This window comes from Puccinia triticina, chromosome 14A, assembly GCF_026914185.1.
Source record: "Puccinia triticina chromosome 14A, complete sequence".
In the NCBI taxonomy this organism is placed as follows: domain Eukaryota; kingdom Fungi; phylum Basidiomycota; class Pucciniomycetes; order Pucciniales; family Pucciniaceae; genus Puccinia; species Puccinia triticina.
The window spans coordinates 4494713-4637674 of NC_070571.1; the positions used below are offsets into that span (position 1 = coordinate 4494713).

Genomic DNA, 142962 nt, shown 5'->3' on the forward strand with positions numbered 1-142962 from the left:
AGGATATAAATTTCTGCTCTTCCGGCAGCCATAACAGCCAACCTTTGCTGGCATCCAGATGGCCAATAACCTGGCCACGGAGAGCTCTTGCATCTAATTTGAGGCGTTTTTCCGGAGGCACATGGATGTAGCCAAAGCTACCAAAAGCCCGGAAAGAATCAAACTGCGGTTTAATCCCAAACAACGCCTCATATGGGGAAATTTTGCCGCTAGCATTATTTGGTATCCTATTCAGGAGATGACCCGCCCACAGGAACGCGTAGTTCCAAAAATTACGAGGCAAATTACTATCCGCCAGGACGGTCCGGCTCATGGCTTGAACAGTTCGGTTGAACCTCTCTATCATGCCATTCTGGTAATGATGATACGGTAATGCCCGTTCCGTATGGATGCCTTTGGCAACAAGGAACTCTTCCAGTTTCTTGTTTGCAAACTCTCCTCCGTTGTCACTACGCAAAACCTTTACTTTAAGACTTGTAGTCCGCTCCAGCCTATTGATAATGTCAATGATAGCCAAGTTCGCGTCTGATTTTGCTTTCAGCACCTTCACAAAATTGTAGCCGGTGGCTACATCACGCATCGTCAGGATATAGTTCCCGCCGTCAATTGCCTTAACTTCAAAAGGGCCGACTAGATCAGCCGCCCAGATCTCCATCTTTTCAGCTTTGCGGTCCCCGGAACCGAGTGGATTTAGCTTAGTGGACTTGCTAATCATACAAGTTGCACAGTGGATAGATCCTGGCGGTAGTTCTTTCGGCAGACCCAAACCAACACCTTCTTTGATGAGTCGCCGGATCACTCGCAAGCTGGTGTGTCCAAAGACGCGATGCCAGAACAGAAGACGCTTCTCATTGTTAGTTAGAGAAGGTGGAACTGTTTCACGAGAAACCATTTGTGGAACCGGTTCTTTAAAAAGGCTGGTTGCTGGCTCTTTTGCCTTTGCTGCCTGGAAGTATAGGCCCTCTGCCACAGGTACAGCTTGTGGAGCGTTGCGGAAAGAACTCTGAGTTGCAGAAGAAGGAAGAGAAACTTTTGCCAAAGCTTGAGATCTTGACACAAGAACGGACGAGTCACAGGGAACTGACTGAGAGAAAGAAGATGAGACCGGATGATCCGGTGGGTGAGACAAGTTGAGAGAAACAGAAGAAGACAATTTGGAAGAGAGAGACGAAACAGTAGAATGAAAAAGAGAAATTGTGCCCGATGCCATGCCGCCATTTTGATCACTTCGCACCATCGGATGGGGTACACACCAGCGATTACGCTTTCGCTCCATGACACACTCAAACGCAAATATGCCGTTTTTGGAGTAGACGTCAAAAACATCTCTGTCGTTATCATAAAACACCAAGGCGTCAGTTTTGCGCAACGCCGCCATGGATATGAGCGTAGACCGAGCATCCTCACAATAAAGGACTCCGCGAAGGACGATCACTTGTCCGCTAGATTCTAGGAAGTGGATTTCCCCCACACCCGTGATGAAGGATTGGTTGGCGGCGGTAGCTACCGACAGTGGCATTGGCTTAGACAGATATTTGAAATTGTGGAGAAGCTGGCGCGTCCCAGTGAAATGATGGGATGCACCAGTATCAAATATGGCAGGAGGACTTACCAGATCTTCTCCCAAAGCCATGTTTCTGAAATCAATCTGATCCAGATCGTCTGGGACGTCCCCAATTTCCAGGAGCTGAGCCGATGCCTCTCCCCCCCCGGCTGAGTTGGCGGAGTGGGCGTTTGAGTTGGGAGGATGTTGTTGCCAATTGTTGGAGCTGGCATACCTTGGGCGGTAGAGATCGGCTAACCTTTTCGCCTGGACTTGATGTTGAGACATGGGGGGGAGGGCTCTGGAGACTGGAGGGCCATTCGCTGTCTGTTGAGTCGGTTGGGTGTAGAGCGAACCCACAAAAGTGGCTTGAGTGCGATTTGCTGGCATGGGAAAAGGCAAGACACCCGGTCCACGGAGGCGTTTGTTGATCTGATTCGGTTTCGCGCGTTGAGGACAGTCTCGAAGATAGTGATCGGCGGCTCCACATTGCCAACAGCGATGAGCAGTTGCCGCGTAGAAATCTAAAGCATCCGGCCAATTTTCTTCAGGTACATCGGCCAAGAAAGCTTCGAAATCGAAGTCTCCATCTCCGTTCGCCGCCAGTAGGACCGACGGTGCCGCGGCAGTTGTCAAAGAGGCTTCTGACGCTGTCGAGTCTGTATGTTGTTTCTTACAGATGTCAAAAGTGTTGACCAGCGCGTCGAATTTTGGAACACTCTTCGATTCGTCATTTTGCATCGCATTCTCCATTCGTTGCTCAAAATCTTTCTTGAACGGGACAGACAACCGCATGACGGCTCGTTGAAAAATAAAGCCAAAGAAAGCATTGGAGTGAATTCTGACGTTCAGGTTGTTCCACTCCGTATAGAGATTTCTCATTGTAGAGGACATGCCGACGCCGTCCAAGTCGTCAACCGAGAAGTTTAAGAATTTGTTCCAGACATTGTACTGGGCCGCCCAAGACACGACCGAAAACTTCTTCTTGAGGTACGAGAGCATTTCAATGGCGGTCTTCATCCGTTGTAGATCTGACACTAGCAATTGATGCACCCCTTCGAGAACGACCATCCGCGCAATCTTTTCGAAAATGACATTGTCGATCGGTTTGAAAAAGAAGTCCCCGCTCGACATATGCCCGTTTCCAACTTCTTGCAATTCATGAAGCCACTGCGCCATGTTGTTGCCGTTGGCCGCCAAGCGTTTGTCGTCGGTCCAGCGGTCGTTGATGAGCTTGGCCGTCTGACTGACCAGCTTAGCTTGCTCGAGCTGAAGTTTGGCGGCCAGAAAATCTTGCTGCGCTCGATTCAGATCGCCTCCTAGCCCTGCAATCGCTTGATTGTTCGTTCCAGCTGGCTGGACTTGGTTGATGTGAGGAGGTACGTTCCTCGGTTGATTGATTGCCGGGCCAGTTGTTGGAGGCACAATGGGCGGCCGAGGTCCAGATGTCGACGCTCGGATGGTGTCGTCGGCTCCCCTGTTCCCGGCCGTAGATCCTGTAACCGAGTCGAACAAATTACTCATCCGCAGTCCGCCGTCCGGTACAAAATCGTCCAGTCCATTGTCGGAAGTCGAGTTTTGTCGAGACATTTTTGTAGATCAAAAAAGAAGGTAAAGAAGGAAAAAATCTGGGATCGTAAGGCGAGGGACGAAGAAATGGATTACTCACCGCAACGCTACAGGATGCCCACAGTATAAGAGAGGAAGAGAAAAGAGGGAGTAGAACAGCAACTCCAAGCTTTCCCTTTTCTGCACAGGTAAATGGGGCCACCACACCTTAATAAGCAGGATGGCTAGTCCGCTTAGCTTAATTAGGTAGGCTTTTTGTCACTGCTCAGAGAGGAAGAAGGGAAAAATCGGATCTACTTATCCCGGAGCACCCCACAGCGTTACGGCAAAGTAACGCAGATCTTCCCGATGACGGTCGATTACGCCCTAGACTGGACTACCGGTCGAGAAAATAAAACCGTCGGGTCGAATCGCCGGCTTATGAGGTGAGGAGGTAGATAGATTGTTTGGTCGAGATTCGTGTGCCTTGTAGTCGAGATTAGAGGCTCATAACCTATTCAGGGTATGGCTAACTAAGTCTGTGTATTCCACGTAGTATCTCTCCTCAACCCGGGATTGTCCCGGGATGAGGAGTACTGGTCGTGCTGCGGCGAGTCCGGGAGATGCGTGTGACATCTATGTCACAACACTAGAGACCCTCGACTGATTACAGTACCATTATCTCCTGAGCAAGCAATACAGTCAAGACACATGTCTGTCCCCCCCCCGTGCAAAACACCGACTCCAGCCGGAGTTTCCCAAGAGTTGCTGTGGTCCACAAGTTCTTCAGTTTTAGATGAGCTAATTAAACTTTACAATGCGAGCGCGTTTAGTCGTGATTACAAGCAGTTTCCAGTTTCAGTATGTCTCCCTTACTCGTTGCGCCCTAGTCCCGGACAGTGCCAGGGGTGCTCATTGAAACACTAGGGTACGAGCGGGGATGGGGGTGACGGAGCCCGCCCAGACCGGCCCAGGCGGTGCGAGATTCTCGGGGCAACATGTTTCTCGTCCGCCGAGTCTTTGAGGCGTGGATGAGACTACATAGCGGTTGCTCGCTTCGGTCGCCAGCGTCTCGGCGGAGGTTTTCTCGGCGAGCACTGGACGAGCATACATACTTACGTAAGCCCCGAGTGGACGATGGATCCCCTGGCTTAGGAATCCCTCCGCTTGCCCTCGCCCTTCACGCCTCAGACCATGGCCAGCCCGAATCCACCCTCAGCCAAGCAGGACCCGCCCACCCACCACCACCACCACCACCATGGACCAGGCGCAGACGAGGACGAGCAGAAGGCGTTGCTCGATGCGCTTACGGGAAGCTCCGACAAGGGGAGCAGGGTCACCCTGCTCGGCCTGGCTGCAAACGTGAGCCCACACCCTCGGCGGCCACTTGACAGCCGCGGCTGACATGATCGCGGGGCCGCGTCTTCTTCCAGATCGCTCTCACCGCCGTAAAGGGCATCGCGGGGTATCTGCTTGCTTCAGCGTCCCTGATCGCCGATGCTGGCCACAGTCTCTCAGATTTACTCGGCGATCTCATCACCCTGTTTGCCTGGAACTGGTCCCGGAAGCCTGCGGACAGGGACTATCCTTTCGGCCATGGTCAGCTCCGCCCCGCTCTTGCACCTCTGCTTCTGCAGCACCCAAACTGCGGTATCTGTGTGCTCGCAGGCTGAAAGACAGATTCTTGCTCTCCTTGTCGTCCACAGGCAAATTCGAGTCTGTAGGGTCTTCGATTGTCGCGTTCTTCTTGATCAGCGGGGGCTTTGGAATCGGTGAGTAACAATTTCAACCCTCGCAAGACGATGGAATTAGCTTCTGATCTGTTTTCACTGACGCCTCGAACTGCAGGTCTACATTCCTACACACTCATACTGCCGATCCTATCACGGCAGTTACCGGGGCTCGCATCATATCTGCCAAACTTCACCTCTGACCATGCTCACGACCACGAGGTGGATATCCGGGCTAGCTACTTCGCCTTTCTGAGTATCATCGTCAAGGAGACACTCTATCGAATCACTTATCAAGTCGGGAAAGCTGAAGACTCCAAGGTGCTCATCGCCAATGCGCTCCATCATCGAAGCGATGCGTTTAGCAGCTTTGTCGCTCTTCTTGCTATCGTCAGTTTCAGCAACTAACTTCGACACAAAAAAAACATCTTCTGTAAAATATGCTGATAATTTGTGTCTGTTGCCCAAACGGAGGAGGAAACAACAATCAATAGGTAGGAAGTTGGTACGGTTTAACGATTCTAGACCCGATCGGGGGGTTTATTGTATGTTCGATGATCCTACGAAGCGGGCTAGCGATCGGAAAGAGCTCGATAGAAGAGCTCCTTGACAAGCGGACGGATGTGTATCTGAACCGGGATGTGGAGAACGTCCTGCTGAGCAACCTCGAGAAGCTCCAGCAAGACAAGTTCACGCTGACTGTCCAGCAGGTCAAGCACCTCAAGATCGGGCCCAAGGCGCTCGTCTTCCTCGAGCTCGGCTTGGCCCCGCCTGCAAACTCCCACCAGTCTGCTGCCGCTGATGGCCTCCATTTCACCGACTGGGTCGTCATTCAGCATATGCTCTCCGGCCTCATCCTCAAGGAAATCAAAAACGTCAAAGATGTATACATCCAATTCAAAATCATCTAGGACCTGCCCGACCTCCTCATACCCCATCACAAGCAATTCTCCAGATATATTCAGCACTGTTATTGTACACTCTTCCTCATCCTTCTCCTCATCCTTATCTCCATCCGAGTTACTCTTTTTTGAATATAGAACAGCAGTCGTTTGTCTTTTGTTTCTCTTTCTTCGGCTTTTCTTTTTGGGTATTAAGGAGTTCTGGTTCAGCAGATAGACGAATAAAAATAGGGTTGAAGTGACCAGTTCCCTGACAGTAAGCAAGCACAATAGCCTCATGACATATAGGATCTTCTTGAAACCCGGAGGGTGTTGGTGGGGACCAGTGGAGATGCCAGTGGCTTGCTTCACTGACCTGGTTCCCCTTAGAGCACCAACACTATTTCAACAAATTTGACACAAGTCTCTTGTACCCAGTATGGTAGATCTTACTTTCATGGTGTGACAGTAGGGAATGGTTAATTGTGGTGTAGTGCCCAAAAAGCTGGATTTTCCTGCAATAATCTTCTGGGCTTTTCACGTCTAAATCATCATCTGCAGGAGTCTAAAGGGAAGTCCTCCATTATAAGTAGTTTTTTCTTTTTGTTTTTTTGAGAGACTGTTTTTGGCAATTGCTTGCTGAGCATCAGAACCAAATTCAATGATCTGGACTAAAACCCTCAAACCAATTTTTTTGTACCTTTGCTCAGTCTTGTGCAACCAACCTTAGGCCACTGTTATCTTGTTATCTGCTTTGAAGGGGTAATTTGAGTAATGTCAAAATTCTGCCAGCCACACAAACCAACACTGCACAGAAGCCACTCTATGTAGAAGAGTGTTGCCCCTGCAATCAGAGGCTGCTTAAGCTCGCTATTCTAATGCATTGATCATTTGACATTTTGCCAGATTGGCCAAAATTTAAAACCACTCATTCTGATGTCTGAAAATTTGTTTATAAATTGTGATAACAATGGTGTTTGAGTTGCCTGTGTAAGCTGAATCATCATGAATATAACTACATACAATTGGCCGGACTAATAATGTATTAATCAAGGCATATTTTAGAGATGGCAATTGGTACCAGGGTAGGTACAGAGAAAAGGCCAGTCATATCAAGCAACCAAATGAAATGTTTTGCAGGATGCAGCGGGAGTTTCCAGGGTGGCGCAGTGCAGTAGATAGGGCCCTATAGGGCCGCGGCGGTGGTGTTGGTTGTTGTAGAGATGATGAGGAGTGCAAGAAATGGTAAGGCTGGATTTGAGGCTTGGGAGTCTATAAATATCAGGCAGGAGGAACAGTGACTTGTTTCCTAAGGCAATTCCTTGGGCTGGCTTCCAGCCAGGGTGTTGTCTCACCCCTGTCCGCTGTTGCACTTGCGCAGTTTGGCGGGGCACTACTTGTGGACCCCCCTGTGCTTACGGGCTGGGGGTCTTCCTCTTGCTGCTTTTTAACCCTGCTAGACAGGGATGGGCGGTGGGCCACGGTATACCAGCTTGATGGTGTTGGGTGGCAGGCGCTGTGGGGATTTTTCATTTAATATACAGCTGTTGTTTGAGTTTTTTGTAATCTAATACTGGGTCCTCTTTGTTTTTTTTTCTGGTTTTTCAAAGGGAGAACCCTTGATTTTTTTTTTTTTTTGTGATTTGGTTAATTTGTAGGAAGAACCCTTGAAGTTTCATTCTATGATTTACTGGCATTAATATACTTGGATTTTCATTAATGGCTAGTTACTAAAGAGATCTAACTATTGGTTTTTATATTCTCAAGTGTATTTAATTTTTATTGAGTTCTTTCTTAATAACTGTTAGATTATGAATCTGGCAGCTCAGGCTTTGTAGCTTAGTGGTAAAGCAGGCACTTAGAGTTAGCCCAACCCGGGTTTGAGTCCTGGTGGAGTCATTTCTTTTCTGACAGATTTACAGTCTTGAGCTCAAAGAGCCAAGCGTACCTGCAGAGGAGAGAGCACACCAGCGGGTCTAAGAGAGCCTTAGAGTATCCAGATTCCGGGAGGATGATAGATTATGAATCTGGCAACTCAGGCTTTGTAGCTTATAAGTGGTAAAGCAGGCACCTAGAGTTAGCCTGGTGGAGTCATTTCTTTTCTGACAATAACTGTATCAATAAAGTAAATCTTCTTGCTTGCACCCTCTGGGAACCTGTGTGAAGGTTCTGTGTGTGGTTCAAGAATAAAAGGTAATTTAATTGTAGGAGTCACTTTCTTTTCTGAAGCAACCTTTACAAGGCTAAATAGCCAGGGAGGAGTTCTAGAGCCACAGTATGGTATTGATTGCTAGCACGGCAGGGGGAACAAATCCACCCATGAGTATAACTAGAAAGATGAGAATAAACAGAATGAAAGGAGAGGAAGACATACCCAGCACCAGAGAGGGAAGACCTCTACCAAGCTAGGACAGGAGGAAAATGTGAAACTGAATACTATGCTCAAGATGGGGATTATATAATCTGTGAAAGACTTGTGAAGTCCAGATAAGGGAGAGGCTTCACATTAATTTACCAGTAAAATTAAAATAACAAAGATTTGATGGAATGTTACAATAAACATGGCAATGCTTCCTCCAGTAGAGTACAAGACATGAGAACTCTAATTTTCAATTTCTCTAAGAAGTCTTTCCAAATCTTCTTGGTCACTTTTTGACCAGTTTTGTCCGCATAGAAGGTCACCAATGAATTTTGCTCTCTCTAAATGCACTTTCATTACTTCATCTTTTGAGTTGTGCACTTTAGCTGCCAACAGGTGTGCAAGTGCTATTTGCCTGGGGATTTTTTCCTATTTTATTTTTTATGATGTCAAATTAGTTCAACAATTCATCTGTTTTTATTTCATTGTTAAGCCAAGATCAAATAGACTTGCCTCCTCGCTAATTTTAACAAATTCCTTGGCTTGAGCAGGGGAAAGATTTTTCTTTCTGGACCAATGATACAGCTGGATGATTCGCAGAACATTTTCATCTGACCTCTCTCCAAGCTCCTCACTCATCAGACAATGCGAGCAAGTGCAATCAAAACCAAAGAATTCCCTCAACTCTCTGTACCGAGCCGCACGCTGCAATTCTGGAACACAATCTGTGATTTTGGTATGTGAGCTGCACTTCAAGCAAAATATATGTATATGTAAAAGATTCCTCACAAGTTATGGTAAGTTCCTCGCCAGCTGCAATAGATCCAAACGCCTTCATATGCAATAGCTGCGTTTTTTCATCAATGGAGTACCATACATTGGGTCTACAGGAATGATCAAATTGTCTTTTTTTTTCGAAGGTATCAACAAACCCTGGTCAATGATTCTGTTTGTCCTGGCCATGAAATTAACGCAAAACATACGCGTCCAAGTACAACGCAGCAAAAGGAATTGAATTTCCTGAAACATTGTGATAGGTTGATAAACTGTTGGCCCCAATCACAAAAGAAATAAACTCGTCCTCGGTCGCACCCCATCCGGGAAGACGTGAGATGGCAGCCCGCGTCTGGGGCGGTAAATGATCAATGGCTTGTCGTCGAATACTATCACCCAAGGGAGTTTTCCATATCGGTTCCTTTTCTGGAAACAATCCAACGGGGTATTTCTTTTTGATATCATCACCGGTCTCAAGTTTACGAGCAGCCACTGCTCCCACCATATCACCTTTTTCAGGCATTGTGACAGTCTCTACGGCGGCCAATTTTGGTGGATCGTCTGAAAGGTTGAGTCCATCTTCAAAGAAATTTTCCAAGTGCTTTTTGGGGGCGATGATAACACATCCTTGACCGTGGTTGATGGTGGAGTTTATGAGGATGCACCAATCATTTGGCTCTTCAGAGTTGGATGGATTGGGATCTTGGAAGCAGGTCGATTTGTAAAAACCTTTATTCAATGGCTCAAGTTTTGGCTCAGGAATTTCTTTATCGTATTTATAAACAGGATTTTTGGATGAAGAGAAGAAACCAGGTTTTTTCCCATCTGTTCCTTCAATTCCCTGGACTTTGTATGACAAATGAGAGCCGTGCTTATCAGGCTCATCAAGAAGTGCTTCCAAATCCTTGACGTCTTCAGCAGACCAGTTAATTCCACCCTCAAGATCTCCCATAAATTTGGCTTTCTCTGCATGCTCTTTTACTTGTTCCATTTCTTTTTTTGAATTGGAAAAGTGAGCAGCAATCAGGCTGGCACGAGCTATGAACTTGGGAATTCTTTCCTGTTGGTTTTTGTAAGAGGCAGAATTCAGATCAATAAATTCACATCTCATGTTGTTCTGCATATGATAATTTGATTGTAAACTCACTATCTCAGCAAATTTGAGAAATTGCTTGATTTCACTCGGATAAAGATTTGATTTTTTGGAGAGCTCCCTGAGCTCCTTGAGCCTCCAAATTCGTCGATCGGACTGCTCCACAAGTTCCTCACTCAGCAAGCAATGTGGGCAAGTGCAATCAAAACCATAGAGATCTCTTAGTCTTCTTTGCCGATCTTCCTGATACAACTCTTGGAAGACGTCTATGATTTCAAAGTGTCAGCTCCAGGTTAATCAGAACTTATAATGCTGCTCACAAGATATAGTAAGTTCCTCGCCCACTTCAATTGGCTCATAAGCCTTTATATGCATTAGCTGAGTCTCGTGATCAATGTAGTAATATACATTTGGCTTGCAGGAGTGATTGAATCGCCTTTTTGTCATTTTTTGGGAGAAAAAAAAATGTTTCTAGTCCTGCATTTCCCAATCCCAAAGCAAGCAAAGGAAACTTACGAGGCGCCCAAATATAGTGCACTCAACTCAAGATCATTTTCTCCAGCCATATGATAGGTTGAAAAAGTGTTGGCCCCAATCATACGAGAGATAAATTCATCCTCAGTCTGACCGCTTCCGGCAAGACGCGATAAAGCAGCCCGCGTTTGCAGTGGCAAATGATCAATGGCTTGTCGCTGAATACTTTGACCAAAGGGAGTTTCCCACACTGGTTCCGTCCTCGTAAACAGTGCAACCGGGTATAGCTGTTGGACGTAATCGCCCCTTTCGAGTTTACGGGCAGCTACGACTCCCTTACCACCTTTCTCCGGCATCTGGACAATCCTTCCGGCACCAAAATCTGGCGGATCGTCTGATAATTTGAGTCCCTTTTTAAAGAATCCTTCCAAGTATTTTGTGGGTGCAACAACCACAAAACCTTGACCATGATTGATTGTAGAGTTGATGACTATGCACCATCCATTTGGTTCTTCAGAGTTGGATGGATTGGGATCTTGGAAGCAGGTTGATTTGTAAAAACCGTTATCCAATAGCTCAAGTGTTGGTGTATGAATTTGCTTATCATATTTATAAACATGATTTTCGGACGAGGAAAAGAACCTCGACTCTTTCTCATGTTTTTCTCCGATTTCATTGAATGAACCGTGAGTACGCTGCTTTTTAGGCTGAATGAGAGGCGTTTGCACTTCGTCAACTTCACTGGCCTTGCGTTTAACACTACTAAGATGAAGATGAATGTTTTTAGTGATGGTGATCCATGAAATGATATCAAAATACCGAGTCTACTAACGCCTGCCCGCTTTCTATATCAGAATCTCCCAATACAAATTTTTTGCCGTCATTTCCTAGGATACTGCTAGGTTTTCCAGTTTGCCCTCCATCTGCACCTACAGGTATCGTAGCATCCTTCGGACTGCCACCCAGTTTATCAAGTTGATTTTCACTGTTAGCACGAGGAAATTTACTGGTACCAGTAAATTCCTTGTCTAGGAGAGGCTCATTCAAACTTCGACGCTGAACTGAATAAGAAGAAAGCTTCACACCAAGTGCAGTGGTTGAGATATTACTGTTAAGTACATCAAAGATGATTGAAATGCGCACTAGCACTTTGAGCCTATCTGCCAGCATCTTTTAAATTTGAGTGGAAAGGAATACGATGAAATAACATTGTTGGCCAAAGCTTGGGAAAAATAGCCACACTTTACGCTGAACCCTCGGAGTAATACCACTAGTACCGCAGGCAAATGAAAACACGGAACGGCCAGTCATTGTTCCGCTTAAAGTTCCTCTTGAATTACTCTGTACCGACAGGTCACAATCAGATCCAACACATGTGACCTGACAAGCGCAATTAATTGCCTATCTATGTAAACCTAATCGCCAGAGTTGGCCAATCTTCATTTTGTATATCCAACTGTGCAACATTGGGACTCCAATTAAGTTTTGTAAGTTTCAGAATGTGTATCCCTTAAGACCCTGATAGATTTAAACAAAAGCTGTGACAGCCTGTGAAAGATAAGCCTTATGGACATTGTATTTGTATTTACTAAAACCTCTCCTCCCCCTGTATGGATATAGATGGATGTTTTGCATCCATTGGCAGGTACCCCACTCTTCAGCAGGTACCTTCCAAAGGGTGAAAAAGTGGACATCTCTATTTTTGGATGTGCCAATAGTAGGTAACCTTTCCTTTATTCAATTAATGCCTCTGGGTTATCTAGCTTGACCTAGTATAGTGCCGCACAGACCTTCTTTAACCTTGTGTGCCAGCTGATAATGTTGATGATATGAATATGTCAACACCCTTTTTTTGTTTGTTTGGCTCTTTTCAAATCAAAAGTCAAACCACACCACCATTCTTCATTGACTGCTACAGGAGGACCGCAAGCCATCAAAATAAGGGGGTCCACATTGCAAAAAAAGCAATGCTGATTTTGTCTGCTCATGCACCTGTGAGTAAGGTTTATGCCTTGCAGATTGCTTCCAAAGGGGAGCTGCCCAGCCAAACCTTTTTGCTTTCTCACGATTTTCAAAAGCTGCATCTGCTGGTTTTGGTTGCTGATTTGTGAAATCAGCCTTACGTGAACCCCCCTATTGACTGCTACAGGAGGACCGCAAGCCATCAAAATAGGGTCCACATTGCAAAAAAAGCAATGCTGATTTCGTCTGCTCATGCACCTGTGAGTAAGGTTTATGCACGGCAGATTGTCTGCTCATGCACCTGTGAGTAAGGTTTATGCATGGCAGAGAGCTTCCCAGCCAAACCTTTTTGCTTTCTCAGGATTTTCAAAAGCTGCATCTGCTGGTTTTGGTGGCTGTTTTTCAAAATCAGCCTTACGTGAACCCCCCTAATATGTAAATTTAGAAGAAAGTGTTCCTGAAAATTAAATGGAGGCAGCCTAGCTCACATGGTTGCTGAACCTTTTTAACTCATAAGAGAAGGCCCTAAACTCAACTGGCGGGCAACACTAGAAAGCAAGCCTGAGAGAGCCTGAGAGATTCCTTCGCCAAAACAATCCAAACACACTGAGGGCTTTTTTAATCACAACGAAAAACAGGGGTTTGTTTTGCTTTCAAACTGCGCCATTCCCTCAAAAAAGAGACAGTTTCCCCCATAACAATCACTAGTTCCTCTGTCAAAGATTCTGCAACCCTGCTCCACAAGGCTTGGTGGCAGGGATGGCTGGAACCTGCCCAGAGATGCTTGACTCACCAAGCCAGCTGAGGAGCCGTGAAGTGTGCGGCTTTGAAGCGGGCTTGTTTACTCTAGTTGATTCATAAGGCCCCATCTGTGAATCAAGCGTGATCAATAACATATTTTCTGTGAAATGTACGAACCGTGAGGTTCGACACGGATTTCACTTGAGCTACCCATATTCATCATGCTCGATCAAAACGCTGAACAAACTGGGCCTAAAATCACATCCCGCTGTGGCTCTAACTTACTTCTCTCTATCACTCTTGTTGCGCAGGAGTTTCCCTTGCGTGCAACACTTAAATGAGTGTCCAGGGTAATTTGTCCATTCACATACATAGCAGTCAACTTTACTGGCAGATCACCCTAATGTTCAGGAAGGAGTTATCGAGGGCATAGCACTGCGTCGGTATCAGAGCCATGAAACGCATCGATCCATGTGCAGTGTGTGGTGTACATAAACGTTTCATTTTCACTTGGTTCGGCAAGACAGGACATGTGGTGGATGTGTTTTGGAGGTACTGAAGCAACACACCAAGCTTCAAGTGTATTGTTTATGTGCCAAGACGATTAGATTTTGTATGGAGATGTCGGCTTGATTGGACTCGTGGCCGAGACGGTCAAACTGGATTGGCAGGTGTTTTCAATACATCACTTCGCTCTTTTCCCCGACTTGTTTTTGTGTTCCAAGTACCAGCTGAGGACCTCTTCCCCCAAGCCCTGTAATTGCAACCAATGATGTGCAACAGCGAGAGAGCACTGGTGGTAAGAAATCAGCTGTACGGATTGCCTGAGGGAGCTAGAAACCCTGCTGACATCTTCCGCCTATCTTAATGAAAGCTTTTCCAAGCAGTGACAGTGCTAGTCGTTGGGCTCCCGGTGCAGGGCCATGAAGGCATCCTAGGCACCTTGAATGAATGGGGCCAATCGTGCAAATCAGCCGTCAACAGATGCTTGTCCTCCGTCAAGTCTTCCGCCAGTGACGTGAACTCCTGGCTGCCCTCGGCTTCCAGCATCAGATCAGCACCCGAAACGCCGGTACGCCCTCTAGCCTCGAGATACACCTGAGCACAGAAAATGATCCGAAATTCGCTTGCAGGATACCCCTGTGTGCCCATTCTGCAGAAACGACTGGTGCGAGCAAGATTTCATGGCCGAATGGCCCACTTGCACACACACGATTGCCCAGTCCCCTGAGGTCAGTTCCACCGCTTCCAGCTGCGGCCAGCCTCACGCCGCGAGCCAGAAGAGTCGGACCTGAAACTCCCCCCATTTTTCTTCTTTGTGATTGGATGGGGGATGGATGCCTCTGCAGTCGACATCCTCGAACTTGAGCGACCAAGGCGAAGGATTTCGAGGGCTGTGGGACATGAACCACTCTGATCCTGAGCACATGGAATGGTCCTTCAACCACTTCCACTTCCACACAGACTCGATCATCAGCTCGGCGCGAGAGGAATTGGAGCAAAGGATGCAAGAGTCTTGGGACAGCCATCACATCGACAGCCCTCCTAGTCGAAGCCACCCAACACCCCTTGAAAATGCGAGTTTCCTCTCTTTTTTCTCGTTTGGTTGTCGATATCCCAGATACACATGTTTGGCTGACTGGTCATGGTGATATTTGGTAGATCTCGGCCAGCCGCCGTCGACGGTTCTTGGAGTGCTTTGACTCGAGCGATTCGGAGTCAGCTGCTTCGGTATAGCCCACGGTGAGCCAGAGGAACCGACACCGTAACCCGGCCATCAATAGATTTCAAGCAGAAGGTATTTATCTCGTCGAATCCCAAATTATGGTAACCCACCTTATATTTCGTTGGCCCGGTCATACACTTTACAAGCCAGGCCTTGAGAGCCCCATTTTTTTTCTTGAAAAAAACCGCAACTCCACCTTTGTTAGCCCTATATTGAATATAGTTTTTTGCGTATCTCTCTAATACTTCTTGCAAGAATGGTTCTCTTTACAACCCAGATGGATGAGAGGCCCAACATCATGGTTCCTCCTTGTCGAGCTACACACATCCATATTCTAAGTCTAAAATATCACTTGTCAACCCTATCGAAGCCTGTACTCTCTTGATTATGATCATCGTCCTTGAAGGAGGCCCAGCCTATCCAACCCTCGACATACATACATACACGAAAACTTCCGCGCACAGTCGCAGGCAGAAATGCGACGCCCAAACAGAGTGTGTCGGTGGTTTCCTGTAGGGGGGCGGAGCCCGAGCCAACCTTGTGGGAGCTGACAAGCGTATCTCCAGCTGTCAGAGTGAGCTCGACATCCCGGGGGAGCGATGCCCAGAAGATTGTTGAGCGGGGACTGCACCTGCCCATCCGGCCTGCGTCCTCTCCGCCGCCAGCCCAAGCGCCTCGCACGCACTTTGGCAAGTGCTTTGTTCAAGGATTAGGTTCCAGTTCATACGTGAACACTGATGAGTTACATAGGATGAGTTGCAAGGGTGTATTTATTTCAATGTGGATGCAAGCCACATTGCAATAAGTCTGGCCGATTGAAACTTTAACAGCGCCGTCGATCCTTCGGAGGGCGCTCGCTGGAGGCAGGCTGCTCAGACAGAGATCGGGCCTCTCCAGCGACACCGCCACGGTCCCCAGGCGGCCCCGACTCGAGCGCTTGCGCAAGCCCAGCCCGGCCGGCGCCGAAGAACCCCCCGGCCGGGTCCGCGCACCCGCACGCCCAGAAGGTCCGCCGGCCATCCCGCTCCATAGTCCAGTCGCCTTTCTCGGCGCGGGCGGGGCGCGGAAGCAGGCGAGGAAGACTGGCGTGGGTGCAGGGCCCCGGGGTTTCTGGCGCAGACGGACGGCTGGACAGGGCAGGCAGGCCCTGGCGTGCTCGTCGAACGGAGGGCCAGGGAGAGCGAGGCGAGGCGGGCCGGGTTCCTGGGCACACCATTCACCGGCTAGCTTGTGCATGCGTTCTAGCCCATCGGGGACAGTATCACAGCTCCTGGAAGCTGCCCAAGGCCAGGAGTCTCTCGCGGGCTCAGGGGACGCCCCCGGAAGAGACATACCAGCGGGCCAGAATGGCCGCAGCGCCGGCCGTGTCCCACTGCTGGCTCGGCTCAGCTCACCCATGCCCCGGAGCCGCTTTCGTGCGCCTCTTGGCCGGGCACGCTTGTCGAGGGCTGTGTGTTTCCCGGGGCCCCCACGGCTGGCACATGCATAGTACACACAGGTCTGTGTGGTATGGGCTCGTCCCGGCGCTGGGCTGAGAGCATGCGTCGGTCGATGGGGGAGATGGCTCGGGAGCTTGGCTGGCCGCGTGTGCCGCCCGAGGGATGGACAGATGGCGAGGGGATCGAGGCAAGGGGCCGAGCGAAGGCGATGCTGACGGGCTGAGATTGCAGATAAGCGGGGCGAGGCTGACGGCGGAATTGGGTGGCCAGCCGGGGCTGTGCACGCTCACGAGATCGGCATAAAAGCCCAGGCTGCCCCTCCTGCGCCCCAGCCGACACGCCCCGCCCCGAGACGGTCTGTTGCGGTGAGCGCTCCTTCCCTGCCCATCCCCCACAGCGAACCACTTCGGGAAAAGCGCAGTCTCCCGCGACGCTGCTCAGAGACGAGCACGCCGTCTGGGAAGACGAGAATCATCTTCTCTCATAGTGCCCTCGTCTCTGCTCTCCCTCCCCCTCACCCTCTTTACCCATCAGAGACCCCGACCCACTGACCCTCCCCTCTGCCCCAGCCACCAGAACCCGCCCCCTTGCAGCTCGCAGCGTGCCAGGAACCCAAGCAAGCGCGCACAGGGCAGCCGAAGCCAGAAGAAGAAGATGATGATGATGACCGCGGCAACCAAGACGGTGCGGTGTCTGGCGGCGCTGGCAGTGGCGCTGGCATTGCTGCCGGACGCACGCTCGCTGCGCGCCCGCCAGGTCTCCGACGCCACCAGCGTCCAGCCCGTCGACCCCTCCATCACCGACCCCAAGGCCATCCTCGCCGACCGGATCCCCTGGTACACCCAGGACGCCGACCAGCAGGACCACATCCGGCTGCACTGGTCCGTCCGCCATCCTCTCCCCGCTAGGCCCCGCACAGCTGCTGATCCTCCCCAAACCTCGCGCACCCAGCTATCTGTCCATGGTAAATCCGGCCGAACTCTGCGCGGATATCCAGACGCTGATGTGCGTTTTCTCTGTGGGCAGGCTGCATACGGCGATTACCGGACGCTGTGTCCGGCGACGTTTGCCGTGCACGGGAACGACTTCGAAGTGCTCGAAGACTTTGCGACGGCGGAGGGGCAGACGGGGTATGTCGCGCGGGTGCCGTTCATGCAGAAGATTGTGATCGTGTTCCGGGGGTACGACTCGGACGTCGCGCTGTCGTGGGAGCCCGCGCCGATCGACTTCGGCCGGCCGGTGGGGCGGTGCACGGCGACGAACGGGTGCACGGCCGGGCGCGGCGTGCTCGCGCTCTACAACTCCGCCCGCATCGCCACCGACAACTGGGCCCGCGCGAAGCAGGCCGTCAACGCCACCGGGCTCAAGTTCTCGGTCACCGGCCACGGGATCGGCGGCGCGGTCGCCCAGCTCGCCGCGCTCGATCTGGGCATCGACGGCCACGTGCACTACGCCCACTCGCAAGCCGCGTCAGTCCCCCCCCCCCCCCCCCCCCCCCCCCAAACCCCGCCCCTCACCCAAGCTGACCCTCCTTTGTGTGTGCAGACCGAGGGCGGTGTCAAGGACGGCGGCGACGCTCCTGTCGGAGATCTTCCAGGGCGAGGCCGGCCAACACGTGGTGGCCAACCACGACTACTTCCCCCACATCGTCCCGCGCACATCCGGCTTCGTCCGCGTCAACTCGGCCGTCTGGGTCTTCGGCAACCGCACCGAGTGGATGCGCGTCTGCCACTACTACCCCGAGAACGGGGCCTGTCTGGGCAACGGCACCAGCATCGCCGATAACTAGTTGCGTCCCCCCCCCCCCCCCCCTCTGTTCGTCCCGCTTATCCGCTTGCTTATCTCCCGCTTGGCGCGCCGTTGTAGCTACTACTTCACCCCCATGGGCCAGTGCGGGGCCGCCGATAAGGGCTTCTGACTTCCTCCCCTCGCAAAGTTACCCCGCGCCTCTGGCGCACTCGGCCCCCCCGATTCCCGCCGTCATCGTGCTTCGTATCCCCCCTTTTCATGGCTCGCCACACATTAACACAGCCCACTAACATCCCTCTTGGGTCACAGATTTCTCATCTATCTGCTCTAAGTTATCTGCTCTAAGTTATCTGCTCCAAGTTATTATCTCCAAGTTATTATCTCCAAGTTATTATCTCGAAGGTATCATCCCTAAGTTATTCGCTCCAAGTGATCCGCTCCAAGTTCCCATTCCTGCAAACACATATTCCCTCCCAGCCAGCTCCACAAACTCTGCGCGGGTGAGAGCGGCCCGAGCCCGCTGATATCCGCGCCCATTCGCAGCGATTGTGCGTCGCCTGAGCGGCCCGGTTGGCAGCGCTACCGGCGCGCACTGTTGGCTGCGAGGAGCGGCGGTTATGCGTAGCAGTGAGGAGGCGGGGGATGGTTGTCCAGGATGGAGAGCAGCCATGTTGCTGGCGGGAAACCGCTGCTTCTGGAGGGACGCGGCAGCACTGCTACGACGGGTTCTCTCCTGGTGTGCGGGCTCCCATACTCCATGACCACCCGAGCAGACCAGCCCACACCGAACGAGGAAGAGCAGCCCTGCGCGCTGGCCAACCGGCTGCACCGTCGCCGTCCCGCCGACCAACATCTTGGTGGTGGTGGGCCCAAGATGGGCACCCCTCACACCCCCGCTTCCCCAGTGCGAGAGTTCTTTGGTCTTTCGTCCAGGCCCCCACAATCGTCGTCATCCCGCCAACTTCACTTCCCTAAGGAAGTAGTGGGTCGGGGGTGGAGAATCCTTCATCATTTGTATTTCACTTCCATTTTTGGGCAACAGTTGAGGCGTGTGAAGTGTTAATTTACATATCGTTGAAATCTGCAAGTATTATTTTTTTTTGTACGCGGGGGGCGGAAGCGGATATACATACAGCATCAACTGAACGTCAAACAGACCGAAGCAGAATATAAAGAATATGGAGCGCTAAAGAGAAAAGGAGACTTATTTCTGTTTCTCAGTATCCGAAAAGGATCCCTTCTCCTCTTTCAGCAGATCCAAAGCCTCTACGCTGCAGGGAAGAGGGATCTTGTTGGGAAGAATGAGGAAAGGTTTTCGGCGATCAGGTCTACCCAAACCAAAAAAAAAAAAAAGACGAGGTCAAAAAACAATCGAAGATGGGGGGATGGAAGGAAGAGAGTTTGCGGACGACGGATGGGTGACTGATGTCTGCTCGGTCATGTCTTCGTCAAGGACCTCGTATGGGTTGGACTTGAATGCCGCTATCACTCGCTCGACTTGTACACGAAAATAACTATCAGCAATTGAGCCCTTCCCGCTGCTTAAAAGGCTGCTGTTGTGTTCCCGAGCGAGCAATGATCGCTTGCTGTTGAGATGTTTCTCGATCTGCGGGGGCTGCTCGTGGGTTGTAACTTGTTGTCCTCGGAATCGGCATCGTTCCAGTGCTTGAGACTTTGGCTTGTTTCCATTTTCCGATCAGGTGAGCACCACGCCCCGGAGGACACCAGACTATGTTTACCATGGGCCGGGGCCCCGAGTGACACTCTATGACCCATCTGAGCTCCCCTGGAGTGGCTTGCTGAGTATTTAACCCAATAATTTACCACCCCTAACACCCCCGACATAGCTGTGTCAGCAAGAGCCATCCTTGATCACCTGCATTCCTTGCCTTACAACCTGTGTTCAAGCCCCATTGAACCCATCCCTGCAACTCGCCAACATGAAATGTACCATCAAGACCCTATGCCTCAGTGCAGCTCTCATGTCTCACGGAAGATCTTGTATGCATGTCCCACCTGTTGAATCATCTGTAGAAGTGTCCAAGACCCCATCAGACATCAAGACAGTTACTGCAGGAAAGCCAGGGTCAGTGTCGGCTGGAGGGGATGACAACCTTGAGTGGGAGTGTGAAATCTGTGGTGGTAGCCACCCCACCTCTAAGTGCACGTGGTAGCCATCCTATCACTGCTCCTGAGTTGAAACACAAGCAACTCCACTAAGAAGAATACCAGCCATGAAAAAAGAAATTTCATGAAAAGCAAAATGCATAAAAAGTGAAATTAAAACATGTGAAAAAAAAAGCAAAAAAAAAAAAATTAAAATCACAAACAATAAAAAATTGTAAATTTAAAAAAAATTGAAATGAAATGAAAATAGGTGCAGACAAGCAGGACCAAAAAACCATGTTCCCTATGGAGAACCCACCACTGGGCCATTTGGCATCCCCCTTTTGATATGTTGTGTTTTTACAAATGCTTGGACAATCTGCAATGGTTAGCAAGCTTTGCTTCCATCAACTCATCACAGTAGCCAATTTTGGAATTTCTTTTTTTCTGATAACTAGATAATCAAATGTTAATTGGAGGAACTACTACTAATTATGATGTCTAGTAGAGAGTCTCTTCATTTGGGGGACAGGAAAGAAGTAAAGTAAAGTAGAGCAGAAAAAAAAAAAAAAGTTAATTGGGCCAGAGATCCATTGGTGGTTGGAGACAGGGAGATATTGTGATAACAAGTATACCAAATACCACCAGAGAGGAATTTGCGGGAGTTGCCAATCCTACAGCTAACATGGAAAAGCTTGCGGCCAGCTTTTGCACCGCTGATTTCAGCCTCAAAGCCTGTATGGCTCCTGTACGTCAGGAATGCTATCAGAAGAAAAAAAAAAACTAGTTTTGTTGTTTTACACGTTGGGGCCTTGAGGGCCCCACAATTGGATTCCTGGAGCAATTTAACCTTGATCAGGCCCTTTGCGGCTCCTCAAAGGTCAATGTATCTACTTTGGGTTTCATCCCCAAACAATCTCAATTTCCAGGTCAAAATTGTCTTCCTCATCTTCTTCATTGCTGGGGCCGTTGCCTCCTAGAGTTACCGCCAATGCTGTGCCGGCGCAAGTACCAAATCTGGTCTTACGTTTGTTCTTGGCGGGGGGATTAGGTGTCAGAAACCAAAATTGCCAAGGAGCTCTTGGTGGGCAGGTGTATGTATACCTGCTTGCCAAGAGGCTCTCAGCAAGGTGGGATCTGTATGCCTGCTTGCCAAGGATTTCTCTTGGCAAGCAGGTATACCAGCAGTAGGTAATTACAATATGCTGCAATAATCACTGTTATCTGTGTAGCGTAACACTTGCCATTACTGCGCTCAGGCGTTAGTGCACTAGTAACAACCAGTTTTAACCCCAGGCCCGTATTGTAACAGGCCTGATTTTTTTGGTGCGTTACTCGCGTTACTAGTAGCATAACACGTTAACCGGTGGTTAACAGGATAAAGAGGGGCAAATGGCCCCCTCTGGATCATGTATGGTCCAATATCTGCCCCTCTGTGTGGGCAGATATTGTAACAGATGTCAAAGATCAAACATCCTGGGTGTGCATTATTGTCACACACTTCTGTTACAGTTAACGGTAACGGTAACAAAAGAAAAACTGTTACGATATTGGTATGTTACCAATAGCCGTACCGTACCTACCCACCACTGGGTATACAGGCACCTGCCCAACGAGGGACTCTTGTTGAGCAGGCTTGGGGGGCAGGTGTTTGTATACCTGCTCACCAAGAGTTATCCTTCTTGGCAAGCAGGGATACATACACCTGCTCACCCAGAGCCCCTTGGCAAGGAGGTGCATGTATAACTGCTCTCCAAGAGGCTCTTGGCGAGGTGGGATTTGTACCTGCCCACCAAAGGGCTCTCAGTGAGCAGGTACATTTGCTCCTGCCTGCAGAGGGGCTCCTGGCAAGCAGGCACGGTGCACGCTTGTGAATTCCTATGTAGGGGTGTGCACGCCCTTGCACGCCCATACAGGGGCATGCACGCCCTTGATAAAGGGCATGCGGTCCCACACACCCTTCTTGAAGGGTGTGGGTGTGGGAATGCCCCTGGGGGACGGGTGTGCGTTAGAGATGGCACTTGGCACCCGCCGGCGGGTACCCGCTACACTTCAGAACATAATTCTATACCCTTGCAGGTACCCATTGCGTGCGTGCAGGTCCCTGCATGTATTGTTACTAAAATGGAACCCCTGGCACCCGCCATGGGCGCCTGCAGGCGCTGTGTAACTTCTCACGGCTGGGGAGAAAGAGCTTGGAGGGGAATGAAGTGCTTGAAAGGCTGCCCTCCTATAACTCTGGGAGAAATGCAAAAAGAAAATTAAGAGATGTGGCCTTTTCTAATATTTCTTGGCGCAACTACTTCAAAATCCCTTTTGATCAAAGGCTCTGGTGACTCAAAGAGAAATGAGATTGTTTAAGAGGTTTTAAGGGGTTAGGTTTCACTATATTTATCAGCTAATTTATCAAACTAATTTATCATGGGTGATGAAAGCAGGCAACTTATATATTACTATCTAATGCAAGCATGGGGAGAAATAGTATCCAAAATGGCCTTCTTTTAAAGACAAAATAACCAATATCAGACTAGCTTTTAATCTTAGAAGATTTACAACTATGTAATGAAATTGTAGTTACATATGAGCCTTGGCTTTTCTATATGTGAATGATTTTTAGTCTGGAATACTTCTCAAAGATGTTAAACAATTCTTAGAAGTGAATACTAGATTGAAGTGTAAAGAAAATTACTGTAAATCTCTTTCTATACTACTTTTGTATATATAAGTGGCTATTTCAGAAGGATTACATATATTGAGTGTTTCTTATATTTATAGCCAGAAAATACCTTTTTAAAGCACTTAAATTTATGAGAAAACTATGTAACATCTATGTGAAAGTGATATAAAGTATATTTACACCTGTTGATTTTAAAAATGTTAAATTTTTGGCTATTTTGCACGCTGTGCGCGTTGATTGCGCTCACCACAGCGCATAGAATTATGTGCTGAAGTGGTGTGACAGGTACCTGCCGGCGGGTGCCAAGTGCCATCTCTAGTGTGTGTTTATCAACACCTGTTCTTGCTCAGGCAAAGGCTGAGCAGTGGCTTGTCCTGTGCCAAGACTGAGGGGCAGCTGGGCCTGGGCCAAGGCTGAGAAGCAGCTGTGCCTGGGAAAAAGCTGAGGAGCAGCTTGTGAATTTGAAAATTGGAGGCTTCAGCTGTGCCAAAATGGGCACTGAGCTGTGCGCCAGCCAGCCCTGCACTAACAGATGGAGTAGCTTTGGAGGTGAAACCAGAGCTGTGTTATGTCAGTTGTCATCAACTGACTACTTTTTTTTCCTGGTGTGTGGTGGGGTGGTTTCACAGGAGGGAGTGGATATGATGATATGATCTTCAAGACACCAACCCAGCAGGGATATCAAGCTGGCTGGTGCAGGACTCCAGGACTCACAAGCCCCAATGGGGGCCCGGGCCCAACCCCTGTCCCATGCAGGTGAGCTGGGGCACTAGTTGGGAGAGTGCTGGATACCGCACCGCCTGTTTCAAAAAAACAGGCACTCAGCACTGCATCTGGCACCCTCTGGCAGGTGCAAGGCAGATGTGGGGGGTACCCAACCGGTGCTGGGTACCTGCCCCGGGTCCGCCGGCAGATTCCTTAGTCTAAGCTGAGCCATGACTGGACTAAAGCTGAGAATAAGCTGAGCCAGGACTGGTTCAAAGCTGAGCATGAGTTGGACACCAAAGCTGAGCATGAGCTGGGCACCACAGCTGAGCATGAGCTGGGAGCCAAAGCTAAATATCAGCTGACCATAAATGAGGATCAGTGGTGCCCAGCCAAAACTGAAGATCTCCTGTGGAAGTTCTGAAAGGTCAGTAGATGGGGGGAGATGTGGTTAGATGGTGGGTAGACAATGGGTAGCCCGCTGGAGCTGGCATGATGTCACTTGTCATCATGTGACTTTTTTTCCTGGTGTTTGGGCTGTGAAATGTATGTTATAGGCTATGTGCAAGGAAGGTCTCCCTCCAAAGCTCATAACAGGAATAAAGAGCCTGTATGGCTTCTGGTTCTGCTTCATGAAGCCTTATATGTTATGCATGAGGCCAAAAAAGACTCTTTTACTAATAAATTGACAAGTAGCAGTGTGTAAAAAGGATATTTATGTTACTTCAAAATTTTTCATCATGTAAAGTAACATAAATACCCATTGCTTTACATTGGAAAGTAAAAAAAAAAAAAAAACAATCCTGCTTCAAAACACCTTCATGATTCATCTGATTGCTGATGAAAACCAGATTGAAGAAACAAGCAGATGGCATATCACCCTACAATTTTTCCCCCTGGGCTTTTGTGCTGCATTTTTTGAGATATTTTCCAATGAAGCTTGAATAAAAACTCAACAAAATTGCCTATCTAGGCCTTGTTTGGCAGCAATATAATTGTGCAATATAATCTGAATTGTTGTAACATCCAATCAAGTTTTAGCATACCTGGTCAGATGTCACATAGGATGTCAGCCGAAAATACATATACAGATCTACTTTGCTCAGCAGCAAAAAAATCTTTGCGCACAGAATCAACCGTCTCTTGACATTGAGGCCTGCTGTGTGCGCAAGCTGGCAATTACTTTGCACACAGCCTTCTCCCCAAAAAGAAGGAGAGGGTTATTTGGTTTTTTTTTTTTTTGATAAATCAAAAGAGGGAGTCATAATTATCCCCTCCTAAAATTAGGGTCAGCCTAAATGCACTCCAGAAAAATCCCAAAAGCACTCCAAAAGTGAGTGTATGGAGTGTGCACTCCAATGATTGTTGGAGTACAGACTAGAGTACTCCAAGTCAATTGGAGTGCACAACCAGGGAATCAAGACTCTTTGGAGTGCACCACAAAGAACTCCAGTGGCCAGGAAATGTAATGAGTGCCCATGAGTCTCACTCCATCAGATTGGAGTGCATTCCCCCACACTGCCAGCATATTTGGCTGGGTTGAAGTCATCCAGTTTAACAGGGATGCACTCAACCAATTTAAACTTGGTAGATCTCAACCAATTTAATATAAACCCAAAGGGGGTACCTTGGATTTATATTCCATCAGTTGAGATCACCCAAGTTTAAATTGGTTGAGTGCATCCCAGTTTGACTGGGATAACCTCAACCCAGCCAATTATGCTGGCAGTGCCAGCACTCCATTCCTGATATTTCTCCTCCTCAAAAGGGCAGTGCATTACTGTGCACTCCAGCCAGAGCTGGAGTGCCTACAACTTCAACTCTGTACATATCTGATGTCTGGCATCTGCAAGGAGGGTATACTACAGTGTGTCTGACAATCCAGGGGCTATGTACAAACACACCCCACTCAATGCCAGCTGTCACCTCCTGATCTCAATGACTGGTACAGACCGGCATCAAGTGGGTTAACATCTCTCAATGACCCGTCTGTGCCGGACCACCGGTCATAGAGGAAAATCACACCTCTCAATGACCGGTCTGTACCGGTCATCCAGCCCCCTCCCAAGGTGTCACACACATATCACAAGATACAGATCTGGACCCATATAGTCCTGACTCCCCCTCACCTACCTAGCTCTGCAGAGATACAGATCTCTCATTGCTAGGTATGTATTCTCTTTCTTCCCTCTCCTCCCTTTTCCCCAGTTGTATATACTGAGAGATACTGATCTCTCATTTCTAGATCCTTCCCCCTTTGAGATAAATCACAGTTGTGCACTAGAAACCATTGAGACGGGTTTCTCAGCGCCTTTGCAAGTCTTTAGTGAAGAGTCCAAACGGGAATCTTACACACTCACACCTCTTGATGACCGGCGCTGTGGTGTGCCAAATCTGTTTCAAGTATCAAATTACATAAAGTGATGGTTGAATACATGAGAAGGAGATATATTCTTTGATTTATTATTGCATAATTAGATTCTGAAGGTCATTTAACCCCTAGTCACTCACTTGAACCACTAGGATAGCTCCACTCAGTCAAAAGTTATTTTGGTTAAATGGTTTGTGACAGAACATAATTAAATACTATAGAATTATATTTGGTAGTACATAGTATAGAATCAAGTACAAGTACATAGTTAGGGTGTAGTTTCTACAGGTGCACACACGTACCCCTGTATGGTTGCATGACATCATCAGTCACATTGTCAGCCGGTGTCTCTAGTGCAACAGTCGGTTGATGATGTGAGAAATCCAAAGCCGGTGTTCTGACAGTGATTTGGATATTTATCGTGAACTGGCAATCTTGAGACAGTGATTCGAGTATGTATCTGAAGATGAGGAGGAAAGTTGATATGATGTTGTCTTATCTTGGATTTCTGGGGAACATAGAAATGAACAAGGTACAACTAATATAGAGATGATGAATTGACTAACTCTATACAAGCATATTATGACCATAATGAAGTAAAGGTAGAGTAACTGGGGAGATAACTATTGTAGACTGTGTAGAAAATATAACATTAACTTGCTGGAGGTATGTTGTATTTACTTGCAGGCTGACACACATGTTGGATCACACGTTTATCAGAAGGCTCACTAGCTAAAATCCCTCAACAAAATCTTCCATGGAGCAAAAATCCCTCACAGGAGAAGTCACACCAGCATAAATCCCTCAACTGACTTCCCCACCAGCAAAAATCCCTCACATTTTACTATATAAGGAGCCCTTCCTCCCCCCTCATTTGAATTCAGCATGTGAATAGCAGCCACCAACCAACCAGTCACTCACTCATTTAACAGTGTGATCTCAAACATCCACTCACCCAACACCTGTGATCATAATCAGGTTCTCAAATAGCTTGTGTCATTGCACATCATCTGCATTGTTTGATCTAAGTCTGATAGAGACTACTACACATAGTGATCTCTATCAAGGTTTTGCCACAACAATAAGTAAATTTTGTTTTCAGAATCCTTGTGTAGTACAATAGAGGGGCAGGTCCTTCAAACCACTCATAACATAAATATTGCTTAACTGCAAATATCATATTTGTTATCTCCCCCTCACAGAACTGCCACCCGTCCCAAAAGGAGTTCTCACAGCGCGGACTGGTCATCAATCACACCTCCTGAAGACCAGTGCAGACCGGTCATCAGTCACACCTCCCAATGACCAGCACAGACCGGTAATCAAGGGTAATAACACCTTCCAATGACCGGCACAGACCAGTCATTGGGAGTGACAATACCTCCTCTCAATCACCGGTCATCACCGGTCATTGAGGGGAGTGACATCTCCTCTCAATCACTGGTCATCACTGGTCATTGAGGGGAGTAACATCTCCTCTCAATGACCGGTACACACCGGTCATTGAGGGGAGTAACATCTCCTCTCAATGACTGGTCAGACCGGTCATTGAGGGGAATAACAACTTCTCTGTATGACCAGTGTGTACCGGTCATCAAGGGGAGGTGCTAATACTCTGGATGACAGGTATACACCGGCCATTGAGGGGACTCATACCTCCTCTTCAGGGTGTGAAGACCCATAACCAACCCAAGACCCGACAGGTCTTGGGTTGGGTTCAGGCACGTTTTGGGAGAAAATCATATGACCCAAACCCAACCCAACCTGATCTGTAAAATTGTTGGGTCGGGTTTGGGCAGTATTTTCTCTAATCAGGTTGGCCCAAAAACCCAACTATGACCCAAAGCTTTTGACTTCTACCGGTGACCCTCCCAGATTCCGGACCCAGCCACCACCAACTTCCACGTTGCCAATAATCAATGCCAAGATTCACCAGGTCCACCAAGCAATGCCAATTGCCAAATGCGTCTTCAGAGTCCCAAACCCCAGTAGCAACTGACTCCATTCAAACCAAATTACAATCAGCAGCCAGAATCACTCCTACCGCTCCACAAAATAACCCTGCGGCCACCAATAAAGATGCAACAGCCCCCAGTGGTGAGCACCACAGCACTCAAGAGGATCCAGGTCCAGAAAAGAAGAAAAAAAAGGCAACCAGCAATGTTTGGATCCATTTTCATAAGGAAATCTGCGGTCAGCCTTACATTACGGCTCAATTGTGAATTGTGATGAATAGTTTACTAGCATTAGTTTGAATATTTTTCAGGCTCCAAAGTTGATGCTGTGTGCAAGTCCTGCAAGCTGAAAATAAATGGTAAGAGTTTCAATGGAACAAATCACCTCTGGCGCCACCTCAAGCAATGTAACTCTCACATCAGCAAAAACAAGGAAACCTTGCTCAAATTTGGTGAAAACACGTCAGCCTTGACCTTGTTTTTTTGTCCAGAAACGTCCCGCAAGATCCTCATCAAGATGATAATTGCAGACAAGCAACCATTTGCCTTGGTTGATCAACCAATGTTCCAAGCTTTGCTTGCATCTTTACAGCCACAGTTCAAACTATTCACCCGCAGGACCGTTAAGACCAATGTAATGAAAATGTCTGAATCAATGAAGAAGGAGCCAATGCTTGAAATGCAAAAAGCCAATCAAGTTTCCTTGACAACCAACCTTTGGACTTCATCAAACCAGTCTCCATTCATGGTAGTATCTTTTCATTTCATCTCGGCCAACTGGAATCTCAAGAAGTTCTTAATATCTTTCAAGGAACTTCCAACTCCCCATGCTGGCTTTGCGATATTGGAGCAGCTCATCTCCACCATCCTAGAATGGAAGATCATTGACAAGGTGTCCTTCATCACAGTCAACAATACCGCCTCAAACAACACAGCAGTAGATTGGCTCTTGTTGGTTCTTCAAGATCGCAGCAGTTCTCCTCCTGCATTGGATGGGAAGTTCTTCCATATCTGATGTGCGGCTCACGTTATAAACCTAGTTGTCAAGAATGGCCTTGAAAGTCTCTCAAAGGCCATTTCTAAGATTCATGACACTGTTTGTTACACTAAGAGCACTCCATTGCGAAAGCAATTGTTCCAGGAGTTGATCAACCTAGTGAATATGAAAAAGCAGGCCCTGCCTTCTATCAATGTCCCACCCCGCTGGAACTCCACTTACAAGATTCTCCATTTGGTTCTACCTTACCAAAAAGCACTTGGAAACCTGTAGATGCAAGATTTCAACTTCACTAATTGCCCTACTACTGCCAAGTGGGCAGAAATATCAACAATGCATGATTTTCTTGCAATATTCAAGACAGTTGTGTGTTTTATTTTCAATTTAACTATGACAAAAGCCTCAGAGTTGCTTATTGCATTTTTATAACATTAGTAACATTGAAAGTTGGTATGACACATTATCCAACTGCACATATTCTCTTCAAATATATGGAAAAAATTGACAAACATCTCTTTGAAGCTGCGACATGTGATTTGGCTCATATTACGAAGAATTTTAAGCCAATGAAAGCTAAATACAACAAGTATTGGAGCAAGATGAAAGACTATACTCCAGTCAACATTGTTTTTTACCCTTGGTGCAAGTTAGAGCTCATTGAGTTTATTATCTCAGAGGAACCTGGAACGATTGAAGCTAAAAAAAATGTCAATGAAATTAAGGATACACTTTACACTTGGTTCAATGAGGTCAACAAAGCCAAGAAGAAGTCTGACAAGGAGTGTCAGGCTCGGTGATGCCAAGACAAGAAGTCCTCTAGCTACATGAGTGACTGTGGCGAGTGAGCGCGTCTGTAGACGCAGTAGGATGATGGTGTTAAAGATTTATATCCCTAATGGGGCGGCCGCGAGAGCAGCGGAATGGTTATGGTGCCCTTCGGGGCGGTTCTTACAGGGCCTGACAAGCAGGGGTAGTGTATCCTGTGTTGTCTGGGGTCCGACAAGCGGGGGTTGTTCAACAGGTTCCCAAGTATATAGTTGATGGGGATTACACCCGAGATGATAAAGAGGAATGAGCTGGAATTACTGTTGGAGCAGGAGTCCAGCGACGAGCAATGAATCAAAAAACAATCTAACACAAGCTGAGAGCGAACTAATCAACAAATATTTTTGGCGATGTAGTGCGCTGCTGGGCGGTTAAAGTGGTTGACAATTCTGGGGAGCCAGAGTCCTCCCAAAACCGGCTTTTATGCTGTTTCTTGGAGGCTTGTTGGCTTGCTATTCTCCTGGCTGGCCTTCCAATACATTTTGTTGGAAGGCACAGCCTCTTTACTGGTCTTGCTACTTGTAAGACCTGTATCTCTTGGATACTGGTCACAAGGAAGATTCATTCTTCTCAGAACTTGTTTAACAAGTTCTACTCGAAATTAAACGCTAGAGATCTTCTGCTCTCAAGCGGAGGATCACTAGGAGTTGGTTCCTATGCGGAGCTCTTCGGCGATTTGTGTCCAAGTCTTTCTGCTACTGTTGCTGCGACGGAGCTTGGAAGAAGATTTTCACCACGCAACCAGGTACTGTTGTTCTCTCAGTCGCATGGCTTGGTTGTTTAGCCGCCTACCGGCGGCTGTTGTTTCCATGCGACCAGGTACTACAGTACTCTGTATTGCGTGGCTGAGTGATTTAGCCGCTACCAAGCCCACGTAGTTTTCACGCAACCAGTGGCTGTCTGCTGAGTATTACGTGGGTCTTCTGAGGGGGTCTTTTTATACAGGCTCCCTTGTTTTTGTTACTTGTGCCTAGTTGGAATCTATTTTACAGAAGAGGTTCTGGACTGTGCGGCGGTCCTTTTGGTGTCTAGCTTTCTCAACTCTATTCTCTAGGAAGCTATTTGCAAGATTTAAAAAATTTAAAACTAATCTTATGCTGCGCAGAGGTCCGCGCTAGAGATGGCCACGGGCCGGATTTTGATCCCTATTCACATCACAAACTTCCTTGAGACATCCAGCGGCATGTTTGAGCAAATTACTGCACAAGGAGTCATATTTTGGCCTTTGTATCTTTGTGCTGCATCTGAAAGAGGAAATATGTCAGTAAAAAACCATCCAGAAAGACTGTCCGGATAGCTAACGTCTTGCATGGATACGCGATCATGCGTTGTCCCTTTTTGTCAAGGTGTGTTGAGAGTTCCGGTTTGTGGTAGCCTGAATAGGCGGCACTGATTGCCATCGAGGCAATCTTCTGAGCTTGAACTTTCAGGAAAAATATTGGATGCCCAAGTCAGTGATATGAATGGAGTGGAAGAGCAGAAAGAAAGCTTACCAAGCTCATCATGATCAGTGAGTTCGCGACTGGTACTTGACCGGCTGGTCCGAGGAGCTTTTGTCCGAGAGCTAGAGGTGGTATCTGTGACATCGTCATTCGCAACCAAGATGTCTGTATCAATGACACCAGTTGGATTTGGGTTGGTCTGACCATCCAATGGTCCCAGAGGCAAGGATGTTGGTGAATTTGAGGTCCGGCGCGGTCTCTTTCTTGATTGGGTCATGGTGTATGAGGTTGAGGTCAGTTGTTTTCTCCGTGTTGTCACTCTCCAGGATAGGAGAACTCAGCAGTGGGTGCCTGAACGGGTACCTGTGTTGGACACGGGTGCTTGCTAATTTTAAGCCACATTTCACAGACACGTACCCATACCCGGCACCCGCAGGGAGGTACTGCTGGACAGCAAAGGGTACCTGCCAGACAACCTGCTGGCCATCTCTAGTCCGCGCTGCAGTCTGCTCTGCACCCAGTTTACAGTGCTCTTGGCTGCGCTACCAGAGCTGCAAGCGGGGCTCTATTCTAGAATGGTAGACCGGCTGACAAGGATTCTGCTGCCTCTCGCAAAGTTGATCCATCAATTATAAATGACAAACTAGTTTTGTTTTCTGAAGACGGGGGAGCAAGAGCGCTTCAAGAAGTATCTATCTGGAAAAAATATAATCAACACCTCAGCCGCGACCGCTGAGCTTGACCTTTATCTTCAGGAGCCACCGGTTGGGATTGAATCACCCAAATTTGAAATTCTGAACTGATGGAGCAACAACAAAGCTTGATTTCCAACTCTTGCAACCCTTGCAAAGACAGTTCTAATGATTCCAATGACACCAATTGCATCCAAATCAGCATTCTCAACCTGGGGCCAAGTACTGAGCAATTATTGATCTAAATTGAATTCAAACACTGTTGAGGCCCTTGTCTGTGGGCAAGACTGGATCAAAAGCAATGAGGGCCTCTACGCCCTCAATGACCCTGAATCCGACAAAAACAAAATACAAATTATTGATTAAGACTTCTTATCCTGACTGGTTCACAACTTGTTCTCTCATAAGTGCAAAAATACTTGCAAATACAGTTCAAGTATGACACATTATCTACATTTATTCAAATGTTAACGTCTGTAGTGTCTCACATTGGCCAAAAATCTCGGGTCAGCCCGCGCCCAACCCAACCCAACCCAAACCCGACAGCTACTTAGTTGTTTTTGGGTTTGGGCAGCATATTTTTAAATCCGCCCCAACCCAACCCAACCCAAAATTAACTTTGGGTCGAGTTCAGGCACCACTTTTTGGCCCAAACCCAACCTGTTTACACCCTGACCTCCTCTTGTTGACTGGTATACACCGGTCATCCCGAGGAGGTATTATTTCCCTTGATGACCAGTGTGTAATGATCATCAAGGGAAGGTGCTACTTCTACTGATGACCATCCATCACCGGTCATTGAGGGGAGTAACATCGCATCTTGATGACTGGTCATCACCAGTCATGGAGGGGAGTAACATCTCCTCTCAATGACCGGTCTGTGCCGGTCATTGAGAGGAGTAGCACCTCCCCTTGATTACCGGTCTGTACCAGTCATTGAGAGGAGTACCATCTCCCCTTGATGACCAGTCTGTGCCGGTCATTGAGAGGAGTAGCACCTCCCCTCAATGACTGGTACACACTGGTCATCAAGGGAAATAACACCTACTCTGGATGACCAGTGTATACCGGTTGTGAGCCTGAGTCTCTATAGTGACAACAGGACACAAGAAATGGAGGGGGCAATAGTTGGATTTCTTGGGATAAAGAAACTACAACTATAAGAGAAAAAGAGGAAGAGAGAGAGAAACCAAGCAGGATAAGGAAAAAGAGGAGTACTAGGTTATTCTAGTGGGAATGCACGTCCACTGGCAATGCTACTCTTCTTAAGAGTGCTGCTAATCTGTGCTAGAAGTGCCACAGCTTCCTCTCAGGAGGGTATCTGGATTAGATAAGTTTAATCCAGCCACAATTTTTTAGCTTCCTTCTGGATAGTCAAGGTTCTTAAAGGGAAACCTGAGGGACAGCCCTGAACCTAGATTTTGAGGCAAAGGCCAAATGATAATAAGGGACAGCCCTGTGATCAAGATAGAGGCAAAGGCCTGTGGATTTAGAGGGACAGCCCTGTGATCAAGAAGAAGGCAAAACCAGAAGAAAGAGCAAATCAAGAAAGACACAGAGTTGTACCTCTGAGATAAACAAGGTTCAGTGAAAGAGGTTACTTACTGTCAATATCCTAGGCGCCTGTGACGGTAGGTATACTGGGAGTATAGTAGGCTCTTTGGTGGTGATCCTGGAGTTATCTGGGTGGTGGTTCTGGTGTGCTGAAGTCTGTAGATCCGCCTCAGGCAAGGGGGATCCTGACTACAAAGATTTTCACAGTTTGCTTATGTAATTTACATATGTACATGTGGTTTGGCGCGCCTGGTAGCGCTGACACGTCACAACTGCGCAAGCGCGCCACAACTCAATAACTCAGGGAAGGAGTATAGTTACAATGAATTGATAAGTTGTAACTAGGGTTAAAATTGCATGAGGAAACAGAATATGAAGTCAAAACAAGGTTATCTCTTAAGATGAAAAAGATATAAAGTAATTTATATGTAACAAAGGTAGAACAGGCAGCTTTTAGGTCAGCTGTGATGACTCTAAGGCTGACATTCCCTACCACCAAAAGGGTTGGATTTCTGTAAGAAATTAAACCACAGGGTTAGACCTCTTCTCACTTCTGAATTTCCTGAGAAGGATAGCAGAGTCTGGGATGTCTTTCTCAAGGAGCCATTCATCATGGTCAGCACTCATACCTTTGTATCTGGCTAAGTACATCATAACATCTCTGTTTTCCACCCTCAATCTCTTGTCTCTGAGAATCTTTTGTATGACTTTACTCTGAGGGGTCTTATCCATGGGGGGAATGACAACTTTGACTTTCTGTCTCAAAGGGAACTTGTCTGGATTGGGGTCTTTGTATGGTTTCACCAAGCTGACAGGAAATGTGGGATGTTTCCTGCTAAACTCTTCAGTCAGTATCACTTCTACAGCATTCTTCCCATGTAAAGATTTCACAAGGAATGGTCCAGTGAAGGAGTCTCTCATCTTCTTAGGGCCAGACAGGTTGTTGAAGTTTGCTGTGGATATTAGGACTTTATCACCAACTTTGAAAGATGGTTCTTTGTGACTCTTGTCCCATCTCTCTTTGTTGTAAGATGTAGCTTCTGTTATGCATTGCTCAGCATGTTTTCTAGCTTTCTCAAAGATCTTTCCATAGGCAAGAGCAGTAGGATGAATGTCTACAGAGTCTTGCTTCAAGAAATTCCTGGGAAGGTTTGGGATCCAGCCTTTTTCCAGGATGGCAGGAGGTTTTCCAGTGGTTGAATGTATGCTGGTGCAATATGCTAGCTCAAGGATTGGTAGAAGTGAAACCCAATCATGAGTATAACCATCATTGTCTTTGAATTCTAGACCATATGCACAAAACCTCCTGATCATATCTTCATGATTCAAACACTTGCAAGTGTTTGAATCATCCTTTCAGCTAATCCATCAGTCTGAGGGTGGTAAGCAGTGGAGAAGGAGAGTTTGGTTCCTAACATACTATGTAAACCAGTCCAGAATTCAGATGTGAACTTAGGGTCTCTATCAGAGATGATGATTCTGGGGATGCCAGTCCTAGGCATTACTCTGTTCCAAAACAGTATCGCGGTGTCCATGGCAGAGTCATCCTTGAAGCAGGGTACAAATATAGGGGTCTTAGAGTATCTGTCCACTATTACCAGACAAGCATTGAAACTAGCAGCTCCTCCAGGTGACAAGGAAGTTACCCAATCCATGTTAATAACATCCCATGGTTTTGAAGGTTCCTCAATTTTCATGAGCAGTCCAAATCTTTTGCCTGTGGCTTTATTTGCTTTCTGGCATCTATCACAGGAAGAGCAGTATTCACCAGTGTCTTGTCTCCAGTTAGCCCACCAAGCAGTATCAGCTACTTTTTCTAAAGTCCTATCTTCAGAAAGGTGACCAGAGTAGACACTGTCATGGCATTCATGCAAGATGGTGTTGATACTTTCTTTGTCAGCTAGGACTAGGACAGAGTTGTGCTTCTCTCTGAAGTAGATGAGGCCATCAAATATAGAGAATCTTCCTTCATCATATAGCTTTCTCCAAGGATCTTGTAAAGAATTTTTGAGCTGGGCATCTTTAGCATCTTTCAACAAAAGTTCAGACAATGTGGTAGTGTTCTTGTCTTGCTTGTAGCCTTCTCTCACTGAGTCAAAGAACTCATTCTTGAAAGTAGAGACATGTATGCCCATGATAGGGAATCTATCATCATCCTTGTCTTCTGGGTCATAAGCAGGGTTACTAGGATCATTTGGCAAAGCCCATCTGCTCAGTCCATCAGCATTCTTGTGAATATTCCCATCTCTGTGGATTATGGTCATATTGCCTCTGTATTCCTGAATAGCAATCTGCCACCTGAGCATATGTCTGTTGGGAGTCTTCATATTCAGCAGTGATCTCAAAGCTGTGCAATCTGTTACAACATGAAAGACACTGCCATCTAAGTAGTAATGGAGTTTTTCCAGGGCCCAAACCAGACATAAGCATTCAAGTTGACTAGCACCATATCTTGTTTCACCGTCCTTCAGTTGTCTGGATATGAAAACAATGGGTCCTTCTTTTCTCACTCCATCAATGACTTGGACTTGATGTAAAGCAGCACCTAGACCAGTCATGCTAGCATCTACATATAGTGTGAAGGGATGGGCCCAGTCAGGAAACAGTAGCAATGGAGCTGTGGTCAGTTTCTCTTTTAACAAGTTGTAGGCTACTATTCTATGATGGGTCATCTCATATATGACATCAATCCTTGTCAGTTCAGTTAGAGGTTTTGCTATCTCTGCAAACTTCTCAATGTGTTGTCTGTAGTAGCCAGCAAAACCAAGAAATGATTGCATTTCTTTTCTACTACCAGGCACAGGTTTTTGGAGGACAGCAGCTACTTTATTCTGATCTATTCCTATGGCAATGCCAGAGACAAGATGGCCCAGAGCTTTGATCTGATCAAATCCAAAGTTACACTTCTTCAAGGAGATTTTCATGTTCATGTTAATGACAACTTTCATGATCCTGTCTATCCTATTGAGTTGTTCCTCCCAAGTGTTGGACATAATGATGATATCATCAATGTAGATAATGACCCACTTCTCATCAATTTCCTTTCTAAACTCAATGTCCATCATTCTCTGGAAATGAGAGGGGGCATTCTTGATCCCAAAGGGCATTCTCAGGTACTCATAGATTCCTTTGTGCAGAGTAGATGTCTGGAATCTTCTGCAATGACATTCTGGTGAAAACCTTTGAGTACATCCATACTAGTCAGATACTTAGCTTTGGCCAGGTTGTTCAGAGTCTCACTGATCTTGGGAATGGGATACCTGTCTGAAGCAGTGTAGGAATTTAAAGCCCTGAAGTCTCCTACCATTCTGGATTTTCCATTGTGCCAGGCAATGATTACAGGAGTAGGGATCTCAACTACTTCATTATGACCAACTTTCCTTAGAACATTCAGGTTTACTATTTCTTCAATGTGTTGCTCAAGAGCTTCTCTGCTTTTGGGGCTGGCAGGATAAGGAGGTCTTCTGAGGAGAGGAGGATAGGGTCTCTCAGTTGTCAACTTGATATGAACTTCATGACCCTTAATGGCACCAAGGGGCTGGTTGGTGTTTGAGAAGGCAAGGTTGTTATTGTAGAGGACTTCAAACAGCTTCTCCTTTTGCTCAATAGTCAAATTATCACTGAACTTGGCTTCACAGAGTTCTTCTGTAATAAATTTCTGCAGTTGAGGATGGGACTTCTTTACAGCAGAAATTTCATTGGAAGGGCTCATTTTCTCCAGATGATGAGACTTAAAGCTGAATTTCTTCCTCTTGTTCTCATTTCCAATGGTAAAGAATCTCTCTTTGCTGTTTGTGATGTCAAAGCCATAAAGAGACATGTAATCATTTCCAAGGATAAGATAGTTAATTCTTGCATTTCTCATGACTACAAATTCTGCTAGAATTCTAATGGAACCTTTAGTTTGAGGAAAAATCAAAGCCATTTTTATTATGCCCATTGGCTGTAATTGGTCACTACAGCTGTAAAATTTAGCATGGTTAATTGGCATGAGCTTGTTTTCCCATACTGGTAATATAGAATCTAGCAATTTGTTGCTGATGATTGAGCAAAAAGCTCCACTATCAAGAAGACATGATTGTTCTTTGGATTCAATGAGGACAGTAGTAAGATTTGCTTTTCCAGTAAGATGAGCTTTTCCTCTATCAGGTTTACATTTCATCAGTCTAGCATCCTCTATGTGGGAAGACTGGCAGGATTTGTCCCAGGTCTGGGGTTGATGAGTTTCAGCTTGAATTTCAGCAATGGAGAAGTCTTGGTTTATCTCACACTCTACAGCATGTGCTCCAAAATCAAAATCAACTAAGGGGTCATAATTGGCACCATTTCCATTGTCCATGGCAAGGATCATGTGATTGGTTCTATGATTCTCTTCTTCTTCATCTAGTTCTGATTCAGACTTGTGTGGTTCACCTTGATCTTCTCCATTGTCACTCTTGGGATCATCATCATCATCCATTCCTACATTATTAATTCTGCTCTTCTTCTTAGGGCATTCCCTGGAGAAGTGGCCAGTTTGTTTGCAGAAATGACAGATGAGTTTTTCTTTCTCAGGGGCAGAGACAGGATTCCTTTTAGTGGAGGAGTCAGTTGGCTTATCAGTTTTCTCAGGGGCAGTATTGTTTCTCCATTGGGATCTATTAGGAGTGTTATAATTGTTTGTCACAGGCTTGTTCCTTTTCATGACTCTGTCTATGACTTCTTCAGCAATTATAACCATATCCTCAAAACTCATTTCAGTAGCATCTCTTTTGTATCTGCTTTTAATAGCATGCTCAAGATTTGGAGGGCATTGCTTCAAGATTTTTTCACAAATAAGATACTCACTGAGTTCAGGTTGATAAGCCTTCAGTCTTTCTCTCTGATTACCAAACCATTTATGGATTTTCCTCCCATCATAGGCAAAGTGATCATTCTCAAACTCTTGTTGCATTTTCCATTTCCAGTTCTCAGTACCAAACTTGTTTCTGATGGCATTCTTCCACCAAGCCCAAGATTTGTTCCCATACTGGTCTCTGATGCCTAGGTACCAATTCCTTGCAGTGTCAGTTAACAGGATTGTTAATCTACTGATTATCATGTTATCCAGCATCAAGTAGTCCCTGACCAAGATATCAGTGTTTTTAATCCAAAGTTCATGATTGTAAGGCAATTCTCCAGAAAATTTCTCCCAGTCTCCATTTTTGGGGATACCTTTCCACAATTATTTCCTCATTTCAAAGTCTATTGCTCCATGATCAATGTAGGGGAATTCCTCTTGGGTCTTAGCATCAGGAGTATTGCTAGCAGACTTAGGAAAGTTATCTCTTGGAGGTCTCTGGGGTTCAGGAGTAGGAACAGGAGGAGGTGGTCTGTGTTCCTGTTGTTGCTCATGGTGTATATTCTGGAAGGGATTATTGTATAAGAGATGAGGGGGTTGGTCTCTGTCATCTGGTATTAACACGGAATCCAGCTTTGAGCTCACAGTGTTTACTACAGAAGATATGTCACTGAATCTTCTCTTAGATTGTTCAAATCTATTGTGCTCATTGGCATGAAGGTCATTGATCTGATTACCAATGGAAGTAAGATTGTTGCTCACTTTCTCTTCAAAATCTTTCAGAATTTGGCCAATTTTCTCCATGTTAGAATGACATTGTGATTCATTTACCAGAATTAAATCTTGAACTGTCTCAAACTTCTCACCTATGTGTCTCTTCAGTTGTTCTAACACATTGTTATTCACTGTGGACTTCTCTCTGGCACTTTCACCTATGTTGTTCAGGATTTGATCAAGCAAAAAGGGGATGAATTCATTTTTAAACAGATCAAGAATGGAATGATTCAGGACATCTTTAAAATTGCTGACACAAGATTCAAGAAGAGTACCAGGAATGGTTTCAACAGTACCAGATAATTCAGAGAGGAATTTAGAGAACAAGACTTGTAATTTTTCTTCTAGAAACAAAGGACCATTTCTAGACATTTCAGAGTTAAGATTATTGAGGAAAAATTCTCTATTTGAAGGATCAGAGAGATTGTCAATATCTAAACTGAGGCCTAATGGGGAATCACCACTTAAAGAGCTTTTAGGTAAAGATTCATCTAATAAGGGCCTCTCCCTCTGGCTCTCCCTTGTCCATAGCCTCTCCTCACTCCTCGTGTGGCTCTCATCAGGTATTCTCCTATTTCTAGAACTCTCTGAGTGTTGTCCTGAGGGCGTCTCCAGTTCCTCCCTGATCCTCTCCAGTTGTTTTGAGGAGGAGGGGGGTTGCGGCCTGTGAATTCTTGCGGCATTTGCGGATAAAGGGGTGGATTGTAGCCGCCAGTTTGAAGATGCGGGCTGGGGCGGAATAACTGAACCACCTCTCGCGGTATAGAAGCTGGTTGTCAGACACTGAGACACTAAGTCCATGTAACTACAATGTTTAGTACATGTCTTATAACCTAATGGTTAAAGACTTCTTTAATAATTGACTCTTGTACATGAATTCAAGAGTTCAATTCCCTGTCATTACATTAATTATGTACCTTTTCTTCCTATGTACTATTATTATGTACTTATTACATATTTCACATTCTTTTGAATATGTAATTAAACCTTATTTCACACTGATTACATATTTGTACATACAGAGAGAGATAATCTTATCTCTCTGTGTATTTATCCTGACTAGACTTTCAAGGCGGCTTCGCCGCCGCTTGTCGCAGACCGTGGATAAATTTCAAGTTGAATTCAAACTCTAATTGAAGTGTCTGTTGGCTGCTTTACCCGAGAATTTTGGAAGGAGTAAAGTTGAAGTTTCCAATATAGCAGGTAAGATTAAAAGATGAATTGAAAAAATGATGAAATTGAGGAGGAGGAAAAAGCAGATTCACATGACATTATTATGTTTATCATCTCAGGGAAACATGAGTGTGTCTTTCAAACAGGCAATTTGAACGCTATGAAGCTAATGGCGCCCGCAGTATCCTAATCATTAGAGTGAGTCACTATCCTACTGCCAAGCGCTGGAACATTGTATCTCGACCAATTGAGCAGGTCAATTTTGAGTTAAATTCAAACATTTGCGCAAATCCCTAAACAACCGGGAGTCTGTTGAATCCCCCTTGAGAGCTTAACGTTGATGATCCCTACAACCTATTCAATCTATTTCCCGACTTGTCCGTCGTGAAGATACCAGCTAGTCACCTGAGGAGAAGTCAGGAATGTGTTTTACACTAACATTTAAATCATATTTCTCAGCTCACCTTGACGCTCATCATGTCAAGCCTTCGACTCCACCCTCCTAACGTCCCACAGAACAAAACTTGTCTGCCAACCGTAAAAGCCTTGGAAAACGTTTTAGCAGAATTATTCCAAGGGACGACGTATTCAACTAAAATGCTTTGATCTTCTTCGTCCTGTTTAGTGGTAATGTCAGTTTCTGGTAAAGCTATGCAAGGGGAAAACTAACATCTTCATTGACACCGTCATGGCGAACAACAACAGATATGGTGCTTTCATGTTGTTGATTATCAAGATCACTGAGAGGTTTGTCGACACGACCAAGGGACCTAATTTGAATGTCTTGTTTTGGATAGTTTTCGGGTACCTCATGTTTTCCATCGATGTCACACATAAAAAAAGGCATTTCGTGTCTTTTTGCGCCGACAAGAAATCCCTTGAGCGCGTAAAGTTTCCCATACGCTAACTTGTTGGAAAGCTTCGTGTTATAAATCAGAAGAGCACAAGCATGGTCGTCCAGCCCAGTCAAACCACCAGTAACATTGTATTTAACTTGTGTCATGAGCGTTTGAATCGCAGCAGATTGTTTGTAATTCTCGACCGTCTGATTAAATGAGAAGTTAGATTAGATGAAAATGATGAGTAAAGATTGTTATTCAAGGTCAGGAGCTCTTACTGTATGTGATATAGCAAATACTCCACTGAAATCAAACCAGGAGTGATTTGCCAACCGCTTGAAGCCGATAATGGAACCTTCCATTTTAATTAGAGAACTGGGGAAAGTTCTGCTAAATAATTGTGGCATCGTTTTATTGTGACATGAGATTCGTACGGTATCTATGTTAACACAAAGAAGGTCGCATTTGCCACGCCCATGTGAACCCTTCCCCCTGCCAAAAGCTTTCACTCAAGGGTGATGTTCTCCTCCTTGTACCCTGGCAACCTTCACTGAGGTAACCAATTTGCGGCAGGATCCTGGATGAATCGCCACAGAAGGGATAATGTGAAGCACCCAACAAGGCGATAATTGCTCTATTTTAAGTCGGGTATGAGGTTGTTACATGGAGACATATTGAAGTCTCTAGGTCTACCCCAACAACATTCCCCAGTTTTGAAATTAAAAAAGAATCTTTGATGAGATCGGGATGTCTTGTACGATACAATAAATGTTTCCATCATTACCAAACTTGGATGAGTGGCTCTTATGCTAATCACTTATGCATTTGATTTTGCAAACGGAAGTTTTATATCATAAGACAAGATCCTGAATCTCACCGCTCTTGCTCAGTTCTCACAACCTTTGGCAGGAGTGTAAAGTTTACTCTTGCTTGAACCTGCCACTTAGGAGAACCTGAGATTTACAAGAATAGCGGGGATAAAGGAAAAGACGGGTCTTTTGTAAACTCGTATTTTTTCGCCTGAGAAACACACATACTATTAATGGAGCATTCAGTAAAAGCTGAGTAAAAGCAAGAGACAACATTGCAAAGTGATACGGAAAATGTAAAGTGGCAAAGAAATTCATGAGTGATTATTATCAACAACAAGCAATGATTAAGGACCATGATTTTTCACATGAATTGACCAGAAACATTGACAAATCAAACATTGAAGATGAGAAAAATCAAATCTGATTACTCTTCAAGGTTTTTGCAAACTGACAAGAAGTGGCGTTTTGGACCATTCATGTAAGTTGGGCATCCTCCAACGACTCCAGAGGTAACCTAATACTTTTTTTCGTAAGCGATTTAGTGTGACAGATATGGTATAATTTGGAACTCACATTGATAATTATAATACCACGCCGCGTGTTGTAGCCACAAAACTCTCCAGAGAGTTGAACCCTAGCCCCAGGATCCAAACGAACGGCATCGTTGATGTGAATGCGGGTGCTGTCAACAAAGTATTTGATATAGAACTCTCCAGATTGCAGTTGCTGGAGAAATCAAATAAGTAAAGGACATTGTGTGATTCCAGTAAGGTAGAACCTACATCAGATTTATGGCCGACGAGAAGCTCGATGTAATCCCAATCAGTCCTGCCAGTTTCCTTATTCCTTGAGCTTGGAAGAAGGCGAAGACGCCGTATTGTTCCCACTCCAATTATGGAAACAGTTGAAGGAAGACTGGCAGCCCTTGTGTAGCGGATATGCTTGATTGCGCCTGATGAATACCTGAATTCATAATTTCCTTGGAAGTCGGTGACAACAACCTCCCCGCAGAGGTTGTAGAATTCCCTGTTGTTGAGTAATTGAAGCGGAGACCCCTTTGGAGCTAAGGTGACACTAATCTTTGAGCTTTTTGAGGACGGAACATTCTTAACACTGATTGCTGATCGGACGGCATTTCTTGTAGGTTCCTCTTCGTTGTCGCGCTCTTGTATGAACTGCAACAAGGAGAATTAATAATGAAACAATTGAGGGCAAAGACGAGTTACTCACCAACGCGTTAGCCTTGAATTTCCCCCTGAAGAATATGTTATCCGCCGATCCAATCGCTTCAGACAAAGCTTCGCAAATTGTTTGGCCGTCAGTGTTTTGTTGGTCATCCATCGTTGGTCTTTTGATTATTGCAAGTGTTCACTCGGTGGGATCTTTGAGAATATAGTTTGGGCGATAAACGGAAAGAATGAGTTATCTATGGAATCGCAATGGCATATTAATGGGGATTAAAGTTTTGGTAGGGGCTCTCCTTTGTCATGTGTGAACCCGTGAAATATGATACCTGACAACTGCCAACCATACAGCAAAGGGTCTGACTGCATCAGGAACAAGGAGAAACCACGAGCGGTGGCTTTAGGGAGACATCAAGCGATACGAAGGGGCGAAAATCGCGATGCAAACTCCGTATCCATCTACCTCTGCAGGATGAGGAAATCCTTGTTTGACGCACAAACGCGGAGTAGGAGAAACGGTCGCGAAGACCCTCCCAGTCATTGAGGGGGGCTTCAACCCAAAATTATGAAGTTTACTATCAAGTTTAATGTTGATAGAGACCGCTTTCTTTTTGTTGGAAGGAATGTTTACAAAAATAGCTTTTTGAACGTGACAAAACACATGACATTAGAAATTCAATGGCGATGAACATTCATTTATTGTTGTCTCTCGATGCGCCCTAGGTCAACCTGGAAGCTCAAGTCAGCAAATTTTGAAGTATTTGAAAATGAGAATGCCTTACCTCAACAATTATACAGCAATTTTTGATATCAACACCTTGCAGTCGCCCGGATAAATCAACCCTGTTCCCGTAGGAGAGGTGGTTGAGAAAGTAGGAATCAAAACTGGTAGGACTGATGATGTAATCAACAAAACATTGATGCCTATCAAATTGCTAAGGATCAAGTCACAGTGGAAGTTGATGCAGATATGATTAGTCAATATTTTTTGAAAGGTTATAATTGAAATTTCCAGCTGACTGACTTCTCCATTATGGAAAACAGTCAGCTTGACAGCTTTTTTGGAGCGTCCAAGGATAGGTTTGAAGATTTGATATTTGAGAATCCTGCCAATGCCGTTTATGCGTACTCCCCGCCTCGAGACATACTTGCCTTTAAATGTTGTTTCCTGAATGCTTGAAGGAAGAGTCTCAAGAATAGGGATTTTATCTTCGCCAAGACCGAGAAAATTGCCTTCGCACTTGTACTTGTTTCCAAAGATGAGTGTTTTATGTGGCGGTTTGGCTGTTGTCAACATTATCCGAGGCCCTGTGCTGAATGAAAGACGCCAGAAGTCCAGGCGAAATTTTCCCCAATACTCATATCTTTGAAACACGGGTCTACATAGTCCATCCAAAACTGAATATAGAATTAGTAAGGAAAATACGTCTAACAAATGTTAAAGCTTACTGCTGATAAAACCTTGAATCTTCCTGAGAAAGTCATGGAATCAGCATCTGCAACAAGGCCTGCTTGATGGGATACAAGGTCTAAAGTGTTCCATTCCATTGTCCTCAAAAACGTAAAATGCAGAACAGAAAGCTGAATTAGAAGCGCGTTGGTTTTTTTACCAAATATCCTATAAGGGCGGTTTTAAATCAGGAATGCGGGATGAAACTTTTCGGAGAAATGAGGTGTCTCTGGCAAAAGGAGACCCTTGTTTAGAACTTGAGTTGTGTGAAATTCAGGGTCTAATTGGTGCTTTATTCTGAATTGTTCTTTCCAGTAGGAAATGAGGGTCAATTGATTTTATAGAAGTGGAAATCACAAATTGGTAATAAACGAAATTACATGAAGATGACGAAAAGTGCTGTTGGAGTAGGATTTATTACAAGGAAACTTGGAAATAATAAGATAGATACGAGTAAAGGGAAAATGTGCGATCAAAGAAGAAAAAAAGATTAAACTGAGACAAACAGCCCGTAAGAGAATGCGGGCGGAAGATCAAATAAGTTGAACGGCTTTAAAGTAAATGAAAAATTTAAGAGGACTCACCAAATATTGACTTGTGAACAACGTTTACAAGACCATCTTTTTGGTCAAACTTACAAACCATCAAGTTATCCTTCTGCGTTACCCGGGAGAGGGCGACATAAAGTTGACCATGGGCAAAACACAAGTTTTTAAGCATTACTCCTACCCGCTGTAAAGTTTGACCTTGAGACTTGTTGATAGACATCGCATATGCCGGCCTAACAGGGAATTGGTGTCGAAAAAAACTGAGCCCTGACTTTTGGCTCCCCTGATGGTGAAGCTTTATCTTGGGGAGCATAACTTTGCCCCCCTTGAAAGGCCCCGACATTAATATTCCTTCAATTGAACCAGTTCCTATGCGGGTCAAGATCAATCGTGTACCATTGCATATGCCGGAGGAAATATCGAGATTTCGCATCACGAGAACGGGCATGCCGACCTTAAGATTGAGAATGTGTTCAGGAAAATTTGGTACACTGATTTTATTAAGCACTTCTTCCGGTAAACTATTGAGACCGTCGGGATTGGGGGAGTCAATTGACGTAGCTCTCACAAATGGGCCCTTCAACCAAGTTGCGACTTCTTTGTTAAGTTTGCGCACATCGATATTCAACGGGGCTAGGATACAACGTTCAGCAAGATAGGATACGTTGTCGTTGATGCTTGAGTAAGGCCTTGAAGATATTTCACCATAGACGAAGTCAATGAGTTGTCTATTGCCTTCGCGCTCATTGGGAGCAACTGTTATGTTTACTTCCGGTATGTTAACAATGTGAAACTCTTCTGGCTGTCCAAAACCCTCCCCCAGTCGCAAGAGTGAAGAGGCAAATTGTGCATTTTGGCTAGCTTTTTGCGAACCATTTTCGCCGAGTTGAATCCTCATGTTTTGGGTAAGTTTGAATTTGCGAGTTGGTTTCCATAAAGGTGACGATTTTAGAGTTGCTTCCCACGATGGCGGGAACTCATCGAATTTGACGACCGGCAATATCTGCCTAAAGTCCCCAGAGAATATGACAACCTTCCCACCGAAAGGGAGATCTGATGCGCAACACCTTTGCAATGACCGGTCGACTGCTTCAATTGCGTCCTTATGGATTGTCACGATTTCGTCCCAAACAATCAGATCTACACTTGCAAGATGTTTTCCAATTTTTTGGTCAGGTTCGAAGTTGCACTCGATTTCGGGCTTGAGGTCAACTGGAATTTTGAATGCCGAATGGGATGTCTGACCCCCTTTGAGCAAAAGCGCCGCAACTCCCGAAGACGCCGCGGCCACAGAAATTTTCGACATTGACCTGGATAAATCGAGGAGAGAGTTGAGTAAAAAGGTTTTTCCCGTTCCTCCGGGACCGTCGAGGTAAAACATTCGAGGAAGCTTCTTCTTTAAAGCGTCTTTGACGTGTCGAAAAAACGCAGCTTGCTCTCCATTAAAATGGGAGATTGCATTTTCCAATCGAACAACAACAGTTGCCAAGGATTCCAGCTGTCCAGGAACTTCTTGGAATTGGTGCATTCTACGCTTGTTGGATGATGAGATGAGAATACCACAACGCTGTAACGTAGTGTTCATCTTTTCCAAGATACATTCGAGCTTGAACAGTCCGAAGACCCGTCGACGGGCGCGGCTCAAGGGAATACCATTACGATCCCTTCGATTTAAACGTAACAAGTCATTGGTCATTGAGTCCCAGTGTTTATCAAATAGAACGGTTGGGTTTGAAGGGGGCGAATTGACAAGCATCAAGCAAAAAAAATGTCGGAGTTGATACCCGGTGCGAAATGATGAAGCTTCTTCGAGGGCTTTATCATAGAGGTAATCGTTAACTAACAGGCCAAGAATATTGCATGCGTCTTGATATGAAGCACATAATTGGCCATTGACAGTTCTCAAGTCATCATGTGAGGTAGGTCCTTTGCGATGGGAAAGCAACGTCCAAAGGTAAAATTTCTCGCCCGCGAGATATGAAACACTAAAAATCCTTCCGACGGAAACGGTCTTATTTTTTCGTGGTGTCCATTTCTTGTCTTTCCTGCACCAAGTAAAATACTCAGGAATTTCCTCGTAATACAAAGAACGTGCGGGTCTTCCTTGCGCGCCTACTGCGTCTTGAGCATTGAGTTCGAAGAAGGCCAAAAGATTGGTTTGATCTGGCGCCTGGAATTTGAGTTTCTCGCTGACCTCCCCACTATCCTTGAAGTAGATCAATTGTTCATCTTTATCGTGGATGGACAATCAAGTCACGGGGGGCCAGCGCCTTGATAGGGGGAATTTCAAAAGTCTCCAAGCAGCTAAAAGAGGTCAAACATTTAGGACATCAATATGTCGAACATTTAAAAAAAGGCCAAACATATAGCACATGAGTATGAAAACCTGTAACAAAACTAAACGACAAACCTTCAGGGGCACTTATGAAGCGTGTATCAAGAAAAGCCTTCGTTTCGTCCCCGTCTTTAATCTCAATTGAAGAGCGGTCATGACCTTTCGTGATATACTTATAAAGATATTTTACTGCTGTGCTATCAACGGGGATTTCCACATTAATATGACAGTCAAATTTGAGAGAAAGGTATTTGTTGTAAGGAACAACATGGGAGCTATCGAAGGTCGTCTTATTCTTGACTACAATGTGATTTGAGATCCGCCGGCGATAGACGGGATAAGCACCGCTAATGGTGACCGTCCTAGGAGTGAAGGGTTTGGGATAACCCGCGCTACAGCCGTCCTTAGACCAGCATGCTCGCCCAGTACAAGGCCCATGGATCATTAGCCGTGAGACAATGTCGTAAAGCTCAGGCTCTTTTTTAGGATTGGGAACTTCTGCGCAGACAAGAAAGTCTATCTTCTTGGGGGTGTCCGGCCTATTGTCTTCTTCGAGTGTCACCATGAGATGTAAGTGAGGTAGTCCTCGCTTCTGAAACTCAATGACCAAAACATGAGATATGACTTTCCCTAAGCGGCCGAAGTCCACGATCTCTTTGAGCAGAGCGTCAACCTTCAGTTTGAATACTCGATCAACAAATACAGGATGATCAGCAGACGATGCAGAGAGACCGATTTCGTCCGTTATATCCTTCCATTTTGGATTAGCAGTCATTGTAATAAAAAGTGAGGGGGGGCCGTGTTTCCTCACAATCGCCATTGAATCCTGATAAAGTTGTCCCATCGCTCTAGGACTGCCAATGAATGTTGATGGTAGGATGACTTTTCTGCCAGTTGGAGTCACCGAATTTTCAATTGATGCCATGAGAGACTTGTACTGACTGGTCTTGAGTGCTAGTTGATGATTCCGAATGAAGTTGAGGCGAGACCCTTCAACACATACATACATATCAACCACGAATTCTTGAAATAAAGTTCTTCCGTGCAAAATTATGCAATAACAATCCTTCCTCTTGAAAAGCAAAAACGCGAACCACTTGAGAGATTTGACTGCGCGATTGGTTGCTGAAGAAGGTCGATTATCAACGAAAGTCAATTAAAATGAAAAGTCACGGGACTCACATTGTGATTTCGAACACTTATAAACATTATCCCACTGCTGGGAACCATAGGGGAAGAAAATGGGATACCGGAGAGGGAAATATGAAGAATGGAGATCCGAGATATGTTCAAGCCTCCCATCCTTTCGCCTTAGTTGAATGTGACGGGCCTTATTAATTGTGCCACCGCCGTTGACCACGATGCCAACTTCTTCAGGTTTCGGAAGATTATACCGTTTTGGGTCCGCACCTGGTTTGTGGATAGTTGTTAAAGCAAGGGTCTTTGAGGGGGAATCCTTGAGAGTTGCTCGAGCGTTTTTGTATAATTGTGCATAAGGGTTATGCTTATACATTAACGTCATTAGATCTGAAACAATATCTTCCCACATTTTAAACTTTGATCCAATAGGATCCTGTTTGCCAGACGCTTTTGTAATTCGTAAACGGGTTTCTTCTTCGCCGCCGTTGCCAACTACATAGATTTGCGCCCATCCGGGGTCGTTCTTGTTCAATGGTTCCACGCTAGGCACTAAATGACTCAATCCTCCTGAGATACGGAACACGTCGATGCCCTTTTGACCGCGAACTGACAAGTCTATGTTTGCACCAAGGGACGTAAAACTGAGGGAGTTATTGTAAAGGCGAATTAATGATTGAAAGTTTACCGCCCCTGAATGAGAGCAAAAAGGAAAATGTTAGTATCAACGTTGAAGAAATTGGATGTTGGAAGACTCACTTTGATCAGAACCAGAAAACAAATCAAGCAGAAGATCTGGTGGTTCAGGTGCGTCTGGGTCCATCATAGGCAAATAAACTTGATTCTTTTGACAGCACATCGAAAATTCCTTTTCTTCCTTGAGTCGGTCAAGCTTTGTTGATTCTTTGTTGAAATGGAGGGCGCCGCACCCCGTACAAACAACAATAAATCCCCCGAGACGATGCGGGATAGTAAAAAGAACTTGGTTTAGTATATCATTCTCGTTGTTGTCACACTCGCGTGTGATTGCCTTGAACTTGAAGGTCATGACTAAGGAGAACAATAAATAGAGTAATGTCGAGATGAATCTGAGTGCAAGGCTTGGGGTAGATGCGAATCAGCTTCTCTGTGTGAAAGTTTTGGTACTGGTTAGCAGGAATACTGACGAAGGAGAGGGATGAAGACCTTGACAATCTTTTGCGAACTCCCTGAGGTATTTGATATAGACGCCGATGGGAGGATACTGCCGGCAATTGATAGAGCTTTGGGGTTTGTCCCGTGATTGTTGATTATTTATGAAAGAAAAGGTTGAAATGTTGATATCAAATGATTTGCCAGGTTGAGTAAGTCAATCTGAAGCGTCGCAAGAAGATAGAGGTAATTATAAGGTGCGATGTTGACTTAGAGGTTTTCTTTTTTTGGCGCTATCTAAATCGACTGTCCTGGGCTTGATGCTCAGTCGTCCTGGTCTTCAAGAGCTCAAAGCTGGGGTTTAGACTGTGCGGTGTAACGTTGGAAGTAGCCAAATAAATTACCACCGCTTTGACAAAATTACCACCGCTTTGACAAATTGCCACCGCTTTGACAGTGATATTAGAATTAAACAGTCAATTCAAGGAATCATTTTATGAAGAACTGGTAGGTTGTGTAATAGAATAATACCTCAAGATTAGGTCCTTTGAACGAAGTGAGATGGATTAATCGGGCAAGAGTTGAATAGTTGAAAGTGAAAGACTTATCACCAAGTCAGATGGGATTGGTCGCGGCAAAATTGATGTTGCCTGTGCGTCGACGTTTTATGCCTAACATTCCGCGGAGAATAGAGTAATCTCTTAATTTGGCGGCGCTTATTTAACTTTGAACTCAGCAAAGAAGTATGGACAATATCCTTTGATCTGTTAGGTGTGGTGTCTTTGGACACAAGTTTTGTCAAACAAACAAACATGACATATTATTTTGGGCATTGCAAAGGTCAACAAAAGAAGAAAGGACAAAGATTTTTTATTGTTGGAACTGAGGCTTAGTTGAAAGAAAAACAAAGGTTGAATGAAATTGTGAAGGTTTTTTTTTGGTTTTTTTGGATTTGATAGAAGGAAGTGGTTCGGAAAAGAAATACCAATTAAACTTGGAAGAATAAGATGACTGACAACCGGAATAACTTCAAAAGCGCTTTAACCTCTTGGAAGCATCGCTCAAAATTTGCCTCCGTGGACGGCCTGGACTCTTGCGTTTCTGCGAAGATTCTGCTTCTGCATCATCGTCGTCTTTGTCGTCTTCGACTTCAGGCTCTTTGGCCCAACTGATCTCATCTTCTATCTCAACCTCTTTTTCTTTGCCCTTTCGTGTTGGGGTAGAGTTGAGGCTGTTCCCGGAGCCCGATGGAGTTGGTGTCGGGGTCGGAGGCAAGCCTTCACCTTTCTTGAAGGTGAACCTTAAAGAAATGTGTGTGTTAATCACGTGTGAAGTTATGGAGAGGTGTGAAAAGTTAAAGAAAACTTACAATTTTCGTTTTTGACCAGATGGGGTCAAAGATGTGGGACCAGTCTTTGCCCCAGACCGAGGATTTTTGTGACCACTAGTCACACTCACGCCGCCAACCTATGAAGATAAAATAATGAGTATAATGATGAGTCAAATATAGAAGATAGACTGACTAAGATTACGGGCATTTTGGCACTGATGTCCCAGTCAACGAGGTGACCAACAATTTCCATTTCCCTTCCCAGGACATAGACACCACCCCAAAAAGGGAGGCAACATGTGCATGTTGCCATGCTTGAAACATTGATATTATACAGAAATTACTCATATAATAGCCTTGAGTTACAATTGTATTACTCACTTTCAATCCTGGTGTTATATTTAGTGTAATTCAAACGTACCATCCACAGATGTGTTTTACTCAAATCCAGTAGTTTTATTTTATGCTTATTTAGTAGACAGTACTCATTTTTAAAGTCACCTTTTTTCCCTGTTGTTATTCTGTTGACTGTAGAATCATTAAATTTGTAAGGAAGGCTGACAGCTTAGGATGAAACACCCCATTAAGATGTGTTTGCAAATTGTATCTGAAATATAAGAAATATAAGAATACTAAAAGAAATAATTTTGCCATTCAAAGAGACAATATGTCAAGGTGACAAAGCATGATGCCTAGAATGCCGCCTGACTTTTGATCTTCAAGAAATTTTTCACAGTATGTTGTATTTTGATCAAGATGAATTGCATGCCAGGATTGCTGAGCTGGTCCTGTTTTTCTGTGTGCTAACAAGTGCAGGCAGTTCTGTGTTCCAGTTCAAAGTTCTAAGATGGTGTAGCAAGCAACATATTATATATGTTACCTCTCAAAGAAGCAAAATGTATCACTTAAAAAGTTTATAACTTAATCCAAATTTCAAAGTTATTGGGAGATTACAATGAGCACCTAGATTGGGTGATCATTCCTTATGAGTGTGTACTGGTTTTGAAGCCATGTGTATTTATCACAACCGCGACATTCATAGTCTTACAATTTGATTTTTGCTATGGGACGTTAGTTGCATGGTTGCCGAGTTTACTGTCAGCTTACACATTGGGTTTGATATCAACTTCAATCAACAAAATCTGAGCAGCAAATTTTGGGACCTATTGACAAGCTTTTGACCAAAAGTTTGTGTAGGCACTCAGTCAACCCCACACTTGACCAAAGCTTACCACATAGGTCACCCGCAATGACCGGGATCACTAGATATGTATTTCATCTGTTATTCCCCTCTCCTACTATCTATCTATCAACTATTATTGCTAAACTGCCTGTTCAATTTCTTCTAAATAAAAATGAACCCACCCCCAGAGAAAAGTACCCAAAGCGAAAACCGAAAGAACCTCGAATGCCTTGGAACAGTCTCCGCTAACTGTGTAATGGTTGCCGGCCTTCGAGGATCAATCAAATACCCAAGCCAAACGCGGGCGCTCCTTCAAAAAGGACCTGAGAGCATCAATGTCTTTACCTGGCCAGGGGCGCAAGCCGGGCATGTCTCCGAGCCCCTCTCTGGTGTTTTGCAAAAGTTGCTTGTGGGGCCCATTGGCACGGTGTCAACGGAGCTCAATACATTTTTGAATCGCGAGCCACATGATCGAAGCTCGCCCAAGACGTCATTCCCAACCGTTATTATGGATGCCACCCTTGTCGCTTCCCCCACACCAACACCTACTCTCACGGTAGTCTTAATGCTGTTTGTCGCTTCTTCACACTCTGCCGAGGTAATTCAAATATTTCGCGAAAGCGGTCTGCAAGTCGAGAGGATCGAACGCTACCATCCGGAAAACTGCTGGGGGATTCCCCATTCGTTGCATCTCGAGGTCGGGCAACGGTTGCCAGCTGCAAGACCAATTCATGGCTGCAAAACGAAGATCTTGACGCACCAGCAACAAGCCTTGGACTTCATTTTGAACTTAGAATCCCCAGAATCAAGCACACTTTCCGCCTTTTGGAATTCATCGAGCTGCGCGTGGCTGAAGCAATTCTTTGAACACTCAGCGAGTACTGGCAGAACCAAGGAGCATATTAATCATAATAATCACTTCAAGGATAATTAAATTTCCCAAAAAAAATACTCAAAGTTTGAGGTTGGGAAAATCATTGAAAAAAATCACTCCTTACTGAAAAAAATGCAAACTGAGCGTGCTCAGCCAAAAAAATAAAAATGTGTCAGACTGAGTAAAAAAAAATGGGGAACATTTTTAGGGTGATTTGTTGGACGGGCCTGCACAAGGCCCACATGGGCCCCTAACAGGCCCGTTGGGCCCATTGAAAAAGTAGTATTTGTTTGGAATTCCTATGCTCTGCTAAAATGTGAAATGGGTCAAACTGAATAAAAAACATGGGGGTACATTTTTGGGGAGATTTTTTGGACGGGCCTGAATGAGGCCCACATGGCCCCTACAAAGCCCACTGGGCCCATTGAAAGGGTAGCCTTGGTTAAGAAAGCATATGCTCAGCTAAGAAATAAAAAACTTGTCAGACTGAGAAAAAACCCTAGGGGCACATTGTTGGGGAGGCTTTTTGGACGGGCCTGCATCAGGCCCGTACGGGCCAACAGGTTTCCAAGGGGAAGGAAAGGGCCTGGAAATACATTCTGTGAGTGCACAAATGTCATGCAGATGTCAGAAGCCCTTCAATATCTTCTGTTGATTAGTGGTCAATTGGTGCTGTTCTGAAACATCATGTGGGCATTCTTAACCAAGACTACTTCTGGGTTGGCCAAACCAGCCTTGGGTGGGCCCTGACGGGCCTGATGCAGGTCTGTCAATAAGCCCTCCCCAAAAGTGTGGCCCCATGTTTTTTACTCAGGTTGACACATTTTTGTTTCTTAGCTGAGCATAGGCATTCTTGACCAAGGCTACTCTTTCAATGGGCCCAATGGGCTTTGTGGGGGCCAGGTGGGCCTCATTCAGGCCCGTCCAAAACATCTCCCTGAAAATGTAGCCCCTCATTTTTCATTCAGTTCAACCCATTTCACATTTTAGCAGAGCATGGGAATTCCAAACAAATACTACTTTTTCAATGGGCCCAACGGGCCTGTTAGGGGCCCATGTGGGCCTTGTGCAGGCCCGTCCAACAAATCAACCCAAAAATGTGCCCCATTGTTTTTTACTCAGTCTGACACATTTTTATTTTTTTGGCTGAGCATGCTCAGTTTGCATTTTTTTTCAGTACGGAGTGATTTTTTTTCAATGATTTTCCCAACCTCAAACTTTGAGTATTTTTTTTGGGAAATTTAATTATCCTTGAAGTGAATCAAGGGTCAATCTTGGCCGACGATATGGGTCTTGGAAAGACTTTAACGTCCCTAGCGCTAATTGTCAGTTCAAAGGATGCGGCTGAATTGTTTGCCAACACAAACAAGCGAAACACAAAGGCAACATTAGTGATATGCCCATTATCAACGTTGGCCAATTGGGAGGCGGAAATCCATAAGCACCTCAACCAGAGCCTTACCAAGTACGCTGTGTATCACAGAGAAGAACGCAAACAGTGGACAGCACAAATGCTTTGGGACAATGATATCGTTCTTGTCACTTATGATACGGTAGCGAATCTTTATGAGTCCAGATGTGATGCTTTATTTGAAGCAACCTGGTTTCGTACCATATTGGATGAAGGCCAGTGAGTTCATTCTGGCCTGTATAATGTGCTTAAAGGATGCACTGCTGACTGTTATTTTTTTCACTAGCTTGATTCGTGACTCAGCGACAAAGCGAAGCCGGGCAATTCTAGCGTTGGAGACCCAACGGAAACTATGCTTGACAGGAACCCCGTTGCAGAATAACTTAAGCGACCTTTACACGTTGATCAGATTTATAAAGGTGGACCCGTGGATGAGAGAAGAGGTTTGGCAGACGTTCATCAAACCAAACATACGACAAAAATCCGAGAAAGCAATTGAATTGCTTCAACAACTTCTGGCAACTGTTTCGATAAGGAGACTGAAAACAGATGTGCTCCGTTTACCACCGAAAGTAGAACAAAAAGTAGGCTTACAGATGCCAGAACCTTGGGCGGAAGACTACCGCCAGCGATATCACATTTTTGCCGACAAGTATGGACTCGACCGAGAAAATGAAAGCTGGGATTCAGCAGAATTTTTTCAACAATTGACTATGCTCCGACTTTATTGCAATCACCCACGATTGGCTGGTGGGAGCCACTATGATCTACCACGGCAGGAAACTACATGGCACAATAGTCCAAAAATTGCGCATTTGGTAGAAGATCTGAAGACGCACTTAACTTTGGAGCAAGGTGGTAATATTCCCAAGGCGGTGGTTTTTTCTCAGTGGACCTCCTTCCTGGAAATGTGAGCTCCGACTTAGATTTTTTTACCTGGAATCTATAATCCGCTGATGAAATTGTGATCCAGTGTGGGTGTAGCACTTCTCGAAAATCAGATAGCCTTTGAAACACTAGACGGCTCCTGCTCACTACAGCAGAGGGAAAAAAGTTTGGCTAGGATTAGACAGGAACCTAATGTCCAAGTCCTTTTGGCAACAATTGGAGCAGGTGGCGTGGGGATTGACCTTACCTGTACACAAAAGGTCTACTTGATGGTGAGTTCAGTGTGTATTAACACTATCGCGCCTTGGACTGACAAAAAATGCTTCAAGGAACCTTGTTGGAATCCAAGTGTAGAAAGCCAGGCAACAGATCGCGCCTATCGGCTGGGCCAGAGCTGCACCACTCGCATCATTCGTTACTTCATAGAAGGGAGCATTGAGGTGAATATGATAGAGGTAAGCTCTACCTGATAATGTAGCTCTAAAAGAGGCTAATGAAAATCCGTATATAATAAATTTTAGATACAAAACAGGAAGAAGGAATTGGCACAGTAAGCAATTTTTATTTACATATTTCAAAGAAGAATTCACGCCAAACAATAGTGATTGCACAGTTTAGCATTGGATCAGCCAGGCGATAACATGAAGGAAGTGGTACGGATGATGATCGAATCAATTAATCTCAAACGCCAGCAAGAGGATCAGATGGAAGGAAATTCAAAGGGTTCATCCTGAATATTCAAGACTTCCTGGGCTACTTTTGGTCTGGATTGGAGAAATGCGGGATCGTAGCAGCTGCAAGGCAAGCCGATGGGGACCGCCGAATCTGGAGATGTGTTGATAGGGTTGCGACGTCGTAATTCAAGTAATTTAGTTCTCTGTACAACCCTAGGACCTTTTTCTTTGCGCAAGCGTTCAACCGTGGCTTTGTCCAATTTGTGAGCAAACTCAGTGAGTTCATGGGAGCGCCAAGGTAAGTGAATTCGAGAGAGGTCCCCTGCTCCGTCTTCTTCTGTGTCAGAGGTGCAAGCGGGATCCATGAAAATGTGAATTACACTCATAGGGAGAGACAAGGCCACACAGGTATCCACACAACGATTGCTCAACTGCAGATATGCATGATTCAAAGCAAATCAGAGGGTGAAAGTCAGAGACATTTTAGCTTCTGTGAGCAACAAGAAAACACACCTGTTTTTGCCTTTTGCTTCGAGTTTCACGGGCAGACTTTGACTGACGCCAAGTGGGGTTGCGAGAAGATTGTTGGAGATCGGCATGGCGCCCATGTACCCAACGAAATAGGACCTTTTGACCGTTAGAAAATGTATTGTCGGTGGGTGAGATGGCGAATTTGTGCAAAAGACCGTTATTTTTGGCAAAAGTCCAATGCTTCCAGATCATACTTGCAAACCACTCGTTGTAAGGAGATCCTGGGGATTCATACCATGCAAAACTAATATGCTGGATATTCACGGCGGCAAGATCTTCAATGAAAAATTGTCGGCAGATGATTGGAATACATTTGATTCTCCCCGCAACCTCAAGGTCTGAAAGATTGTGTTTGGTGAGGTACAAGCGGAAGCGGGCAAGAATTGCATCGTTAGTGTATGCCTTGTTTGCCTTCTGCTTGAACGTGGAAAGCTGTGATTGGGGTGGCGAAGGCGGGAGGTCGCTCTTGGCAGCGTCGATTCCAAGCAAAACCCTTGTGAAGTCGTAGAGGGATCAAGGGAATGCAGAGTTAGCAGATGGAATACCACTCGCAACAAGCTGTGAGTGGAGGTTAGTGACAGTGGTTTGCATAAGTCCGTTCTTGAGGCTGGGATGATGGGTCTTCATCTTGGTTATTGGAAGAGGTTGATCTGATAGTGTGATGATCAAAGGAGTGAGGGAGAAAGTGGAAATGGTGGTGTGGTTGGCAAAAAAATCAACACCCGGTGGCCAAGCACCCAGACATTGGGGATCTGTTGTACATGGTTGATTTGGCCGCAGAAAATCCCCTTTCATTGATGTAGCCGCCCAAGATGAACCGGTCCCTTGTGGCGGAGGGATGAAGGGCTCATGGGTGGAAATTTCAAGCCCATGGTGTCCAATGAACGATTGGACATTTGGACAATCGTCCAAGTTGTCCTGAGGGGGTGAAATTTTGAGAGGCAAAGATGGTCATGAGTTTTTGCAAAAAAAATGCATTGCAGAGTATGTATTTAGATTCTGAAGCGAGGTGGTTTATGTTTTGGAAATGACTTGGACGATCGTCCAAGTTGTTAAAGACCTTGGACCATTGTTCATGTCAAACTCTGGCAATAAAATTGACTGCCATGGCTATCATTCTCTTAGACAATGTGCCTAAGAAGAAGCCGGTGCGGTAATTTGAAAAAGGAACAACTTGGACGATTTTCCAAAGCGTCCGGAAATGCTAGCAATAATAATCCCTTGGTTGGATGTTTAACCCCCAGCATATGTAGTACATGGCGAGTGGATCATGGCCCGTTGAGCTCCTTGAATTCACAGGGATTCAAGGATATCAGCCAGACGCTTGTGCCATTGCGCCAGCGGGATGGCAAACATGTACAAACATGTGTGTGTGTACATATGTAAATTTTGGGCGCCCAGGAGCTGTTGCACATACGTAGAAAATGCATCCAAACCTTGCATTCATGCCAGTGCTGGTGTTTGCCGACAACCAGGAATTCATTCAACCTTCCAAACATCCCTCTTGTCGGTCAGCATAATCACACTCAACCACATACTCCAACACCATCTGTGAGTACCTCTTTGTCCTTTCCTCGCCTCAACAGCATGTAGCAATGATGGTAACGGTATGCATCTCAGGTTATGCGCGTTTGTAGCTGCGGGGAATTTGGTTGTGGGCAAAAGGTTTACCGTGACAGCAATGGAATTGAGCAGATGGGTGTTCCGTTGTCAGATGTGAGTTTTCGAAGACACAAAAGGTTGGCTAATTTGACCGGTATACTGGGAAGTAGACGGCTCAATAATCAAGAAACTACCCCCCATCCGCGGCCCCTCTCCACGGCCTCCGGAATACAAGCCGCTGAATCTCAAATCCCAATCCCGGACGCCGTCAACCAGGACAACCGCCCAGAAGGCCCAAGCAGCAACTCGGCCGTATTCGTTGCGAGATCCCAATCAGACACTGAAAATCCCAGGCGCGATCCCAACAACACACATAGCGTTCCACAGACGCAGGAAAACCACCATCTAGACCCAGGGCTGCGATTCATAGATCCACATTCCCTTCATGTGTTACTTCAAGCCGCTCGCTTCCACTTTGAGGATTATATGAGTGAAGAGGCGTGTGAGCGGTTCCTGGCTGACAAGAAACAAAAGTTATCTCGCTTGGGTACCAGATTTGGCTTCGAAACATCGATCATGTTGAAAAACATCCCAGCTTTGATGAGTACTGTAACATTGCATCTTGGGTTGGACTGTTTTTTTCAGGAGCAGGCGACTTGTCCAAAATGTTGGGCGCTCTACGAAACCATTCCAGATTCTGCTAGTTGGGCGAAGCAAAGACTTCACGCTACATTGACGACTCGCTGTACGGCCAAATTCTTCACATCCGCCAGGAGCCTCTCTGCGTCAAATGAACAAGAGCCTCGGAAGTGCGAAGAGCCAGTTTTCAAGGAATTCGTAGCCTCCGGGAAACCAGCCTGGCGACCAATTAAAAGTTTCTGCTATCAGAGGCTGAGAGACTGGCTGAAGAGGAAGCTTCTCCTTCAGGACTTTGAGGACCTGATCGAAGCACCTTTGAAGTATACGAGTCAAGACGGTGTCATGCGGGATATATGGGACGGTACCGTATGGAAGACTTTCAAACATCCCAGCACAGCCTCGGAGCCTTACACACGCACTTCTGGAAACCTGGTATTTAGCCTCTACGTCGACTGGTTCAATCCTCATGGGAATAAGATAGGTGGAAAGTGTTTGGAGGCTGGCGCTGTAACCTTAGTCTGTCTTAACTTGCCTCCAGGAGACCGCTATCTAGAGCAAAATATTTTCCTGTTTGGAATCACTCCGGGCCAGCCCTCAGCCGATCACATACACAATGTCCTTCAACCGCTGGTGACGGAGTTCTTGGAATTTGCTGATGGAGTTGCATTCAAACAAAAGTCACGCTTTCCCGGTGGAAGAACGATCCGCGCAGTTCTACTCCCATTGATAGCCGATCTCCCAGCACTGAGAAAGGTGGCCGGATTTGCGTCTCATTCAGCCACTCTGTTCTGTTCTTTGTGTAAGCTTACTCGCCCGCAGATCAATGTTTATGATCCGTCAAAATTTCCTCCCCGGAATCATGAAGATCACATTGAGTGGGCTAGAAAATGGCTCAATAGCCCTGATAGTACGCGCAGGAATACCATCGTCAAAGACAAAGGTGTCCGCTATAGCCCGTTGAACGAATTACCATACTGGAGGCCCCTGGAATACTCTAGTATTGATGTTATGCATGCTTTTCTTGTTCTTCTGTTTCCACTCCAGTCATCTTTGAACTCTTTTGATCCCGCCAGACCGATTGTAACTCATGTACTTGTAGTACATATCAGCCAAGATATGTTACGTTCAAAGACCATTCTCTCTCGTACTTTGGGTTGGCAGCTACTGGGAAGAAGCTCGAGGCCGATCTGAAGAAGATGCAAAAAATTCAACCGAGCAAACAAGAGGCCGTGTTTGAGGTGTTACTTGAAAGGAGAACTCAGAGCAAAAAACGTCCCGCCGAAGATGACAAACATCCAGCAAAACGCCGCTTAACAACAGAAAATGTTCTAGCTTTGGCCGCAACAAGTGCAGACAACCTTCCAGCAACACGCCCACAAGGAAATTCTTCCCGAGGAACACAAGCTTCCGGCGCCACAGTTCATCAGTACAGCCTACTAGCGCGCCTCACCAGCCAAAAAGGAAGTGTTTCAAGCCAAGCAACCATAAATCCGCGCAAGGAATCTGCCCCAGCATCACGTCATTCTCTTGGGGGAAGCTTGGCGAGCGAAGCGGACACTCACGACGAGGAGGAAAGCACGCCGGAGAGGCAGTTAGACGATCAGATGCCGCGCTTGCTCCCTGAAGAACTCGAGTGTGTTCCGCGGGCTATTGAGCAAACTTGCCTACCGTCGTGGGTTGACCGCCTGCCTCTCAAATTAGGCGCCGCAAGTGCAGGTTCACTGAAAGCAGCCGAATGGGGAATCTTGTACACTGTGTTTTACCCTCTCGTCTTATTGCCTCTATGGGACCTTTGTGAGGAAAACAATCATCGTAAAGTGTTAGCCAAAAGCTTGGTGAAAATCGTTCACATCATCCATCTGTTGAACCATTGGATGATCACCAGTGCACAGTTAAACTCCATCCGCAAGGCAATCGAGCAGTACAGGAAGCACACACTTGAGAGCTGGCCAACAGTTAAATCAAAGCCAAACATCCATATTCTCCAACATTTCCCGGAAGTAATCGAACGCTTTGGGCCACCAGCTTCGTATGCCGCATGGGCCCAGGAGCGCTTGAACGGACTCCTTGGGAAAGCCAAAACCAATAATCATTCCGGTCAGCAATTCACTTGGTTCTGATTCTGGATGTGTGGCAATTGACTAACATATTGTGATCCGGATCCAGGTGTTTTGAGCAAGACATTGTTTTGCCGATGGATGCAGCGGAGTACATTTAAACGCTTGAGTGAGCTTACTGATAGGAACGTTTGTGGCGTCAGTGCGGGGACAAGGCCAACGGTTTCTCAAACAGTGCTCCCAGGTGAAATATATGCCAACTGGCGAGATCATCTGAACGAATACCCTCCATACTCATCGTCCCAATGGATTCGCGAAGCATCGGAAAGGAATTCGAACACGTCTACAATTTTAAATCCTTTGGTGACCTTGCAGCCAAGCTTTAAGGATGCACAAAAGAAGAATTACACTGTTGAAAAGGACCATAAAGGCAACTCCTACATTCACTTTAGGTTGGGAGGAAAGAATCAGTTTGGAAGTATCCAAACAATCTTCACCTCTGAGCAGTTTCCTAACGCCACATGGGTACATGTGGCCCTCTTTGCGGAACTGGACGAGAAGGACGCGCATATCAATCCGTACCGAGAGGTTTTGAGGCTCCACTACCAACTTCTTGTCCAATCTAACACTCCTCAAACACTTGTGTTACCCACCAAGGATATCATAGGACATGTGGCAGTAATGACGAATCCTTCAGGGGTCTTTGGCGTGAACATTGAAACCATTTCAGTGGCCTTAGTCCATCATTGGGTGAGTGAACCCCTGGTATCATGCCGTTGTATCCCCCTCATTCTCATTGGTGTCCACTGATGCATAAGCTTTAACCTCAGGGCGTGACAAGGGATTGACAACATCCAACGGTTTCTTCGCTGGACGTATTGCGGAACTTGACACACAACCCTTGGCCCCTGGGACTTGGACAATCGTCCAAACCACCATTCCTCCCCAGTTGGACGATCGTCCAAGTTTCCAAACCTTCCCACTTGGACGATCGTCCAAGTTTCTGGCCAATGGCCATTTGGATGCTTGTCCAAATCTCCCTCAGCCTCCCTCTTTTGCCGTACGTGTCGCCGTCAACTTGTTCCACAGCCTCCAACCCTTTCAAAACCCCCCTACATGTTTATTTCTCTCAGCTTCTCCGCCCCACTCCCCCTCTGACGCAGTCCCTCTCTACAACCAATCTGTAGAAATGCTACCTACCACAAGATGTACGCCCATTTCTATTCCTCCCCCGTTTTGTTCCATTTCTACATCTTCCGCGGCGTGGTTCTCAAACTACAGCAATGTTGTAATTTCAATATATCTACCACCCCCTCCGATCCTCCCTAAGACTTTGGATATAGATTTACCTTTTGACAATCTCACTGCATGATAAGATGTGTCCGGCACAGCCCATCCTCTACTCTGAAGAGCATCTCCACATGTTTCAGTAGACCCTGTGCGGTGTTTGGTCTTCAGACTGCCATCTGCCAGCCAGCAGGCTTTTGAAAATAAATAAGAGCTCCCCCAGCCTTAATGGATATCTCTTGTGCCTGCCCCCATTCAAGCCTCCCGCAAGATTTCCCAACTGATACCCCTGCGAGCTTCTCAATGTGTTCCCACCCGGAGTCTTCCAAAAAAAGAGATTTGGATGGTTCTTGGTCCAATGACCTGACTCAATCCCAAAAGCAATGGATTTACGGCGTAATTGATTCCATGAAATCCTTGGTCAATACCAAGTTTGAACCAGACAACGACCCCAGGACCCCCCTCCAAAAGGCACTGGACGACGATCATGTGCTGAGGCACATTAACATTTACTACAATGGTGCAAGACAGGAAGCCGTATCCATGCGGTTGAGTGATCAATTCCCTGACCTTTACTCTCTCTGGGTAGCTCGCCGGGCCAAGCTCGGCAGAGGTTAGTCATTCTCCTGCAAAAACCCCCGGGACACACTTCTGACTATTCTTTCCGAGCAGGAATCCCCGTCAAGAAGGAATTCAACATAGTATATTGTTTGGCTGTTCAGAGAGGTGAAATCCCACTGGCCAAACATGACAATTGATACAAATAGATGAAGCTTTCTCCGGAACATCTATTTACAAACCCTACCCCTCTGGCGCCTCACTCCTCTTCATTGATAAACACGTATATATACACACAAATGAAATCAAATGAAAAACTACTATGTAAATCTATAGCGGGGAAAACTCTGACCACGATTTACCACATCCTTAAGTTATGTTGAGCTTTTATTGGCCCACATTTCCATACAAATACATCAAGTCATGTTATAAGTCGTACTTTTCCCCATCTCCTACGCCGTTGTGAATGATAAGCAAAACCAGATCGCCCATCATTATTCCCCCGGCTGTCCTATGAAAATCCAGACTCCTCTATCTCTATCCACCTCATCCCTGCCCGTCACATGATTCCCAATCAAGCCCAAATATCCAAATGTCTCAGTGGCAATCATAAAATTTTAGGTTTAACTGACTGGACACATACCTTCATCCAGACATTTGAACTTCTGGACCTGAGGAGCCTGCCTGTTTGCTGGCCGCCGGCGCCGCCTGTTGCGGCCCGGTTGAACGACTGCTTCCCTGGACCGGGGGGCGGTGATTTGATGCGCCAGATGATTTTTCCAACATCTCATTTGCCAGCTTATCAAGGTCCATGCGTTCGCTCGCGATATGTTCTGCGTGGAATTCGCCAACTTCTTGTAAATAGTTATCCCCATATGCGTCGCGGGGGTAGCGATTGGGTACAGTTTGCTCGGTCCGTTCTTCAGCGGTAGGGCTTCGGGTGTCTTTGCGGTCCAACAGGCCTTTTACCAACATCTTCTTTTGAGGGGTTTTGGCACGCTGCAATGCAGCACGGTCAATACAGCGAATTATGTTTTCCATTTGCGCGCTCCGCCAGTATGCTGTGATTCGTCGGGGCAAGGAGTTCACATCGTCTTCTTCAAAGTCCAAGACTGCATCTGGATCACGAAGTAAATGCCCCAGAATCTTCTTTGTGGGGTAGAGGGATAGGAAGGTGTCCGCGAGGAGGTTGGCAATCTGATATAATTAAAGCCACATTCTTTCAATTAATCATGTTGTTCCAAGCGGGTCATGAGGACAAACGGAATGCACCTATCTTACCTTTCTCTTTGTAGATCGAACATACTGGGTGCGCTTCCTCTGTGCGACCACGACAGCTGGGGTGACCTGAGCCTTCAACCTAGTCAACCCTTGGTTGCTGACCCATTCGAAAAATCGTGTTTTGATTCCGGGAATTGCTGACTCGAGAACTTCAACATTGATGCGTTTTGCCCATGGCAGCCAGTGCCGAACCGTAATGTCTGCCATAACTGTGTTCCATAAGCAATCCCGTACAAACGGTGCATTCCAGTCAAAGGTGAAGCGGGGAAACCCATGCTTGGCTAGATCGGCTTCCATCTCCCTCTTCACATGGATCAAGACAGCCGAGGTCGTGTTAACGGGAGAAGCTCGGAAAGTCACAGGTACAAGGCAAGTTTTAAGTAATTCCATCTCAGTCTTCCGGATGAGTTTGATCTCCTGTTCATTTGCTTGCGGGTGCTTCTTCGTTGCTTCTTCCAATCGCTGACTAAAGGCTTCCTTTTGGCGCTCTCTCCAGGTGTCCCAATTCGCGAGTTCCTCTACAGTTACAGAAGTCGGAAGATCTTGTGGCTTTGCGTTGGGTGGTAGCCCCATCATGGCCCGAGTGAATGTTTGAAGACTCCGTAGAACTTTGTCCCGATGATGAGGCTTCTCATCAGCTGCCCGCGTAATGATCCTAGACAAGTCCTGATCGGTTTGTCGGTCCTGAGTGCGGGCCTTGGTGGCCCTTCGGCGACGGCTGCTGCCTTCAGCTAGGGTTTCCAGCGGGACATCTGTAAACATAATTAAAAGCAAAACTCATTAGTCATCAGATTTAGCACACATCGGTACTTAGAGAGAAACAGCGATTACCTCCAACCGCTCTTTCAGTCAAACCGGGATCCACAGCTGCCTCCGTAAAGAAGATGTCATCGATATCCATGACAAAAAACCGCGACGCTTGCAATCCGGGGGCGGCGATCCAACTACTAAAGGCTAGACAGGTAACGGGTGAGAAGTTGAGATGGTGTTGAGACTACCGGCAAGTGTACTTAGTGTACTTGATGGATACACTACAGCTAATCAAGTACCAGGTCAACACGGGCACATGCTCATTTTTGCGGCTTGACCCGGCAATTGAAATACTCCAAATCATCACTGAAAGGGGGACGCAAAGCCCGCACAACTTCCAATTAACTTCTTGAATTCAATTGGCTGCATGGAAGTTACATTTGACCAGGGCAAACTGCCTGTCTACCATCGTTTGTGTTATCTTATGTATCTGCATTTGTTCGTGTAAGGTATTTCCCACCCCAATGGATCACACTGCCTTAGTATGTACTCAAAATCACAGGGCATCCCATGTTGGTGGCGGTGGTCGGCTCCAGGAGATATGATTCTCAACGTATAACCAGAAAGCCAACCCCAAGCACCAGGAGCTCCTTGACTGATCACCTGTTACCTTGCGAAGCCAGATATTTATTTGGCTTTTGTGTGGCTCGGATCAGCCACTTAAGACTTAGGCACATTTGTTTTGTTCGTTGAGAGGGAGCAAGAGCGGTCCCAAGTAGCTTTAAGTGCTGACCTCAGGGAAAAGCATCAATAAAGGTGTGCAGAATAAGGTATCGGCCTTCACAATCATCACCAGCTGCATCAATCAGGCGATCCCCACAACTGTCTTGATGCAATTCATATATAGCCTGCGCCCTATTGTCTTCAGTAAGGTGTGCCCGGCCGCTTGGACTTTGGCCAATCGTCCAACACAAGCACAATCAAGAAACGATGATGGGTGCTTGGACATGCATGTTCCCATACCCTCACAAATTGATTGTTGAATGATAAGGCCTTCCACCTCTCAAAGCAAATTGAAGTAGTAGGTAAAGGTTTCCATCGATTTGGCCCTTGCCCAATGCAAAACCCTCCAAACTGCCATCCCAATTCCCAGACAAGGTCAGACTTGGACAATTGTCCATCTTGAATCACGATCTCGATTGATCCAGATCGTGATCTGACCTGGATGACTATCCTGCACCTGAAGAATTGTTCAAGTTGGACGATTGTCCAAGCTGGCCAATTGTCCAATCATCCAAGCGGCGTAGCTGGGATGGATATCATCATGGACATTTGTCTACAACTCCATTTTCCACCAGAATGATAGAGTCTCTCTATGGCGGAATTTCAGACAATGTGCGGACATCCCGCACACATACATATCTACTCCTGTTATTCACTTAGGTCGTAGCAGTTAGGTGCCCTCTACACCATTGCGGCCTATTATGTACATACATTTGCACAAGTCCAAACAATTTTGACATGGCGCAAAGTTATATGTATGCGCCTGCGTAGGCATGTATGATCATCAAACATTACATAGTGAGCCTGAAACGTGACAATGAAAATGTACATGAATCCGGACGTACATATAGCTGCAACCAATCACCCCACAAGTGAGCGCCCAACTTCTTTCACCTCCCCTTCACTTTCCACGCTATGTACATTCTAAGAAACATCTTATCTTGCTCTTTTGGAAAGGTTCACCCACTTACAGTTTGGGAACATCAACATCAACGCTCTGGCCCTTGTTGTTCCTCTATCCCTTCTGCTGACGTCCCATGAGCTCATCAATTTTCAGCGCTTTTCTAGCTTCAGAATTCTATGTAAGCCTCATCTCCCTTCAAGCTTTCGCGTATGTTTGAGCTCAACGCCTTCCTTTGCTCACGGCCCTATCTCTTTGCAGACTTGAAGATTAGATCATAAACTTAATCCCTTTCGTATTTTCATAGCAGCTGCCTTCCTTTGAGCTTTCCGTCAACAATCCAAACAATCATGAATGGCTCAGGTAGTCCGTCATCATCTGTCCGTAGGTCAGCTTTTCTACAATTTTCAAGCTTTCTTCCCACTACCTTCAACGATCGGTCCCTCCCCCAAAATAGTCTGCCATGTAAGGGTCTCAGTCTCGTCTTTGTTCCTTGGTGTTGTCTTTCCCCCCCTCTATCAATCTTCACTCGTCAAGCCGGCCAGTTTCATCCTTGTTAACTCTCAAAAAAATCTATCTATTCATTCCGTCACACTAGTGCACTCCCCTCCCACTTTTACTCTCCCCAGGCCTTATCTCTATGGATCCTGCTTCCGATGCCTCCCTGCTCCCAAATCCAGCCCTCCTACCAAACGCGCCCGCTCCGGATGTCCACAGTGATGCAGAAAATGTGGTCTCGTCTTCTGGTATGTACATCTAACACTTTCCTATCTCCTCCAAGAATTTACCAACTTCAAATTATGCTTTTGTAGCTTTAGATACGCTCAGGGGGCCGGCCCCTTCGCTCGAAGCCTACGCGAATTACAAGGCAATCTCACAACCTACTCTCCTTCGTAGTGAGAGAAGGCAAGCTGGAAAAAAGGATTATGTGACGAGTTGTTCCAGGCTCGAGGAAATATTGGAGCAGGCTTTGGGTCTTTCAGAGTCTCTTCCTGTCCCTCCGGCTCAAATCATTTCCGGGATCAGAGACATCCAAGAGGAGTGCCGAAAGAGAAAGCGAGGTGAGTCATGTCTACGTGACTACTGGCTGCATGGTACAACACTAACTCCCCAACTTCTTTCAGACGTGAACAAAGGGAAGCCAATCCCTCCGGAGGATTTGATAGACCTTACGAATGAGAGCGACAATGAAGATTTTGATAAATCCACGCAAGTAACCTCAGCGTCCAAATCACTCCCCAAACGTAAGCGCTTAGAGGACAACAAATTACCGTGCAAAAAAACGAGTCCCCAGCAGTCCCTTCGCCCAGAATCCCCCCATTCTTCCCCATTGGTCGGCCAACACAAGCCAGATCATCTTGGTCCCGCCGAGGATGCTCATGATGCCCCGTTACATGGAAAAATAGGTAAGTTTTTATTCGACTTCCCCTTCATTGTTCAAAGTCTAAATGTGGCTTTTTTGTAAGATCATCCAGACGCTGCATCTCGGACCGCCTCACATACCACCGGTACCCTTCCTGAAATTGCTGCCCCTGCGGCCACCACCACACTCAACTCAACTCGGCCAGATCTTGCTAAGACTCAGACACCAGCCAACTCGACTGACGAGCAGGTGCGAGTGAATCTTTCCTCAGCAACATCGACTGGTCCGACTTCTACCAACAATCCGGCCTTACCACCCGCTACTGGGCCACAAGTCAACCCCAATTTGCCTCATGATAGCTTCCCAACTCCTTCGCCGGCCAATCCCACCAATGCTCCTCTCCTTAAAGCACCACCTGCCCCCATGATCACTCTTCTCTCATTGGCCGCAAACACAGGCTCAGCACATCCTGCTCCTTCAGATCAAACACACGCTCCTTCTACATCTACCAGCCAGCCGAGTCCTATCAGTTTCATCAAAGACAAATCTATCAGAAGCAAGGTGCATGTCATCCTGAAGAATTTCCAGGGAAACCTCAACCGTCAAAAGTTCACGGCTGTGCACAATTCTATCCATTCCTTCCTTGACTGTTGAGCAAAATCTATGCACAAGAGGACCCCGCCACCGGATTTACCTCAGTTCAGCTTGGTTCAGTCGGAATCTACCCATAAATCTTGGTTGAAAGAGATTCAAAAGCATTGTAAGTCTGACCGTTTGCCGGAATATTATTTTTCATAATAAATTGCTTTATCTCCTTCTTAATTCACCCTCTTCTTTTGTTTCAATTCAGTGGGAACGATTTTATTACCCGCAAACGATGAGCCTTGGTTCGCGCCTACATTGATTGATATCTCACAAATCCAGTCGGCAAACCTCGAAGACTTGAAGGCAAGTAGCCATGTCGAATTCAGCTTTGCCCTGTTGCTTCGGGAAATCCAAAAACCGTCAAAGCTCCAGTTGTCTTGATGGTCCAACTGCATCGCCACCTCGATCCAGTTGACTGCACAGGGATTCTCCGTTAAGCCGCCGCCATTAGCCAACTTGGAAAGCAACAACCTTGGGTTGCATTTGCGCATTCTTGACTATCTGACTAACTGCAAGACTTCTACATTGAACTCAAATGCAGACGACGGAACCGTGCGCAACGACATGGCACTTAAACCCTTGAATCAGTTGCATGACTTGATAATTAATGTTTTCATCACCTACGGAATCATCCGAGGTTCTGCTGCCGCCGATGTGGAACCCAAGGCAAATTCTGCAGATAGTCAGGAACTCGTGCTGCAAAAGAAGGACCTCGAAAAATATCGCTCAAGACATAATTATATTCCTTTCTGCCTTTACCTTGTCGCCGGTGTTTGTGGTCTTATGTTGGCTCCTAACAACCGGCAGTTTGCCTCCGGTGCATCGACTTTGGGTTTCCTGAGCGCTGTGGAACTCCTCTTCAAAAAAAACGTTCCTCAGCGCGAGGCTTTGGAACCTGTTTGGAGAGGCTTGGCTCCTATATTGACGGTCTTTTCATCAAATCTTTCCTCACCCCCAACTGCCTATTCAATTTCCGCCGTCCACAAATCCTTCAACTTGCCAAAGCAATTACCGCCGACTTCCTAGTTTGCCTTCAAAACCAATTCCCGGTGACTAAATTTGAACTCCCTTGCAGCATTACTGCCAAATGATTTGTTTTTTCTTGCTCACCAATATGCTCTTCCAGTATAAAATTATTTTCCTTTTTAAATTATGTTACTTTCCAAAATATAAAAATACAAAAACACCAAATGTCAAATTTATTTTTTGTCTTTTATGCTCATGTCTACAGGGTGGTTTGAAATGTGGATTTTCACTATCTAGAAATGTCATGGATGCCTCTTCATGCTTCTGAATTGAAACATAATTTCCTGACAAAGTACTTGTGCCTGTCAAAAATGCTTGGTTAATCAATATTAATGAATTCCTGCTGTTGCTTGTGCCAATTTTACTCATTTTTGTTGAAACATTCTCAAGTAGTATTACAATCTTTAGCAAATCACATAGCATGTTTAAGACAACATGAGCTCTGGGGCCAGAATATAACAAAATGGACATTATGAGGCCCATGCATCTTTGTGGAGATGGACAGCCCAAACTGAATCCAGTGACATCTGATGCCCTGCCTGCATAGTTTTCATTGAGGAACCAGGTGAGGTGATGGAGGAGGGTAAATTGAAAAAAAAAATCACGCAACATATCTACTTCCTCAAATAAAAAAAGAAGGCATTTTGACATAAATTGCACACTTTTGATGTGGTTTTTTTGTGCTACACTAGAAGTATCCATGCCACATTTCTTGGGGGGAAAGATTAGGAATACATAAGTAAAATGTAAGGATAATATAAAAATTGCATGAGAAACATGTAAGAAACATATAGGAAACATGTAAGAAACATATAGGAAACATGTAAGAAACATATAGGAAACATGTAAGAAACATATAGGAAACATGTAAGAAACATATAGGAAACATGTAAGAAACATATACAAGGCATGTTTCAGTTTTATTTGATGAATTTACAACTATTTTTATATAAATGTTTCAGCATGGCAATGTGCACATGTTGCCTCCCTTTTTGGGGTGGTGAGAGAACATGAGTCTTCACAAGATTCTTAGAAGCAGGGATGATGTACTTTGCGAGGAAAGGTCGGTGCATTCTTGCCTGATAAAAAAAGAATCTCACGTCAGTTCGATAGATCTGAGAAGAGGGTATCAGAAAATCCGTACAACAGGGTCCCAGTCATTATGTGAGACAATAACCTTGAGTTGGTTATCTTCTCCCGCGTGCGGACTTGGTATCTCCGCCTTTTCGACAATAACACCAAGTCCAACGACCCCAGTACAGTTTGTAAAGTCGAGAGCAAGATCAACTGCTTTTCCGATGCGCATTATGGAGTCCTGGGTATATGTGATCGTTGGCGTACTTCCATCGTTGAGGGCAATCATTCGAGCTCCAGTCAAAGAGTACAAGACACCCTCCTCGAGAGCATTTGTGATTGCAGTATTCGCCATCAATTTGACTTCAAAATCTATCTCCTTTTCGCCTGCAACACCAGAACATTGAAAAAAAGTCCCAGTGGTCACCAGCCCGTATTGGTTGCCACGAACTACATCAAGTTTGGACTACAAAACAAACAAGTGAGTTGTTGAAAGCAAAAATAACGTGTAAGAAAAATGCTCACATCACCTGTAGCTTTGAAGTGTCCAGAAATAATATTTGGGTGGTTCGAGGGTCTTGCGGTAGACATCGTTGGGGATGAGTTACGGTCGGGATGAAAGACGTGAATGGATGTTGTCTCGGAAATGTCAGGTTGAAATGTGAATCGGCCGTGTCTGAATCACAGGAATGGAATGGGGAAACTGTGGCGGATGGGAGGGAGAAAAGCAGGAATGGTCGTTATTTATAATGAGGGGAACACAAAGTAAAGCATGAGGCCCTTTTGGAAGGGATGGCTTGGTGCGCGGCCAAAATATCAGGCGTGCCCTTGAAAAGTAACATACAGTTAGGGCCGCTAGGGTACTACTCATTGCTAGGGTAGCAGGATGAAAATTTGACGTACCCTTCCTGCAATGTGAGTCCTGCTGGCGCGTGATGGACGAGGTTCCATGGAAATCGCTGAGAAAAAACTGGAATACTGCGCGGGAAGAGTGACCGTAAACAGTTGTCGCGCGCAAGTTCCTTCAAGGAGTAATTGAGTTTCAGGTGAATGCAAAGGAGAGAGACGCAAGGCTTACCAGCGGATGTGTTACGCGAGAAGGGGTCCACGAGGAACGGGTATTTGGTAATTGGGTGAAATTGTATTGAAAAAAAAAAAGCCGAAGGGCAACGAAGTGGGGATGCGGGCTACGCTGAAACATCACCCCTTGTATTGGGTCTGAGGTTGTGAAGAATTTCGGGGTCGAGACATGTGATATTCCTGAGGGTTCCTGACGAGTTTGGTGTCGAATTCGGTTTCAGATACGAAACTGTATGAAAGAAACAGGCGAAGTCAAAATGTCAGCGGAAAAGATGACGGCAACAATTTTGGCATGTGAGCTGCGAGAAGACATTAACCCTTGTATTGGGTCCGGGGCTCTCGACGAGTTGAAGGTCGAAATATCTGATCTTCTTGAGGGTTCCGGACGAGTTCGGGGCCGAAACAACTCGTAAGATGAGGACCTTTCTGGGTATTCTGCCGAATGTAAGGCGAAGCATCCCAAAGGGGCCGATGTAGTGATCAGAAGGAGGTGGCGTAGTTTAGGGGAAATTTGAAGACGGTGGAATATACAGGAGTGTCTGTCTTTCCTGGCGTAGTTTAGGGGAAATTTGAAGACGGTGGAATATACAGGAGCGTCTGTCTTTCCTCGTAACCGGTGAAATAAAAAGGGTGTCTTGACAAGTCTGGGGTCGAAATATGTGATCTTCTTGAGGGTTCCAGACGAGTTCGGGGCCGAAACAACTCGTAATATGAGAACCTTTCTGGCTATTATGCCGAGTGTGAGGCGAAGCATCCCAAAGGGGCCGATGTAGTGATCAAAAAGGGGTTGGCGTAGTTTAGGGGAAATTTGAAGACCGTGGAGTATACAGGAGCGTCTCTCATTTCCTCGTAACCGGTTGAAAAAAATAGCACCTTCTAAGAATATAAAGCCTCGACCCGTCATGGTAGATGTTTCCCTTGCGGCTCCGGATTTTGGCTTTTTTGCTGCCGGAGCCGCCTGTTACAATGGGGGCTTATTGGAAAGGGGGTTTTAGACTGGTTAGCGGGACTCGCGCCAGTCTAATTGCTACGCATTGTGGGCGCAATGACTGGGTTATCCAAAGTCATAAAACAAAAAGAATCAGGGCAAACCCATGACAAAAATTTCTGTCAATCACTGTTTTATTGAAACTTAGCGCAATGACTGGGTTATCCAAAGTCATAAAACAAAAAGAATCAGGGCAAACCCATGACAAAAATTTCTGTCAATCACTGTTTTATTGAAACTTAGATTAAGCTCAAAGTATGTACAAATGGGGAGATTACATACCCATTTATGTAAATCCCCTTCTGAATTCCGTGATCACTCCTCCTTGGAGTTAAGGATCTCTCAGGACCTTGACTCAAAGGAGGGAGCTGATCCCTGCAATATAAAAAGGGAGGTCTCTCACCTGTAGAGATTCTCCCACCAAGATTATTGCCATACAAACCCGTGTACCTTACTGAAAATACAGTGAGTGGGGTTTTTACATAGTCTACTAACCATCTTCTTCCTTTACAGCCCTTTCTCTCTCTTCGTGTATCTCTACCCTAGGTACAGGTGTTATTATCACACCTGTAACCTAGAAGATAAGTGAGTTCCTCCTTATACCGCAACGGCGCTTGGCTTGATTTTCGCCGCGTCCCCTTACACACGTAAGGGTGCCAGTCCCTCCGCCTCTCGGCGTTGAGTTGGACTTTATTCCACTGGCTTTCCAGCTATAGTGTGACCATTCTCCGCTTGCCGCTACTTCTCCGCCGCGGCCCGCGAGCTAAAACCCATCAGAGTTACATCACATAAGAGACAAACCCTGACAACTGGGGGTCTGGCCGGGAAATCTTTTCCTGTGTACCCAGCAAACCATATAATTCTTACATATAAAGAATCTCTTTACATTAAAAGTCCGCTCCGACTCCGGTCGCAGTTTCTAAGACAACCCTCCTCTCTTAGAAGCTTTTATAGCTCTTTCCCCGATCACGGTCGGCTCATACTTAACACCTTGGCTGATAAAGAGTTCTTCTCGCTATCCTCACAGACTTGAGCCTTGCTTCCGGTCATCGCACGATAACCAGTACTCTTGACTGAAACGACTGAGCTCTCCGAACTCTTCACCTGATCCTGTATCATAAACAGTAAGAGATCATCTAAAATTTTAGTGTTTTTTTCTTTGGTACCATCTGACGATAATCCTTCTATTGCGTTTCAATAGTGTCTACTTCTAAGCTTACGTACGCTGGAGCCGTCCGTTCAACCACTCCTACCTCCAATCCGGTCCCTGCGATCGTTTGTCAATAAGTTGAAACCCTTGAGTGAACAAACTCCTTTAAAAAATTCTCACAATAATTCTCTTGACTTTCTTCCTCCTTCAAACCTGACTGCTCAATCCAGCAGGGATAAAGGGAAAAATGTTGAGAAATGTCATTCTGTTGAATTGCCACCTGCTGTAGGAACTTCCAACAGTCATAAAAATCCAGAGCAAATTTGTTCTTGCCATAAAAGAATCTCTGAACTTAAGTTTGAGCATGAGCTCCTTAAAGAAGTCAATGACAAACTTGATTTCCTTGTAGAAATAGGAGAACAACCTATTAAGGACATTAATGAGAGAATTTTTTCAATGGAGAAAAAGAATGAGGAACGCTTTTCTACTTTGCTTGATAAATTGGAAGAGTTGAAGACTCTAAGCACTACTTTAGCTAATAAGCCAAGTGCTCCATCAAGTAATGTAAATGTTAATCCAAGCACCTTTTTTCCTGGCCTAACTCCACAAGCAATGCCTAGACAACAAGAAAAAGAGAATTTTTTCAATGTTAACCAGACCAAAACAGAAATGGATCCTGGTAGACTAAATGAATTATTTGAAATTCCTGCAACGACTCCTCACCCTCAAATGACAGCCAGACAAGATATTTCTCAAGAGTCCAGTAAAGTTATATTACAAGGCCTGTCTAAGATGGAAGCTTGGCCTACCTTCTCAGGAGAAGGAGAGTACAATCACGTAGACTTTATTGAATGGATTGATACAATTCAACAAGACTCTAGAATTGAGGACATTGTTATTACTTCTAAATTGAAAAACATGTTCCCTGGTGTAGCCCATGCATGGTTTTCCAGTGTTAGATCTATGGTAGGAGATAAACCTTGGTCCTTCTGGAAAGATGCCATAAATCAGAAGTATGGGACTCCAGCATGGAGACGCAGACTTCTTATTATTTACCAGAAAGACAAATTTGTTCCTGGTACTACACCAGCAGCAACCTGGGTCACAAGACAGTATAAGAGGATCATGGCTTGTGAACCTCAAACAAATCATGAAAGTCTTATGTTTAAGCTTTTAACCCAAATGGAAGGAGATGTTAGTTTTGCTGCTCAAAATGCAATGAAAGACAATCAGACTTTAACTTCTCTTATTAATGCTTTGGAAGATATTGCAGAATATACTAACATAGGCAAGAGAAAACCTGGTTATATGCAAAATGGCAAAACTTACTCTCATCCTAATGGATCAGACAAGAATAAGGATAATTCAACTAAGTCCAATGCTGAAGTCAAATTTTATTCTTGTGATAAGACAGGGCATACTTCAAGGAATTGCCCTAAAAATTCCAAGAAAGTAGCTGCTATAGGTGATGAGGATGACACAGAAAATCCTGAAGCAGATTCAGAAAGTGATTCTGGAAACCAGAAGGCTGATCCGAATGTCCTCTGTGTAATTCCTAATACTTTGGATTATTTCATCACACCTATCAGTGGTAGCAATAAGATTGTTTCCATGACATGTCGTGGAAAGACATGCAAAGTCCTGTTAGACTCTGGAGCTTTCAAGTCAGTTGTAGGACAGAATTATTTATCTAAATTCTGCCCTGATTGGGAAAAATTTGTCATATCAAAATCTTATGACAAATTCCACAGTTGCTCAGACAAGCTTAACACTTTGGGAATAGTTAAAGTTCATCTTAAGTTTGGCAACTATGTTTTCCCCACTGATTTTATTGTTATTGAGAATGCAGTTGTAAACTACTTTATCATAGGAAATGACTACTTAAGTCACTTTAAGATTTCTATTATGAATGACTCAGGCAGCTATTTCAAAATTGGTACAGATAACTTTAAACATCAATTTGTAAAAGATAAAAACAGTGTAGTAGCTATAACTCAATCATCACAGGAAGCTTTCACCCAAGAAGTAATTGAGAGTTCTAAAATAAATGTGAAACTCTCTGAAATTCAGAGAAAACAATTATTGCAATTACTTTTTGACAATAAATCAGCCTTTGCCACTATAGAAGAGCCATTCGGCGCAATTAAAGGGCATGAGGTTAAGACTTTAAGTATTGATAGACCTTATCCTCCAGTACTTCGTAAAGCACCATATCCTGCTAGTCCTAGAAGCAGAGAAGCTTTAGAAGAACATATACAGGCTCTACTTAAACTCAAAGTAATTAGAAAAGTGGGAGCAAATGAATTAGTTGATATAACTACACCAGTTATTATTGCCTGGCATAACAACAAGTCAAGACTAGTAGGAGACTTTAGAGCACTTAACACCTATACTAATCCTGACAGGTATCCTATGCCTAAAATTATGGAATCCTTGAGTAAACTTCACAACTCTAAATACATCACTTGTATGGATGTACTTAAAGGATTCCATCAAAATGTTATTCACCCAGACAGCAGACAATTTTTGAGAATTGTCTGCCACCTAGGTGTATTTGAATATTTGCGTATGACTTTTGGTATTAAAAATGCACCATCTCATTTTCAGAGAATGATGGATAATGAATTTGCTAATGAATTGAATCAGCTTTGGCTCATCATCTACATAGATGATATTATTGTTTTCTCTGATAATTGGAATGATCATTTGTGCAGATTGAAAATATTCCTAAACAAAGTCACTAGAATGAATATGAAAATTTCACTTTCCAAGTGTCAATTTGGTTTTTCTGTGTTCAAAGCCTTGGCACACATTGTTAGTGGACTTTCTCTAGGAATTGACAAGTACAGAGTGGCTGCAGTTCTTTTGAAACCTATACCACAAAACTTAAAAGAAATGCAAATGTTTTTAGGTTTTGCAGGATATTACAGGTTACACAATCAGAATTTTGGCGCTATGGCGTCCAGCCTTTATAAACTATGTAGTCCTAGTGTAGTTTTTGAAATGACAGCAGAACGCGTAGCCGCTTATGAAGCAATTAAATTTGCTTTAACAAATGCTCCTTTGCTCTTTCATCCAGATCCTAAGTTACGCTTCATATTGTACGTCAAAGCGTGCATGGAAGGAATAGGAGCAGCATTGCACCAAATCCAAATAATTGATGATAAACCTATTGAAGGGGCCATTTGCTTTATTTCCAGACAACTCAAAGACTCAGAAAAAAAGTATGGAGCTTCTCAACTAGAGTGTCTTTGTTTAGTCTGGGCCCTTGATAAGCTTTATTATTACTTAGATGGTTGTGAATTTGACGTCATCACAGATTGTATTGCACTAAGGTCTTTAGTCAATATGAAAACACCAAATAGACACATGCTAAGATGGCAAATTTCCCTCCAAGAATGGCGTGGTTCTATGACTATAATTCACAGGGATGGTATTATCCATAAAAATGCTGATGGACTCTCTAGATGGGCTCTTCCAAATAATTCAGATAATCCAGCCTATGATGCAGAAGATGAAGAAACAGCTGTTCCAGTTACATCTATCCTGCCTTTTCCCATGAGAATGTCTGAGTGTCTTGCTAATTGGGCCTTACCCAATGATGAAAATAATCCTGCCTTTGAAGAAGAGATTATTGATGACACTCAACCAATAATGGCAGTTTCTGTATCAGGTTTAGCAAGCTCCTTCTGGGATTTGATTGAGAAAAGCTATGAGTCCAACAAAAACACAGCTATTCTTCTCCAGTTGCTTAAATCCAAACATTCAGATCAAGGTCTTGTAGAAAAACTTGAGGGAGTCTGGAAGAAGCATTTTTTAGAAGAAAGATTTGTACTCTTAGATGGTTTATTGTACCACAGAAGAGAACACAATTCTTCAGTAGTACTCATCTCAGATGATCACAAGAGTATTATTTTGAATGAATGTCATGACAGCATTACTGCTGGACACTTTTCCAAAGAAAGAACCATCAACAGAGTACAAGGTTTGGCTTGGTGGCCTGAATGGCGAAACCAAGGTTCTCAGTACTGTGACTCCTGTGACAGATGTCAGAAAGCAAATAGGTCTACAGGTAAAAAACTTGGTCTTTTACAAACTATTGAGGAGCCTAAAGGAAGATGGGAAGTCATTAACATGGACTTTGTTACGGCACTTCCCCCTGCAGGATCAGAAAGCTATAATGCTGTCCTAGTAGTTTGTGACAGATTCTCCAAGAGAGCCAGATTCTTACCATGTTATAAGGATAGTAGTGCTATGGACATAGCTTTGGTTTTCTGGAACAACATTGTTAGTGATGTTGGTTGTCCTAGAGTAATTATTAGTGACAGAGATCCAAAATTTACGTCAGACTTCTGGCAAAATTTGTTTGAAATCCTTGGAACCAAATTGGCATTTTCAACTGCTTACCACCCTCAAACAGATGGTTTGGCTGAAAGGATGATCCAAACTTTAGAGGATATGATTAGGAGATATTGTGCCTATGGAGTAGATTTCAAGACCAGTGATGGATATACACATGACTGGGTATCTCTTTTGCCTGCTCTAAAATTTGCTTATAATTCAAGCAAACATTCCACAACAGGAATCACTCCTTTTGAGCTTGAAAGAGGTTGGATCCCAAATATGCCTAAGGATTTCTTGCTCTCTAAAACCATTGCTTTACACCCTAGCTCTGAGTGTTTCCAGAAAATGATGTTTCAAGCAGGAGAACAAGCAGCTACATGTGTTAAAGAAGCAACTGAATACAACAAAGAACGCTGGGATAAGACCCATAAAGACCATAACCTAGAAATAGGAGACAGAGTTCTTATCTCAACTGTAAACTTTAGCAACCTGGGAGGACCAAGAAAGTTAAAAGATGCTTTTATTGGCCCTTTTGTTATTAAAGGCTTTCATGGGAGAAATGCTGTAGAAGTTATTTTGTCTGAAGAATTTAATCAGAGACACCCTACTTTTCCAATTAGCTTGTGTAAAAAGTACATTGACCCTGATAAAAACTCTGTGAGAACTTCTACAGTACCAGTTGTTCCACCAATTGAAGTGGACCAAAGTTCAAAATTGCCCCTCAAAATTTTAAAAGAAAAGACTGTAAGAAAGCAAGGAAAAGATTGCAAGTTGTTTTTAGTGAGGTTCAAGAATAGCCAACCAGATGAAGATCTATGGCTAAAACCTGAAAATATCAACAACAGCCAAGTCTTGCTTAGACAATTTAGAGCTTCCAAAAGGTCTAAAAATTCCTCTTGAAGAGTAATTTTTTTGGTGGGGGCGAATGTCAGACACTGAGACACTAAGTCCATGTGTCTACAATGTTTAGGACATGTCTTATAACCTAATGGTTAAAGACTTCTTTAATAATTGACTCTTGTACATGAAGTCAAGAGTTCAATTCCCTGTCATTACATTAATTATGTCCCTTTTCTTCCTATGTACTATTATTATGTACTTATTACATATTTCACATTCTTTTGAATATGTAATTAAACCTTATTTCACACTGATTACATATTTGTACATACAGAGAGAGATAATCTTATCTCTCTGTGTATTTATCCTGATTAAGCTCAAAGTATGTACAAATGGGGAGATTACATACCCATTTATGTAAATCCCCTTCTGAATTCCGTGATCACTCCTCCTTGGAGTTAAGGATCTCTCAGGACCTTGACTCAAAGGAGGGAGCTGATCCCTGCAATATAAAAAGGGAGGTCTCTCACCTGTAGAGATTCTCCCACCAAGATTATTGCCATACAAACCCGTGTACCTTACTGAAAATACAGTGAGTGGGGTTTTTACATAGTCTACTAACCATCTTCTTCCTTTACAGCCCTTTCTCTCTCTTCGTGTATCTCTACCCTAGGTACAGGTGTTATTATCACACCTGTAACCTAGAAGATAAGTGAGTTCCTCCTTATACCGCAACGGCGCTTGGCTTGATTTTCGCCGCGTCCCCTTACACACGTAAGGGTGCCAGTCCCTCCGCCTCTCGGCGTTGAGTTGGACTTTATTCCACTGGCTTTCCAGCTATAGTGTGACCATTCTCCGCTTGCCGCTACTTCTCCGCCGCGGCCCACGAGCTAAAACCCATCAGAGTTACGTCACATAAGAGACGAACCCTGACACTGGTGGCGGCCTCACTTGGAGCGTCTGCGTCTGTGGCTGCGGCTGCAAAGGAGTTCCTTGGTAATGTTGGCTCTCTAGGCGCGGCTGGGATTGATGTTGAGGTTGAAACTGAGCCTGTTTGGAGGGGATAGGACCCTGGAACTCCTGCGCTACAGCTCGTAGTTGAGAACCCGTGGGTTCCGGCGTTGGCGTCGCTAGAATGGGTTGCTGACTGGCGTGCAGCACTGTGGCTAGCTGCGAATGAGGCCGGGATACTTGCGCCGTGGAGTTCTGCGGACCTAGGCCGTTGTTCTGGTTCATTAGAGAGGCTTCCAGGTTGTGTAGCTCGTCTCTGGGTATCCATTCTTGACAGAGACGGATACCATCGTTCCTCCCAACTAGTTCTATTATCATCTCCTGCGTCATAGAGGCTTGGGAGAGGAGGCGCCTCATGGTTAACGTGTTCTGCGCCTCCCTGGCGCGAACAAATAGGTCGAATTGTTCGTTGAACATGCTGATGAGGCTGGAAAGCTCTTCCTCTTCCGGGATAAGGTCCATGGGACCGGAGGACGCCTCCCGTCGAGGGCTCTGAGTGTACGGAATGAGGGCTAGATTGGGCGGCGCCGTTGATCTCATGCCCTCTGGGTTGGTAGGCTGGGAGGGCGGTTGACTCGTCGGAGGAAGGTTCACCGTCAAGTCTATCTGTTCCCTGTCAATAGGCCGCGGAACTGGCGTGGATCTGCTCGACGCTAGGGCTATGGATGTTTCCCTCGGCTGGTATAGGGCTGGAGGGATCCCGGTATCTGGGGGGAGCAGCTCCTCTTCCGGGAGCTTGAGGAAATCCTCCTGTAGTTCCAGCAAGACTGCTTCTAGCCCTTTGAAGCCGTTCTTTGGCGGCTGGGCTAAGGCGGTACCGGTGGCGGAGCTCTTCGGAGAGGTCTCGGCCATTTCTAAGGTGAGGAGGCATGATGATTATGTGTAAGAAGGGAGGGTAATTAAGCAATAAAAATGAGGATTAAGAGTTGTTCAAGGTTAAATACCTGAAGATTTGGATTTAGCGGAAATCCTTTTGCTTTTCCTAGTAGTAGAGGACGCTTTCTTCTTGTTTTCTCTTGCGCTTGACTTTGCTGAGGGATTAGAAGTCCACTCGGCTATGTTGACGGGAGCTACGGTCTTCTTTCGGCGAGTTTTTGGAGCACTGGCAGTAGCTATGGGCGTCCAAGAGGTACTACTGATCAAGTTACTGTTGCGGGGATGTGCTACTACTTTGTCGTCGTAGTTTTCTTTGTCTGCGCTAGTCTGCGCCGTCAAGAATTTTTTTGCGGTCAACTGCGGTAATTGTAGATAAGAAGCAGGAGAATCTTTTGAGCGCACTCCTTTTTTCGCTATCTCTTCTTGATCCGAAGATATAGAGGGTTCTGGGGAGGATAAGTCCGATGAAGGGATAAATAGCGGCGCGGAGGAGTCGCAATTCTGCACTTTCACGAGTACACAGTGCGTAAAAAAAAATTTCAAGGGTTCAGTTAGGAAATTTATCAATATAAAAGTAATTTTGGATAATTTTAGAAGAATTTTAGCGTTAGTAGGATATGTAGAAAATTTTTTAAAGTGAATTTTTCGAATTTTTTAAGAGTTTTTTGTTTGATTTGGTCAGGATGATCAGTCCTTTGGCTTTATAGCAGTCTAGAATTATGAAAGGTGAGTAATTTTCCCGATGAGGCCCCCAATTGTGAGCCTGAGTCTCTATAGTGACAACAGGACACAAGAAATGGAGGGGGCAATAGTTGGATTTCTTGGGATAAAGAAACTACAACTATAAGAGAAAAAGAGGAAGAGAGAGAGAAACCAAGCAGGATAAGGAAAAAGAGGAGTACTAGGTTATTCTAGTGGGAATGCACGTCCACTGGCAATGCTACTCTTCTTAAGAGTGCTGCTAATCTGTGCTAGAAGTGCCACAGCTTCCTCTCAGGAGGGTATCTGGATTAGATAAGTTTAATCCAGCCACAATTTTTTAGCTTCCTTCTGGATAGTCAAGGTTCTTAAAGGGAAACCTGAGGGACAGCCCTGAACCTAGATTTTGAGGCAAAGGCCAAATGATAATAAGGGACAGCCCTGTGATCAAGATAGAGGCAAAGGCCTGTGGATTTAGAGGGACAGCCCTGTGATCAAGAAGAAGGCAAAACCAGAAGAAAGAGCAAATCAAGAAAGACACAGAGTTGTACCTCTGAGATAAACAAGGTTCAGTGAAAGAGGTTACTTACTGTCAATATCCTAGGCGCCTGTGACGGTAGGTATACTGGGAGTATAGTAGGCTCTTTGGTGGTGATCCTGGAGTTATCTGGGTGGTGGTTCTGGTGTGCTGAAGTCTGTAGATCCGCCTCAGGCAAGGGGGATCCTGACTACAAAGATTTTCACAGTTTGCTTATGTAATTTACATATGTACATGTGGTTTGGCGCGCCTGGTAGCGCTGACACGTCACAACTGCGCAAGCGCGCCACAACTCAATAACTCAGGGAAGGAGTATGGTTACAATGAATTGATAAGTTGTAACTAGGATTAAAATTGCATGAGAAAACAGAATATGAAGTCAAAACAAGTTTATCTCTTAAGATGAAAAAGATATAAAGTAATTTATATGTAACAAAGGTAGAACAGGCAGCTTTTAGGTCAGCTGTGATGACTCTAAGGCTGACACCGGTCAACAAGAGGAGGTGTGAGTCCCTGAATGGCCGGTAAAGACTGGTCATCAAGAGGAGTAGCACCTCCCCTCAATGACCGGTGTAAGACTCAAAAGTGTTCCTGAGAACCTTTTGCTGAATGGAGAAGGGGATGATGGAGGTGCAAACTCTGCCCTTCCATGCTATCAGTCAACAAGACCCACCAAGCTAAGCTTGGCAAGTTTTAATCAAATGATAGGTCTGGTCTAGTTCCAGATGAAGTTGTTCAATGACAGGTATGTGAGAGTTGAGAGTGAGTTCAGTAGTTATTTGCAAATATGAGGGTTGTGGTGAGGTATAGATGTGATGGTAAGTGTGAAGGTGGTATGTAAATAACTGGGGAGTACTGAGCTGAGGAGCTGACAACTGGGGAGGAGAGAGCTCCTTATATAGACAGAAGTGGAGCCCCAGAGGGCTTGTGGGTTAGGGTTTCAGCTGATCTGGACAACAGGGTGAGGGATTTTAGCTGGTGGGAGTAGATACAAATGATGTCATACTGTGTCAGGGGTACATAAATGATGTCATAAGAATGCAGTAGGGCCGCATGAAGGCTGCGTAAAGTGACCGTAGACTGCATGATTTGACAGGTGGATGCAGGGGGTGCATAAATGAAGTCTGAGGCTGCAGAGTCAGTGTGTGATGACATCATAATATGGAAATAGAAGAGTACTTGATAATATGTAATGACTATAGTCTGATGGGGAGATGTATGCTTGTATCCTGTGATGTTTATAAGCATAATACTGTGATCCTTGACTTGAGGCTTGTGACAGGCTGGTGACTGGGTATGCTGAACGTGTGATGGGTGTCCATTGTCCAAGGGCCTGTAGGTTCCAATCCAGAGGGGCTCCAGTGACGCTTCCAGTGGTGACTAGGGGTAAAATTGGCTGTAGAATCCATTTCTGGGGTCCATTTGATGGTATCTTGAGGCCTAGTATGAGTAATTATGTGGCATAGAAAAAACTTTTTATTTTTCCACTTTTCCGTCTACCACACCGGTACAAACTGGTCATCCAGAGAAGTTGTTAGCACCTCCTCTCAATGACAAGTCAGACCAGTCATCAAGAGGAGATGTTATTCCCCTTGATGTCTGGCACAGACCGGTCATCAAGAGGAGATGTCACTCCCCTCAATGACCGGTGATGGCCGGTCATCAAGAGGAGGTTATATTACACTTGATGACCAGTCTGTGCCGGTCATTGGGAGGTGTGACTGATGACCGGTCCATGCCGGTCATTGAGAGGTGTGAGTCCCCTCAATAACCAGTCCGACCAATCATTGAGAGGTGTGATTGCTGTGGGCACTCCAAAAAAAAGGAGATTTGGAGTGCACCCCAATGCACTCCCTTTGGTATTTGGCAGCTGGAGTGCAAAGCCAAATTCCTTCACTGAAAAGGTGAAGTGCTTGGGCTTGCACTCCATTTTTTTTGGAGTGCATCTAGCTGCACTCCCCTGTATTGGTCAATCTTGGAGTACCTAGTTGTGTACTCCAATAAACATGGAGTGCCCATCTGGGGACTCCATGTTTTGGGAGTACAAAATCAAGGCACTCCAACTTTTTTGGAGTGCTGGCTCCCCAAAGCCAAAAATGGGGAGTGCACAAAGTAAAAGTTTGGAGTGCATTTAGGCTGACACCTTTCTTTTTGAGGGGCTGGGTACCCAAACGCTGAAGTCTCAGCAGGTGAAAAGTCCCCGGGGTGGGCTATGGGGGTAGCAGGTGCCTTTTTTTGGATCAATATTAGAGATTGCCCGTGGGTACCCGTGGGGGGTACCCGGTATCCGTGGGCGGGTACCCGCCAGCCCTTGGCGGGTACCCACCCGCGGGTGTGCGGGTCCGGGTATGTAAATTTTGGATGGCGGGTACCCGTCCAGGTACCCGCTCCAAAAGGTCTGGAGACAAGCAGTCGCGGACAACCTTTTGCAGCGTGATCATGGCCCCCGTAACCTAACCCTCTCGGTGTCCAGCACATGCTGGACACCAAGAGGGCATACACTCTTGATGTCCGGCACAGACCGGACATCGAGAGGGTGTATGTATGCCCTCTCAATGTCCGGTATTTGCTGGACACCGAGGGGGCATACACTCTCGATGTCCGGCACAGAGGGGACATCGGGAGGGTGTATGTACATATGCCCTCTCGATGTCCGGTCTGTGCTGGACACCGAGAGGGCATACACTCTTGATGTCCGGCCCAGACCGGACATCGAGAATTCACACGCAGACATCCCTCTCGATATCCGGCCCAGACCGCGCACCGAGAGGGTATATACACCCTCGATGACGGTCTATGCCGGCTTCGAGGGTGGTGTAAACTCTTGGTCCGGCACAGACCGGACATTGGGAGGGTAAACACACACCCTCTTGATGTCCGTCTGTGCCATCGAGACTGTATGCCCTCTCGGTGTCCAGCACAGACCGGACATCGAGAGGGCATATGTACATACACCCTCCCGATGTCCGCTCTGTGCCGGACATCGAGAGGGTATATGCACCCTTGATGACCGGCCTGTGTCGGTCATCAAGAGGTTACACCACCCTCGAAGCTGGCATAGACCGGCTAGAGGGTTGAATCGTAGGTGGTACCCGTGATACCCGCCACGGGTACCGCCGGTACCCGCCCTACGGGTTCCGGGTCCGGGTATCTAAATATGCCCAAAATGACCGCAGGTACCCGTACCCGCCACGGGTACCCGGGTCCACTCGGTGATCTCTAATTAATATTATGATTTTTTCTACATGATAAGGACACCTCCGAAAAATCCAAATTTTTTTGGAGAGGGCAGTTAAGACCCCCTCTTTTGATCCATCAAAAAGAAATTGGGGAAAATCCTCTCCTTCTTTTGTGGGAATTTGCTGTGCGCGAAGTATTTCTCCGCTTGCGAGCACAGCGGGCTCAACGTTGGGGGACGGTCAATTCTGTGCGCAAAGAGTTTTTTGCTGCTGCACAAAGTAGGTCCGTACATATATATTTCCCGGATTATATTGGTGCCAAACAGGGCCTTACTATTCAATATTCACCAGAGGATTATAATCCCAAAAATATAACTTGTTATTTCTACCTTCTTCTTCTTGTTTTTGAAGTTAGGTTGACTATGTTGGCTAGAATAAACATCCTTGAAAAAGGTGCTGAAGACAAGAAGTTGTGGATGTTTGGCTGGATGTTCAAGGTTGCTGTTAGAAATGAAGATATCAGAATGCAAAATGTTTTCACATTGATGATCTAAAATATTTGTCAAAGTCTTATGCTGTAGCCCACGCTTCTACTTGAGCTCCCTGAAGTCTGCCTGGTGACCTGCTGGAAATCCCTCCGGTTTTGGTAATCATGTTCCCTTGCTGCAAAGAACCGCCCCAGATGACTCAAATCAGCCAGTTCATCTTCCAGACTCATATAATTACCCCATTCATGTGCCTATTTATCAAATCAAATCACATTTTTCAGACATCAAAGCCAATACAAAATACCAGTTGATCTAGAACAGTATGCAGCTTACGCCTGTAGGGCTTGTGCCCAGCAGCGACTGGCCTAAAGATGCTTCCCTAAGAGGCATGAGAATGGTGGCGTAAATCACTCGCTCCTCCTCAGATCCACGCCCTGCAGCCAACTCTGGATCTTCTGCTCGGCAGGTAGGACATGTCACCTGATTTTTGCGCCATGTTTCTAGACAACTTCGATGAAAGATGTGAGTACAACTTGGCCATTTGAGGCGGCCATCCTGATCACCTAATTCTTCAAGACATATTACACATATATCGTCTTGCTCCTAGAATCAGCACCCACATGATAGGAAACAGATGATTATTGTTTTACCTTCTTGTACGACCTTAGCATATTCTATTGTGAGATCAAATCCTTTGCTCACAGAATCTGCGCTTTGATTGACAGTACAAGTAGGACATAAAGATGCTTGATTGTATGAGGTATCCACCCAACCTTCATGGCCACATAATCTGGCTTCCAGCTGTTAGACACATCACTCCCATCATGAAAAAAAAAAACTATGAAATCTGGCAAATTTTTGCGGAATGCTCATGAAGAAAGACGGATATAACTGACAGGACTAGTAGTAGTAGCAGTCGACCCGAAAGGATTCAGCCATTTGACGCCCGACGTCCGATTTGAGCTGCGGGTAAATTTCTGCTTGAGTGATTGGAGTGATTGGCCGAATTTTCTAAGAGTATTTGACGAGCCTCCTTGCTCAAACGGAAGCCCATAAACGAGTCTTGCTATTAGTTGAAAAAGCTTTGGTGAGAAAGGAGAATAATCCAAATCAACAAAAAACGACATTTTTCCAATCATGAGGATGATTATTTTACCACAAACAGCCTCAAGCCGTAAATCATAAGTGGTAGGATTTATGTGGCAAAACCGCGCGAAAACTGTGTACGATCAAATCGGTTGATGAGAGCGATGCGGAGAGAAGAGATAGGGATCCATCCATCCTTAGCTTAACAATGCCCCTCGAACGGAGGGTCCGTGGTAAGGGCGGCTTCCCCGCTAGTGCCAATGCTACACAGCGAGATATGGAATGCATCCGAACGTGACCTTTTTGTGTCAAGAGACCAGAATTGAGGCAAGTTTGCATTTGCGGCGTCTGCACGTCAGAAGGAGTTGTTCATGGGATTATCAAGCCTTGCACCCCTTTTGTGCAACTTGTGTTACGATGTTTACTGCGTAGCTGGCGGAGAACTGGCCCCATTTTAAAGCCTGACTCTTGATCAAGTGATCAGAGTTGCTACTCAAAATGTGTTTCCAACCCAAATGGTATTCTTTGTTTACGTGTAGTGTCAGGCGGGGATTTCCCCAGTGCCACCGCCAGCCACCACCGCGACCCGAGTCACAAAGCCCCGGCTGGCTTCCCGAATCCCGACCCGGTTGTGATCACAGCCGGCTTCTGCTTTGAACGGGAACCATGAACGTGAAGAACGGGAGCCGTGAACAAAAGGGCGGGAACCGTGAACATGAAGACCGTGAACCTCGGGCCGTGTGCAGGGTGGTGCTGTGACAGGGATGTGACATGTTCCGCCAGCCCATCACACCACTTGAGCGGAAACTCACCAGCCACGAAAAACCCACCAGAAGCCAAGAACCGCCCACGATGACCCCGTCGAGCCTGCTTGTCCTGGCCGGACTGCTACTATCCACCAGCCTCGCCAACGGACAACTGGCCGCAACCCTGTTTCTGGACGAACCAGGCCGAGGAGCAGCTGACCAGCCCCAGCCGAGCGCCCAGCTGTCGACTTCTGAACTCAATGCGATCCTCTCTCACAAGCTAAACATCTCCCAATTCGAAAACCTCCCTGCCTCCCTCCATCCAACCACCCAAAAATCTCAGCTTGTTCTCGGTAACCCCCACTCCGACCTGCCCCTCTCTGGAGATCATCCCTCGGCCTCTGCAACACCCAAGCTGTTTATCGCGCTCTATGGCAACGATGGTCAGAGTTGAGTACTCCGAGATACAAGCTGTCTACTTGTATTCTCTTGGCTGACTGAGCTGGGTGATAACCATGATCGATTTGCAGCCATCCTGCCGGCCGAATTTCTCGCGCGATCGCTGAGGTTCAGCGTGCCCAACCCACCAGAAACACTGAGTTTTGATGCACTGATCTCGGTCTACATCGGCCGGATAATCGACAGTCTGCATTTACCGATCGACTCGATTCCCGGTGTCAAAGACTTCATCCAGGCTTACCACGATGGGATGGGCCTCCCACTCGCTCAAAACCTGCTCGATTGGGCCGCCGATTGGCCGGATTCAATCCCCAGTTGGACCCGCTGGGCTGCTGATCTTTCTCAATCTTCTAAAAATTTTCCTGAGTCTATCGAACCCGAAACTAAGTTCAGTCAGGCCATCAAGGAATATGGTACCCTAGATGGCGTCAGTCCCCACTACCCCTCGATCACTCACAAGAGTTTACCCTAACATTCGTTCTTTCCATCGACAGCCGGCGTATCAAATAATGGATGACCTCAAAACGCTTGATAAATATTTACAAAACGGTACTCCGGGGCCGATCACATTTATGCGTTTAGCAGGACTCCAAGAAGTGCGTCGACGATATGGGGAGAGTTCGATCCAGTACCGGACAAGTATCACCGCGATCCAGGGATTATTGAGAGCGGTGATAGAGGCAGGGGGTGTGTCGGGGAAGGAGACGATAGTGATCGGGATACCAGGCCAACTGGTGCATGCTCGCCTGGGCAAACGGACCGAGCTGTCGATTCTGTCTCCATTCAAGACCTCCGAGCAGAGCTTTGTCCGCCGCGAACTCATCGACCGTCGCCGATCTATCTTCGGATCCCAGTCCATCCCCATCATCCCTAGCAGTCGTAAATGCTTCCCCACTAAGACCGAGTGCCAATCCGCCTCTGATGCTTGTAACGGACACGGGCAATGCGTCCAGGGCCAGAAAACCTCCGGCGGGAAATGCTTCGTTTGCGCCTGTGAGAAATCTAGAGACGTTAAGACTGGTAAGGTCACTTATTGGTCCGGCGATACCTGCCAGAAACAAGATATCTCCAGGTCTGTCGTCCCCCCTTTCTCTCTCTTCTCCACTAAAAATGGACTACTTTTGCTGACCCCTGGACACGTGGCTTTCTGTAGTGGGTTTGTCTTGTTGGTTGGATCTGCTTTCCTCCTTATCGTCTTATTCGCCCTCGCAATTCGTCTATTAGCCTCCGTTGGCTCCGAAAACTTGCCCCAGCAGTTAGCGTCTATTAACGGCCATAGCAAAAAAATCGACTGATCTCTCTTCTCTGCTGTCTCCTTTTTTTCTCTCTTCTTTTTCTTAGTTCGACAATCAAAACTTTTTAGATTATTTCTTTTGTCTTTCCTCTGCTTTCCTTTGTGGTTTTTTGTTTTCGCGAGTTACTGAAAATTGTACTAAGAAACTTTCCGTTCTTTTGATAATAAATAACATTTGCAACAGACAACAACAATGTGAATTCTGGTGCATAGGTCATGTCACACGTAGAAATGAAATACTAGTTTTTTTTAACCAAGCATCTAGAAGAAAGGGAAGTAGAGGGACTTTGTTATTCATACCTAGAGAACCATATTATTAGACGACCTTGTCCATGTTTTGAAATGTTCTGGCGGGCTAGACATCTCTCAGTCTCCGTTACCATCCTCCATCTTGGCTCTTCACTCTCATCCGACCTCTCGAATCAATTCAAAACAGGGCTGCAAAACGACCTTCACTTGCTTTGCTTAAAAAAAAAGGTAGGGTACATAAACATTATCTTGAGGGCTGGATACACACATGACTGGGAAAACTCATGCAGCTGGATGATGGTTCGTCAGCCTCGTCTAAGAAAAACAGATGGATGGCACCACCAGAAACCAGATGGCTGGATACGATTATAGTGTGTCTGATGCTGACGCCTAAATATCTGCAGGGAGTGGGTGGGACTTGATGAGGATGACATAAAATACGTGTGCATTTTTTGAAGCACTGGCTCGCTCGCTCAGCTAAATAGTCGTGGCTCGACGAGACCGATGTCCAGGACTTGAGAGGACGCTGAATATAGTGTTTCCCTTGAGATTGACTTATAGGGGCTCATGTTCCGGCTTTGCCATCATAACCAAATCTATTCTTTGACGTAGGGAGAAGCACATTAATCAATATTTATGTGCACAAGTAGCGCTATGCATCAGTTACGGGACAATTCAGATGTTCTCCCCGTTTTACATGATCACGGACGACCATCTCTTTGGAATCTCTCCCCCTTCATCCCTGATTTCCCTCTTGTCAACTTCAACTTTTCCGGTAAAGATGGCTCCTGTCACAGTCGAGGGGGGCATTTTAGATTGTTATGTATGAGCCTCCACTTGGACATATAATTGCAGACGAGTGCAGCCCATACATAAATACACGACGCAAATAAATTTAAGACTCATAATCATTTGCTTTTAGATTGCATAGAGGTGATTGGCCAGCTAGCTTGCCGCGGCTTCTTTCCGGCCGGCATGCATAGCAGTCTTGCGGAAAAGCTAATCAGCTCACTTGACGATGATCGGTGGCTCAAGCCACAGGATGGATGGTATATGTTGTTGAATCGAGACAAACCAACGCCCAAGCAGGCTGCTGCAACGTTGGGGTGGCGCGGCGGGTTGCGGGAGAAGATGGTTTAAAGGGTGGAGGCTCTGCATGGCTTTGCCCAGTTGGAACTGGTGCGCCGGCCGTTGGCGGCAAGAGATAATTGTACTAGTAGATGTTGTTGAAGTCTTCATGGATCGAGCTCGACCCTGAACTCTGAATAATTTGGCCGACGGCTGCTCGATGACTGCTGACACAACCGGCGTAGCATTGCACTTGCCGATATACTTTAAGTTGTCCTAGATCTAAATCCTGAATCCTGAATGGTCGGCGTAGGAAAACCCAGCCAGAGGATTCTTTCCCACCGGCCCAAGCTATAACAGTTGACCTCCTGCTTCTAACATCAAATGCTGTACGGAACTTTAAATGCTTGAGGCCGAAGAGAGGATGTTGGAGGTAGACCGTGAGTGAAAAGTATGAAATGGAGAGTCCTAATAAATGATTAACTTGCCTCCACCTCTTGTCCGCAGAGGATCACAAAATAGCCTGGGTTGATAGATCCAACTCCTCTGAGTTCCTGTACCCCTTTCACAATTTTGAATGAGAAGAAGAATATTTGCAATCGAGTCTCACTGCGAGCAGCTGCGAGCTCCAATATCTAGAGCCAACTGAATCATGAAGATCATTCATGCATCCCCCAACAACAACCCCTTGACTGATTGACTGGGAAACTTCCTTGGCGGCGTCCCGGCACCCAATTCTTGTTGTACAATCCATATTCCCTTTTTTTGCCGTCGTTGATCGGCTGAAGTACATTAAGACGACATCCTCTCTCCCCCCCCAAAAGAAAAAAAATAGGCCGAAGGAAATTATGCTGACTTCTCCTTTCGGAAATCCGATTGTCTTTCTTTCTTTTTAAGGCACAAGGATATGTAGTAGTACTGGCTATCGTATCGTGTCGTATGTATACCAAGAGTATCGAAGGCTGCCGAGATTGTTCTACCAAACTCTTGCTCAGCCGATTGATGATGTTTGAATCTGAGCTTCAACTGGGGGATAGCTTTAGCCTGGAGAACCCATAGAGTTTTCACCCGTGCGCCCCCTTCGCGTTCTCGGATAGCCTCACCATCTTTAGCACGCCCAGGAAATTTCAAGTGCATCAACCTACTTAACTCCCTCCCCCTCTTTCGCTTTAGTATTAAAGTACTGTTGACAAGCCTTGCCTTTGCTTCCATCATCATCATCAGAAGCATCATCCGGAGCCCAATGTCACACTAAAACTTATGTTCCTGCTTGAACTTTCCTCCCCGACCCACGTCGTTCGTCTAGTGCATCTTTTGTAGCACAACTTTCGGTACATAATCCTTTAATTCAAGGGCCAATCTTGGGCGTGCAGAATAGCCAAGACACCATGTATTAACGTTTACGTCACCATCATACAGGCTCTCCTTAACCTCTTGTGACCTCTTGAGACCTCTTGTGCTGAGATTATATAAAGGCAGGCGCAACTCCCTCCAGTCTGCAAAACTTTTGTCCCCTCTTGATTGCCAAGGCCATTGCTATATCCACTCGACAAGTTCACCCACAACTTTCAGGAAATCTGGATTACAAATTACCATTCCGATCCCAGACAACTTTCCGCACGTTTTGTGGCTGAAATTGTGATACGCAGATAAATAAAACTTGGTGGGTATCATCCTTCCATCTGGTCCTCTCCACCTCCTTCTTGTCTATACCCAGCAAGATACGATTTTCGCCCTATTGGCTTTCATCAATGCCCCCCCTCTCACCTCGCCCCAACCTGGCCGGGGCCTTGGTGAATATGAATACCGCTCTTGGAATTCCGCTATCATCAGCTATCTTAATTGCCCCTGTCCCCCCCCCCCCCTAAGAAATTCCATAGGTCGTTGGATTGACATTCTCTCTAGTTTATCTTGTAACTGCAGATACTTTGGAGGAATTTAAACCAAGATTTTCTCAAAATCATCGAATCCAATAATCCTCTCGATTTGTCCGGTTGGAATTCCAACAAAAAGAAAAGAAAAAACTGCAGGTTAGCCGCTGCCCCGTTGATCCACTCATGAAGAAATTTATCTTCCTTCTCTGGCTGTTGCATAAAAGACCAGAAGCTCTAAGATAATCATTCTTTTTCTCCTACTTCACAATCCAATTCAACAATCAATCCAAGCCAAAATCCTTCGGACTGCTGCCGCTGGTGTCATACCTCTCTCCCTCTTGTCAAGCCACAGTTGTTCCGATTTGAGGACTCGTTCCGGAATTATCAATGATGGAATGTGCCAGTTTTCAATACAATCTCTCGATGTCGAACAAACCTTCTTTCGCCTCTAGTGAGCCGGTTTCTCCGGGACGCGACTTACTGGTATTGAGCGTTGGCGGAGGTGGAACAGGGAAGGGGACAGAGGGGAAATATGCGAAACTGCGCAAGTCGACGAGCCAGTCGAAGTTGATGGTCGTCGCCTTTTCGCTTGGCGAGCGCTGCCGGCGGGTACTAACGAAGCGAAAGTCTTCACCACAGTTCGAGATTGACGACCCGGTGGATCATGAGGTTGATCAGATGGCCGAGACGGACGCTGAAAGAGTGCACTCGGATCCTGCTCATGTCTCTCAGCTCAGCCGGCCGCCGTCCCCCTGCCTCTCTCCAAGACCCTCCTCCATCAGCTCCGCTCGTGTTTCCTACGACTCTTCCTTCATCACCCTCAGCTACACCGAATCCGCCCGCAGTAGTCTCAGCTCCGATCTCAGCTTTTGGTGCCGTGGTCTCGACCCCGCTTGGGAATGCGACTTCGGTGCTGCTAACGATCGTCCAAAAAACCTCGTTTCATCCGCCTCATGACTCTCTGTAAGTCGCAATCTAAATTGTTTTTTCTATCGTATCTTGCCGGTAGACTAAGAAAGAATCTCCCTCCTGCGGCTAAAACCGGACATTTTGTAGCTACATCAACCCACTGAAAATGAAGAATTCGGAGGAACATAAAAACAACTGGAAAATCAATTCGTCCGATTCGAGAATCCGACTCCAAAAAACGCATCCATCGACAATCTTATTAAAACTTCACCGCCGATCTCCTGCCCGTGATAAACACTTCACCAATAAACCTCAGTTGAGGAGAACGCAACCGCATACTAATCCGAGCTATCAGCCTTCTATCTCGGGCCAGATTCTTCTTCTCTGAAGAACCGTATACCTGTGACATTTTTTACTCTACTCATTGCCTGATTCGGCACCGCCGTGCTGATCCATATCTTAGCCCCGACCTTAATTCCTTTTTCGCTCTTTTTTGACCTTCTGCCTGCTGCAGCTTCTTTCTTTTTATTTGCTCGTTTGTTCGTTTGTAACCTCTTATCCTTTAGCATTCAACTTGGTGGCGTGGAGTTTTCATTTTCCAGAAGACCTTGCAGGTTTTATTCCTCTTCCGTTTGCTTCTTTCAAGTACTCCTGTAATTTTCCTTAAAGTCACCTAAAACTCGGTTGAAGAGAAACCAAAACGTAAAAAAAAAGTCTTGATTGGTTGAATTGTTTTCAGCTATAATTAACTTTCCATCTCTTATTTGAATATACTAAAAAATAGGACTCCTTCCATCTCCTTGCTTTCTGCATTTCAAGTTTAGATTAATTATTGTTGTTCTTGGTTTTGTTTTTGAACAAAAAAAATCCCCACTCAGTCCAGTTTTATTTTCATGTATTGTTAAACCAAAAGAAATCGTATATTGAGCAGAGATAGTTTCTTCACTACTGCAGTGCAATTCATCCCACTTCATGAGGGGGTGTCTACCCTTTATAGTTGTCTTCACGAAAAAAATCAGTGATGGGCCAACTCAACAACGCCTCTCTGACGGAAGGTCCGAGGGACCCCACGCGGAGCGCTCTCCTAATTACGGGCGGCGCGGCGTCGCCGCCAGCCACAGCTGCCACCCACCATGGGGACTCATGAGATAGAGTAAAGCTTTGAAATTGCAAGTTTTTCTTTTCTTTCCCCTATCCAAAACTCGATCTAACTATGGCTTTTATCTTGAGCCAAATAATAGGTTCATTCTGATTCAGATACCAGAGTATTCAGACTGACCCTTACGATGTCTACCAAGATCATCCCAAAAGTAAGTTTGATGACTTCAAAAGTAACTTTTGTCAGCCTCGAGCGTGTTGATAAGTTAATGAGAACTATCTCAACACGTCTGCATAAGGCTACAGACTCCCGGTAATAATGGTTACCTGTGGCAGTGCGTTATGGGGAAATAAGTGTCCCAATTAAGTCTTCTAGCCGCGCGCGGACCTTGCTCCGCTTCCGCTAGGATTATCTAGGTAAAGGCCCTCTCTTCTCGAGGATCCCTCAGCTCATTCCGGATTATATTTCATGCACATTGGACCACCAAGCCCAAGCTATTACGACAAAGCGTTGTGATAGGGGCTTATTCATCATCTCTTCCTGTCTCCCTTTATCCCTTCTCATCTGTTTCTCCAGCTATCTTCACCAATCTCTTTTTCATTGTTTCATTTTCCCTTCTCATCTGTTCTAGTATCTTATACTCGCCGTCTGTTATCATTTTCTTATTTGGTGGTGAGTTACATACTTTAGAGACCACCGCTGAAAACTGCGATGAATTGACCTTGTTTGATCTTGTACTTTAATTTTGGTCCATCATGAGGAGCAATAGGAAAGGTCAATTAAAACGCTTGGTGTGTATTTTAGTCTTGACCCAGGCGACCTTCTTGGTGCTCCATGTTCGTTCTTGTTTGTTTCTTTTCTTCTTGCCTCCCTATTGATATTGCTTCACTTATGCTCTTTCCTCGTTTTTTTATATATTGAACACCGCCACAGAGTCGCACCTGGTAGTCAGACTTTCTCATTCCGCTGCTTAGATTGGGACTGGCCTATTGGAGTCTAGAAGGTGGTCCATCGACGCAAGACAAGGGAAAACCAATCAACTCGGCAATAATGTCCAATCCAAACCGCGAACTCAGAAACACGCCCGACCCTGGTACAAGAGAATTAGAAGCACTTGACTGCCACCAAGCAGGTGGGTATCTCCTTACAATCTTCTTTAGAAAAAGCATTGATCTGAATTCCCAAGTAAGTAATTGGCTGATTGAGTATGTACCGAACCTCTAGATTTAGTTATTCAAGGCTTCAAACGTTTATCCAAGAATGGATTTGAACGTGCTAATAGGACTCCTATGAAGAACACAGCGGATATTTCTATCAACCACCTCCGTTCGAAGAAGGATATCCACACTTGTTTGCACTCAAGTATTTGTTGATATTCATGTGACATCCCTCTAGATCTTCTAGCGGCCCCAGTCTCAACTGACGTCATTTGGTTCTCTGACGTCATTCGGCTCTCGGTCCTCTCAAAAATCTCCCTGCAAGAACTCCGCTCAGACCTCTTATCTTTGATATATAAACTCCTTCCTTCCTCGACTACACTTTCTTCTCTCGGGGAACCTGCAGCTTTCATCATCTGCCTTTTAACTTTACTTATATTCAAAGTTCTTCCTCCACCTCGACATCATCATTGGTTGACTCCATCTTATCGTGATTCTGATCACTCCTAGCTTATCTTCGCCTTTGTTGCAACTCATCCCTTCCTCCAACAAACCGCCAACTTTTACCTGACCATTGTGTCATATCCCTTCTCTCATCGACTCGCCGACTCTGATCTCAAATCATCAACCATCTCATTCGACTCCCTGTTGTCGTGTCTTGTGTCCCCTCGTGTCCTGTGTCCCTTCGTGTCCGGTGTCTTCTTTTCTCGCGTGTCCATCATCATTGTTGTTCTTGCCTTTAGGTATATTTACTTTTTCTTCTCTTTTTATTGTGTGTATTTCTTCAGAAGAGCTTATTAGAAATACATCTTTAGTTTGTTGATTAACAGTATTCTACCTCAACTCGACCAGGAATTCGAAACAATCTCGCAAGTTTTTTATAACCTGGACAAATTGCGCAACGGACCACGCAAAAAGCTCCAGCTGATTCTAGACACGCAACCCAAACTTCAACGGACGTTAGATCAACTTGTCTGCGCCATTGATGAGCTCATCCCCGGAAATACACCTACACCAACTCAAACTAACGACCAGCACTTCCAAGAGTTCAAAGGATACAGAATGTACCGGCTGGATGAAGCTATCAGACATCAATTGAGACTTGATGTCTTGAAATATTTTGATCATTCCCAACATATCATTGAAGAACTCATGCTCCCAGAAGAGAGGCGCATGTATAACATATATGAAGCATCTACTGATCTGAACCGTGCAATCAATCAAGCTATCATATGGTTAAAAGGATCCGAATTACAAATCATTTTGCATCTTTGGGAGGAAGGATTGATAGACGGATCAAGAAGGTTTGAACCATTTGACGAGTATTTCAGCCTGTTCCATCCAACACAAGAGTTCAGCCGGTTCTATCCAACACAAGACCTTCCAATGAGCAAGCCAACAACACAGCTTGGCAAATCGATGATCCCAATCCTCAAACTAACGAAGCTATTTTTTGACAAACTGGCAAGCAAGGGAATGAAGCACGAACAAGCACCATTATTTACAGAGATGTCTTCCGATCAATTGAATTTCATACATGAATCGGCTGAAGACGTTGGAGAATTTGTCTCGAGTCTGATGGTTATACTTGGAGATATTGACATGGAGGAACCAGACGTTACTAGCTCCGGCCTCGTTCACGCAATTGAAAAGCTTTCCAAACTTTTTCAATCTTATGTTCCTCTCGCAGCATCTTATTTAACTCCTTTATTTCCCGACATAGACGGGGTGTCTTCACAAACTTATTTTAGATCTTGGTTTACCACTTGGAACACTTTGTTCTTCACAGCTACTCATAACGCCATCCAAGCTGCTCATGCCTTTGAAGAAGAGAATTGACCCATCCCATTTCACTTCTCCCTTGGCTTTCCAAATCAATCTGTATGAATGTTGATGTACACAAAATAACTCTTCTCGCTTTTCCATATGGCTAGGTTTCAATGTGTCGCAAGTTGAGCAAAATTTATTGAAACAGGAGTCATTGCATCAGAAGTATTAAAATTTGGACCTGATGAGAGTTGAGATTGTGCTGCTCCCAGAATATATTCACAAAGGGAAAATATACGGCATGTCTTAACAAGTGATTCAAGCAAGGCATGTACATTTTGGTAGCTAGCAAGGTCTTGTGCATTGAGAGGGGCCAATGACCGGCAATTTGAATTTTTCCTATAGGATGAGTGACAGTGCAACGTCTTGGTAAATTTTGCTCTTCACCAACCATGAGACTACATAACCGCAATCTTGACTGCTGGCATACCTGTAGAATTATGGGGAAGGGTAAGTTGGATCAGAGTGCTTGGTGCGCACATTAACCACAGTTTTTCACCGCTTAAACTTTGAAGCATGTGATCTAGAGAGCTGGTCTAGAAGCAACTTATGGAGGCTTGACATGGTGAAAAGGATCTTCCGCCTCATCCAATTGTTTCAATTGACGTCTTGACCGTTGCCACGAAATGTGATCTATATCTCTATCCACTTGACTTCCGAATCCCGATAAAGGATACTTTTTTGTAACCTGGACATGAAGGGACTTGTTGGAAGTTCGGTACATCTCAGTTGGTTGTCGGTCCCCCGCCACGCGCCCCTTCCCCCGCGTCCAAACGTGACTTTCCCCGAAGCGCCAGTGTCTGGTCTCTCCCGGCATAGTGGCAGCTACGTTTGTTTCAGTTCTTTCTTGTTGATATTCGTTTACCTCAAGGTGCGGCTTTCTGAAATCTGTTTTTTTTTTTCCCATCGACATCGCAAGCACAGAGCGTTTCAGGCGTTAGAGTAACTTGGGTAAATTTGCCTTGAGGTCTGGGAGGTGGTCGATCGACGCAAGCCACGGGAAAAATCAAACAACTCAGCGATCATGTCCAACCGAAACCGCAGACTCGTAGACATGCCCGACGACGGCACAGGGGAAACACAGGCGCTTGACCACCACCAAGCAAGTGGGTATCTCCGCATAATCTATTTATGCAAAAAATCGATCTCAATTCCAAGACAAGCAATTAGCTGATTGCTTGTGTACCACACCTCTAGATCTAGTTATCCGAGGCTTCAAACGTTTGTACGTGCATAAGTTTGAACGTGCTAATAGGGTTCCTATGAAGATCAAGACGGATATTTCTATCGACTATCTGCGCTCGAAGAGAGACATCCATACTCGATTGCACTCAATTATTCTACCTCAGCTAGACCAGGAATTTCAAGCTATCTCACAAGTTCTGTATAACCTGGATGAATTCCGCAAAGAACCGGGCTCAAAACTCCAGCTGATTCTAGACATGCAACCCGAAATTTCCCGGACCTTAGATCAGCTCGTCTGCGCCATTGATGAACTCATCCCCGGAAATACACCTGCGCCAAGCCAAACTAACGACCAGCACTTCCAAGAGTTCAAAGGATACAGAATGTATCGGCTGGATGAAGCTATCAGACAACGATTGAGGCTCGACGTCTTGAAATATTTCAATTATTCCAAACATATCATTCAAGAACTCGTGCTCCCGGCAAGGGGCTACCCATATAGCATATATGACATATCTGCTGATCTGAACCGTTCGATCGATCAAGCTATTACATGGTTAAAAGGATCCGAATTACAGATTATCTCGCATCTTTGGGAGGAAGGATTGATAGACGGGTCAAGGAGGTTTGCACCATTCGACGAGTATTTCAGCCTGTTTCATCCACCACAAGAGTCCAACCTGCTCTCTCCAACACCCGAAATTACGATCAGCAAGCTAGCAACACCGCTTGGCAAATCGATGATCCCAATCCTCAAACTAACGAAGCTGTTTTTCGACAAACTGGCAAGCAAGGGAATGAAAGACGAACAAGCACCATTATTTACAGAGATGTCTTCCGATCAATTGAATTTCTTACATGATTCAGCGGAAGACGTTGGAGAATTTGTTTCGAATTTGATGGATATACTTGGAGATGCTGATATGGACTCACCAGACGACATTAGCTCCCGCCTTGTTGACGAAATCGAAAAGCTTTCAAAACTCTTTCAAGCTTATGTACCTCTTGCGGCATTTTATTTAACTCCTTTATTTCCTGACATAGACGGGGTGTCTTCACAAACTTATTTTAGATCTTGGTTTACCACTTGGAACACTTTGTTCTTCACAGCTACTCATAATGCCATCCAAGCTGCTCATGCCTTTGAAGAAGAGAATTGATAGATCCCATTTTCCTTCTCCCTTGACTCAAATCAAGCTGGATGAATGTTGATGTGCACAAAATACTTAGTCTAAAATCCATTGCCATATCATTTTCCACTGCGGAATGAGTGACAGTTGCAACATATCGAGAAATTTTACTCTTCACCTAAAACCGAGGTGAGTTGCCACAATCCCGACTGCTGGCAATTGCGTAATCTGACACATCAGCTGAGCAGTTGATGCACAACTGCTCATAAGCAACACCACAATCATGGAGCATGTCTAGAGCAACGTCTGGAGGCTTGTCTTGGGGAAGAGGATTTTTTTTGCAGTGTCTCTTCATGAATTTGGACTTGAATATACCATACATACTCACGATCATCAAAATGACCAGATCGGCAAACTTGTGAGACATTCATCGTTCCACGGCATGAGGAAAGTCGAGAGGGGATGGAAAGTATTCAAAGATCCCATTTTTCTGTGACAAGAAACAAGAATGAAAAGAGTTTTGCCAGATAAAACGGCGCCAACACCGGTAGTTTCAAGAAGAAAAGAGAATGTAAGATAAATGGGAAAGATGTACTGTTGCGTCTTGCTACATAAATAAGATAGTTGATGTTAATGTTTGAGCCCATGGGCTTGTGTAGATGCGACAATTCCCAGAATCTTCAGCTGTTTTGCAACTTCTTCAAGTGTCCCGAGCACTTTTGAGTTGCCTTTCACAAAGCCCATCGAGCTGTATGTCAAGCCCTCTTGGCGGCACCACGGTTGGACAAACTGTTCGGAGGCTAGCCGAAGTCGATGACGAGGAAGACGGGGGAAGAGGTGATGCGTAACTTGCATGTGCAAACCACCATGCAAAAAATCCAGCCAAGATGGACAGCTGACGTCCATGGTTGTCCTTATCTGCCGGTGAGCAAAACATTCATTGAGCCCGAGGTCCGCGGTTGATTGGCCAAAATGGGATAATACGATCTAGGAGGTTTGTAGTAAATTGCCCGATCAGCTGATTTTCTATAATTTGCTCTGCAAGCTATCGACTTACTTGAACATGAAGCGGACTGGTAACCGCAAAGCTGACAAGTAAATACATGAGTCGGATTGGATAACTGGGGAGTAGAGACAGAATAGTTCCAAAATAAACCCAGAAGAATATGATACCACCGACTAGCAAGGGGATGCCGTAAAAAGGTCAGTGCACTCATTGTGAAACACGACATTCAGTCGAATTTCTTGGTGAATGAAGAAGTAAAACAGCAAGGCACTTACTTTCCAAGTTCCGCATCTTTTGTTTTTTGCGCGTTGCAAGATATAGGCAAGAATTAAAAAGTAAATTAAATCTTGCAAACATCATGATAATATAATAGAGCCGATGCTGGTGCTGGACAGAAAACTTTGCGAAACGATTAAAGCGCATTGTATGCTTATAATAGGTCGAACGGAGTGATTTGAAGAATCTTGTAGAGATGGCAAAGAATGGCAAATGTTGGATGTCAGGGTCGTGTTCGGGATGGTTTGTCACGAGGTGGTGGACATCATGGTTCTGTGTATATTGGATCAGGGTCAATAGGTGTATGATGGCGATAGCAGCTACCAGTCAGTGAGAGATACACTTACGTCACACCACCAGCCGATACTAATGCCACCCAGGAAATTGCCAATCAGGATTCCAATCAAACGATCTTTCATCCAATCTCCGGTGATCCCCGAATGGCCGGCATCGTGGGCAACAAAAGTGATTTGATGCCACCAGAGGCCGAGGAACACGGCCGAGACAAAGCAGCGAAGGGTTGAAGGAGTCTTCACTGATGAAACATCGGTCGCGTCGAGTAGGAAGCCCGCCAGGTATTTTTTCAAGAGGGGAAATGCAGGATGAGTCAAGAAAAATGCTAGAAATAGGACAGAATATCGGAGCAGGTCCGGTCCGTAACCGTAAAACGGCTGAGGAGCACGATAGAGTCCAGCGGCGCGTATTTTCTCATGCAGTGCCCGATACGAATTTGATAGATGTTTTTGTCTGGCTAATGATAAATCGTAGCCCTCTTGTAGTGCTTCGTGGAGAGCATCGGATGGTGGTTCCAAGGCTCTCAGGCGTTCGTCTAGCCTTGTTGATGGAGTGGCGTGATTGGAATGAGGTAAGTTTTTCGAAGAGGCGGGGACTGCGCGCAAACTGGAACCAAGGGTGTGATCGAGGATTGCTAAACCATCCGATATTTTGTGATCATCCGGGTTTTTCCTGAGAAGTTCGGGTTGATGATCGATGCTAGGCATTGGCCACAAACCGATTTGGATGGGTGGATTTAAAGGCTTCCAACCCCCTCCCGTTTTTTCATCTTCCCATTCTTCCGGTGCGACGCGGCCAACAATGAATGGCCTCATCTGTTTGATGAGTTTCTCTGGATGGTAAGCCTCGATTTCATCCGTTGCATCTCGTCCGACGAAGTGTAAGATTGCGAGTTCGCCGCCGGGGTGTTTGGCGAGCCATGAATTGAGCTGGTAAACGTACGAACGATGAAGCACTCTGTGACTCGACACGTGACCGAGTTCGAACCATCAGAGAAACTTGCGGCTTACAAGAGAGCTGGCGAGAAGACTCACAAGACCTGGCCCAAGGCGATGTTGGTCTTGATTTGGTTCCGAGTTAGGAACGGGATCGCATCCGGCTTATTGGGGATTTGGTCGATTGGTGGCCCTGAGTGGCTGGCCATCGGAAGGAAAGCGTCGATACCCAGGCTGTTGTTTGGTAAAAGGTTGAAGTGAGAAAACCTTCCGGGCGGAGTCCCGCCGACCCTTGGCCGCTGGTTTCCGATTGTACATAAATTCTTAGCCAACCACCACAAACTCACTCCGCCCTCACAACCCATCCAACCAACCATGAACTCAACGATAGCCGGCCTTGCGATTCCAGACAGCGATTTGTGCCACGTCCAGTGGCGATCGCTGGCCTGGATACTCGAACATGGCCCCTTAACCGAATCGAACGCGCTGGACTACTTCGCCTTGTCTCCCTTCTACGACCGTAAATCCACCAACCAGGTCTTACGAATGCAGAGCATGTTCTCTGGTCAATCCAAGATGGACCCGGCCTCGGAGCAGGAAGCACTTCGGCGGTTCGTCGGAATCGAGTACGCCCTAGTCCTCTCACGGCCCGAGCCGGATAGAGAGGGTGGTTTATTTATAATCGAGAAACGCGACCGGAGAGGCTACGACGAATGTTCGTTTCGCTGAACGAGAAAGAACTTGTCTTCGCCGGTGATCGATCTGACCATCCGAAATGTTCTGTTTGCATAGATTATCCGATCGCCTCATATTACATTCTCAAGACATCGATCTACCAAGCGCCCTCACTCTACGCCACCCTGTCCGCACGAGTCCTCACATCTTTGTCTGCCCTCAAAGAGCTCCTTGAACTGGCTCGTCAACACAAACCTACCTATGATCCCCGACAGAGCTATGCCTGGAAGATCAAGGAGAAGCCAGAAAACACAGACCCATCATCAAGTCTTGATAAACAATCCGCAGACCAACCAACGTCCGAGTCGAAGAGAGAGATTGACCCGACCGCTCAAGAGTCTGATAAGATGGACATCGATATGGCTGCTGCCCCCGAGAAAGCTGATGGTCTAGCCAAGACTACAGCAAAAAAGGACACCAAGGACACGCCGGAGCTCGCCAACCCGATCCTTTTCCGTGCCCTGCAGAACACAATCAATAATTTCCCGGGGTTCAGGCCTCCTACAGCCGTCAATCCCGTGCCAGAATAAGCGGTGGTCTCTACTTGAAGCAGAACCTCTCGCCCAAGCCAACTATCCCTAGCTCACCGGTCTCAGCGGGCTCCCCTAATACATCCTCTGACTCCCCTAGATCAACCTCATTAATACAGCTCTCCAGTGAAACTCAAGCTCGTTACGATCCATGCCATGTCAGGTGACCCATCTACTGCGTCCACATAAAATTGTCTGCTAAAATGTTGTGCTAAAATTTAATTATACAAACCGACTCCATGTTGCATATACATCCTGACCCCTTTCTGCCGAAATGTTGATCGGTTTTTCAATACTCGAGGCTATTGGATAAAGGATTTTTTGTTGACTGACACGCAAAATCGCAACTTAACCATATCCGAAGCCCCTGCAAGATCCAACTGACCAAAGTCCCTCCCGCCTTACCGTGCCCCCTTAATTAAGTTGGCTGCAGGACACGCCCTCCAAAGAGACAGTCTTTATCACGTGTGTAAAACTATCTAAATTTTAAGCATAACGCATCATGATTCACTGGCGCGGCCTTCGAATCAGAAGGCGACCAACAATGTATTCTAAATTTGTTTGACATACATACAAAGGTTTAGGGTTTGTTGAACCAACGGGCCTACAGCGCTGGCCCGCACAAACCCCGCCCGTCGATCCCCCACCCCGTGCACCCTCCCCCGCGTCTAGAAAGGAGTTTCCGCAGAGCCCAAGGGGTACCCGGCCACCCCGGGGTCACGCCAGGACGGGACAGGGTACATATACCCGTTGGGCTCGGGTACGGGTTCCAGCGCTATCTCCGGGGCCCGAAGCGCCCGTCTCGTTGGAATCGACATCCTCAAGTGGAAGGTGGGTGTCTCATTTCTCTCTCTCTCTCTGTGTATATCTTTTTCTTGTTTCGTTTTCCCCTTCCTCCTGCCTGCATGCCACCGAACGGCTCTCTGAAATATGCCCTTCTTCCACTGGCGACATCGCAGGAACCGAGCGTCTCAGGCGTTAGAGTAACTGGAGAAGTTTTCCCTCAAGCCACCCGAAAAACGAAACAACCCGGCGATAATGGCGTACCCGATTCGCAGACTCGTAGACAGGTCTCGTGATGCCACAGGGGAAATACAAGCGCTTGACCACCACAAAGCAGGTGTGCAATTCGATCTGTTCATCAAAACCATCAATCTCAATTTCAAAACACATGATTGATTAACTACTTCGCAAACCTCTAGATCTAGTTATTCAAGGCTTTGAACGTCTTTCCGCGCATGAGCTTCACTGGCCAAGTACAATTCCTAGTGATACCCCGACGGATATTTCTATCGACCGACTGCGTTCGAAGAGAGACATCCACGCTCACCTGCACTCGACTCTTCTGCCCCAACTAAAACAGCAAGTTCGAATCATGTCGCACGCTCTGAATGACCTGACCAAGTTGAAAGTGGAAACGGCCCCAAAACTCGAACTCATTCTAGCGATCCAACCACGCGTTCATCTGAGTTTAGACGGAATCATTCGTGCGACTGATGATATCATTCCTGGAAACGTACCTGAGCCAACCCAGACTAACGATCAGCACTACCAAGAGTTCAAAGGCTACAGACTTCACGGCCTGCATGAGGCTATCAGAGAGACATTGAGGAGCAACATGCTTGAGTATTTCCATATCTCCTGCAGTATCCTTGAAGGACGGAAACTCCAAACGAAGGAGTACCCGGATATGATGTATTTCCTACGTTACTTTCTCATCCGCTCGATCGATGCAGCTATGGGATGGTTAAAAGGATCGGAACTCGAGATTATTACAGATTCTTGGGACTACGGACTAAATGACATTTGGGCGGCAGGCCAAAATTATATCGATCTGGTAGACCCGACACGCAAATCTCCCTTAAGTCGGCCGGTCTTAAAGCTTGCTCAAGCCATCTCACCAGTCATCAAAATGTCGAGCCTGTTTTTTAGCAAAATCGCAAAAGACGGGATGCTCCGAGACGATGCACCATTGTACACAGAGATGTTCTCTTCTCAACTGGTTTCACTACGTGAAGAGGCTTTTCGACACGGAGGAGCAGTCGCCCATTTGGTCCGTCATTTAGAAGAAGCTGATAACACTCCGCCAGCCCTTACCCGTTCCCGTCTCATTAGTGAAATCGAATCCCTCTCAACTTATTTTCAATCTTATTTACTTCTCGTTGGACTGTACATAGTTCCTTTATTGCCAGACACAGACGGTGTATCTTCACAAATTCCTTTCAAAACTGGCTTTCTAACTTTCAACACTGTGTTCTTGACTGCTACCCATAATGCCATCCAAGCTGTCTACTCCTTTGAAAGAAATCAGTTGTAGTGTCCTCAATCCTTGTCTTTCAACTGTAAAAGAGGCCATTAGGGGACCCAATTTCTGAACAATTTACCACTAGACAGGGACATATCAATGTGAGATTCATAGCACCAATTTCGTTCAACTTTGGTGGAAGGTATATGTATATTCCGAGCCTATCAAACTTCTCCATGTTGTTTTGTATGTCTTTTCGGCTCAGGAATATGCGCGCTGATTGGATGCTGCAAACCTGCACCCTGGTCTTGTCAATGGTGATTCAAGGCCTCCGAAGTTTTGATAAGAATACTCTACCCCATAGGCATAACGCCAAGCCCCGAACTTGTTTCGGTTTGGTATTTCAGCGGGCTGTCTGGGCTGCGGCAAATTAGTCAGTCCTACCTTTTGGCTTGGTTGGCAAGCAAGCTGCAGCGCCCCTCCCGCGAATTATAAAGTGGGTTTGGCTTTGGACATAAATATAGCATTTTAGCACCCACGGTGGAGGTGCTCAAGTTAGGTGGCTTCTGTATTTCCTCAAGACACCCTCCTTCCCGTCCAGGTGCGGACTCTGGCTGCTGCGGCCGTGTGATCTCGCAACGCGAGCCTCCATGGCCCGCTTCGCGAATTCACCGCCGAAGCGGTCCAGTTGTGACTCCGTGAGGCATCAATTTTTTTTTCCTGCTGGTGTACGAGGTTCAGTCTTTCTTCCTTAATGTGTTTATTCCTTTGACTTCCTGTTCTGACCTGCGTGACAATGACCATACTCTCTATTTTCCACTATCCCCGGTCACAGAGAAGTTATCTTTGAGCCTACTGTTTGGTTGATCGAGGCAAGACACGCGAAAAACAAAGTATCTAAATCGGCGAAAATGTCCATTCCAAACCGTCAACACGTAGGCACGCCCGACGCTGGTCCAGGAGAAACAGCAGCACTCGACCACCACAAAACAGGTATGTATCTACTTTTTTTTTTATCAAAACCATACATCTCAATTTTAAGATGAATAATTCACTGACTGTCAAGCAAACCTGCAGATCTTGTTATGCAAGGCTTCAACTGTCTGTCCGCGCATCAGTTTCACTGGCCTAGTTCGATTCCTAGTGATATCCCAACAGATATTTCTATCGAGCGACTGCGGTCGAAGAGAGACATCCACGATCACCTGCACTCGACTCTTCTACCTCAACTGAAACATCAACTCCGAATTATCTCAGAAGCTTTGGACAACCCGGCCGACTTGCGGAAAGAACCGTGCTCAAAACTCCAATTAATTTTAGATACGCAACACACTCTTCATCGGACTTTGGATCAAATCATTCGTGCTGTTGATGAGATCATTCCCGGAATCGTACCTGAACCAATCCAAACTAACGACCAGCACTTCCAAGAGCTCAAGTGCTATAGACTGCACGGCCTGGATGAGGCTATCCGAAGTAGATTAAGGATTGACCTCATCAATTATTTCGATACGTCTTCTTCTATCATTGAAAAAATCAAGCTCTCAAAGAATAAGCACCCAGGCAGGATAAATTACAATTCTATCGTTGTAAACCGTTCAATCGATCTAGCTATAAAGTGGTTAAAAGGGTCTGAATTACACATTATCCCAAATCTTTGGGTCGACGCAACGCAAAATATTTATAGCGCATACTCGGAGTATTTCAACATGTTCCGGCCTCACCTCGAACCTATGATGAGTCAGCCAGCCACGCAGCTTAGCAGATCAGTATTACCAATTATCAAACTATCAAAGCTGTTTTTCGACAAACTAGAAAGAGAGGCAAAACGACAGAAACAGGCACCATTATTTACAGAAATGTCTTCTCATCAACTGAATTTCTTACATCAATCAGCAGAAGAACTGGGAGACGCTGTTATGAATCTCATATTTGATTTGGAAGATGCCGATACACATCCACCAGCCGATACTAGTTCATATCTCATTCGCAACATCGGAATGCTCTCAAAGCTTTTCCAACCTTACGTCCATCTCGCAGAGCTTTATATAGCTGCTTTATTCCCCGACATCAATGGTTTGTCTTCACAGACTTATTTCAGATCTTGGTTTGTCAGTTGGAACACTATGTTCCTCACCGCTAGTCATAATGCTATCCAAGCTGCTAACGCTTTCGCACAAAATGATTGATGCATTCTACTTTTCTTCTTCCGTGACCGGGCTTCACATCAATCTGTTGATCTATATGAACAACGCAGTCCAAGATCAATTATCCTATCACTTCTCACTAGAACTTGATGTGTTGCATACCTGGCAAAATTTACGCAAATGCCAGTTATATCATCAGGAACATTAAAGGTTGAGCATCCTGAGAGTTGAGTTCGTCCCGCTGCCAAAAGTAAATCATAAATGGTAAGTATACGGTGCGTCTGGAATAATTCAAGCAAGGCACGCACGTTGTGGTGGCCAGTAAGGTATCACGCATTGAAAGAAGGCAACCAACTCACAAATTGAGGGTTTTTTTTTGAATGGCATGTGTGATTGTGATATTTCTCTCTTCACCCCAAACCATGAGACTGACGGCAATCCCAGCTGCTGGTGCTCCCATAGCTGGAAGATGTGGAAGGGTGACTTGGATCAGATGAGAAGTGGGTAAACATTAGGGGGGTTCACAATTGAAATTTAGAAAACTTTAAGACACATTTCAACCTGTTTATGAACAGTTTTTTAAAAAAATTAGTAAGCTGCACTGATTGATGAGCAACAGCCACTGCAAAACGGGTTGCATTGGTTGCAACCCCCTGTGGTGAGGTCAAACAGGGGCAAAAATGTAACCATTACAATACATGTATTTGTAGTGGCATATAACATATCTTAATGTATCACTGTTACACTGCAACAGTATTGTAAAAAGCGCCTGCTCTGTTACATGGGTTTTTTTTTGTGTGACAGCGCGCCAATGCGCTACAGTTTTTTTTTAATTTATAATGTATCAAGGGGCCAATGCTCCACCACTCCAATACATAATAGGCTGTAACAGCACGTAACAGAAGCTCAAGAGTCAATGCCCCTTGGTCATGCAACAAGACATTCTCTCTGGCTACGGAATCTTCTCTGTGATATCATCAGTGCAAACTTTGTGGTCAACATCTACTGTGATAATCAGTCTGCGGTCAAGATTGGATGTGAGGACACATCCAATAAGGGAACCACCACATTGAGCGGGATTTCTACGTCACCAACCAAGCACTTTTTGAGCGGAAGACGTCCCTCACATGGATACCAGGGAAGGATCAAATTGCGGATGTAATGGCAAAATCACTTGGACAACTGGCACACACGCATTGTGGGGGAATTGTTCAGGGGTTGACTTTTTAATCTTTCTTTCTATTTTTTTTTTCTTCTCCTTTTTTTATTTTTTCTCATAAACACCTTAAACTGTGTCCCAAAGTTTTGTAAATTTCAATTGTGAACCCCTATTACAACAAATCAATAATGTATTGGTAAGCCCCACCAATACAATATTGGTCTGGGAGACTGACCTCACATCCAACACCCCCGGTCAACCCTATTGTGGGGGTTGCCACCAATACAACCCCCATGGCAGTGAGTCCATCCTGGAAAGCTTGCCAAAATTGTAGAATTTTGTTCATAAAGGCCTTAAATTGACCCCCAAAGTTTTGTAAAATTCAATTGCAAACCCCTGTATTAAAATGATAGTCCCTAGGTCCCAGGACCAGGGTTTACAAGCAACACCATAAATTTGAGTCTTGCCTAACTCTTAAATAAGCCCCACTATTGGAGGGGGGGGGGGGGGTGCCATCCCGCAGGCACCCTCCAAAATGCAATCAACTATATCTGTTTTGCAGCTATACACCTTGGTAGACAGCTCCATTATACAAACTGGGTATAGTATTGGTTTCAGTGGGTTTGACCCCCAGGCTTATATTTTGTTTGTCCCACAAAGCCAAAAGTGGATCAGACATTGGTAAGAGTTTTAACCAAAAGCAACTCTAGTGGTTGATTTAAAGAAACTAAGACTTGATTTCTGTGAAAATAAGACCAAAAACTAAAAGAGCAACAACGTGAGATAAGGAATAAACAAGAAAGGAAAAGAAAATGAGACAATAGATAATGAAACAAACCCTGAGACAGATGGCTGTCTGTAGAAGAACAAATGAGTGTAGTGGAAGTTACAAGTAGTTGAGTTGAGCTGGGAGATGAAGATGAGGATTGGTTGAGAGGAATGAAAGAAGAGAATGACAATGAGATAAAAGACAAACCCAGATAGGAAGTTAGGGACAAAAATATAAGAAGTAAAAAGAGAAGCGCTAAGATCTGAAGACAGTCAACTAATGTAGAACAAAAAAGGAGTTAGCCACGGATAGTTGGATGAAATCATAGAGCAAATTCCGGAAACGCAGAGTGCATTTCTCACCAAGTGAAAAGCTAGAAAGACGGTCCTAGTTAAAGCTTTTGGAGACTTGTTGAGAGACGGGTGATTGATGTCTTGAGGAATTCTTGAGGTCTTGATCTTGTTTGAGGAGAGAGCGCAAGTTGGAGAGGATTGACAATTGTAAGAGTGGACAGATGAGAATAGGTCCGGAGGAGTGAATTGGATGTTGATGATCTCAAGCGATCTGGAGAAGCAGGAGAGGAATAGAAATCAAAGATTAGGTTTGAGTTGATGAGTTATAGATGACAGTACTAGATGCAGTGCAGATTAAGCGCGCGGTAAGAAAGCACATGTCATGAGTCAGGGCAAGTTTCAACATGATTGAGTTTTCTTCAAATTGAAAGACTGAATTGAGGCCTACCTCTCCATTATTTTGTTGGAACAGGAATCCAGAAGTAGATAGCAGGGTTCAGATTGTCCTTTGATTCTTTGGTCACATTACGAGAGAATTGATTTTTTCTTGCTGGGGCATGAAGACAGATTACGGGGCTTAGCTTACAAGAAATAACCAAGCTTAATGTTTGGGAAAAGAATTTTCAACACCACCATTGCGGTTGAATGAGGAAGAATAATTGCGGATACAAGTCCATAAAGTCCATATAGAAGTGGTGATAAGTTTGAAGGAAAAAATTTACAATGGGGAACTATCAAAGCCAATGGGAACCACAAAGTGTACAAGAGACAATTCCAAGTGGATTCAATTGCAAATGATGTTGAAAGCTTTTGGTCTGTATAATAACAGAGATAATTTGCGCACTGCAAAAAACTCTTTGTGCACAGTGCAGTGCATGCACTGCAGATGAAGGAAGCAAATTTTTCAGGTTTTCTTTTTACAAATCAATAGAAAAGCCTTTGGTATTCCTTTGTGAATTTTTGGTGAGCTATGTAGCATTCCAAAGCTTCCTTGTGTGCTGAAAATGTTTCACAACTTTTTGGCCATTTTGTGGAAGAAAAAGGCTTTGAAAAATTATGAAATTTCTCAAGTATGTGGAGAAATTTTCTGATTTTTCAAAGCCTTGTTCTTCCACAAGTTGCCAAAAAGTTCTGAAACAGTTGAATATAAATATATCATGATTCTATAAATTATTTGGAGTTTTTGGCATGCAGGAACATGAACTCCAGGGCCCCGCATGACTGTACAAGTTATGTTTTTGAGTAGGGTTTTCAGTATACAAGGGGGCAAATGAATTTTACAAAGTACATTTTACGGGGTATAGGGCCCTGTAAATTCACCAGAGTGTAAAACTACCCATGACTGGGGGCTATGTGTAGTTTTACAAAGTGTGGGCCAAATTTCCCCCCTTGCAAAGACAGGCCCTGCAAAAGGTGGGGTGTATTAAACCACCCTCAAGCGGCGAGATACACATTTACACTTCCCTGTTTACCGTGCTGGCTGGTGTACCCCTCAATTTTCCAGATTGGGGGGGTTGTGTTGAATTTTACTATTGTACAGCCACTTAAAACATTACAGGGCTTGTAATATTACAGCTTCAACACATGTAGGCATGGTAGAGCTATTTGGTTTTGTCAGCGTGCTGGAGGAAGAGTACAATGCAGTCATGTGCGGGGTATTGGTGGAGTACTGATCGCAGACAAAGATGCAAGTTAAAATCTCACACTCGATGGGCTGGGCCAAACCGAAGAAGCAAAAGTTCATCAATGACGGTCTTCCACCTGACACTACTGCCACCCTTCTGGACGGTCCCGACCCTTCCACCAAGAAAAAAAACCTTGGGTGGCCGAAGAACTCTCTCAATGTTGACCGAAGCAAATGCTAAACATACCAGTCTTATACTGCATCCAAGGAGCCGCATTTGAGTAACCGCTGCTGGATGTCGGCTGCGCTTGAATCCCTCTTTGCCCTGTACAATCCATTATGGCTTCAGAACAGTACCGGCAAAGGGGCAACACTATTCTACCATTTGACCATGCACTTTGGGGCTCGGACAACTTTCAATCTAACAAAGATCGGACAAATCCGAACGGTCTGGACAAACGCGCAGACAAAGCTCTTCAACATGTGCAACGAAAAGCACCAAGCAAACTTCCAGCCCGGTGCTTTCGCCTCGTGTGACTTTTTCCTTGAGCTCCTCTTGGATCCAAAGAGGAATCCGACACGGGCACTTGCGGGTTTGTTTGAGGTCGTCGAGCATCGTCAATTCATGTGTGGATCTGCTGAACCATGCTTGATCCCTCAAATACGTTCCTTGACACCCATCAAGATCGAAATGAAGAACTTTCTTGAAAATGGACTGGAACCTTCTGATGTCTTGGGCTTGATCAAACTCTGGACATCCACCGGTATCTCCAAGACTCCAGGACTTGTCTGTCGATGCCATGCAATCGAGAAATCAACTCAGAACAAGCCCAAGCCGAGAGGTCGTCCCCCCAAGAAACCCAAAGACCCTTTGCCTGAAATCACGATCTCGGCTGACAAACCAAATCACACTGCTGAGTATGTGAAGGAGACATCTCGGCTTGCATTCAAGGATGATCTCCCTCTGCAGCACTTGTACTTCTTCATGGAAGTTACTTATAGATTTCACAAGACTAGGATAGATTACTTGTGTTAGAAATTGATAGCTCTGACAAACACAGAGATGGAGAAATGAAAAATAACAAATATACCTAGGAGCAGATCCGCTCTGGTACTGGGTAAGAGAAAAGGATTTAAGGAAACTTGGTCTGCAAGGCAGCTAGGAGTCCTGAAGACCTGCAGCTGATGCGAGTTAGACTGTCAGGCCTGCGTATTGGTGGTCCCTGATATGCGAGCTACAAGAGTGCCGGAACTGCGGTTGTTGCTGATTGCGGGGTTGGTGATCCTATCGCGGAGGCTGGAACCTATTAGGTCTGGTATGGCGTCGGATGCGAGTGAGCTGGTAGGTTGCCTGTCGTGCTTGGTTTGCTTGGGCTCTTTGTCAATTGATGACGTGGCTGTAAGGAGAGGAGCGGAGGAATTAGCTTTTGCACATTCCAACCGCCTGGGAGCAGCATGCATAATGCATGCGCCTGAAGGTCGCGCCGACTCACCTTGGCCCTTTTTGGGGTTAGGTTTAGAGCTCTTGCGCTTCCTCTGATTCGGGGTCAAGCCCAAATCCTGACAGTTACTCAGCCTAGCAATCCAATCGAGCAAGAGCAATACATGGGTGCAATGGATTGGCCGTACCAAATCACCATCTTGGGGGCCAAATACACTCTCTTATCTTGTGGTTTCTGGAACGGCTACCACTACTGGTGTAAGGTGTTGCGTACTGGCCGTGGCACCACCACTGGTGTATGGCTGCACGATGATCGGCAAAACGATGGAAACACCCAACTTGTTAATACCGACGCGTCTTCAATTGGCGGGTCCCATGCTTTCACCAGCTGGATCTTCTACTCTCGTGTCTGGACCCCAGACGAGGAGTCATATGTCAACAGTTTGATTGCCAAGATACGCTCGGCCCATCCCGATGCCAAAGGCGACATCCCCTTCATTCACTTGGGCAACCTGATCAATCCGGAGCAACTCTTTCTGGTAAGACCTTCAACAACAAACACCTTGGATGGCGAACAAGGCAAACAGGATAATGATCCAAATTCGCCAGCAGAGAGCTATTGCGTTGACAACTTCAAAGATCTGGATGGTAGTGATTCGGATGAAGATTCAGAGCTCGATCAGGATGGCGTTCGTAGCCAAGGCGAGTCTGACCCAAGTGACAGTGAGCAAGAATCTGACGCTTCTGAGCCCTTGGTTCTCAATCCTGTCAACACCTCAGCAAAGCGACCGTTGACCTTGAAACTTAAGCTATCGCAACCAAATCCCAATCTGTCCGATGCAAACCCACAATCACCAATTGGAAAAAGCTCATCATCCAATCACTCCGACCATAAATCACTATGAAAAAAACTTGAGAAACTGGTGTCAGTTGACATGCCAGATCCAGGCTGATACAATGTCACATACCTGAGTTTTTCCAGCTTTATTCCTGGTTGAATCCATGTATTTTTATGGATTAGCTCAGCCTAAGCAGTATGTTCAGACTCTGCTTAGCCACACCAGCCACCACACTAACTTTGTGCACAGTTAGTGTGGAGCTGCTCAGCTGGCACAGCAGTAGCACCTAAATACATACAGGCACCCTTTCAAGCGGGAGGCATCCCTCCCTGCCACATACACCGACCCGCGTGGACCAGGAGGAATCCCTCCCGGTCAACAACATAACACAACCCGGAGGAATCCCTCCTGCCCCTGGTCAACAACGCAACACAACAGGCGAACGGGCCGAATCCCCCCCGGTCGACAGTTATGTACAACTGTCTGGACTGGGAGGACTCCCTCCCGGTTGACAACATCACACAACTGTTGACCGGGTGTAATCCCTCCCAGTCAACAGTTATATACACTGTCTCGACTGGGAGGACTCCCTCCCAGTCGACACCCTAAGAAGGCGCAGGTTGCCGTCAAAGAGAACAAAGAAGATGATTCAACACAGTTGGCTATTCCATTGTCAGAGGGCTATGCACCGGTCTTGCGCAGCTCCTCACAAGGCACCAAGGAATCGCCGGCGACCAAAGATCCAACAGTCACTGAAGAGTGGCCAATTTTCTCAGTCTTACCAAAACGCGCGGGTCTGCCTTCATGCTTACCGTCACTACCTTTGTCGCATCCGTCCCAAAGCAAGAAGAGGAAGTTGTCTACGGCTTGCAATTTCTCTTCACGAAAGGCTTTCAAGATGGACATCAAGAACTCATCTGCATTAAAGATGTCTAACAATGAGAGGGAAATCCGCGCAGAGCCACGCGTTGCTCTTCGGGACACCAACGGGCAACAAACTGCATCATTCCGAGTGGAAGCCGGCCGCCAAATACTGTCTCACCTTGCGAATGCTAACCCAGTGGCACCCGCTTCACCAACCGGCGGCAGCTTGAACTTCCCCTCAATATCCAAATGGTTTTCACCTCCACCTTCGCCGGCAAAGGGAAAAAAAGGATGTATATTGTTCATATTGTGCTCCAACAAAGAATCCGAACAAAGTTACACCACTGCCACCACTTCCTACAAGATCTCGACTCCACATAGGACCCCAACTCGCCACGCTGCGAGCAAAGGGCTGCCCATGACGCCAAGCAGATTACTCGATTCACCATCTTGCCATTGCTTCTGGACTAACCCCCTAAGCGAACTTAATCCACTGGGCGGACTCCCTCCCAGTCGACAACATAGCACAACTGTCGACCAGGCGGAATCCCTCCCGGTTGACAGTTATATACAGCTTTCTTGACTGGGAGGACTCCCTCCCAGTCAACAACATCACACAACTGTTGACCGGGCGGAATCCCTCCCGGTTGACAGTTATATACCACTGTCTCGACTGGGAGGACTCCCTCCCAACTGTCGACCAGGAGGGATTCCGCCCGGTTGACATTTGTGTGATGTTGCCGACTGGGAGGGAGTCCTCCCAGTCGAGACAGTTGTACATAACTGTTGACCGGGAGGGATTCCGCCCGGTCGACAGTTGTACTATGTTGTTGACCAGGAGGGATTCCGCCCGGTCGACAGTTGTGTGATGTTGCCGACCGGGAGGGAGTCCTCCCAGTTGAGACAGTTGTACATAACTGTTGACCGGGAGGGATTCCGCCCGGTCAACAGTTGTGCTATGTTGTCAACCAGGAGGGATTCCACCCGGTCAACTGTTGTCTTGCCTTGTTGACCAGGGGCAGGAGGGATTCTTCCGGGTTGTGTTATGTTGTTGACCGGGAGGGATTCCTCCTGGTCCACACGGGTGGGTGTATGCGGCCTTGTCTGTTGGAGGGAGGGATGCCTCCCGCTTGAAAGGGTGCCTGTATGTATTTAGGTGCTACTGCTGTGCCAGCTGAGCAGCTCCACACTAACTGTGCACAAAGTTAGTGTGGTGGCTGGTGTGGCTAAGCAGAGTCAAAGCCTTTCGTGAAGAGAAATTGCAAGCCGTAGACAACTTCCTCTTCTTGCTTTGGGACGGATGCGACAAAGGTAGTGACGGTAAGCGTGAAGGCAGACCCGCGCGTTTTGGTAAGACTGAGAAAATTGGCCACTCTTTGGTGACTGTTGGATCTTTGGTCGCCGGCGATTCCTTGGTGCCTTGTGAGGAGCTGCGCGAGACCGGTGCATAGCCCTCTGACAATGGAATAGCCAACTGTGTTGAATCATCTTCTTTGTTCTCTTTGACGGCAACCTGCGCCTTCTTAGGGTGTCGACTGGGAGGGAGTCCTCCCAGTCGAGACAGTGTATATAACTGTTGACCGGGAGGGATTACACCCGGTCAACAGTTGTGTGATGTTGTCAACCGGGAGGGAGTCCTCCCAGTCCAGACAGTTGTACATAACTGTTGACCGGGGGGGATTCGGCCCGTTCGCCTGTTGTGTTGCGTTGTTGACCAGGGGCAGGAGGGATTCCTCCGGGTTGTGTTATGTTGTTGACCGGGAGGGATTCCTCCTGGTCCACGCGGGTTGGTGTATGTGGCAGGGAGGGATGCCTCCCGCTTGAAAGGGTGCCTGTATGTATTTAGGTGCTACTGCTGTGCCAGCTGAGCAGCTCCACACTAACTGTGCACAAAGTTAGTGTGGTGGCTGGTGTGGCTAAGCAGAGTCTGAACATACTGCTTAGCTCAAACTGCCAAGCAACTTCCAAAAAATTCCAGGAGGGATTCATTTTTCATGAGGCTTGTTTAAATGGAGACTGAACTCAAGTATGCCGCATGTCAACTGACAGGGGTTTCTCAAGTTTTTTTCATCGTGAATGGCAAGGACAACCAAAGGCAAAGTCAGAGGATTGCAAAGAAGTGATGCCTTTCTTCTTTTTTTTCCTTGTTTAGTAGTGTTTTCAGTGAGGTTGTATTTACCATTCAACCAGGCTTGAGATAACTTGCCACACTGGAGCTATTTTTCTGCATACCCGCTTTGCTGCCTAGTTACTGTCTCATTGTAAAAATAATTGGCACTTTGTAAATTTGTGTTTCTGGTGCCCAATTGATTAATTTTGCAAATCATTTTTTACAAGTGCTTGTCAATTTCAAGCTGGTAAGCTCCAATTTGAAATTTACAAGCCTTCTGGACTTACAAGTTGCCAGCATGTAAATGGATGCTCCGTGAATTTAGGCCCCGTTTGGAGCCAATATAATTGCGCAATATAATCTGGAAACTTGTGACATCTGATCAAGCTTTGGTGGACCTGATCAGATGTCACATAGGATGTCATGCAAAAAAAATCATATATTGCCTGGATTATATTGGCTCCAAACGGGGCCTTACACATGTAGACTTTGAGGTTTAATTTTGCATGGGCCTTTTTCCGAGGCTGCCCTTTGCAGGGAGGTTATTTGGGGCATGAATTTGTAAATCCAAGTTTATTAAAGACAGAGAAACACAGAAAGAAAGATCAAGGGTTCCCCCTACAAATCAACAAAATTACAAAAAAAAATGCCAGGGTTCCCCCTTCCAAAAAAAAGCAAATCACAAAAAAAGTGTTCTTAACAAAAAATCTAAACACCACAAACTAGACCCACTATCCATCCCTGTCTAGCAGGGTTTAAAATAGTGGGTGGATGGCCCCCAGCGCGCCGCATTGAAGGCATTATGCAAAGGGGGGCCAATGAGTTTAGCCCCTCAAACAGCGCAAGTGCAACAGCGGAGGGGTGAGGGCAAACCGCACGCTGGAATTACAGCGGCAGAGGACGCCCTGGGGGACACAAAGACACAACCCGGAGTCCTCTTTTATAGACAATCGGGAATTGCCCTCAGCAAAATCGACGCCACATTCATCAAGCCATGACTACCACGCCACCGCCACGCCCCTGCATGTAACGCTGACCTCCGCGGCGGTGCCTGGACCGGCGAGGCGTTGTCAACAAGAACAGTATACACTCCGACTCGGACAATCTGCTTGTCCAGGAGGGCGACATCCAGGTCGAGATGAGCGGCAATTGGTCCGTCTCCCGTTCTCCCTGCCCCCCGCGCATGACTGATTGAGTGTTTTGGGATAGGTTGATTTGAGGCGTCGCCGTTCGCGTTCTACCGGGCCTACCATCGCCAGCTGGCGACCTACCTGCGTCCGCAGGCGCGGCCGGTGGTGCACCCGTCGACGCTGATCTCAATGCCGGGCTTCCTGCTGGTCTCGGCGTCCTTCCTGGACAAGTGCGACTCGCTGGTGCACCGCAGCCTGCGCTCGGTCACCACGCTGGGCCCGACGACGAGCAGCTTCAATGCGGGCGAGTCGGCCAACCTGGCGATGGGCGCCAAGCCCAAGGTGCTCGAGCTCGCCCACCGTCGGCTGGTCTCCACCGCCCTCGACATCGTCGGCGGCTCGCTCAGGCCTCCCTCCTCCCCCCAGGAGCAGCAGGAGGAGGAGGAGGGAGAACTGGACGACAGCGCGCGCCGGCGCCAGTTCTTCGGCGGCCTGCTCAGCCTCTGGATCCGCGCCATCACCAAACGCACCTCCATGTGGAACACCCGCTCCGTCTTCCTCCTCCCCGACTTCCTCGACGGCCTCTTCTACACCGTCCTCTACACCGCCCCCGCCCCCCCGCTCCTCCTCAACGACCTCCCCAGCCCCCCCGTCCTCGTCCGACCCTCCCTCGCCCTCTTCAACCTCCCCTTCATCCTTGACGTCCTCACAGGATCCTCCTCACCGCCGACAACACCGTCTGCGTCATGCGCACCATCGCCTTCATTTACTCCCAGTTCGAGGCGTGCGTCTCCCCCTTCTCTCTCTCTTTCTTGTAACTGACGAGGGGGTTTCTTGGGATAGGTTGACGACGCAGCCAGAGACGCTGAAAGCGCTATGTCTCGACCTGCTGCTCGACCCGCTCGTCTTCCAGCACCTCTTCCTGCACTGGAACTCGGGCGTCCGCGGCTACTACATGCGGCTGCTCGTCTGGCGCCTCAGCCGGCTCAACGCCGCCGCCGCCGGGCCCAGGACCCCCAAGGCTAGGGACGTTGTCAGCTATGTTTATGAAACTTAGGGAAAAAACCCGTCAGAAATAAGGGTTTTTGCCCTAGTACTATAACTGTACAGAAATAAAAACACAGGCAATAATGTGCCAAACTTGTTACGTGGTATTTAGCCACTACAAGGGTTTAAACACTCTTATTTAAGAGGAGGATATTTGTAATTAATAAGGTTTACTTATTAAGAACAGGGATATATAAGGTTTTGACGTAGAAATAGCTGGTAAGCGCTTAAACTGATTGGCTGCGCGTCAGAGGCGGGAGTCTTACAGCAACTATTTATAAAGATGTAACTGTAATAAATGCTTATAAGGGATGTTGGCAATTTTAGAGTTAAGATCTAGTAGGTTTTGTGCCAAAAGGGCAGAAATAAGGGAAGTGGTGGCTTTAATAAGCCAGAGGAGAATTTTCACAAGTTAACTTACAGGTTACTGAGTGGTGAAATGTCTGAGGGGAAAATTCCAGTGGATCAATTACCTCCTTAAATACTGGAGAGGTCTTTGAGGGCGCTGAAATATTCCCATTGATTTTGGCTATGGGTAAATGCCAAGAGTAGATGTGAAATCTGCCTTGGTTATGGGTATTTTATTTGTACAATATTACACAACTTCCCTTACTCCCACACGTGACATTTGTATAACCAATTGTCATGTGAAATAGCTTAATATGAAGTGTAATATCAATTTGTACTGAGTGTTACTCTCACCCGTGGTTCCTGTTTCACGGGGGAAAGGTATTTTACTAATTAATATAATTTTATGTATTTTAATTTATGTAAAGATTTTTTATGTAGTTTTCCTGCTCTTTGGAGCGCTTTATGGCTATATGTACATGTATGAGAAAATGTATGAAGGAGTAGGAATGAGGGGTTACTTTGAGTGGGTGACCCCCCTTAATTTATCACGAGGATTCTGAATATTCAATAATATTTCAGGATTTGTAAATGGTTTACCAGTTTTTGCAGACTTTAGGATACTTGTTGTATCTCTAAGGCTGACAGACGTCGTCAAGATCATTCTTGCCTTCAATGCCCGTCTTGACGCTATCCGCAAACACCACGATCAGCTCTCGCCCGTCTCCGAGTTCTTGGGCTCTCAGGAAGAAGAAGACCGGCGTCGTCGGCGTGCATCTTTCCCCCATATTGTTCTTTCCATCAAAGTGAGGGAATGTTATAGATGTAACTAGAAATATCTTCTTAGTTTCTTGAAATATTTCAGTATCTTGATAGCCAAATTTCCTCAACCTGAACCTTTCAAGTTGAGCGTGATTTCTTGGATCACAAACCTGCACCAAAATGTCAGTAAGTCGTACTAACACCGCGACTGGTATAACAACATCAATGCTTGTGTAGGCTAGCCCCAAATGTAGCTCTTATAGTCAGACTCAAAGCATGCCTTGTCCCAACACTTCCATTGGCAAATGGTCCGTTATACTCTCACTGATACTACTGATAACCAGGACAAGATCTAGCTTCTGCCAAACCCCAAGTATCCAACCTGAACACATACAGGAGACCTGCAATTGCAAATTTCCCCAGCTCAATCAAGGTATCTGCTTGTCCTCAAGGCGGGGGTTTTACGACTGGGTGTCAGTTCCCTGTTTCAAAGCCCCCACAAGTAAAAATATCATAACCTACCACAGAGACCCTGATACTGGCTTTCATGGGCTTCCTTCTCCCCTCCCTGGCACCTCCAAACATCAACCAAGGGGGGGGGGGGACTCAACAGATACAACACATGGAGAGGACACATGTAGTGTATTTGGTAAACGTTTTTCATTGAAGATGCAGACCTACAAGTCCCATTTTTTTTTGTTTTTAGCTATTATTGTGTATATGATGGCTGAAAACAAAAAATAGGACATGTAGGTCTCCATCTTCAAGAATAAACATTTACCAGAGACACTCCATGTCTTGTATTTGTTTCAGCATTGGGAGGAGGAAGGGTACTCATTGTTGGGGCCGCTGCATAGGTTCCTGGCCGCCACACCAAACTTACTAAGCATCCCTGTGCCCTGCCCAGCATTTTCCCAACCTGCCCAAGTACCCATTGATTCTATTTGCCTATGCTGTTGTTGGAAACAAATTCCCAATGCTGATCAGTGCTGTCCCGTCTATGGTGAACCTTGTGTATTGATCTAAATAACAATTAAAGAAATATACATTTTAGCCAATGTTTCCCCCCCCCCCCCCCCCTTAAATGGATGCAGTATCATTCAGATGGGTCTGCTTAATGTAATCTGCAAAATCAGAATATCATATCATCCTTGGTGGGTCACACAATCTATGTAGGCTCAAGCTGATTCAATTATGAGATCTGTGGGGTTCTTGGTCTTGTTTTATACATAAACTTATTCAAGTGGTTGAGTGTGTTGTACAATTTACCACTAGGGGTGTTCAAAGTTGACTGCATAAAATTATAACACCATAAATTCATAAAATTTTAATCTGAAAAAAATGTGTAACACCCAATTGCTCAAAAAAGAGCAATAATTCTAAAATGGTACATAAAAAATGATCACTCAAAAGTGTTATGATTTTATGATTTTATGATTTGAAAAAAATATGATTTCAACTTTGAACACCCTTACTGTAAATATTTTCAAAGCCAGTCTTTTTTGCCCAACAGAAACATTAACCTGGGTGATTACATATGTATCACCTCAAGAAATGTGTACATTCAGCATTCAAAAACAGGGTTGCATAAAATACCACCGTTGAGTAAAAAAAACATTGCTGCTGAGTGAAAAAGCTACTGTTGCTGACTAAACAAAGTGGGGCTGGGCATGTGGGCTCTGCAGCGGCGCAGCCGCCTTGGCCTCTAGTTTTATCATTAAAATTCATCATTTTTTTCAAGTTGGTCAGATTCTTCTGAAACCACTTCTTCTGATGATTGGAAAATTTGTCAAAATTTTATGATAAAACCAGATAAAAATAGGTTCAAAGTCACCAACGTGAACCGGGCTAATTTGTAATTATCTTGCAAGCTCTGGAAAACCTGGTTGACTTGTGGAGAGAACCACACTCAAAACTCCAACTCATTCTACAGATCCAGCCAAATGTTCATCGGACTTTGGACAAAATCATTTGTGCCGTCAATGACATCATTCCCGGAAACGTGCCTGAACCAACCCAGACTAACGATCAGTACTTCCAAGAGTTCAAATGTTACAGGCTGCATGGCCTGGGTTTGATTATCAGACAAAAATTGAGGCGCAACATGATTGGTTATTTCTCTTACTGCCATACTACCATTGAGGAGCTGAAATTTCGAAAAAAGAAAAGACCACCCTGGGCTTTCTTACTCAGATAGCTTTCTCAACCACTCGATCGAATTTGCTCTCTTATGGTTAGAAGGATCAGAATTCCATATCATCACAGCAGCTTGGGACGAAGCACCAGACGGCATTTGCGAATCATTCAATGAATATCTCTACCTGACTAGTCCAAAACACAACCCACCCTTGAGTCAGCCAGTCCTACAACTTGCTAAATCCATCTTACCAATCATCAAGCTATTGAAGCTGTTTTTTAGCAAATTATCAAAAGAGGGAATGACCCAAGAACAGGCACCATTGTTTACAGATATGTCTTCTTGTCAGCTTGATTCTTTATATAACCACGGTGCAGAACTCGGAGAATTGGTTTGCAGTTTGGTATATCAATTAGAAGAAGCTGATGAAAGTCAGCCAGCCAATACTAGTTCCAGTCTCATTGGTGAGATCGAATCCAGCTCAACTTGTTTTCAATCTTATTTACTTCTTGCTCAGCTTTACATAGTTCCTTTATTCCCAGTCATGGACGGTATATCTTCACAAATTCCTTTGAAAACTGGCCTTGTGACTTGGAATACCATGTTCTTGACAGCTACTCATAATGCTATCCAAGCTTTTGAGTTGTCTGTTAGTCTGCTACCATGATGTATCACCACAGTATGGAGGGCTGTTGGATTGACCCATGAGCACTACCAACCAACCACCCAGCTGGCAGCCACAAGCGTCTGTAGCCTAGTTGGTAAAGGCAGCACTCTAGTATGTTTCTCAGCATAGCTGTAGTCGTGAGTTTGACTCTCACCAGACACATCTTCATTTTACAGTCTCTACACAAGCTGTCCACACTTTTGATCAAAATCTATTTTTGTAGTCTCAGTCCTCGCACTTCTGTAGGTTAGATTACTAGGTTTCACATTTACCCAAATTTGAAGTTGTCAGATCTCATGCATCGAAAGAAGGTGAACTACAAATTGAGCTTTTCCTGTGGAATGAGTGACAGCTTCACTCTTCGCCTCAGGCCATGTGGCTCTAACGTACCGAGAAAGGTGCGGAGGGGAACTCAGATTATGTAGCAGGGCAGTGGATAGACATATTCAGCTCACCAGGGCCCACAGTTCACTATCATTGATCAATACCACATCTATTTGAGTCTTCAGCTCTTCAAAACGATTCAAATCTCGTGGTCGGTACCCTCTGTCGGCATGCAACATCCTCAATGATGGTGGTTGGACCCACCGCAGTTTTACTCTCATCCTCTATGCTCTCAGAGTCGAGACTGGATGTTGTAACCCAACTTTTTGGTCAAGCATCAATGAGTGTTAGCACAGCCTATGATTTCATACCCCAATCATGATGGCCGGAGAGTTAAGAACTATCAGCGGCATGCAGACGCGTCTCGCCATTTAGAGAGTATATCTAGAGCAAAATCTGCGGGCTTGTCTTGGAGAAACATACTCCTCTGGAGAAACGGGACCTTCCGACTTCTCCACTTGTTTCAATGAAGCCGTTGCCACAAAATCGCGCCGAAAATATGATGGGCTTCCCTATAGGATGTTGCTAACTGAATATCTGCCTCTGAATTCTGATAAAAAAAATACCAACAGGCAGGTACTACTAATATCCACCTTGACATCTCATTCTGGAGTTGCTGCTTCATCACTTGCAATAAGAGGCAATAGAAATTTATGGTGTTCACACTTTGAAGCATCATTTTTTACATAAAATCATAAACTGCAATTTTGGCTAAGAGATGTCACTTTAAGGCCGTGTTTGTCAGCATCAAATTAAGCAGTGTAATCTTTAAAATATGCTACCCTTACATATTGTAAAACACAACTTTTTAGGATAATCTTTTTTAAGTAAGCTATCATAAAGCTTGACAGTTTACTTCCAAATGATCAGGCCAAAAATTGATGTTTTAGATAATGTAAAGGGACATGTGGGCATTATTTATTGCGTAATAATCACACTGCCAAACATGGCCTAAGTTTTATGCTAGCTTAACACAAGTCCCCCCTGGTGGGCGCTGTGGCTGGCAGCAAAGCCACACCTCCCACAGGGAGGGACTTGTGTATTATCACAAATGTTACGCAGGAGCAGAAAGTCCATTTGACTGGGAGGTTTTAAATTTTTTTATAGCTCCTCCCCCAGCATCTCCATACGTCTGCCCCGCACACTGAAATCTTGCAGCCAAAATTGGCTATGTAAACAGTGACATATATATATGCAGTTTTGAACACCATAACTATGTAAGGCCATGTGTGGCAGTGTAATGTTTAAAACATGCTACCCTTGCATTAATTTTAAAACACTTCGGATAATCTTTTTCAAGCAAGCTGTCATAAAGCTTGACATTTTACTTCCAAATGATCACACCAAAAAAAAAATGTTTTATATAATGCAAAGTGACATGCAGGGATTATATACAGAAGAATCACACTGCCAAACACGGCCTAAGTTTTATGCACACTGACATCTCCCAGCCAAAATTGGCTTTATGATTCTATGTAAACAGTGACATATACATATATATGCAATTTTGAACACCATAATTATGTAAGGCCATGTTTGGCAGCGTAATGTTTAAAACGTGCTATCCTTACATATTGTAAAACACAATTTTTTAGGATGAACTTTTTTAAGTAAGCTGTTATTTATATAGCTTGACAGTTTACGTCCAAATAATCAGGCCAAAAAATAATGTTTCAATAATGTAAAGGGGCATGCCGTGAATATTTATTGCATAAGAATCACACTGCCAAACACTAAAGGTTTGTATGATCCTTTTCATCAAAACGCCGCAGCGGTAGAGGTGTATCTTGAATCTCACTCGAATGCTCTCGATGTGCCAAAAGATACACAATAATTTGATATATTTAGAGTTCTTTCTTGCTCAAGTCGCCGAGATTCCATCGTCCATTTTTCAACAACGCATGCGGAAAGCCAGCCGTATTATTACTTCTTGATTCTCGCTATCTTTTGGCTTAAAAATATGCGCGCTGATTGGATGCTGCAGATCTGCACCTTGGTCCTGTCAATGATGGTTCAAAACCTCCTAGGTTTCAATAAGGATACTTATCCTCTAAGCCCGAACTTGAGGTCGATTTTCATGGGGACCGATCGAGCATTTATCGGGCCAAGGAAAGGTAGGCTGGACAGGATTTGGATGGCCCAATAGCTTGAAAACACGACTGATCTCTCTGATACTGCTCGACGTATCTAGGTAGCACTAGCCATACGGATGCGGGTATTGATCACTTAAGAAAGATTGATTCGAGCAGAATCAACCCTACTGGTCAACTGAAACAGTTGGGACAAGGGGGTAAAACTCACGAACTCGAAGATGCAGGGCTTGACCTAAGTACGTAGCAATACATCTACCTTTATCAAGCTGTCAATAGTAAACACAATTTGTGACATGAGCTAATTATTTCTCCTCGACTGCAACGCTTATCTCTTTTGTCCCACGAAGCAAAAAACAAATTATATGGTAAGAGTGTCAACCTCAAGCAACTTGTGTGGTATATTTCATTCTCTTCAGATCAGAAGACTAATTGAAATTCTCATTCTCTCTCTCAGTTCATCAGAGAAAGAATCCAAGAATGGACATCAGTGAGTTCAGATTTTCATTTGTGTCATTGGTTACATCTCCCTCAAAAAATTATTTGTCTTAATTTTGGGTGCAGGGGCATCAAGGAGGATGATGGCGCGTAGCTTGCAAGCAACAACACAGAATTGCCTAAAACCAAAGTATTGTGGTCATTGTTCCAAATTAATCCAAAATTGTAGATGTAATAAAACTTTCTAGTTTGAACACCATCAGCTGCATTTATGCTTGACCAGACTCTGCCAATAGCATGGTAATCTGTAGAACCAATGTGTTATTGTTCAGCCCAATTGCTGGATGCGCAATAGTGTTGAGCTTTTGGTCTCTGGCCTCTGCTTTTTGCTTCTGCCTCCTGATCCCTTCCTGTTCTCATCTTGATGGAGCCTTTATAGGATCTACATAGTCATACACTTATCAGCCCCTCACTGTGTTCCTTCCTTTATTCTTGGTCATGTCCTTTTTTACTAATCTTGTAGACTTCAATCCCTAATTTCACAGACCGCTCATCAAGGGCGCTGCTACCCTTGATGACCGGCATAGATCATTCATTGAGGGGAGTAGCAATTCCTCTCAATGACCAACACAGAACAGTCATTGAGGGGGGTGCTACTCTCCTTGATGACTGGCACAGATTGGTCATTAAGAGGAATAGCACCTCCCATCAATGACCAGCACAGATTGGTCATTGAGGGGAGTAGCATCTCCCCTCAATAGCCGGCACAGATTGGTCATCAAGGGGAGGTGACACTCCCCTCAATGACCGGTCTGTGCCAGTCATCAATGTGAGGTGCTATTCCTCTTGATGACCAGCACAATTGGTCATCAAGGGGAGTAGCACCTCCCCTTGATGACCAACACAGACCATTCATCAAGGGGGGTGCTACTCTTCCTCCCTTTGATGGCTGGCACAGATTGAATATTGATTCCTCCCCTCAATGACCAATCTGTGCCGGCCATTGTGATGACCGGTGTGTGTTGGTCATTGAGGGGTGTTACTCCCCTTGATTACTGATGTGTTCAGGGCTAACAAGTTGGGCGGGTGGGTGGGGAAGTAACTCCCTTCAATGGGGTGTGCTACTTATGCACACCATTTCATTTGGTGTACATTAAATTTCACCCCAAAAATGAAGCAGTCTGGGGGTTTTAACACCTGCACCCAAATGTTTTTGGGGTAATTAGGTCTGCACACCAATAAATTGGGGTACCCCAGAAGTGCAACCCAGCAATATTGGGGTGCACATGTGGTACACCAAAATAATTTTGGTGTACATTAAGTAAATTTTTTAGGCTGACCCGTTTTCCTAAGCCTGTGGCTTGTTGATTTCATGTGCACTGCTTGTTGTTTTGACAGGTGTCTTAATTTAGGAGCTAGAGGGACATCCAGAGCTTTCTAAATGTCAACGGGAAGTCATCCACTGATTTCTAACTGTGGAATCCTTATATTTGATGCCCATGATTCCGTGGGAATGGTGTTTCACTATTTACTGAAAAACCATTAATGATAGAAAATGGTGATTTGATATGAAGAGAGTCATTCTACATGATTTTCCAAAATCATGTTGTGGTGTGCCAAATCTGTTTCAATTATCAAATTGCATGAAGTCTTGATTCACTGTATGAGAAGGATGCATATTCTTGGATGTATTATTACATAACTAGAGGCCCATGCGGCTGTGCCGCTGCATTTTCTGTCACCCAAGAAAATCAAAACAGCAGTATGACACAGTGATCAATGGATAATTCAGTTTGAGACTTTGTGAATTATTCTTCTTACTTTGAAATAAATCAAGGAAACAGTTTACCAGTATCCAGAAAACAAAATTTGATGAAAAGATAAGGCAGATACACACAATACACCATGTGATAAACATTGAAATACAAATTATGTTAAACAATCTATTTCTCTCAGAGAAATAGTTTTTCAAGCTGGACAGCCATCAAGAACCAAGGAGCAAAAAAAGGGACTTGAAAAATTGACTCCCGGAAATTAATCTTCCGACTCCCAAAAGTCGCGGAGACCGCTTCTGGACGTCTCCCGCGGGTCATCAGGACCCAATTTTGGTCTGGGGCTCATGTGGGATTTGGAAAATTAATTCTGCCATCCCAAATCGGAGTCGGAAAATTAATTTCGCAAAAATTGATGGAAAAAAAGATAAAATTTATATCTTCCCACTGGGAGACCCAAAGCCCCCCAAATTTTCACAGCGCGCAGAATACACCCAGAAGCTCCCATGCTGGAATTTTGGGCATCACCCCACCCCATAAACGGTGTGTGCTACTGTGCCTCTAATTTGGCCGGATTTCCTACTAAGGAAATCTACCAAACCCTTAGCTACAGCGCCCCTGTCAGGCTCGGTGATGCCAAGACACGAAGTCCTCTAGCTACACGAGTGACTGCGGCGAGTGGGCGCGTCTGTAGACGCGGTAAGATGATGGTTTATAAAGATTTATATCCCTGATGGGATGTAACGGAGGGGCCGCGAGAGCAGCGGAATGGTTAAGGTGCCCTCCGGGGCGGTTCTTACAGGGCCTGAAAAGCAGGGGTAGTATGTCCTGTGTTGTCTGGGGTCCAACAAGCGGGGGTTGTTTGACAAGTTCCCAAGTATATAATTGATGGGGATTACACCCGAGATGATAAAGAGAAAAGGAGCTGGACTTACTGTTGGAGCAGGAGTCCAGCGACGAGCAATGAATCTAAAAACAATCTAACACAAGCTGAGAGCGAACTGATCAACGAATATGTTCGGCGAAGTAGTGCGCTGCTGGGCGGTTAAAGTGATTGACGATTCTGGGGAGCAAGAGTCCTCCAGAGCCCGTTCTTTTATGCGGTTCTGGCGAGCTCTTCGGCTTGGTAAACTCCTAGCTATCCTCCCGATACATCTCATCGGAGAGCATAGCAATTTTACTGCTCATGATACTCGTAGGACCCGTATCTCGTGGAGACGAGTCATAGGCAACGGGGCCTCTTCGCTGGTTCTACGGAACCTTCCTACTCAACCTGACGCTCCATCCATCCTCCGCTCTCGTGTAGAGGATGGATAAATGTCGGTATACATGCGGCGAACTCCAGAACCTTTGGGATTTGGAGTTACCGTCTCTGAGGTGCTATGGCCATTGGAAACTCGTTTCCTTGGCGCTAACTTCCAGGCGGCTGTCTTCTTCACGTGATCAGGTACAGAAGTACTCTGTTTCGCGTGGCTTTTGTTGTTTAGCTGCCTACAGGCGGCGGTAGCTTCTACACAATCGAGTACTGTAGTACTCTGTGTTACATGGCTGATTTATTTTTGCCGCTACCCGGCGCAACCTGTTTCCAAGCTAACAGTGGCTGGATGCTGTAAATCACTTGGATCTTCTAAGGAGGTCTTTCTCTACTTAGTTCCTTTTTTGTTACATGTATATTTTTATGATTTGCTGTACAATGAGGTTCTGGACCGCCCAGCGGTCTTTTTTGTGTCTAGCTTCTCTAGGAAGCTATTTGTTGTAAAAAAATGTTCAAACTAATCTAACCTGTGCAGAGGTCCGCGCTGCGGTCTACTCTGCACCTAATTTACTGTGCTCTTGGCTGCGCTACCGGAGCTGCAGGCGGGGCTCTATTCTAGAATGGTAGCCCGGCTGACAGCCCCAAAGTGCGCCAAAATTTCACAGCACAGAGTTAAATAACCTCTCTATAAATGGTTAGCTTATGGGCAGTATTCTACTAACGGATATTAATTTGGAGGGGGTGGCGGCCTCCGCCACAGTTAATAGTGGGACCAAAATTGGGTCCTGATGACCCGCGGGAGACGTCCAGAAGCGGTCTTCGCAACGTCCGCGACTTTTGGGAGTCGGAAAATTAATTTCCGGGAGTCAATTTTTCAAGTCCCAAAAAAAAACCTAAAACAGTAATTCAGGTTAAATATCTACATAAGCAAAAAAACTGGCCCTCAGCACAAAAAATCCAGGTGATTTGTGCGGGTTTATGGGTCTTGTAAAAGTTGAGAAATTAAAAGCAAGTAGCTGCCACTGCCTTTTGTATGTCATGTTTGAGTCCCAATTGGCACTTTTATTTCATGATTTGTGCTGGAATCCAATGACTTTTGTTGTTGGTGGAGTAAGCTGAGGATTGGTGTACTGTGCACATGGGGGGAGGGGGGGGAGGTTTTCCTGATGAGGGTGAGAACCCTTTGCGCACCAGTGGTTAAATTTGGTGTGTAATATTACACTCCAATTTCAAATTGCAGTTTGCTGATGCAACATAAAATTCTGCTGACCACAGCCCAATGTGAATAGTGCTATTTTTCCACTTCAATTAGTTACCCTCAATATTGAGCTTTTTGAGGGCTTTGGTAAGTTCTGCCTGAATGATAGCCGTCTTAATCTTCACCTTCTCTCACTTGAGCAAATTCAATGATCCTAAAAACCCATGCTGCAAGAAACAGTTTATCACTGAATGATTCAGCAAGACAATACAAACATTTAGTCATCATTGTGCTATGAGGTTAAAACTCTGCTCTTGGGGTTGTTGATTACACTCATCTAGCCACAATAACACACAAGCACAAGAAGAAGGAAGACAAAGGGAGCGGTAAATAAAAAGAAGAAGGGCCAGTGGGATCACACATCATCAGCAAGGCTTTGGCGGGCAAGGGTGCAGAGGACGGGGTGGCAGATACGGTTTTCAGATGCTTGTGAGACCACTTAACATCCTTGTCCTCATGATAACACCAATGGGGGTCCGAGATGAGCGGGCCCTTGGTCTGAATGCTCTGTGAGATTTTGACAAACTAAGAGATTGATTTCATTAGAGTCTGCATAGAAACGTTGAGACTGAACTAAACAAGATGAAAGACAATGGTTTCTCTGACCCAAGAGCAAGGGTGACAACACTATTAAGTCTGGTAATATATGGGTGAAAGTGGTTAATAGAACAAGATAAGACTCGGATGATGTGCAATGAAGTCATTTATGAAGGTGAAGATGTGTATCTATGAATTGTGACTTGTGAGGAGTGAACAAAAGAATTGTAGAACGATTTGGTCAATAGAGAGATGAAACTTGGTTTGAAAAATGATAAGAGGAGGATAGTAATGCATTGTTTGAGGGTTGAGCATAAGCAAGGTGTGGTTGATGATGAGGACGGTGTTTGGATGGATGAGAGCAACTTGATGAAAAGCTAGAAGAAAGGTGGGAACTGAGGTTTTTCTGTTTACAAATAAGCAAGCAGGGTGGATGAATTAGATTATGCTGAAGGTAACTGGTTCTTTTATAGGCAGGGTTCTCTCTGGTTACAGGTAAGGACCTCACTTGAGCAAGATTCCCTTCTTGCTGATAACATCAGGTTCCGGCTTGAGAATGTGCCTCACCTGACCAAAGGTCAGAGTTGTTTCAGCCTGCCATTGCCTATAAAGACTGCAGCATTTGACAAAATTGGTCATACATGATTAGATTTGGAACAAGGCTTGTTAGGGCACAATTTGGACTCACTTGAAGGGGAACTCACAACTCATCAGGTGTTCCATATCAGAATTCAAAACCTGACATCCCCCTCAATGAACGTGTAATGCTTGTTCTTCAACCATTGTTTGCGCCGCTCAATCCATTGCTTCCGCCACTGCCAAGTGTCTGCATAGGTATTGTTGATCTCCTCAATCAACTTAGCCTTTGTGGCTTGCCGGTTGAAGCTTTTCCGCACCTTGTGAAATATTGTACAACTCTATAGGACTTGAAGGATTGCACCATTTGATGACTGAGACTATAAAGACAGAGAATTGCGGAATCATCAGTTTTTTGTTTTGTTGGACTAAGCCAAGACATTTAGTTCTCAAGGGGAACTGTGAAGAATTCCTGTCAGCCTTAGAGTCAAAAAAGTTGACCTAAAACTGCCTTTTATCTCCATTTTATACCTAAATGTGTTCATATCTTTTTAACCATAAGACATAAGGCTGTTTATAAAAAGTTTGGAACAACTGAAAAGTTTTGTTCCTATTTCTCAACAAGCTTGTATTTAAATTTTTATATAATTTGAGAAAAGGAACAGAGGAGAATCTGGTTGGGGATTAGCTTTACCTGAAAGCAGCACGGTTGGGTGCTTGACTTTGGTTGAGGTTCTCCTTGGAGTTGTCTTCCTGGCTGGTAGCGCAAGGGCGGTAGCTATGCAAGGCTAACAGAGGTGTTTTTAATGGAAGGGCCTGCGTTAGCTTAGGTCTTGACCAAGGTCCTAGTCTGGTCTTTCTAAGGCTTACCAATGGCGGAGCCAGCTAACTAAAGAGCTTGGTCTTATCCTGCCTATACGGGTGGGCTGTGCTGGTGTCTGCTTGTCAAACATGGTTTGGTTAAGTCAGCTATCTTTTCTGTTTCTGTTGGTTCTCTGGGAGAGGTTCTACTCACCTTGTACGGTGGTTGCTGAGATTCTGCGGAGCAAGGGCTCTTGGTTCTTAGTACCGATCCGGTCTGCAAGGGTTCTACGAGTATAAGGTTGGTCAGCTATTTGTTCCAACTTTATCTCTCCTTGGGTACGCACGTTGACGCTGCTTCTAAGCTTAATCTTCCCGTTGCGGTTCCCGGTATGGTTGCCGTGCCTGCAAGTGATTGAGCGGGGCTTGTCAGCTAGAGGCTGATTTAGGGTTCTGATCTGCAGAGGGGCTTACCTCTTTTTGCAGCTGGGGCTAGTTCTGGTTCTGTCCGCGCTAGCTTCCTCAAGGGATGCTGCGGGTCTGGGTCTGGGTTTTGCTGGAGCCGCGCGAGCTTCCTGGAGGATAGCTGCGGGCCTGGGTCCGTATTCTCACAGCCTGCCATGCTTCTAGTCGTGAGATTAGAAGCAGAGTCTGAGATTTGGGTAACACCAATTTGCTTTAGCGAACGCCAAATGGTTGCGCGGCCGAGGGCTTTTGTGAGGAAGTCGGCGGCGTTGTCGCCTGTCTTGACGTAGCGCAGCCTAATGAGGTGCATGAGGATCAGCTCCCGGACGAAGTGGAGGCGAATGTCCATGTGTTTCGTCCGAAAGCTGTTCTGGGAAGTTTCACTGTTTGCTAGATTGATCGCTCCCTGGTTATCCACGGAAAATTGTATCTTGTCGACTGATTCCTTGAGCTCTATTTCTTTGATGAGGCTCGCGAACCAGGCTAGGTCTCTCCCGAGGTCGGAGAGCGCTTTATATTCCGCCTCAGCGGTTGACAAGGAGACCGTTGGTTGCTTGGTTGATTTCCAGTTGAGCAAGTGGTCGCCAGCAGCGACTAGGAATCCGGTTGTGGAACGCCTTTTGTCCAGGCAGTTACCCCAGTCGACGTCCGAGAACGCCTTAAGATCCCACGAGTCCGAGCGCCTGAAGGTTAAGCCTGTGTCCCGCGTGCCTGAGAGGTAGCGAAAGACTTGTACCGCAGCTTTGTAGTGCTTGATCCCTGGGTTTTCGAGGTATTGAGATAGCTGGCTTACTGCGAACAAAATGTCGGGCCGGGTGAGGATACTCAGGTAATTGAGTGAGCCAATCAGAGCGCGGTAGTTCACGTCAAGTTTCTTGAAGATGCTGATTTCATGTGAAGTTGCCTTTTTCAGTCTTTCTATTGGGTTTGTTGAACTTAATGTAGTTCTGAATTATCTATTCTTTAATTTAACCTTTCCGTTCCGTTCTTATACACGCACCCCGTTGTTGTCCCCAAAACTTAGTTGATCTTATAAAAGTCCGCACGTCATTGTAGTAGTCTTTTCTTAATCAACTAAACTTGTTCGTTCTCAACACAACGCTCACTAACATCTAATCTCATTGATCAGGTCCGTATTCCTTTATCATTGATATCATGTACCTCATCACTCCATCCTTAACTCTTCTATCTCTTATTGTTTAGGTTAGTGACCGTCTTCAGTGTCATTAGTAGTATCGTGTAGATACTGATTTCACTACACCTATAAAGGTGTGTATAAGAAATCAACTAAACTTGTTCGTTCTCAACACAACACTCACTAACATCTAATCTCATCGATCAGGTTAGTGACCGTCTTCGGTGCCATTAGTAGTATTGTGTAGATACTGATTTCACTACACCTATAAAGGTTAGTGACCGTCTTCAGTGTCATTAGTAGTATTGTGTAGATACTGATTTCACTACACCTATAAAGCGTTGAGTTCATTAGGTTATGAGCCCAGACTGTGCTTAATCTGCTACCTCATCAAACTTCGCTTTACAAATACGCAATGACAGACAAGGCGATTCATTGTCTTCCAGTTCTTTCTCGAACAACGTTTGAAGATTGGCGAAATGTCATGTTTTCATTCTGTCTAGAGAAAGGTGTTGACAAAAATTTGTTGACCGACTTGGTTACCGGCGAAAGGGATCCAATTGCCAAAGCCACTCTTAAACTTCAAAAAGGAGTTGCAGCTGGCATCCTAGGCCGAAATTTGGGAGTAGAAAACTACGCCAAATTCATCACCGAGGACAACAAAAAGCAGCCTCACCTTATTTGGACTGCTTTGATCAATCATTTTCAGTCGGCATCAGCTCAAAATCAATCTGTCAGCCGGGCTACTATATTAAGTTAGAGCCCAGCTAACTGATATATAACAACTGTTAAAAATACACATTTATTGCGGCGCAGAGCGCCTTGTATAAAATGAATACCATATTCATTATTGAACAATAAAAGCGGCGCAGAGCGCCGCGCATAAATGAATATGTAACAAAAGACCTCCCCCCGAACGATGTATAGAATCAAAGAGAGACTGTCAAAAACTCCAGCCGCAGGTAGCGGCCGGAGAAAGAATAGTAGCCATGATCCAAAAACCCGTTCTCAGGCCAAGAGAACGGGTTTGCTATTGTTGAACTAATAAAAAAACCCCGTAGAACGTTCTACAGGAAACGGCCGGAGGAGAATAGTGAAGAAGTAAACTGCTGCGTCTCCCCCGGCCGAAGATGAACAACCAAGAAAATATCATAAAGAGTGGAACTCTTCCTTGGACCAAGGAAGAGTAACACTTGTTGTTGAGTAAAGAGGACAAGAGCGATGCAAGCAATAGAACGCTCTACCACTCCTGTCCTAACTAGTTCTTCCCGCGGCCGAGAAGCCGCGATGAATTTGAAAATAGACCAGCAACCCTACCGGTCGCCGCAAGAATACATAAAGGGAGGCTTTTTGAGCGAGTAAAAGCCTCCCCAGATTCATACAAACCATTTTGCCGTACCGCCAGCCTCGCCCTCGTCTACTCGACTAGTCCGCCAGCCTGACCGTCCTTCGATCTCGGTTTTCTCCAGAGTCATTCGTCGTTTTTTTATCGTGGACTTTCTCTCTGAGTAAGTCCACTGTTTTTTCTTTCTCTATCAGGATATACATCCCCCACCATCTCCTGGGAACGTCTTGCACGTTCGAAACACCCCCTTAACTGGGCCCCAGACGCCACAGGTCACACCACCCCTGCGCATAGTGTGCGCAGGCCCTGTAAGATCTTCCGGAGGGCACTTAACCACCCCAGGCGCTCCTGGCCCCTCCGTTAACCCTTTTTTTTGGGTATATTAAAAATAACTTTAAAGTTATTTTGCACTTTACCGCGCTTTAACCGCGCGCTACATCGCACCGTGCTCTGTCGCCGGCGTAGCTAGAGGAGTATTCATACTCTTGGCATCACCGAGCCTGACACAATCAGTCGTTTATCAAGACTTTCTAAAAATCAGATACATCTCTAATCTTGATCAATTTATTACCGATATTGACTTCGGTCTTTCTCATCTTCGTTCGGTTGGAATTCAGATTGTGAAGATGGAGAAACAAACTCTCGACGAACATCTTCTTGCTGAATATCTGGTCAATTTATTGCCGTCAAATTTGGAGTATACTAAAGATCTCCTTTTGAACAAAAGTCTCATCGACATTGACACAGTCAAGCAATATCTTAACTCTAAATTGTTAAGTCTCAACAATTCAAACCCTTCTACCAGCTCAGATACGGTTACTATCAAATCCGAGTCGGCTTTGAAAACTGTTGTCGCTACCTGTCAAGGCGGTGAACATAATGAAAATGCTCGTCATACTAGAGCAAATTGCTATCACCTGCATCCAAACAAGGCTCCGGAGGCCTACAAGAAACGGATGAATGAGAAAAATGCGAAGAAGAAAGCAAACGCGGTGACCTCGGAGGACGTGAGCGGTGTTTACGTCTGTGTGTCCAACCCGCAAGCGTTGGCGGTCGTCCAGAACAGCAGTCTGATATTTTTAGATAGCTGCTGTTCTGATCACATGTTTCCAACTCGTCGTCATTTCATCAATTACAAATCCTTCGATTCTGCTGTCAGCGTGGCTAGCGGTCAATCGTTATCCATTAAAGGTCGCGGTCTTATCAAAATCAAAAGCGAAAACGGGAAGAATTTTACAGTGGAAGCACTTCATGTTCCCGGTTTGACTCATGCACTTTTGAGTTTGGCTCGCCTATCTGCCTCAAACTGTGATTTGATTCGACAGGAAGGGATGCGATACTTCGTTAAAGACACAGTCAAAAACATCGTACTCTTCAATGCTCGGATCGACAGCAACATTTTTGTCTGCCAGGCTTCGGCAATTCGACCGTCAAACTCTACGGTCGCATCGTCAGTGGTACTATCCCCGGAAGGTCCGTCTAGTTCATCGCAAATCTCACTAGCCGAACGGTGTACTGATACAGAACTGCTTCACAGGCGAGCAGGACATCCTAGCCGAGAAGCATTAACAAAAATGTATCACATCACCTATTCTTCAAAGGATTGCGAAGCGTGTAGCTTGTCCAAATCTCATTGACTCCCTTTTTCTAGCCAATTACCAAAGCCACAATGTATGTTAGACTATGTATACATGGACCTCAGTGGAAAAATTACTCCCTCAACTGTCGGCAAAGCTTCTTACTACTTCAAAATAACAGAAAAGTCAAGCTTTTGAGAAGTTCAAACATTACGTCAATGAAGTTACGACTTTTCATTCGTCGAGGATCAAAAACCTTGTTACAGATGGAGGAGGAGAATTTTGTTCTAATGAATTCGAGGACTACTTGAGACAAGAAGGAATTCATCATCACATTACCGCGCCTTACACACCTCAGCAAAATTCTATCGCTGAGCGAGGTAATCGAACAGCAAGCGAAAAAGCAAGATCTTTGCTTAAACAGGCATATCTACCTGTAACACTGTGGGGTGAAGCTGTTTGTACGGCTCTCTTCTATGAGAATATCACTCCGACAAGAAAGATCAAATGGAAGACTCCGCACGAACTCTGGTTCGGCACTCCATTCAATCTTAATTGTCTTTGTGTGTTTGGTTGCCGGGCGTATATCAATATTCCAAAGGAGAGAAGAGAGGGGAAGTTTGGTGATACATGCAAGCGTGGCATCTTAGTTGGCTATAGGCTCGGCATCCCTAACTGGAGGGTGCTGACTTCAGATTCCCGGGTTGAGTATAGTCACGATGTCACTTTTGACGAGACTATGTTTCCAGGAATCTCCCCGAAAAATCTAGCCTATCACGATTTACATGAGTTTACGGAAGATGTTGAGGACTTAGTCTCTCCTGTGAAGACTGTGACGTCACTTGACTCTGCAATGACGTCATCACCAACACCTCGCAGTGATAGCGACAGAGAGGAGTCTGACAATCACTTTCAATCGGATCTGGCCCCGCCTGCACTTCCTAATCCTCCCTCTCCTTTCAATTCTCATCCACTTCAGCCTGTATTGGCTGCGACTCCTTCCACTTCGACAACTACTGTACCTAAACCTAGTTGGTACTACGTTCCGGCTGATCAACCGGCTCCAAAGGATATCTCTTCTGATCCGACCAATCCCCAAAACATTCTTTCGACCAAGCGAAGAGCTCATCTTGCTCACAAACAGCTTACTGCTGAACCGTGGTTTGTGCCATTCTTCAATCAAAGTTTGTGCTGCTCATCAATTGCCAAAACTAACTTGGTTCCTAAAACATACAAGGCGGCAATAAATTCTCATCAAGCAAGTGATTGGATCAAGGCCATCAAGGTTGAACTTTTGGCAATGGATTGTTTGCAGGTCTGGGAGATCGTGTCAATTCCTTCGGAACCCACTCTACTTGGTACTGTGTGGGTATTTAGAATCAAAACAAATGCTGCTGGAGAGTTTGTAAGATTTAAAGCTAGGTTGTGTGCTCAAGGCAGTGCACAGCAGGATGGGATCAACTATAACAAAACTTTTGCTCCGACTGGTCATGCGGCTGCTCTGCGTTTGGTTTTGACATACGGTGTCAACAACAATCTAGACATCCATCAGATGGACGTTAAAAACGCGTTTCTGAATGGGACCCTCTAAGAAACAGTTTATCTTCGAATTCCTCAAGGCCTGGACGCTCCTCCTGGCACATGTCTCCGCCTGATCAAATTGATTTATGGCTTAAAACAAGCTCTGTGTGTTTGGTATTGCAAACTGGTTACATTTTTCGATTCAATCAACTTTGTCCCTTCGGCTCATAATCCCTGCCTGTTCAAATCTGTTGACCCAGACTGGATCTGTCTGGTTCATGTCTATGTTGATGATCTTGTCATGGTCTCTGGCGATGTTTCCCGGTTCAAGAATTTTATCAATGAACATTTTCTGATGGATGACATCGGACCAATCAATTCACTGCTCGGGATGAAGATCTCTTGTGCAGACGATAAAATTGAACTGTCTCAGGCAAACTACATTTCCGAAATTCTCTCTGAATTTAATATGAACAACTGTCAACCTGTTCTCACTCCTATGGTTCCAAATACCAGATTGGTTCGAGCAACACCGGAAGAAATACAAGAATTTGCGTCTCTCAACATTAGCTATAGGAGAGCTGTTGGATTGGTCAATTGGGCTGCTGTTGCTACACGACCGGATATCACATTTGCAGTGTCCCAGCTATCTCAACACCTTGAAAATCCGGGTATCATCCACTGGAGGGCTTTCCTTCACTTACTTCGCTATCTCTCAAAAACTATCGACTTTTCCTTAAACATCGTTGGTAACAAAAATCGTGTCGCAATTTATGTGGATTCCGACTACGCCAGTTGCTCTGACACTTGTCGCTCCTATTCCGCCTACTTGGTCCGCTGGAGTAACTCGATAATTGCCTGGCGTGCTAAAAAGCAAGCTTCGGTTGCTTCATCAACCACAGAAGCTGAGTACAAAGCTTTGTACGACGGTGTTCAAGAAGCGATATCGATGCAAACTCTTCTTTCTTCACTCGACTTGCCACTTTATCCCATCCCCATCTTTTGCGACAATCAAGGAGCAATTGCTCTGTCGAAAAATCCTCTTTTTCAACAACGCTCAAAGCATATCAATGTAAAATATCATTTCATTCAAGAGGCTTCGGAAGACAATCTAGTTGAAACTAAATACATTCCAACAAATGAAAATCAATCAGACGGCTTCACCAAATCTCTCTCAAATCGTCGCCATCAAATGTTTCTCAGATATCTCGGCTATCAACTCCGCGACTCCAAAGCTGAAATTCAAGAATAAGGGGGGATGTTGAACTTAATGTAGTTCTGAATTATCTATTCTTTAATTTAAACTTGCAGTTCTGTTCTTATACACGCACCCCGTTGTTGTCCCCAAAACTTAGTTGATCTTATAAAAAAGTCCGCACATCATTGTAGTAGTCTTTTCTTAATCAACTAAACTTGTTCGTTCTCAACACAACACTCACTAACATCTAATCTCATTGATCAGGTCCGTATTCCTTTATCATTGATACCATGTACCTCATCACTCCATCCTTAACTCTTCTATCTCTTATTGTTTAGGTTAGTGACCGTCTTTGGTGTCATTAGTAGTATTGTGTAGATACTGATTTCAGTACACCTATAAAGGTGTGTATAAGAAATCAACTAAACTTGTTTGTTCTCAACACAATGCTCACTAACATCTAATCTCATTGATCAGGTTAGTGACCGTCTTTGGTGTCATTAGTAGTATTGTGTAGATACTGATTTCACTACACCCATAAAGGTTAGTGACCGTCTTCGGTGTCATTAGTAGTATCGTGTAGATACTGATTTCACTACACCTATAAAGCGTTGAGTTCATTAGGGTTGAGGGGGCACGACACAGGATGCTCGCGGTCCAGGCCAAACTCAGCGAGCTTTCTTTCAACGTATTGAGTCTGATTGATTTGCAAGCTGTAAATTATAGAATTTGATTGGAGATCTCGGAGAAATTACTGAGGGCACCTTACAAAAGTGATTGAGAATCTGATGAACAAGCTGAGCGACGACACAACGAGTTTGAGCAATAACACACCTTATAAAAGTGATTGAGAATCTGATGAACAAGCTGAGCAACAACACAACAAGTTTGAGCAATAACACACCTGTGATGAACGCAGTGTGATTTTTTGATTTGATTTGATTTGATTGATTGGGTTTTACGAGGGACGGGCGCAAGAGAGACGGTGATTAGTCTCTTCCTCACAATTGAATGTTTTGTTGCGCGTAATTTTATTATTTCTATTTTAACTAACCTTATAAAAGTGATTGAGAATCTGATGAACAAGCTGAGCAACGACACGACGAGTTTGAGAAATAACACACCTAAAAGAAAACAAATAAGAAGAAATGAAAAGATAGAGGTGATGAAAAACAATCAGATTTAGACAAGAATGATAAAGAGAATGTAAACAAAAGTTGGGCATACCTGCAATGAACGCAGTGTGATTTTTTGATTTGATTTGATTGATTGGGTTTTACAAGGGATGCGCGCAAGAGAAACGGTGATCTATTTAATGGGTAAAGATGGGGGAAAGAAAACAATGGGAAGAGTGTTTAGTTGTTGTTGATTTTGATGTTGATGACTTGAGGAATCTGGAAGGGGAAAATTTTGCTTACTAGTCTCTTCCTCACGATTGAATGTTTTGTTGCGCGTGAGGAAAAGACTAGCAGGCTTGGGCAGAGTCTGTTTTGATGTCGGGGAAATTTTCAGCTTGGGTTAGGTTAAAGTTCGGGATATTCACTATGAGTGTGCAAAGTTCGGGATATTCACTATGAGTGTGAGAATTGGAAAAGATTGCTGCGTATTCATAATCGGAAGACGCAGTATTTCAACAGTCCCCCTCAATTTGAACGCAATCCTTCAATCCAATCATGTGTCTGAATTTTGCAAAGGGAACTTTTCTGAGGTTCTTTGTGAGAATGTTGGTGATCATATTCAAAGTGTATACATGTTTCATCTTGAAAGTTCCTTCTTGTATGTGCTCGCGGATCCAGTGATGCTCAATTGCAACATGCTTGACTCGTCCGTGGTGTACCGGATTTTGAGCTAGGTGAATAGCGCTTAGATTATCGCAGATAAGTTCTGATGGGATCTGAACCGGTATTCGTAGTTCCTTCATCAGCTTCATTATCCATAGCGCCTCTTGTCCAGCTTCAGTAATGGCTCTGCATTCAGCTTCGGTAGATGATAGAGCTACAGTGGGTTGAAGTCTACTGCGCCAGCTAATCGCGCCGTTCATGAACTTGAATAAATAACCAGTAGTTGAACAAAGAGTTGAATTATCACCAGCCCAATCAGCATTGCTAGCAATCTCAGGAAAATTCCAGCCTGGGTTTGCGGACAGTTCTTGTTGGCCAGGGGCTTGATAGGTAATCCGGAAATCACTTGTTGCTTTGAGGTATTGCAGGACGTGAATAAACGCGTCCCAATGTTGCTGATTTGGCTTGTTGAGGAATCTAGATAGTACACCAATGGCGAAACTTATATCCGGGCGAGTGCAGATGGCAATGTACATGAGAGAACCAACGGCTTTCCTGTATTGCTGGTTCTTTTCAACAAAAGATTTTGATTCTTCATTGGTTGATTTGACGAGCTTGACGTTGTAGCCAAAAGGAGTGTTTGCGGGTTGACAGTTTGACATGTTGAATTTTTTTAACATGTTTAATATCATGCTTCTTTGATGTAATGAATAATTTCCTTCTTTGTCACGGTTGATTTTGATACCTACGGCGAATTTGGCGACACCTAGATCTTCCATGGCCCATTTACTTTTTATTTCTTCTTTCACCACGGCTATTTCATCGCCTGTGATGATCATGTCATCTACATGGAGGTACAGAATACTGTGTTTGCCATTTCTGAGTCGATAAAAGACGCATGAGTTGGCTTCAGTTTTGATGAATCCAATGGTTGTCAAATGTTTTTCAACTTCAATGTGCCACAGTCTTGCAGACTGCTTAAGTCCATAGATTGATTTGTGAAGGCGCCAAACCTTGTCTTTACCGCCTTTGTCAAAACCTTCAGGTTGCTCCATGTAGATTTCTTTGTCAAGGTCGCTATTCAAAAAGGCGGCCACCGCATGCATTTGCTCAATTATCCAATTGTTTCTGGTTGCCAGGGCGACGACTAGACGGAGTGAAGAGGGTTTTCCTGTGGGAGAAAATGTCTGATCGTAATCAATCCCTTCCTCTTGAGTATAGCCTTTTGCAACAAATCTCGCTTTGTATTTAGAAATACTGCCGTCCAGAAGCATTTTGACTTTGAAGACCCAACGCCCTTTGATGACTTTTTGGTTCTTGGGGCGAGTTGTGAGACTGTAGACTTTCTTCTCGCGCATTCCTGATAATTCTTTATCGCAAGCGTCTAACCACCGGCGCTTGGATTCGGATTTGAAAATGTCTTTAAAGCGTTTAGGTTCAAACTTTGGATCTGTGATTACGGTGTGGTTGCACTGCATTGGATTTGACATCAAGTAGGACCTTTTGGGTAATTGACTCATTCTTGATGATCTTCGGACGTAGTTTGGGTGGTTGGGGTGGTCGATTGGAGGTTTTGGTGGGATGACTTTAATGCTTGTCGGCATGATTGGAGAGATAATTGTCGGTTCCACGCCCAAGCTTGACTCATCGTCGTCTTCCATAGAGACTGGTTTGGTAGTGTTAACCGTTGTTTCTTCTGAGATGTTCTCTTCCTCAGCTTCAATTATGAATTCTCCTGGATCGTTATCGCCCTTCTCAGGAAACTTGTCTTCATCAAAAGTGACATCGTGAGT

The 142962-nt window shown here is 45.4% G+C and overlaps 17 protein-coding genes across 17 annotated transcripts; 9 read left to right on the plus strand and 8 right to left on the minus strand.

The window, feature by feature from the left end:
- Positions 1-4285: 4285 nt before the first annotated feature.
- On the plus strand, positions 4286-5732 carry PtA15_14A398 (uncharacterized protein; the record flags this gene model as incomplete). The annotated part of the gene is made up of 5 exons (XM_053163109.1): positions 4286-4453; positions 4525-4690; positions 4798-4863; positions 4940-5211; positions 5316-5732. 5 exons carry the CDS (start codon positions 4286-4288, stop codon positions 5730-5732), a joined length of 1089 nt encoding a protein of 362 aa, XP_053027069.1.
- A 2572-nt stretch (positions 5733-8304) lies between these two features.
- PtA15_14A399 (uncharacterized protein) lies at positions 8305-11572 on the minus strand (the record flags this gene model as incomplete). Its single annotated transcript, XM_053163110.1, has 8 exons — positions 8305-8490; positions 8575-8786; positions 8851-8966; positions 9045-9895; positions 9983-10194; positions 10249-10364; positions 10445-11161; positions 11235-11572. 8 exons carry the CDS (start codon positions 11570-11572, stop codon positions 8305-8307), a joined length of 2748 nt encoding a protein of 915 aa, XP_053027070.1.
- Positions 11573-13877: 2305 nt separating this feature from the next.
- Positions 13878-14808, plus strand: PtA15_14A400 (uncharacterized protein; the record flags this gene model as incomplete). Its single annotated transcript, XM_053163113.1, has 5 exons — positions 13878-13904; positions 13980-14177; positions 14239-14337; positions 14455-14686; positions 14768-14808. The coding sequence occupies 5 exons, from the start codon at positions 13878-13880 to the stop codon at positions 14806-14808; spliced, it is 597 nt and encodes a 198-aa protein (XP_053027071.1).
- Positions 14809-15533: 725 nt separating this feature from the next.
- Positions 15534-16745, minus strand: PtA15_14A401 (uncharacterized protein; the record flags this gene model as incomplete). Its single annotated transcript, XM_053163114.1, has 3 exons — positions 15534-16136; positions 16226-16546; positions 16608-16745. 3 exons carry the CDS (start codon positions 16743-16745, stop codon positions 15534-15536), a joined length of 1062 nt encoding a protein of 353 aa, XP_053027072.1.
- A 188-nt stretch (positions 16746-16933) lies between these two features.
- Positions 16934-18188, plus strand: PtA15_14A402 (uncharacterized protein; the record flags this gene model as incomplete). Its single annotated transcript, XM_053163115.1, has 4 exons — positions 16934-17227; positions 17297-17739; positions 17816-18058; positions 18137-18188. 4 exons carry the CDS (start codon positions 16934-16936, stop codon positions 18186-18188), a joined length of 1032 nt encoding a protein of 343 aa, XP_053027073.1.
- Positions 18189-18410: 222 nt separating this feature from the next.
- Positions 18411-18872, minus strand: PtA15_14A403 (uncharacterized protein; the record flags this gene model as incomplete). The annotated part of the gene is made up of 1 exon (XM_053163116.1): positions 18411-18872. One exon carries the CDS (start codon positions 18870-18872, stop codon positions 18411-18413), a length of 462 nt encoding a protein of 153 aa, XP_053027074.1.
- Positions 18873-19379: 507 nt separating this feature from the next.
- Positions 19380-19761, minus strand: PtA15_14A404 (uncharacterized protein; the record flags this gene model as incomplete). The annotated part of the gene is made up of 2 exons (XM_053163117.1): positions 19380-19697; positions 19759-19761. The coding sequence occupies 2 exons, from the start codon at positions 19759-19761 to the stop codon at positions 19380-19382; spliced, it is 321 nt and encodes a 106-aa protein (XP_053027075.1).
- Positions 19762-40472: 20711 nt separating this feature from the next.
- Positions 40473-41310, minus strand: PtA15_14A405 (uncharacterized protein; the record flags this gene model as incomplete). The annotated part of the gene is made up of 4 exons (XM_053163118.1): positions 40473-40514; positions 40574-40726; positions 40780-41154; positions 41227-41310. The coding sequence occupies 4 exons, from the start codon at positions 41308-41310 to the stop codon at positions 40473-40475; spliced, it is 654 nt and encodes a 217-aa protein (XP_053027076.1).
- Positions 41311-50574: 9264 nt separating this feature from the next.
- PtA15_14A406 (uncharacterized protein) lies at positions 50575-51083 on the minus strand (the record flags this gene model as incomplete). Its single annotated transcript, XM_053163119.1, has 3 exons — positions 50575-50845; positions 50915-51012; positions 51069-51083. 3 exons carry the CDS (start codon positions 51081-51083, stop codon positions 50575-50577), a joined length of 384 nt encoding a protein of 127 aa, XP_053027077.1.
- A 36450-nt stretch (positions 51084-87533) lies between these two features.
- On the plus strand, positions 87534-89310 carry PtA15_14A407 (uncharacterized protein; the record flags this gene model as incomplete). The annotated part of the gene is made up of 5 exons (XM_053163120.1): positions 87534-87876; positions 87958-88313; positions 88381-88958; positions 89040-89141; positions 89304-89310. The coding sequence occupies 5 exons, from the start codon at positions 87534-87536 to the stop codon at positions 89308-89310; spliced, it is 1386 nt and encodes a 461-aa protein (XP_053027078.1).
- Positions 89311-92794: 3484 nt separating this feature from the next.
- On the plus strand, positions 92795-93328 carry PtA15_14A408 (uncharacterized protein; the record flags this gene model as incomplete). Its single annotated transcript, XM_053163121.1, has 1 exon — positions 92795-93328. The coding sequence occupies one exon, from the start codon at positions 92795-92797 to the stop codon at positions 93326-93328; it is 534 nt and encodes a 177-aa protein (XP_053027079.1).
- Positions 93329-98387: 5059 nt separating this feature from the next.
- On the plus strand, positions 98388-99708 carry PtA15_14A409 (uncharacterized protein; the record flags this gene model as incomplete). The annotated part of the gene is made up of 2 exons (XM_053163122.1): positions 98388-98469; positions 98561-99708. The coding sequence occupies 2 exons, from the start codon at positions 98388-98390 to the stop codon at positions 99706-99708; spliced, it is 1230 nt and encodes a 409-aa protein (XP_053027080.1).
- Positions 99709-100308: 600 nt separating this feature from the next.
- Positions 100309-102398, minus strand: PtA15_14A410 (uncharacterized protein; the record flags this gene model as incomplete). The annotated part of the gene is made up of 5 exons (XM_053163124.1): positions 100309-100665; positions 100736-100857; positions 100960-101233; positions 101308-102211; positions 102289-102398. 5 exons carry the CDS (start codon positions 102396-102398, stop codon positions 100309-100311), a joined length of 1767 nt encoding a protein of 588 aa, XP_053027081.1.
- Positions 102399-102564: 166 nt separating this feature from the next.
- PtA15_14A411 (uncharacterized protein) lies at positions 102565-103454 on the plus strand (the record flags this gene model as incomplete). Its single annotated transcript, XM_053163125.1, has 2 exons — positions 102565-102904; positions 102982-103454. The coding sequence occupies 2 exons, from the start codon at positions 102565-102567 to the stop codon at positions 103452-103454; spliced, it is 813 nt and encodes a 270-aa protein (XP_053027082.1).
- A 1038-nt stretch (positions 103455-104492) lies between these two features.
- PtA15_14A412 (uncharacterized protein) lies at positions 104493-105771 on the plus strand (the record flags this gene model as incomplete). The annotated part of the gene is made up of 2 exons (XM_053163126.1): positions 104493-104574; positions 104657-105771. The coding sequence occupies 2 exons, from the start codon at positions 104493-104495 to the stop codon at positions 105769-105771; spliced, it is 1197 nt and encodes a 398-aa protein (XP_053027083.1).
- An 839-nt stretch (positions 105772-106610) lies between these two features.
- On the plus strand, positions 106611-107888 carry PtA15_14A413 (uncharacterized protein; the record flags this gene model as incomplete). The annotated part of the gene is made up of 2 exons (XM_053163127.1): positions 106611-106692; positions 106777-107888. The coding sequence occupies 2 exons, from the start codon at positions 106611-106613 to the stop codon at positions 107886-107888; spliced, it is 1194 nt and encodes a 397-aa protein (XP_053027084.1).
- Positions 107889-114652: 6764 nt separating this feature from the next.
- Positions 114653-114877, minus strand: PtA15_14A414 (uncharacterized protein; the record flags this gene model as incomplete). Its single annotated transcript, XM_053163128.1, has 2 exons — positions 114653-114723; positions 114784-114877. The coding sequence occupies 2 exons, from the start codon at positions 114875-114877 to the stop codon at positions 114653-114655; spliced, it is 165 nt and encodes a 54-aa protein (XP_053027085.1).
- Positions 114878-142962: the final 28085 nt, after the last annotated feature.